This window comes from Pan paniscus, chromosome 19, assembly GCF_029289425.2.
Source record: "Pan paniscus chromosome 19, NHGRI_mPanPan1-v2.0_pri, whole genome shotgun sequence".
NCBI lineage: Eukaryota > Metazoa > Chordata > Mammalia > Primates > Hominidae > Pan > Pan paniscus.
Genome location: NC_073268.2, coordinates 15,772,441 through 15,916,619, shown reverse-complemented (window position 1 = coordinate 15,916,619; position 144,179 = coordinate 15,772,441). Strand labels below are relative to the sequence as shown.

The 144,179-nt window shown below is 45.0% G+C and overlaps 1 protein-coding gene, 1 long non-coding RNA gene and 1 other non-coding gene across 10 annotated transcripts; 1 reads left to right on the top strand and 2 right to left on the bottom strand.

Annotated features, from left to right (window-relative positions):
* Positions 1-38,047: 38,047 nt before the first annotated feature.
* ZNF652 (zinc finger protein 652) lies at positions 38,048-111,446 on the bottom strand. Of its 4 annotated transcripts, none has more exons than XM_055102018.2 (6): positions 111,340-111,446; positions 65,665-66,822; positions 61,576-61,723; positions 60,808-60,923; positions 60,195-60,339; positions 38,048-47,751 (listed from the first exon to the last, which is right to left on the bottom strand). In XM_055102018.2, the coding sequence occupies exons 2-6, from the start codon at positions 66,562-66,564 to the stop codon at positions 47,240-47,242; spliced, it is 1,821 nt and encodes a 606-aa protein (XP_054957993.1). In that variant the 5' UTR covers positions 66,565-66,822; positions 111,340-111,446; the 3' UTR covers positions 38,048-47,239. The 4 variants fall into 4 exon arrangements, with proteins under 4 accessions (XP_054957993.1, XP_034797391.1, XP_034797392.1 ...); XM_034941500.4 differs by lacking the exon at positions 111,340-111,446 and adding an exon at positions 110,836-110,979; XM_034941501.3 differs by lacking the exon at positions 111,340-111,446 and adding an exon at positions 70,131-81,575.
* Positions 74,906-74,967, bottom strand: LOC112437630 (U7 small nuclear RNA). Its single transcript, XR_003026192.1, has one exon. It is a non-coding gene; the product is annotated as a U7 small nuclear RNA (small nuclear RNA).
* LOC117976688 (uncharacterized) lies at positions 110,992-131,369 on the top strand. 5 transcript variants are annotated; one of them, XR_010110619.1, is made up of 5 exons: positions 110,992-111,444; positions 113,195-113,265; positions 114,593-122,066; positions 122,149-124,407; positions 128,872-131,369. It is a non-coding gene; the product is annotated as an uncharacterized LOC117976688 (long non-coding RNA). The 5 variants fall into 5 exon arrangements; XR_008621765.2 differs by having other exon boundaries at positions 114,593-119,852; positions 121,925-124,407; positions 128,872-131,367; XR_010110620.1 differs by having other exon boundaries at positions 123,148-124,407; positions 128,872-131,367.
* Positions 131,370-144,179: the final 12,810 nt, after the last annotated feature.

The window sequence follows — 144,179 nt, the reverse complement described above, 5'->3', positions numbered from 1 at the left end:
TGTGTGAAAGTATTCCTGTATTTGAAGGTGGTTTTATAAATCAGAAAGTGTAACATTTCAAGTTATGAGGAAACTGAATATTTATAAAGGCAATGATTTCCAGTTCACAAGGGAAACTCACCTGTGTCTCCAAGGAGCATCCCTCTTTCTAATGAAGAATTACCCCCTTTATTGTTTATTCTTGGGAGAGATTCAGTTTTTCTATAAGGAATGGCTTAAAGCAAGGCACGCCTACATTCATTTTCTGTGAGGATTTGCCGCTTTGAAACTGTCTTTTTTCACCTGCTTGTAGCTAAAATGCTGATTTTCTTTCTTTCTTTCTTTTTTTTGAGACGGAGTCTTGCTCTGTCGCCCAGGCTGGAGTGCAGTGGCACCATCTCGGCTCACTGCCAGCTCCGCCTCCCGGGTTCACGCCATTCTCCTGCCTCAGCCTCCCGAGTAGCTGGGACTACAGGCACCCGCCACCAGGCCTGGCTAATTTTTTGTATTTTTAGTAGAGATGGAGTTTCACCGTGTTAGCCAGGATGGTCTCGATCTCCTGACCTTGTGATCCGCCCACCTCGGCCTCCCAAAGTGCTGGGATTACAGGCATGAGCCACCGCGCCCGGCTAAAATGCTGATTTTCAGCTGAGGCTAGGGAAGTCCCACCTCTCCCTGAGTTCCCAGCCCCATCTGTTTCCTGGACTGTAGGGTTCCAAAGAGAGACAAGTTCAGTCCAGATGACCCTTATCCCCAGGCTGCAAGCTGGCTTTCCCAGCCTCCTTCCCTACCAGATGTATTATTTATTTATTTGTTTGTTTGTTTGTTTGTTTGTTTATTTGAGACAGAGCCTGGCTCTGTCGCCCAGGCTGGAGTGTTGTGGCGCAATCTCGGCTCACTGCAAACTTCGCCTCCCAGGTTCAAGAGATTCTCCTGCCTCAGCCTCCTGAGTAGCTGGGATTACAGGCATGCACCACCAGGCCTGGCTAATTTCTGTATTTTTAATAGAGACAGAGTTTCAGCATGTTGGCCAGGCTGGTCTCAAACTCCTGACCTCAGGTGATCCACCCGCCTTGACCTCCCAAAGTGCTGGGATTATAGGCTTGAGCCACCGCGCCTGCTCCAGATGTATTACTTAATGTCCTGCAACATCCTCTAATCTGCCTCCGGGGGAAGTGCTGCAATGAACCTCAGAGGCTCTTGCTGACTCATCTGGGGTACCAAGGACAGATAAAGGACATGGAGTCCAGGCCCAGGAGGGGACACCAGGCCAGCAGTTTCACTGATGCTCCTGTCATGACGATGACTGCCTCCCTCCTCCCCTTGGTCCCTGACTCAGTGTCTGCAGTGACCAGGCACCAGGCAGGGAGCAAGGAACCAAGGCTTTCACCTGCTCCCACCAACTCCTATGGTGCTCCCTTTCCAAGGCTAGGTCTCCTCTCCACCCGGTTCTTTATCACATACCATGAGAAGCTGTCACCTTGGCAACTGTCACCTTCTGGTGAGATTTACAATTGCACTGCTACAACTGCTTGTGGCATGGTAAAGTTGCACCAGGACCTCTGCTGTCCATGAGATCAAAGTTCCAGGCCAAGGTGAGCACCTGCCTCCATCCTAGAGAGGATTCTGTGAGAATCATTGAGAGGGAGTTACTCTCTCCAGGCAATCACGGGGGTGAGAAAGAAAAAAAAAAAAAAAAGGAGAGGGAGTTACTCATGTACTGACTTATTCAATGAATGCTTATGTTGTAATACCTACTATGTGTCTGGTGCTGTTCTAGGCACCAGGGGCACGAACAGTGTTGCCCGCATGGAACTCACACTTAATGGGAGCGGCAGCCAACAGGTAAATATATAGAATGCCATATGATGATAGATGCTATGAAGAACATAAAGAAGGGAAAGCGTGTTGAGAGCGGAAAGGGTGCTGTTTAACAAAGGGCAGTTGGAGAATGCCTCCCTGATCAGGTGTTGAGCCCAGTGAAGGAAATAAATGAGGGATCCAGCCATACAAGTGCCTGGGGGAAGAGCCTTCCAGCAGAGAGACCAGCAAGTACTCAGGTGAGAGTGATCTTGGTGTGTTCAAACAGCAGTTAGGAGGCCAGCGTGAGGCTGCAGTGGCGTGAGCCAGGTGGAGCCACTGAAAGGATAGAGTTGTGATTTATGGTGAAGCGGGTTTGAAGGATGGAAGTCTGCTGTTAAAATCTTCCTTAACTTTGGCCGGACGCGGTGGCTCATGCCTGTAATCCCAGGACTTTGGGAGGCCGAGGTGGCTGGATCACCTGAGGTCAGGAGTTCGTGACCAGCCTGGTCAGCGTGGTGAAAGCCCGTCTCTACCAAAAATACAAAAATTAGCCAGATGTGGTGGCATGCTTGTAATCCCAGCTACTCAGGAGGCTGAGGCAGGAGAATCACTTGAGCCCGGGAGGTGGAGTTTACAGTGAGCTGAGATCGCGCCATTGCACTCCAGCCTGGGCAACAAGAGTGAAACTCAGTCTCAAAAAAACAAAACAAAACAAAGAAAAACCTTTCTCAAGTCCAACCCAAGTTCCTCAAACCAGTTAAGCTAGGATTAGAGTTCAGGGCCCGACTGGGCGTGGTGGCTCATGCCTGTAATCCTAGCACTTTGGGAGGCCAAGGCAGGTGAATTACTTGAGCCCAAGAGTTCAAGACCAGCCTGGGGAATACAGCAATACCCCATTTCTACAAAAAAATACAAAAATTAGTCAGGCGTGGTGGCATGCACCTGTAATCCCAGCTACTCAGGAGGCTAAGGTAGAAAGATCACTTGAGTCCATCCATTTGAGGTTGCAGTGAGCTGTGATCCTGTCACTACGCAACAGAGTAAGACCCTGTCTTAAAAAAAAAAAAAAGTTCAGGGCTTCAGGGCCCAATCTGCTGCTTCTTCAGCTCTGACTGCATCTCAAAGTGGCCAGGCTTCCCCTGGAAAGCAGTGTTGTCTGCCATTTCTTTCTGCCCAGCTCTGGCCTTTCCCCCTAAACGGATCTCCCACTTCCTCACATCCCTGGAGACACCTGCCTGCCCATCTGCCCACTTGCCTGTGCCCCTCACTTGGCAGTCAGCACACCCCTGCTTAATGTCGCTATCACTTCACTTCCTATTTATTTATTTATTTTTGAGATGGAGTTTTGCTCTTCTTGCCCAGGCTGGAGTGCAATGGCGCCATCTCAGCTCACTGCAGCCTCGACCGCCTGGGCTCCAGCAGTCTTCCCATCTCAGCCTTCCAAGTAGCTGGAACCACGGGCATGCACTACCATGCCAGGCTAATTCTTTTACTTTTTTCAGAGATGGGGTCTCACTAGGTTGCCAGAGCTGGTCTCAAACTTCTGGGCTCAAGAGATCCTCCTGCCTTGGCCTCTCAAAGTGCTGGGATTACAGGTGTGAGCCACTGCACCTGGCCATTATCACTTCTTTTTATATCTTCTCTCTCCAGCTAAACTGAGAGTAACTGGCGAGTGAGGACTAGTTTTAGATTTCTTGGAGTTTATAGTGCTGGGCACATTAGAAGTCTTGATAAATACACTTAAAGTGGTCAGGAATGTAAATGTTCAAACGAGGCCAACTGTTTTTTTTGTTTGTTTGGTTTTTTTTGAGACAGAGTCTTGCTGTGTCACCCAGGCCGGAGTGCACTAACATGATCTCAGCTCACTGCAACCTCCATCTCCCAGGTTCAAGTGATTCTCCTGCCTCAGCCTCCCGAGTAGCTGGGATTACAGGCCTGTGCCACTATGCTAATTTTTTTTTTTTTTTTTTTTGTATTATTAGTAGAGACAGGGTTTCACCATGTTAGCCAGGCCGGTCTTGAACTCCTGACCTCAAGTGATCTGCCCACCTCGGCCTCCCAAAGTGCTGGGATTACAGGTGTGAGCCACCGCTCCTGGCTGAGGCCACCTCTTTTCTTGGGGACACTTGGGCTCCAGCTTTCTGCATTCATCAGCTTAGCATGAGCTTGAGGAATGCAGAGGGGGGCTGACAGAGAGGAGCAGGCACTGGGGACAATGGAGACATCCATGGTTCCTAGCAATGGATTTGAGGTGGGATTTCCAATTCCTCTTCTCCCACCTTGGATTTGACCATCTGAATACCAAATTCCTGTCACTTCTAGAATGTCACCTAAGATGATACTGTGGTCTTTCCACTCTTGGGTCCCAAGGAGGTGCCACAGGGCCTACAATAAGGCAAGGAAGGCTCAGTGAGGTCCCTGTTCACCCCACCCCCACTTCAACACGAGGAGTTCTGCTTTTATTTTGCCTGTGTGTGTGTGTGTGTGTGTGCGTGTGTGTGTTTCTAGGTATTATTTTATTTGGAGAAAGGATTTGCTCCTAAGGACACACATGCACACGCACGCACACACACACACGCACGCACACACACACACACGCACACACGCGCACGCACACACACGCACACGTACACACAGGGTCTGCAAAACACTAGTGTGGCAGAAAGTGTTGAAAACTAGTTCTAGACCTGGCATGAATTTGACCAGGTTCAGCCATAGTCTCCTCTCTTAGAAATAAGGTCATCTGGGCCAGGCGCGGTGGCTCAAGCCTGTAATCCCAGCACTTTGAGAGGCTAAGGTGGGCGGATCACGAGATCAGGACCTCAAGACCAGCCTGACCAACATGGTGAAACCCCGTCTCTACTAAAAATACAAAAATTAGCCAGGCGTGGTGGCACGTGCCTATAATCCCAGCTACTCTGGAGGGTGAGGCAGGAGAATCGCTGGAACCTGGGAGGCAGAGGTTGCGGCGAGCCGAGATCATGCGAGGAAATAAGGCCATCTGGAAATATCCTTCCCATCACAGGATGATAGCCAGCAAATTCTTCAAAGCAGTGTTCTCCAACTTGAATGTCTGTGATGTGGGCGATTCTGACTGAGGGGGTCTGTAGACCACATCTTGATAAACAATGCTTTTTAAACAATTCCTAGAAGAGAATATTTGATTTCTGGAAGGATAGAGAAGAAACTAATAAGAGTGTTTACCTCTGAGGAGGAAAATTGGGAAGCTGAGAGCAGAGGACGGAGGAAGACTTACTTTTCACTGTGTTCTTTTTTGTACCTTTTGAGTTTTGTACGACATACTGAATCTTTGACCTATTTGCAATTATAAATAAAGGCACATTTATTTGGCCGGGCGCGGTGGCTCATGCCTGTAATCCCAGCACTTTGGGAGGACGAGGTGGGTGGATCACCTGAGGTCAGGAGTTAGTGACCAGCCTGGCCAACATGGTGAAACCTCGCTCTACTAAAACACAAAAATTAGCCGGATGTGGTGGCAGGCACCTGTAATCCCAGCTACTCAGGAGGCTGAGGCAGGAGAATCGCTTGAACCCGGGAGGCAGAGGTTGCAGTGAGCTGAGATCACACCACTGCACTCCAGCCTGGGCAACAGAGTGAGACTCTGTCTCAAAAAAAAAAAAAAAAGAAAAAGAAAGAAAAAGAAAATAATTAGCCAGGCATGGTGGCAGGCGCCTATAATCCCAGATACTCAGGAGGCTGAGGCAGAAGAACTGTTTGAACCTGGGAGGCGGAGGTTGCGGTGAGCCAAGATCACACCACTGCATTCCAGCCTGAGCAACAGAGCAAGACTGTCTCAAAAAAAAAAAAAGTACATTTACTTGAAAAAAAATAAATAACTAAAAACATATGGCACATTATTCAAATCCAAGGTGTAAAAAAACACCACAGGGCATGGTGGCTCACGCCTGTAATCCTCGCACTTTGGGAGGCTGAGGCGGGTGGATCACCTGAGGTCTGGAGTTTGAGACCAGCCTGGCCAACATGGTGAAACCCCATCTCTACTAAAAATACAAAAAAATTAGCCAGGCATGGTGGCAGGCACCTGTAATCCCAGCTACTCGGGAGGCTGAGGCAGGAGAATCATTTGAACCTGGGAGGCAGACGTTGCAGTGAGCTGAGATCACACCATTGCCCTCCAGCCTGGGCAACAAGAGTGAAACTCCATCTCAAAAAAAACAAAAACAAAAACAAAAACCCACAAAAAACAAAAAACAACAACAACAAAAAAACAAACACCACAAACATGACCACCTGCCGTGACCTCCCTGGACTGATTGACCCACAGGAAAGCCAGCAAGCTTGTTCCTGAGGCCTTTGGGAATTTCATGCACTGCTGCCCAGCTCTGGTCACACAGGGTCACCCAGAGACTCAAGGAAAAAGGGGAGGCGTCACCCAATCAGTCTCTCCCTCAGGTGTGGCATCCAAGCTGGCTAAAGGGTGGCAGGTCCCAAACTGTCCATGTTTCTCTTACGGGAGCTGCCGAAGATGGCAGAGATGTTAAAACAAAACACAAACAAACAAACCCAATACACCCAGGAGGCCACCTGAGCTCCCACAATGCTGGCTGTATACCTTATAAAAACTGCCTGGATATGTTGTGCTACCTGTGTATTCGTCTGTGCCCTACCCCCACAGTGTCAATTCCACCAAGGCAGGGACCGTGTCTTGTTCATCTTTGTGCATCCAGTGCCTAAGCCCAGCCCTGTTTATGAACTGGAGGCAAACACCTTTGGAAGGAAGGCTACTCCCAGCCCCTCGCCAGGCATCTGTGTTACTGTGGCTTCTGCTCCACCAACGACTAGCAGTTCGCAGCTTCTAAACGGCGTTCCCTCTGTTGCAGCTGAGCTTCCTGCAATCCTGTAAAACAGGCTCTATTGCTATTATCACCATCTTCATTGAACCAATGAAGAAAGCAGTCTTGTGTCTACCATCTTACCATCTTGTATTTTGTGGTGTGCCGTTGGCCACTTCACTTTTTTCCTTTGGTTTTGCACCTGTAAAATGGGTGCCATTATTTCTGACATACCCATGAGCCAGAGGACATGTCAGAATCAAGGGGTCAAAGTGGCTATGAGGCCAGAAGCTGTAAAGAAGGAGCAGAGATCAAATTCAAACCTAGCATCTTTCCTTTTTTTTTTTTTTTTTTTTTTTGAGATGGAATCTTGCTCTGTCGCCCAGGCTGGAGTGCAGTGGCACAATCTTGGCTCACTGCAACTTCTGCTTCCCGGGTTCAAGTGATTCTCCTGCCTCAGCCTCCTGAGTAGCTGGGATTACAGGCGTGTGCCACCACACCCAGCTGATTTTTGTATTTTTAGTAGAGATGGGGTTTCACCATGTTGGCCAGGCTGGTCTCAAACTCCTGACCTCAGGTGATCCACCCACCTCGGCCTCCCAAAGTGCTGGGATTACAGGCATGAGCCACCACGCCTGGCCTTTTTTTTTTTTTTTTGAGTCAGGGTCTCACTCTTGTCACCCAGGCTGAGTGCAATGGCATGATCACAACTCACTGCAGCCTCGATCTCACAGGCTCAAGCGATTCTCCCACCTTAGCCTCCCCAGTAGCTGGTACCACAGGCAGGCACCACCACGCCCAGCTAATTTTTTATTTTTATTTCTTAGAGACAGGTCTCACTATGTTGCCCAGGCTGGTCTCAAATTCCTGGATTCAAACAATGTTCTTGCTTTGGCTTCTCAAAGTACCAGGATTATAGGCATGAGCCACTGTGCCAGGCCCAAACCTAGCTTCTGAGTGGAAAAATTTCTGCTGCCCCACCAGCTTCAGGAAGTGGGAGTCAACTCTAGTCACTGTGGTGATGCAGAGATAATACGGCTGATAAACCCCTTATTTTTCTCTCCTTGTTTTTGGTCATCATTAGGAATTTGTTGACAGAGAGGGGACAGGCAAAGATACCATTATACTTATTATTATTATTATCTTGAGACAGAGTCTCATTCTGTCGCCCAGGCTGGAGTGCAGTGGTGTGATCTCATCTCACTGCAACCTCCGCCCTCCGGGTTCAAGCAATTCTCCTGCCTCAGCCTCCTGAGTAGCTGGGACTGTAGAGGCACATGCCACCATGCCTGGCTAATTTTTTTGTATTTTTAGTAGAGATGGGGTTTGACTATGTTGGCCAAGCTGGTCTCGAACTCCTGACCTCAGGTGATCCACCCACCTCAGCCTCCCAAAGTGCTGGGATTACAAGTGTGAGCCACGGTGCCGGGCCCTATTATACTTTGCTAACCTTTTATTGTGTGCCTACTATGTACACAGGTGCTGGGGAGGTGAGTAATACAGCAAAAGAAAAAGGTTAACTCCCTATGGGAGGCTGTTGCCTGCAGAGGATGTATTTGAATGCGAATCCCAGAATATTCGTGATATAGATGGGGAAACTGAGGCCCAGAATGGGGAAGGGGCTTGCCCAAGGTACACAAATTGGAACACTCAGTGGCCTTTAGTTAGATTTCTTTATTACTTATTTATTTTTTTGAGAGGGAGTTTTGCTCTATCACCCAGGCTGGAGGCAGTGGCCTTCTTGGCTCACTGCAACTTCTGCCTCCCAGGTTCAAGCGATCCTCCTGCCTCAGCCTCCCAAGTAGTGGTAACTACAGGCGTGCACCACCATGCCCAGCTAATTTTTGTATTTTCAGTAAAGACAGGGTTCACCATGTTGGCCAGGCTGGTCTTGAACTCCTGACCTCAGGTGATCCACCCACCTCAGTTTCCCAAACTGCTGGGATTATAGGCGTGAGCCACTGCGTCCGGCCTTAGTTAGCTTTATTAATGAGAAAACAGGAGTGCTAGTCCTTAGCCTCCAGTCCTGATGGGGTGCAGCGAGGAAATGGAGCTCTCACTGGAAGCTGTGGCCCTGCCAGGACTACAGCCCTCGGTTTTTTGTGTTTTTTGTGTTTTTTGTTTTTTTTTTTTCACCCAGGCCTGTGCACTGAGGGGTAGGGGAAAAAGGCAGGAAGGGGAGGGTGGAGTCACCTCGCAAAAGGAAGCCAGGGGAGCCCAGAACAGGATCCAGGGTCTCCCTCCCCCGTGGTCTGGAGATCCTTGACATCTGCCATCCCCTTAGCAGAAGCTGCAGCCAGAGAAAGAGGGCGACGGGCCCGTCACATTCTGAGCCCAGCAACGGAGGGCTTTCCAGGCCGGGACTGCGGGCAGATGGGAATTCTCCTCTCCTTTCTGCTGGACGTATCTCCCCTCAGTTTCGCTATCTGTAAGATGGGGCATTGTCCCTGCCAAACCCGCAGGCCAGGACGGCCTAAGAGGATCAAACGAGGAGAGGCAACGAGGATTGGTGCCTGGCTTTTCCTGAAAACAGATTCCTCCCCCGCCCCCGGGACCTGTCCCACAGGGGCGTCTGGAAATTCCACAGAGCCAGCCAGTCTCAGAGTGAAACAATCGGATCCGCCGAGACACAGCAGCTATTCAGACGTCGGGGGCAGGGGCCGGGCCGCTGAGCGAGCAGAGCAATGCCGCCCTCGCGTCCCCTCCCGGCCCACGCGGCTGCCCCGGCCGCCCTCCCCGCGGAGCCCCGGCCTCGCACGGGCCTCGGCGCCCGCCGGGCGTCCCCCAAGCTTCCTTGTTTGTGGCCGAGCGACCGCGGAGCGTGGCACGTTCAGGAAGGACGAGTCGCCCCACGGCAGGGAACCGGCGCCCGGCGGCAGCCCCAGCCCAACCCCGGCCACGCCTCGTTAGGCGCCACGTCCCGTCCCCGGGCGCCCGGAGCACTGTGCCCCGCCGGCCCCTGCCCGCCGCTCGCTGTAGGAGGGAGCCTTCTGCGTCGGCTCCCGACACTCGCTCACTGGGGCGCGGGCACTTGAGAGTCGGCAACCTGGGGGCCCCAGAAGGGGATGGGGCTCCGACAGCTTCAGCCGGGCGTCCCCTCAGCTGCCTTAGCTGGGGTCTGAGAGCGACTCCTCCGTCCAGGGCTGACAGTTCCCTTGCCCCTTAAGAGCCAATCGGAGAATCATAGGATCTGACATCCTGTGGCTCAGCCGGGTCTAAGAGCTCATGAGTCACCCTCTGTGCTTTGCTGATGAGGAAACCGAGGCCCAGAGACGGGGGCTGACTGATTCGAGCCACGTTTGTGTCTCCTAGCCCTGTGCCCTTTCTCCAACACTCTACTATCCTACCTCAAATCAAATCCACTCTGGGGCTAAGGACATCTAGAAGTGTGTGTGTGCGCGCGCGCCAAGAGTGGCTTGGCTACATTAGGGAAATGCCAGAAAAATGGAAGGTTTCTAATAAAAGCTGCTCTCCACGGGCCCAGAGTGTGGGGCTCCCACCCATTGGCTCCACAAATCACCTGTACAACCTTGCCAGACATTGGCCGCCTGGCAGCTCCAGACTTCACTCCACCCACACTCCCCACACACATACAGACAATGGCATTTTTTTCTATGGCGTCTGGAAGGGGCAGAAATGCCCAGAGACCTGGTTTGATCCCACTTCTCTTGGGCCCTTCTCTATGTTTCTCAAATTGCTTTACTGCAGGCGCTTGGGTGGCTCTTGTGGTCTCTACACAGATTTGTTTTCTCCAGTGAGACTCAGTCCTGTGGGTCATCCATCAGGGCTACATTTCCAAGGGTCCTTCAGGTGGCTCCATGCTCCTGGGTCAAACTGTTACCAGAAAGGGGTCTTGATCCAAACCTCAAGAGAGTATTCTTGGATCTCGTGTAAGAAGGAATTCGGGGCAAGACTGTAAAGTGAAAGCAAGTTTATTAGGAAAATAAAGAAATAAAAGAATGGCTACTCTATAGACAGAGCAGCCCCGAGCCCTGCTGGTTGCCCATTTTTATGGTTATTTCTTGATGCTATGCTAAACAAGGGGTAGATTATTCGTGCCTCCCCTTTTTAGACCATAGAGGGTAACTTCCTGACGTTGCCATGGTATTTGTAAACTGTCATGGCGCTGGTGGGAGTATAGCAGTGAGGACCACCGGAGGTCACTCTCGTGGCCATCTTGGTTTTGGTGGGTTTTGGCCGGCTTCTTTACCGCAACCTGTTTTATCAGCAAGGTCTTTTTTTTTTTCTGAGATGGAGTCCCGCTCTGTCGCCCAGGCTGGAGTGCAGTGGTGCCATCTCGGCTCACTGCAACCTCTGCCTACTGGGTTCAAGTGATTCTCCTGCCTCCCAAGTAGCTGGGATTACAGGTGTCTGCCACCACGCCTGGCTACTTTTTGTATTTTCAGTAGAGACAGGGTTTCGCCATGTTGGCCAAGCTGGTCTCAAACTCCTGACCTCAGGTAATCTGCCTGCCTTGGCCTCCCAAAGTGCTGGGATTACAGGCATGAACCAATGTGCCCAGCCAGCAAGGTCTTTGTGACCCACATCTTGTGCCAACCTCCTATCTCATCCTGTGACTTAGAATCTTAGAATGCCTTAGCCATCTGGGAATGCAGCCCAGTAGGTCTCAGCCTCATTCTACCCAGCCCCTATTCAAGATGGAGTCACCAATCTCGGCTCACTGCAATCTCCGCCTCCCAGGTTCACGCCATTCTCCTGCCTCAGCCTCCAGAGTAGCTGGGACTACAGGTGCCCGCCACCATGCCCGGCTAATTTTTTGTATTTTTTTAGTAGAGATGGGGTTTCACTGTGTTAGCCAGGATGGTCTCGATCTCCTGACCTCGTGATCCGCCTGCCTTGGCCTCCCAAAGTGCTGGGATTACAGGCGTGAGCCACCACGCCTGGCCAGGATCATTTTTTACATTCGTGGAGCACTTTGTGTCTTAAGATGTGCTTTCTGGTTCATTATCTTCTCATTCTCACAATTCTGTAATGCAGGAAGAGACTGCTATCTTTGTACTGGGAGGCACAATGAGGCCTCTGCCCTGCCACTTATCAGCTGTGTGACTTTGGGCCAGCACAGTGATCTTTTTGGGCCCCTATTTGCAAATGGTATTCTCTCCCTGTAAGGTGGTAGAGGACACTGAGATGAGCTACGTCTAACCCTCGGCCCCAGTAGCAGGCATTCAAAAAACATTAACTTATTTTTCACAGATGAGTTAGGTAAGGCCTAAAAATACCTCATCTACCGCAGCCAATGAGAATAATAACCCCCAACCTACTGCTGTGTTTTTTCTCTGTCTTTAAAAAATACCCCAAGCTGGGGCCGGGCACCGTGGCTCACGCCTGTAATCCCAGCACTTTGGGAGGCCAAGGCAGGTGGATCACTTGAGGTTAGGGATTCAAGACAAGCCTGGCCAACATAGTGAAACCCCGTCTCTATTGAAAACACAAAAATCAGCCAGGTGTGATGGCAGGCGCCTGTAATCCCAGCTACTCAGGAGGCTGAGGCAGGAGAATTGCTTGAACCTGGGCAGTGGAGGTTGCAGTGAGCTGAGGTCATGCCACTGCACTCCAGCTTGGGTGACAGAGCAAGACTCTGTCTCAAAAAAAAAAAAAAAAAAAAAAAAAGTACCCTAAGCTGGAAAGTGGCGAAGAGAGTTTGATTTGATTTTCCTACTGTCTTATACCTTGGGCTGGGTTCTTCCACTCTACCCACAGGCTTTTCTCAGTCTGTGTCCCTCAAGTTATATTTAGACATCTCTTCATTCCCAGTCTTTATGGAGGGCTAATTTAGCCATTATCCAAACACACAGTGGCAATGTTTCAAACCACATCAAGGAGGATCCTTTACTTGAAAGTCCCTCAAAACTAGCTCTTCCTAGATCCCTGCTCTGCCCTCAAATAAAAGAGAGAGGAAATGACCAGTTGCCCCCATTGTGGCAGATTGTAAACCTTAGCCTAGTCAAGACCTTCTTGGGTCAGAATGACTAAGGGGGGGATTTGAGAATACTAGCTGAGAATCTCCATCACTCCTCAACATGTGCGTGGTGTAGCAAATCACTCACCCCCTCAAGATATGTTTTGCCTCCATCTCCATTCCTTTGGAGAATCCCTCCATCATCTTACCTATCAGAGAAACACCAACTTATAGGGACACTGTCATGACAGACCCCAAAATGCTTTTAGATGACTGATACATGCTCATATAAGGAAGAGAGGCACCTCTAACCCCCCGCCCCATCCTTTCTACTGGACACTCACATACCCGTGTACAAAATGTATAGACATAATTTCTTTATGTCCCAGAGCCAAACTAGGTTGGGACATGTGGATCAAACACACTTGATTTGAGGGTTTGGGAATCTTGGGTCTTTCATTTCTCTGTGACTGAGAGTGAGATTTGGGTCATCAATACTGGAAATGAGATTGGGGTCATCATAGACTCTTAGGTGAGGAAGGCAACCTTTAAGATTACCCAGCCCCACCGGGTGCAGTGGCTTACACCTGTAATCGCAGCACTTTGGGAGGCCAAAGTGGGCGAATCGCCTGAGGTGAGGAGTTCGAGACCAGCCTGACCAACATGGAGAAACCCCGTCTCTACTAAAAATACAAAATTAGCTGGGCGTGGCGGCACATGCCTGCAATCCCAGCTACTTGGGAGGCTGAGGCAGGAGAATCGCTTGAACCCGGGAGGCGGAGGTTGCGGTGAGCCGAGATTGTGCCATTGTACTCCAGCCTGGGCAACAAGAGAGAAACTGTCTCAAAAAACAAAAAAAGTCCAGGCGCCATGGCTCATGCCTGTAATCCCAGCACTTTGGGAGGCCGAGATGGGTGGATTACCTCAGGTCAGGAGTTTGCAACCAGCCTGGCCAACATGGTGAAACCCCGTCTCTGCTAAAATACAAAAATTAGCTGGGCGTGGTCACAGGTGCCTGTAATCCCAGCTACTCGGGAGGCTGAGGCAAGAGAATCGCTTGAACCCGGGAGGCGGAGGTTGCAGTGAGCTGAGACCGTGCCATTGCACTCTAGCCTGGGCAACCAGAGTGAAACTCTGTCTCAAAGAAAAAAAAAAAAAAAAAAAGGAAAGAAAAAAAAAAGCACCCTGCCCCACCCTCTTGTTTTGGAGAGATTCCATAATTATTTGTTTATATATTGAATACCTGCCATGTGCCATAAATAGAAAAATGAGATGGCCAAGACAATTTTCTTCCCTTGAGAAGCTCACAGGTCTAGGAGACAAACAAGTCTGCCACTAGTTATATGCAATGGGATAAGTAAGTACTATAATGTCAGTTTTGTGCAGAGTGCAGGAGTGACAGGGAGAAGAGGAGGGGCCATCTCTGCCTGGGGAAGAATTGAATACACAGAGGTGATGTGTGAGCTGGGTTTTGAAGGGATGCTGCATGGTTGGCCTAGAAAGGTGGGTTGGGATAAAAGTTGAGTTAGGACAAGAACCCAGTTTTCTAGGCAGTGCTCTCCCCATACATGGCCGCTATTTATTTCCTTCCTTCCTTTCTTCTTTCCTTCTTTCCTTTCTTTCTTTCTTCTTTCTTTCTTTCCTTCCTTCCTTCCTTTCTTTCTTTTTCTTTCGTCTTTCTCTCTCTCTTTTTCTCTTTCTTTCTTTCTTTCTTTCTTTTTTTCACGGAGTCTCGCTCTGTCGCCCAGGCTGGAGTGCAGTGGCGCGATCTCGGCTCACTGCAAGCTCCACCTCCGGGGTTCACGCCATTCTCCTGCCTCAGCCTCCCAAGTAGCTGGGACTACAGGCGCCCACCACCACGCCCGGCTAATTTTTTGTATTTTTAGTAGAGACGGGGTTTCACCGTGTTAGCCAGGATGGTCTCTATCTCCTGATCTCGTGATCTGCCCATCTCGGCCTCCCAAAGTGCTGGGATTTGGGGTTACAGGTGTGAGCCACTGCGCCTGGCTCTTTCTTTCTTTCTTTTTTTTTTTTTGAGACAGAGTTTCACTTTTGTCACCCAGGCTGGAGTGCAATGGCGTGATCTTGGCTCCCTGCAACCTCCGCCTCCCGGGTTCAAGCAATTCTCCTGTCTCAGCCTCCCAAGTAACTGGGATTACAGGCATCTGCCACCACACCTGGCTAATTTTTGTATTTTTAGTAGAGATGGGGTTTCACCATGTTGGCCAGGCTGGTTTTGAACTCCTGACCTCAGGTGATCTGCCCGCCTCGGCCTCCCAAAGTGCTGGGATTACAGGTGTGAGCCACTGTGCCCAGCCCCCTATTTCTTTTTTGTTTTTGGAGATGGAGTCTTGCTCTGTCGCCCAGGCTGGAGTGCAGTGGTGTGATCTCGGCTCACTCCATCCGCCTCCCAGTTTCAAGCGAACCTCCTGCCTCAGCCTCCTAAGTAGCTGGGACTATGGGCACATGTCACCATGCCTGGCTAATTTTTGTATTTTTAGTAGAGACAGGGTTTCATCATGTTGGCCAGTCTGGTCTCGAATTCCTGACCTCAGACCTCAGATGATCCACCCACCTCAGCCTTCCAAAGTGCTGGGATTACAGGCATAAGCCACCATGCCCAGCCAATACATGGCCCCTATTTCTATCACCTTGAGATGACTTGCTGGGGAAGCTGAAGACCTGATTTTCCAGCTGCCTGAAGGTAGTGGGCTGGGAGTTGTGTCCCTATGCAGCAGCCTAGGAAGGGCCATTATTATGTTCAGACTTGACGGAGCATCCATCAGCAGGACCAGACCTGCCTAGGCAGTAGAGGGAGGAAATGAGAGACAACCTCTCAGGCAGATACACCGTGCTAGACAGCAGCAGTGAAGATGTGAATCCTTCAAATCTTGGCATAGCCTGGAGGGAAACCAGGGTCTAATTGGTCTAGTTGTTCCATTTATCTGGGCAAGGAGAGGAGAGGTACTTTCCACTTCTCACTCTGTTTGTAGGCACCATAAGTATTTAGCCTGATGAGTCTGAACATTTGCTTCTTGATTATCTGTGTGTGGCCTACCCACTAGTGAAGAAACTGCTTCCCAGACTTCCTGGTCTCTGCCATCTGGCATGGGTGCTCAGAGGAAGCCAGTGTCTCAGCACAAGACAAACCCAACTTAGGATGGAAACTTGCTACATTCAACATGCAATTAAAGAACAAATATCCCACAAAAATGAATGTGGGGCCAAGCACGGTGGCTCACGCCTGTAATCCCAGCACTTCAGGAGGCCGAGGCAGGCGGATCACCTGAGGTCAGGAGTTGGAGAACAGCCTGGCCAACATGGCAAAACCCCGTCTCTACTAAAAAAAAAAAAAAAGAGAAAGAAAAAAAAAATTAGCTGTGCATATGCCTGTAATCCCAGCTACTTGGGAGGCTGAGGCAGGAGAATGGCTTGAACCCGGGAAGCAGAGGTTGAAGTGAGCTGAGATTGCGCCACTGCACTCCAGTCTGGGTGACAGAGAAAGGCTCCATCTCAAGGAAAAAAAAAAAAAAAAAAGAACAATTCGGAATCTGTTGCTGTCTTCTGGATCAGTCTCTATATTGATGGCATATCTCCTTTAACGTGTGAAGAAATAAGAATTTCTGGGCCGGGCGCGGTGGCTCACACCTATAATCCCAGCACTTTCGGAAGTCGAGATGGGCAGATCACCTGAGGTTGGGAGTTCAAGACCAGCCTGACCAACATGGAGAAACCCCGTCTCTACTGAAAATACAAAGTTAGCTGGGAGTGGTGGCGCATGCCTGTAATCCCAGTTACTTGGGAGGCTGAGGCAGGAGAATCATTTGAACCAGGGAGGCGGAGGTTGCAGTGAGCCAAGATCACGTCACTGCACTCCAGCCTGGGCAACACAGCGAGACTCCGTGGAGTAAGATAAATACCGATATGCAAGAGGAAGGATGAGGAAGGGGTGCTCTGGTGAGGGCCTGGGCTGACTTGCTCAGGTATGTCGCCTCGGCTCTACCAAGAATTTTCAGTGTGGCCTTGGGTGGCCGTTGCTCTCCTGGAGTCAGTTTCTTCAGCTATAAATGAGGAGGGGGAAGACTCCAGTGTATGTGTAGCACAAAATTTTGACTCAGGGTTCTCTCCTAAGGCCTGCTGCCTAATTTTAAAAACAATGGGAAACGGTGTCCCCAGGTAATTGTCCTACACATCAGTTTAGAGCACAGAAGTGAGGAGCAAGGCCAGGACAGGGGAGGAGAAGCCTGCACCCGAGGCCCAGGTACAGCTGAGCACATGTAGAGGGAGGTCAGGGAGCCATGGGCTTAGGGCAGGCAGAGGGACCATCTGGTGATGAAAGGGCTGGTCTGGGGGAATGCAGAGAAGGCAGAAGGTGCTGCAGACAGTTCTGCCAGGTCCTGGGCTTGAAGCCTACTCTCCCCTGCTCTCCCCCCACTCTCCCCTGCTGTCCCCTGCTCTCCTGCCATCCCACCACCGGTGCTTCAACTGATGGGGTAGCTCCTGTCACTAGAGTGCGTACCTGAGTTTTGTGGAGCTTTCAGACTCTCTGCAATTGGTCTCCTGAGCTGAAGTCCCCAGTTCTCCCCTTCACCCTTCCCTAGGGTCTGGAAACTTGGATCACAAAAAGGTGGAAAAAACCAATTCCTTTGAAAAGGCCCTTGTTCTTTCACTCAAGACACTGGGTGTGGTTCTTAATAGACTCAACCCAAACATGTCACATCATCTCTCAATACATAATTCTATTCATTCTCCTTGCAGAAGCCACCTGGGCAGAAAGATGTGGCCTCTTGAGGGTGAGAAAGGTAAATAAGGGAGTCTTAATTTGTCACTAGCTAAGGTTGGAAGCTCTAATTTTGTAGTTTTCCAGGGTGAACACTGTTTTGTGGTCTAGGATTGTCTGGGACGTTATTTGCTAACCCAAGCCACCAGCGCTCACCACGGCCTGCCGACATTCCTGTTCTATAAAAGTTCCACTTGGCAGGGCGCGGTGGCTCATGCCTGTAATCCCAGCACTTTGGGAGGCCGAGGCAAGCAGATCACCTGAGGTCGGGAGTTCGAGACCAGCCTGACCAACATGGAGAAACCCCATCTTTACTAAAAATACAAAATTAGCCGGGCATGGTGGCACATGCCTGTAATCCCAGCTACTCGGGAGGCCTAGGCAGGAGAATCGCTTGAACCTGGAAGGTGGAGTTTGTGGTGAGCTGAGATTGCACCCGGGCACTCCAATCGGCAACAAGAGCAACATTCCGTCTCAAAAAAAAAAGTTCCACCTGCCCAGGTCTGCATTGGGCTGGCATTCTCCCAAGGACTTAATCCACCATCGGGCTGGCCTACACTAATGAATATACTCTCACCTGGGCCCAGCATGAGGCAAAGAAAAACCCCAGCTGTGAGATCAGTGCATCAGTCAAAGCAACTCAGTGGCTTCCTAAACTGACTTCCACAAAGTCACAACCGGAAAGCAAGAAAAGTAATTTCCACAACTCCTTATTTTTCAGTTCCATATTTCTGACTCCAGGGGAGCATCCTAGATTACTCTGGTCCATCTATCATTCCTCAGCTTCTGACCCCTTTCAGAACGTGACCTGGTCACTTCACACATGTGGGAGGCTGGGCGTCTGTACTCATCTTACAGGGACCCCCTGACCCCCACCCCAAACATCAACATCTGTCCATTTACTCAAGGTGTCACTTCTCAGCAAAAGTCTTCTTTGGATTAATCTGTGCCCACCACCCAGGCCAGCCACATTCTGTGGTTACCATCCTGCCATCAATGGACAGCATCACAAAATGTGATTTACCACCATTTGTGCTTGCTAACACTTACTGGGTGTCAGTGGGCAGAATGGATTACCAGCCCAGGGCGTTCTGGCCCCATATGCAGTTTTCTTGTCCAGTCAAGTCTAGACTAACAAATACCCCACGATAGGCACTCAGTGCTGAAGTCAGTTCCTGGAAACAGGTGATTCGGGCATGGGAGGTTCAGTGCCTGTGGCCCGTCCTTCTTTGTTTAGCCCTCAGATAGTGTCTCAGTCCGTTCAAGATGTTACAACAAAATGCCTAAGAATGAGTAATTTATAAAAAACAGAAATTCAAGGCCAAGTGCGGTGGCTCACGCCTGTAATCCTCGGCACTTTGGGGAAGCCAAGGAAGACAGATCATGAGGTCAGGAGATTGAGACCATCCTGGCCAACATGGTAAAACCTCGTCTTTACTAAAATACAAAAAAAAAAAAAAAAAAATTAGCCAGATGTGGTGGCGCGTGCCTGTAGTCCCAGCTACTCAAGAGGCTGAGGCTGGGGAATCTCTTGAACCCGGGAGGCAGAGGTTACAGTGAGCCGAGATCGCACCACAGCACTCCAGCCTGGGTGACAGAGCGAGACTCCGTCTCAAAAACAAACAAACAAACAAACAAAACCCAGAAATTTCTTTCTTTCTTTTTCTTTTCTTTCTTTCTTTTTTTTTTTTTTTTTGAGACAGAGTCTTGCTCTGTCGCCAGGCTGGAGTGCTGTGGCGCTATCTCGGCTCACTGCAACCTCTGCCTCCCAGGTTCAAGCGATTCCCCTGTCTCCGCCTCCCGAGTAGCTGGGACTACAGGCGTGTGCCACCACGCCAGGCTAATTTTTGTATTTTTAGTAGCAACGGGGTTTCACCATGTTGTTAGGCTGGTCTCAAACTCCTGACCTTGTGATCTGCCCATCTTGGCCTTCCAAAGTGCTGGGATTACCAGTGTGAGCCACCATGCCCAGCAGAAATTTATTTTTCACAGTTTTGGAGGCTGGGAAGTCCAAGATCAAGGTGTCAGCAGATGTGGTGGCTGGCAAGGACTGTCTCTGCTTCTAAGATGGCTCGTGTTGCTGCATCCTTTGGAGTGTATGAATGTTGTGTCTTCCCAGGGGGTAAGGCATGGGAGGGAAGAGGCATGAGGGAGATTCCTTCGGCCTCTTTTATTTATTTATTTATTTATTTATTTTGAGACGGAGTCTCGCTCTGTCTCCCAGGCTGAAGTGCAGTGGCGCGATCTCAGCTCACTGCAAGCTCCGCCTCCCGGGTTCATGCCATTCTCCTGCCTCAACCTCCCCAGTAGCAGGGACTACAGGTGCCCGCCACCATGCCCGGCTAATTTTTTAAAAATATTTTTAGTAGAGACAGGGTTTCACCATGTTAGCCAGGATGGTCTCCATCCCCTGACCTCGTGATCAGCCTGCCTTGGCCTCCCAAAGTGCTGGGACTACAGGCGTGAGCCACCATGCCCAGCCCAGCCTCTTTTAAAAAGGCACTAATTGGCTGGGCATGGTGGCTCACGCCTGTAATCCCAGCATTTTGGGAGGCTGAGGTGGGCAGATCATGAGGTCAGGAGATCGAGATCATCCTGGCTAACATGGCGAAACCCCGTCTCTACTTAAAAAAAATATAAAAAATCAGCCAGGCGTGGTGGCAGGAGCCTGTAGTCCCAGCTACTTGGGAGGCTGAGGCAGGAGAATGGCATGAACCCGGGAGGCAGAGCTTGCAGTGAGCAAGATCATGCCACTGCACTCCAGCCTGGGCGACAGAGCGAGACTCTGTCTCAAAAATAAAAATAAAAAAGCGCTAATCCTGGCTGGGTGTGGCGACTCACGCCTATAATCCCAGCACTTTAGGAGTCCGAGCTGGGCAGATCACCTGAGGTCAGGTGTTTGAGACCAGCCTGGCCAACATGACAAAACTCTGTCTTTACTAAAAATACAAAAATTAGCCTGGCATGCTGGCGGGCACCTGTAGTCTCAGCTACTCAGGAGGCTGAGGCAGGAGAATCACTTGAACCTGGGAGGCTGAGGTTGTAGTGAGCTGAGATCACACCACTAGACTCCAGTCTGGGCAACAGAGCGAAATTCCATCTCAAAATAAATAAATAAATAGCCGGGCACGGTGGCTCATGCCAGCAATTTGGGAGGCTGAGGCAGTCAGATCACCTGAGGTTGGGAGTTCAAGACCAGCCTGACCAACATGGAGAAACCCCGTCTCTACTAAAAATACAAAATTAGCCGGGGTGGTGGCGTGTGCCTGTAATCCCAGCTACTTGGGAGGCTGAGGCAGAAGAATCGCTTGAACCTGGGAGGCGGAGGTTGCGGTGAGCCCAGATCACGCCATTGCACTCCAGCCTGGGTAACAAGAGAGAAACTCTGTCTCAAAAAAAAAAAATAGTAAATAAAATAAATAAATAAAGAATAAATAAAGAGCACTAATCCATTTGTGAGGGTGGTGGAACCCTCTTGACTTTCATGTCCACAAAGTCCCCGCCTCCTAGTACCATCACCTTGGGGTTTAAGTTACAACATGAATTTTGGAGGGACACATACATTCAAACCACAGTGATGCTGGTACAGGTCCTGTATCAGTCAGGGCTCTCCCAGAGAAACAGAACCAGTAGGGGTGTGTGTGTGTGTGTGTGTGTGTAAAGAGAAAGATTTGGCCGGGCTCGGTGGCTCAAGCCTGTAATCCCAGCACTTTGGGAGGCAGAGGTAGACGGATCACGAGGTCAGGAGATTGACACAGTCCTGGCTAACACAGTGAAACCCCGTCTCTACTAAAAACACAAAAAATTAGCCGGGCGTTGTGGCGCGCACCTATAATCCCAGCTACTTGGGAGAAGAATCTCTTGAACCCAGGAGGCGGAGGTTGCAGTGAGCCAAGATTACGCCACTGCACTCCAGGCTGGGTGACAGAGCGAGACTCTGCCTCAAAAAAAAAAAAAAAAAAAAAAGTGGAGAGAGACCACAAGGAACTGATTTACACAGTTGTGGGGGCTGGACAGGCAAATTCAAAATCCCTAAGGCAGCCTGGAGCTCTCAGGTAGGAGCTGATGCTGCAGTGCCCAAGGAGAATTTCTTCTTCCTCAAGGGAACCTTAGGAGTTGAGAGTTGATTTTTTTTTTTTTTTGAGACGGGGTCTTTCTCTGTCACCCAGGCTGGAGTGCAGTGGCGTGATCTCGGCTCATTGCAACCTCTGCCTCCTGGGTTCAAGCGATTCTCCTGCCTCAGCCTCCCCAGTAGCTGGGATTACAGGCATGTGCCGCCACGCCACTGATTTTGTATTTTTAGTAGAGACAGGGTTTCACTATGTTGGTCAGGCTGGTCTCGAATTCCCAATCTCAGTTGATCCGCCTGCCTCGACCTCCCAAAATGCTGGGATTACAGGCGTGAGAAACTGCGCCTGGCCTAATTTTTGTATTTTTAGTAGAGACAGGTTTTCACCATGTTGGCCAGGCTGGTCTCGAACTCCTGACCTCAGGTGATGCACCCTCCTCGGCCTCCCAAAGTGGTGGAATTACAGGCGTGAGCCACCGTGCCCGTCCGGGAGTTGATCTTTTTTTTGTTGTTTTTGAGACGGAGTCTCGCTCTGTTGCCCAGGCTGGAGTGCAGTGGCACAATCTCGGCTCACTGCAACCTCCGCCTCCCGGGTTCACACCATTCTCCTGCCTCAGCCTCCCGAGTAGCTGGGACTACAGGCGCCCACCACCATGCCAGACTATTTTTTTGTATTTTTAGTAGAGACGAGGTTTCACCGTGTTAGCCAGGATGGTCTTGATCTCCTGACCTCGTGATTCGCCCGCCTCGGCCTCCCAAAGTGCTGGGATTACAGGCGTGAGCCACCACGCCCGGCCTTTTTTTTTTTTTTTTTTTGGAGATGGGGTCTCGCTCTGTCACCCAGGCTGGAGTGCAGTGGTCTGATCTTGGCTCACTGCAACCTCCACCTCCCTGGTTCAAGCAATTATCCTGCTTCAGTCTCCTGAGTAGCTGGGATTACAGGCACACGCCACCACACCTAGCTAATTTTTGTATTTTTAGTAGAGAAGGGGTTTCACCGCATTTGTCAGGCTGGCCTGGAACTCCTGACCTCATGATCCGACCGCCTCGACCTCCCAAAGTGCTGGGATTACAGGCGTGAGCCACTGCACCCGGCGGTAGTTGATCTTAAGGCCTTTCAACTTGATGGATAAGGCCCACAGAAATTATCAAAGATAATCTGTTTTACTTAAAGTCAACTGACATCTACAAAATACCATTGCAGTGCCTCCTAGATTAGCATCTGACTGAACAAGGATACTACATAACCTAGGCAAGTTGAAATAAAAAGCTAACCATCACAGGTCCTGTGGCTGGAAAGACAAATTCATACCCAGAATTAATGTCAATTCCAGTCAAGATGGATTGTTGCCTCATCCAGAGTGGAAGGGATCCAATGTAATCAACTTGTCATCATGTGGCTAGTTGATCTCTGAGGAAGAATGGTGCCGTATGGGGTGTGGCATTGGTCTGTTACTGGCAGGTTGGTTGGCAGTATTAAAATGAGTCTTAGTGAGTGGGACCCCATGCTCTGGGGCCCAGTTATAGCTTTCATTCTCTACCACCATGGATCTTCATTCATGCACCAACTGGGGAAGCACTAAGTTGACCAATGACAGAGACTGGCTCATGTCAACTGGCCTGGTTATTCTGTCTACTTAGTTACATAGTACATCTTCCATGGCGGATGCTCTCTGATGGGTATCAATGCAAATCTTTGTACTTTACGCCCATGCCCGCTCCCACAGGTCCATCCATAGATCTTTTTTTTTTTTTCTCTGTCACCCAGGCTGGAGTGCAATGGTGTGATCTTGCCTCACTGCAACCTCCGCCTCCTGGGTTCAAGCAATTCTCCTGCCTCATCCTCCCAAGTAGCTGGGATTACAGGTATGTGCCACCACACCTGTCTAAGTTTTTTGTATTTTTAGTAGAGACGGGGTTTCATCATGTTGGCTAGGCTGGTCTCGAACTCCTGCCCTCGTGATCTGCCCGCCTCAGTCTCCTAAAGTGCTGGGATTACAGACGTGAGCCACCGTGCCTAGCCACATGTCCCTTTACTATGTCTCTTTGTCTCTGATCTTCCCATCTTTCTCTCTCAAACCCCTAGCAAACCAGTCAAGCCATTTGCCACGCACATGACTCTGGTATATTCTTACCTTGGGCTCCTTCTCTTTCCATATATAGTGGATGTCCACGTGTGCTGCCAAAGCTCTGCCCACTGAGAGGATTTTCCCTCACTGCCGTCTTCAGGACAATCCAGAGTAGGACTGTAGTGCAGCGGGAGCCCATTCCCAGCTTGCATCCACTGAGCCAATCCATCTGTGAGCCAAGCTCTGCTTTTATTCCTTTTCCTTAGTTAATCATAAAGGATTCCCACTTCCCCATGTGGCCACCGTACATGCAAGCTAAAGGAGAGGTAGCAGAGCAATAGTGGTGGACAACATGGGGGTCTGCGTGCAGCTGTGGCGGATGACAATAGTGCGGGGCTGGGCCACATGCTCGTGCAACTTACTCGCACCTCCTACTTGTGTTCTCTGTTCTTGCTCAAGTTCAATCCTGGATACTCTTTGCATCCATGAGTGCTCTTGGGTCTACCTAACTGGATGAATGGGGTGGGTCTGACAGGATCGAGTTATGCTGGGCAGTTCTGGCTACATGAACACTGGTGCACATGCCTGGCTAATTTTTTTTTTTTTGTATTTTTAGTAGAGATGGGGTTTCACCATGTTGGTCAGGCTAGTCTCAAACTCCTGACCTCAGGCGGTCCACCCGCCTTGGCCTCCCAAACTGTTAGGATTACAGGCATGAGCCACTGCGCTGGGCCCGGAGTACATGTTTCTTAGCAAAAACTCCAACATACTCCAACTGCAACTGCCACTTCTTTCCCATCCAGTCTGATTAACATCAGTGTTGTGGATCAAAATGCTGTTCTTCAGGATGTCCAGTAAGGTCCACTTGGACTACATTATATCAGAGGGTGAGAGAGATCACATAGGCAGGGTGTGTGTGTGGTGGGGTGGGGGATGGAATAAGACCATAAACGTAAATTTAAAAAAAATTTTTTTTGAGATGGAGTCTCGCTCTGTCACCAGGCTGGAGTGCAGTGGCACCATCTCAGCTCACTGCAACCTCTGCCTCCTGGGTTCAAGCAATTCTCCTGCCTCAGCCTCCTGAGTAGCTGGGAATACAGGCACACACCACCACTCCTGGCTTTTTTTTATTTTTAGTAGAACAGTTTCACCATGTTGGCCAAGGATGGTCTCAATCTCTTGACCTCGGGATCCGCCTGCCTCGGCCTCCCAAAGTGCTGGGATTAGAGGCATGAGCCACCACGCCCAGCCCTATAAACGTAACTTTTAGCCATCTAAAGTGAATGGAAATTTTCCTGATCCTCCTCTTGATAGAGATGAAAAATAAAGCATTATTAGAGCAATGGGCATAAACCATGTAGTTGAGGCTGTGTTGATCAGCTTTAGCAGCAATCCACCTCTGCACAGCAGTTTCAAGTGAGGCTTACCTCTCGCTGAGTTTGCAGTAGTCCATTTTAGTCCTTTAGGATCTGTCTGGTGAATTTAATAAAGATATCATGGGAGGCCAGGTGCAGTGGCTCACGCTTGTAATCTCACCACTTTGGGAGGCCGAGGGGGGCGGATTACCTGAGGTCAGGAGTTCGAGACCAACCTGGCCAACATGGTGAGACCCCCCCCCCCCCATCTCTACTAAAAATACAAAAATTAGCCGTCCGTGGTGGCGTGCGCCTGTAATCCCAGCTACTCAGGAGGCTGAGGCACAAGAATCGCTTGAACCCGGGAGGCAGAGGCTGCTGTGGGCCAAGATCATGCCACTGCACTCCCAGCCTGGGTGACAGACCAAGACTCCATCTCAAAGAAGAAAAAAAAAAGGGCTAGGCGTGGTAGCTCATGTCTATAATCCCAGCACTTTGGGAGACTGAGGTCTGAGGTGGGTGGGTCACTTGAGGTCAGGAGTTCATGACCAGCCTGGCCAACATGGTGAAACTCCATCTCTACTAAAAATACAAAAAATTAGCCAGGCATGGTGGCAGGCGCCTGTAATCCCAGCTACTCAGGAGGCTGAGGGAGGAGAATCACTTGAAATGGGGAGGTGGAGGTTGCAGTGAGCCAAGATTGTGCCACTGCACTCCAGCCTGGGCGACAGAGCGAAACTCTGTCTCAAAAAAAAAAAAAAAAAAAAAAAAGATATAATGGAGACCAGCACTCCTGCTGCACCCTAATCACCTCCATAGCTCTCTGCAGACGAGCCACCCCACCCCACAGTCCCCTGACATGGCCATTTGTTATGATAATTCAACCCACCTGGCTTCTGATGTTTCAGTGCTGCCACCTGGCCTCTGTTAGGTAAGGACATGAGCATTCTCACTGTTTTTAGGAGTCTAGTTCTGTAACTTCTCAGTGATGATGGTGTCCCTTTCACCAGAAATTTCTCACCCATTTGATAGAAGGGATGTCCTCCAGACCCTCCCATGGAGCATAGTTAGCTGGTAGATTTTCCAGCTTTTTTTCCAGTATATACACTCTGGCGTGCCCAATTCTCTTTTTATTTTTATTTTTGAGGCAGGTGACAGACTCCCTCTGTCACCTAAGGCTGGAGTGCAGTGGTGCAATCTCGGCTCACTGCAACCTCCGCCTTCTGGGCTCAAGTGAGCCTGCCACCTCAGGCCTCCAAGTAGCTGGGCCCACAGGTGCGTGCTACCACGCCTGCTAATATTTTTTGTAGTTTTAGTAGAGATGGAGTTTCACCATGTTGCCAAGGATGCCCAATTCTCTGTTTTCCACAGCAGTTTCAGTTTTTCTACTTCACTCAGTGTGGGCCATTGCTTTCTCCCAGCTTCCAAGAGCCACCCGGGCAGTATATTAGTACCATCTCCTGGGATCTTTGCTAGAGTCTATTATCAGGACGCTCCCAAGATGCTCCAATCAATAAATTTTTTTTTTTTTTTTGAGATGGAATTTCGCTCTTTGTTGCCCAGGCTGGAGCGTAATGGCACACTCTCGGCTCACTGCAACCTCCGCCTCCCGGGTTCAAGTGATTCTCCTGCCTCAGTCTCCCGCGTAGCTGGGATCATAGGCATGCGCCACCATGCCCGGCTATTTTTGTATTTTTAGTGGAGGTGGGGTTTCTCCATGTTGGTCAGGCTGGTCTCGACCTCCCGACCTCAGGTGATCCGCACACCTCGGCCTCCCCAAAGCGCTGGGATTACAGGCGTGAGCCACCACGTCTGGCCTCCAATCAATAAACTTTCACTTCTCCAACCTTACGCAATGCCCTTCTCACCCCCGTCAAGTCCTGTAATACTGCCCCAGCTTCTGTGAGTACATGTTGGCTAGGTCCTGCAACTTCTTCAGGATACAGAGCCTGAATGAGTCACAGTCCAATCAGAAGACAAAAAAACACCTAGTAATTTGAACAGGGAGAAAGTTGGATACATAGACTAAGTATACCAGGGAATTGGAGTAATGAAGGATTAGCTAGTAAAAAGGAAACTTTCAAGAGCACAGGAATAGCAGACATAAGGAACAGTCACTACCCCTAATGTTGAGATAGAGCACCCAAGGAAGGGGCCATCCCAGGGCTGAGATCCCAATCTTGTTGGCAGGAAAGGGTCATGGCTCCTTGGAGGTCAAAAACATCACTGTGGGGCTAAAGCCCATCTGCCTGCCGAACTCACTGGCAATCTGACCTCTAGGGTGCCTGGGGAAGTCGTGCACACACAGGTGTGTTATCAGAAGTGCTCCCTAAGCAACTCCTCAGGGGAATGCTGGGGGTGGCTGCTAGCTGCTGGGGGCTGCTATTTGCATGCAGTAGAGCTGGGCAGTGGAGAAGCTGCTCACACTGCAGGAGCTGGGAGCTAGAGGAGCCATAGGAGGCTGCCGAGAATAGCACACTTGCACTAGGGAGGAAAACACTTTCCTCCTGCAAAGTTTCTCCAGCAGCCTCTAATGACAAAGTTTGACATAGTGCCAACTGGCAGAGGAGAAATATTTGAGGGGCTCTGATCCATTTTCATAGAGAAGGCAATGGAGGATTTATTTGGAGTGAAGTGGCAAAAAAAATGACAACTGGCATAGTCCTTTTCCTTTAGCGAGGCCAGCATTTACATAGCTAGGGTATGTTGTGACTTGACTGTAGTAATTGGCCTAGTGGCAAGGAAAAGAGATGGGGTTTACATCCAGAGAAGTGTGCATTACTACAAGGCACAAGCCTCTGAATTCAAGCAAGAGGGGAACATTAGCCTCTTACAGAGAGGAGTGGACCATGTCTGCAGTCCCAGAGAATTCAGGGAGATCTGGGATTTCATGGACCCAGATGTCTCCATCCCAAATCTCAGGATCCCATCCCATCCCAACCAGGACCTTCAACTCGTTATAGTAGGCTTGCAGTGGATGAGAAAATAACTTTTCTTTTTCTTTTTTCTTTTTTTTTTTTTTTTTTTTGAGACGGAGTCTCGCTTTGTCACCAGGCTGGAGTGCAGTGGCGTGATCTTGGCTTACTGCAACCTCCACCTCCCAGGTTCAAGCGATTCTCCTGCCTCAGCCTCCCAAGTAGCTGGGACTACAGGAGTGCACCACCACGCCCAGCTAATTTTTGTATTTTTTTGTAGAGATGGGGTTTCACTACGTTGGCCAGGATGATCTCGATCTCTTGACCTCGTGATCTGCCCACCTCGGCCTCCCAAAATGCTGGGATTACAGGCATGAGCCACCGAGCCCGGCTGAGAATTCAACTTTTTATGGATTTCTGCTCTACTTATAATTACGTCCTGGGCATGATCCTCAGCTTTCTGCCTTTTGGCTACAGGAGTTGAGTTTCTCCTCATTGGCTGCCAAGGGAGCTGTGTTAGTTTTCTATTGCTGTGTAACAAATTACCACAAACAGTGGCTTAAAACAACATCTGTTTGTTATCATGCAATTCTGTGGGTCAGGATTCTGGACATGCTTGACTGGCTTATGTTTGTTTGTTTGTTTTTCTGAGACGGAGTCTCACTCTTGCCCAGGCTGGAGTGCAGTGGTACGATCTCAGCTCACTGCAAGCTCCGCCTCCTGGGTTCAAGTGATTATTGTGCCTCAGCCTCCTGAGTAGCTGGAACTACAGGTGCACACCACCACACCCGGCTAATTTTTGTATTTTTAGTAGAGACAAGGTTTTACCATGTTGGCCAGGCTGGTCTTGAAATGACCTCAAGTGATCCACCCGCCTCAACCTCCCAAAGTGCTGAGAGACAGGTATGAGCCACCGCACCCGGCCCATGCTTGACTGGCTTCTGCTCAGAGTATCAGGTCAACTGTGCCATATAACATGGCATACTCACAGGAGTAATATCTCATCACATTAACAGATTCCAGGGTTCAGGGTATGGAATCTTTGTGGGGGGGGGGGTGCTATTTTTATTTCTTTTCTGTTTTTTTTTTTTTGAGATGGAGGTTTTACTTTGTCACCCAGGCTGGAGTGCAGCGGTGTGATCACAGCTCACTGCAGTCATCATCTCCCTGGCTCAAGTGAACCTCCCACCTCAGCCTCCTAAGTAACTGGGACCACAGACAAGGGCCACCATGGCTGGCTAGTTTTTTTTGTTTTGTTTTCATAGAGACAAGGTCTCACTCTGTTGCCCAAGGCTGGTCTCAAACTCCTGGGCTCAAGCGATCCTCCTGCCCTGGCCTCCCAAAGGCTTGGATTACAAGGATGAGCCATAGTGCCCGGCCCAAGGAGGGGTTGTTTTTAGAACTTTGCCTACTACAGTCTGCCTTCTGGCTCCCAAAGATTCACATCCTCCTTGCCCCCATTGCAAAATACATTTACCTCCTCTGAAGCATCCCAAAGGTCTCATCCTACTACAACATAAATTCAAAGTCTCAAATGTTATCTAAATATCATCAGCTCAAAAGCCCCAAATTATATCATCTACATCAAGTACAGATGAATTCACTGCATATGATCCACTAAGTATAGCTCCTGGACAAAGTTCCTCACCATCTATGGACCTAGGAAATTAAACAAATTGAAGCTGGGTACAATGAGAGGCCGATGTGGGAGGATCACTTGAGGCCAGGAGGTTCAAGACCAGCAGCCTGGGCAACCAGCAAGACCCTGCCTCTAAAAAAAAAAAGAAGAAGAAGAAGAAGGAGAAGAAGAAAGAAGGAAGGAAAGGAAAAAAAAAAAACTGAAGTTGTGGCTGGGCACGGTGGCTCATGCCTGTAATCCCAGCACTTTGGGAGGCCAAGGTGGGAGGATCACTTGAGGCCAGGAGTTCGAGACCAGCCTGGGCAACATAGTGAGACCTCGTCTCTTTATTAAAAAAATAAGGCAGGAGGATCTCTTGAGCCCAGGAGGTCGAGGCTGCGGTGAGCTGTGATCACGTCACCGCACTCCAGCTTGGGTGACAGAGTGAGACCCTGTCTCAAAAACAAACACAAAAACCCAAGTTGTATGCCCCCGACACTCCCAACATACAATAGTGGACAGGCAAAGGATAATAGTTATATTCTGGTCCAACAAGGGGGAAAGGTCACTGGTCCAAAGCAATTTTTAAATCCAGTTGAGCAAACTCCATTAGGTTTCAAGGCCTGGAAATAATCCTTCATGGCCCTTGACTCTATCCTCTGTGCTCTTGGGTCCAACTCCTGAGTCATCTTTACTTTTTCATGAAACATAGCACATGTTTGCCACTAAGTTTTTTTTTTTTTTTCTGAGACAGAGTTTCACTCTTGTCACTCAGGCTAGAGTGCAGTGGCGCAATCTCGGCTCACCACAACCTCTGCCTCCCGGTTCAGGCAATTCTCCTAACTCAGCCTCCCAAGTAGCTGGGACTATAGGCATCTGCCACCATACCTTGCTAATTTTTTGTATTTTGGGTAGAGACGAGGTTTCACTATGTCGGCCAGGCTGCTGGTCTTGAACTCCTGACCTCGTGATCCATCTGTCTCGGCCTCCCAACGTTCTGGGATTACAGGCGTGAACTACTGTGCCCGGCCTGCAGCTAAGTTTTATCAACCTGCTTTCTGCCACTAAAATTTTGGGGACTCAAAGACTTTCTTTTTTTTTTTTTTTTTTTTTTTTTTGAGACAGAGTTTCACTCTTGTTGCCCAAGCTGGAGTGCAATGGCTCACCACAACCTCCGCCTCCTGGGTTCAAGCGATTCTCCTGCCTCAGCCTCCCAAGTAGCTGGGATTACAGGCATATGCCACCATGCCCGGCTAATTTTTTTTTTTTTTTTTTTTTTGACAGAATCTTGCTCTGTCACCCAGGCTGGAATGCAGTGGCACGATCTTGGCTCACTGTAGCCTCTGCCTCCTGGGTTCAAGTGATTCTCCTGCCTCAGCCTCCTGAGTAGCTGGGACTACAGACGCGCGCCACCACGTCCAGCTATTTTTGTATTTTTAGTAGAGATGGGGCTTCACCATGTTGGCCAGGCTGGTCTCAAACTCCTGACCTAGTGATTCGCCCACTTTGGCCTCCCAATGTGCTCGGATTACAGGCGTGAGCCACCGCGTTCAGCCTAATTTTGTATTTTTCATAGAGACAGGGTTTCTCTGTGTTTGTCAGGCTGGTCTCCAACTCCCAACCTCAGGTGATCCACCTACCTCAGCCTCCCAAAGTGCTGGGATTACAGGCGTGAGCCACTGCGCCCGGCCTAGACTTTCTTTTATTTTGTACTCTGTCCCTTTCAGTCCAAGCTCACAGTGTTTCTGCTGGTATAAACTTCTCTAGAACCTTGTGGGCTTTGCATAGATTTTGTAGGGATTCACTCCATCAGACAAATGCTCTTCCACGGATCTTTCTAAAATAGTCCCTTCTTGATATTTGGCTTCTGCTGAGAAGGCTAAGGGATAATACCTCGTAGGCTTCCTAGAGACACCCTGGTTTAAGTGAGATCTATGAAGACAGCCTTAGTACAGGTTGAAGTGTGTCCTGCCCACCCCCTCCTCCAATTCCTAAGTTTAAGTCCTAACCACCCACATCCCACCTTGGAATGTAACCTTATTTGGAAATGGGGTAGTTGCAGAGGTAATTAGTTAAGATGGGGTCAACCTGGAGTCGGGTGGGCCCCTAATGCAATACGACTGGTGTTCTTATAAAAAGGGGAGATTTGGACACAGACATGCACACAGGGAGAATGCCACGTGAAAGTGAAAATCAAGGATGATGCTTCTACAAGCCTAGGAACACTAAAGATGGCCAGCAAACCAAACCCCAGAATCTAAGGAAGAGGCATGGGACAGATTGTCCGACTCCAACAAGAACCAACCCTGTAGACACCTTGATCTTGTATTTGTAGCCTTTAGAATTGTGAGACAGTATTTTTTTTTTTTTTTTTTTTGAGACAGAGTCTCATTCTGTCACCCAGACTGGAGTGCAGTGGCTCAATCTTGGCTCACTACAACATCTGCCTCCCGGGTTCAACTGATTCTCAGGCCTCAGCCTCCCAAGTAGCTCGGATTATAGGTATCCACCACCACACCTGGCTAATTTTTTTGTATTTTTAGTAGAGACGGGGTTTCACCATGTTGGTCAGGCTGGTCTTGAACTCTGAACTCAAGTGATCTGCCCACCTCAGCCTCCCAAAGTGCTGGGATTACAGGCATGAGCTACCGTTCCCAGCCAGAGACAATACATTTTTGTTGTTTAAGCCACCCAGTTTGAGGTACTGAACTATAGCAGGCTTAGGAAACTAACACAACCTTTAATCGCTCATGATTGACATTTTGATCTTTCTGAGATGTCAGCAAAAGTTTGTGTAGTCCCATACTTGGACTTTTATCTATGTTAGTTTTGGGCAGGCACTTCTGAATTTTAGCCTCTTTTGCAACCTGGATGGGCTGAGAATTTTCCAAATTATCAAGTCCTGATTCCTTTTTTTTTTTTTTTTTTTGAGACAGAGTCTTGCTTTGTTGTCCAAGCTAGAGTGCAGCGGTGCAATCACAGCTTATCATAGCCTTGACCTCCTGGGCTCAAGCGATCCTCCCATCTCAGCCTCCCAAGTAGCTGGAACTACAGGTGCATGGCCACCACATCTGGCTAATTTTATTTTTCATTTTTTGTAGGAACAGGGTCTCACCATGTTGTCCAAGCTGGTCTCAAACTCCTCAACTCAAGCAATCCTTCCTCCTGAGCCTCCCAAAGTGCTGGGATTACAGGTGTGAGCCACGGTGTCCATCCCTGGTTCCTTTAACAGTTCTTCTTTCATTTATTCCTTTATTTATTTATTGATTGATTGATTGAGAGACAGAGTTTCACTCTGTTGCCCAGGCTGGAGTAGAATGGTGTGATCTTGGCTCACTGCAACCTCTGCCTCCTGGGTTCAAGCAGTTCTCTTGCTTCAGCTTCCCAAGTAGCTGGGACTACAGGTGTGCGTCACCACACCCAGCTAATTTTTGCATTTTTTAGTGAAGACGGGGTTTCTCCATGTTGGCCAGGCTGGTCTCAAACTCCTGACCTCAAGTGATCCGCCCGCCTCTGCCTCCCAAAGTGCTGGGATTACAGGTATGAGCCACCATGCCCAGCCTCTTCAATTTATTTCTATCCTCTTGCATTTTACTATGAGCAGCAAAAAGAAAGTAGGCTTTGCCTAGAAAAATGTCATTGGCTAAATATGTACATTCATTGATTACAAGTTCTGTTTTTCCATAGAACTGCTAGACACAATTCCACTAAGCTTTCTGCCACTACATGATAAGAATCTCCCATCCCCAGCCTCCAACAACATGCTCCTCACTTCCTCCTGAGCTCCCACTGTCAGTGTCAAGTCAGGTTTCTACTAATGGTCTGTTCGTGGAGACTGAACCTTTATCTGAGATATTGAGAATTTCTATACATTCTTTAGAATTTAGGATTCTCCTTTCTTCTGACCAGCAACATCTTTAGCATCCATATTTCTTTTTTTTTTTTTTTTGAGACGCTCTGTCGCCCAGGCTGGAGTGCAGTGGAGTGATCGTGGCTCACTGCAACCTCCGCCTCCTGGGTTCAAGCGATTCTCCTACCTCAGCCTCCCAAGTAGCTGGGATTACTGTTGTGCACCACGCCCAGCTAATTTTTGTATTTTTAGTAGAGACGGGGTTTCACCATTTTGCCCAGGCTAGTCTTGAATTCCTGATCTCAGGTGATCCACCCGCCTCAGCCTCCCAAAGTGCTGGGATTACAGGCATGAGCCGCCGTGCCCAGCCAGTATCCATATTTCTAAGAAAGGTCTGCTTAAGGAAATCTAGGCTTTTTCTATCAAGCTCCTCAAAATTCTTCCAGCCTTCACTCACTGTGCAATTCCAAAGTCATTCCCATATTTTTAGATATTTGTTATAGCATCCCACTTCTGGGTAGCCACATCTCTCTTAGTTTTCTAGTGCTGCATAGCAGATACCACAAATGTCGTGGCTTTAAACAGCACAAGGCCTTCTGATTTTCACACATGACCTCAATTGGTGGCTAAACGCCTCCAACCTTTCATTAGCTTTCTTGAATGCATCAGTGGTGTTCACCAAAAGCCTTCAGATTCTTCGGAATCTGAAGCCTTCACCATCTGTAGAATCAGTACTCCCTCCAACCTCTCAAAAGCCTATGATAACCGGGCATGGTGGCTCATGCCTGCAATCCCAGCACTTTGGGAGACTGAAATGGGAGGATCATTTGAGGCCAGGAGTTCAAGTCCAGCATGGGCAACAAAGTGAGACTGTCTCTAAAAGAAAAGTCTATGATACTGCACGCACCACCATGCATTCCCTTCCACAGGTTCACCACTAGTGAAAGTTTGAGCAATTCCACCACTTCGGCACACTCGGGATATCAGTTCCACCTGCCACTAGTGATGGCTGGCAAGTGATCCAGGTCCAAAACCCTATTTTATTATTTTATTTTATTTTTGAGATGGAGTCTAGCTCTGTCACCCAGGCTGGAGTGCAGTGCCGTGATTTCGGCTCACTGCAACCTCCACCTCCTGGGTTCAAGCGATTCTCCTGCCTCAGCCTCCCAAGTAGCTGGGATTACTGGTGTGTGCCACTACCCCTGGCTAATTTTTGTATTTTTAGTAGAGACAGGGTTTCACCATGTTGTAGTCTTGAACTCCTGACCTCAGGTGATCCACCTGCCTCGGCCTCCCAAAGTGCTGGGATTACAGGCGTGAGCCACCGCACCTGGCCCCCGAACTCCTTTTTAGAGTTGGCTTCCCCACACCACTCCTGGTGCTAACTGTATTAGATCAGGTTCCCCAGGAACCCACACGACGACTGAGAACCAAAACCTGAGGACTGAAGGAAGCAGGATTGGACAAAAGGCCATGTGGGGTGCAGAGGTGAGCTGTCATGCAGTCACAAGGGCCTCAGGTGATCTTGCGGAAGTTTGGGAGAGGGTGGCTCTTTGGAATTGTCCCACCCAAGGCACAGATAAGGGTCTTTATGCCTCTTCATCAACCAGCCATTGTATGTGAACTGCCCGGGGGAGGGGAGGTGGCTTTCCTCAGCTTAGCGCAATTCCAGGAGAGGGACACAGCTGAGAGCTATTGGCACAAACAGCCGGGAGGATGAGTGCCTCAGTCCCTGAAGGGAGGGGACCTGGGTGGCCCCCCTGCCCCATCCACTGCCATTATTATTTTCTGCATCTCCCAATAGTTAATATTTGTACTTTGTATTAATTGTCTATTGCTGCATAGCAAATTACCCCCTGAACTTAGAGGCTTAAAACAACAAATATTTGTAACCTCGTAGTTTCCGCTGGTCAAGAATCTGAGGCTGTGTGTCTGGCTCAGGGGCTCTCAGGAGACAGTCATCAAGCTACTGGCTTAGAAGCACCTCAAAACTCTGCTGTGGCTGGAGGGAACCATTTCCAGGCTCACTCATGTGACTGTCGGCAGGCCTCAGAAGACCCACTGCAAGCCCACTCACTGGGTGCTGGCAGGCTTGCAATCCATGGCACGACTTCTGTAGGCTGCCTAAGTAACCTCGTGACATGGCGGCTGGTGAATGGAGAGCAAGAGACCACACCAAGTCTGTTTGTATAATAACTTAATATTGGAAGTGACATCTCATCATTTCTGCCATATTGTATTTGTTTGAAGTCACTGAGTTGGCCCGGCGGGGTGGCTCACATCTGTAATCCCAACCTCACTTTGGGAGGCCGAGGCGGGTGGATCACCTGAGGTCAGGAGTTCAAGACCAGCCTGGCCAACATGGCGAAACCCGGTCTCTACTAAAATAAAAAAAAAAAAAACATTAGCCGGGGTGGTGGTGCGTGCCTGTAATCCCAGCTACCCGGGAGGCTGAGGCAGGAGAATTGCTTGAACCCAGGAGGCAGAGGTTGCAGTGAGCCAAGATTGCACCACTGCACTCTAGCCTGGGCGACAGAGTGGGATTCGGTCTCAAACAAACAAACAAAAGTCGGCCGGGTGCGGTGGCTCAGGAGGCTGAGGCAGGAGAATCGCTTGAATCTGGGAGGCGGAGGTTGCGGTGAGCCGAGATCGCACCATTGCACTCCAGCCTGGGCAACAAGAGCGAAACTCCGTCTCAAAAAAAAAAAAAAAAAAAAAAAAAGTTTTGGATTTTGGAGCATTTTAATTTTGGATTAGGGATGCTCAACCTGTACTCAGTTATGGCCAAAAAAGTCAAGCTTCTTGCACAAGGAACTGGTACAAAGATATAAACTTTCAGTAACTTAGACCTAAATCTGGGGGCTGTTTCAAGTTATCTATTGCTGTGTAACAAACCACCCCAAATCTTAGTGATCTATAATAATACTATAATAGTAGTTTATATCTCATGATCCTATGGGTTGGCTGAGAGGTTATTCTGCTGGTCTCACCTGAACTTTTTTTTTTGAAATGGAGTCTCGTTCTGTTGCCCAGGCTGGAGGGCAGTGGTGCAATCTTGGCTCCTGGGTTCAAGTGATTCTCCTACCCCAGTCTCCTGAGTAGCGGGATTACAGGCGCCCACCACCAGGCCTGGCTAATTTTGTATTTTTAGTAGAGATGGGGTTTCGCCATGTTGCCCAGGCTGGTCTTGAACCCCTAACTTCAAGTGATCCACCCACTTCAACCTACCAAAGTGTTGGGATTACAGGTGTGAGCCACCGCACCCGGCCTCGCCTGGACTCTTAAGCATGCATTTACTTGTGGGTCAGCTGAGCTGGTGGGTCCAGGATGTCCTCACCCACGTCTGGAGCTGGGCAGGGACAGCTGGGAACTCTTGTCTCGATACAGCTCTCATCGCTCTGGTCTAGCCTGAGCTTTTTACTTGGCAGGCATGTTTCAAGAAAGGAAAATAAAGGCAGAGGCTGGGCGCGGTGTCTCATGCCTGTAATCCCAGCACTTTGAGAGGCCAAGGCAGGTGGATCACGAGGTGGAGATCAAGAACATCCTGGCCAACATAGTGAAACCCCGTCTCTACTAAAAATACAAACATTAGCTGGGCATGATGGCGTGCGCCTATAGTCCCAGCTACTCGGGAGGCTGAGGCAGAAGAATCGCTTGAACCCAGGAGGCAGAGGTTGCAGTGAGCTGAGATCACACCACTGCCCTCCAGCTTGGGCAACAGAGCAAGACTCCATCTCAAAAAAAAAAAAAAAAGAAAAAAGAAAAATAGAAAATATCAAAGTTCAGCACCTATATTTTTCTTGAACCTTTTATTCACTTATATAAATAAACTCATATATATATATGTATTGAGTAGCAAAGTAGTGGTAAAAATATTTCTTGCTATGGGGTCATGGTGAAAGTTTGAAAGCACTTATTTAGTACTCAGGTGGGAGTGATTACCTACCCTGTATCTATGAAGAAACTGTGTTAACATCTAGTTAGAGATACAAGATGATAAAGAATAGCAATTCTATGATTTGGGCAGTTTTATTCCATTCTAAGAGGTTTCAAAGGGAAACTTGGACAATAAGATTTCCTTCCTATACACCCAACTCCCTCACTGGAATCCTTAGAAGGAACAAAATCAGGTGGCTTATGGGCTGGGAAGGCTTATTATGACAGAAGCTAGTTGATCTTCCAGCTGACTACAGTCACAGCTCTGAGGGCAAGCTTCACAGTATAAGGGCCCACACCACCTGACATTATATAAGATCATCATTTGTTTATTGTCAGGGTTTCTCCACTAGAAAGCAGGGTCTGTGAGAGTAGAGCCTGTCTTTCTCATTGCTGAATCCCCAGTGGCCAGATCAATGTCCAGCACGTATTAGGCATCTAATAAACATTTGTGGAATAAATGAATGACTGAATGAAGGGGGTAGAGGTAGGGAAAGATGCCTCATCCCAAGTACCATATTTTATAATTATTGCTTTTCACTGACTGTACTTTGTAAGCTGTTTCCATCTGTGTTGATTTTTCTTCAAATTGGTTCAGAACCCAATCCTGATCCTTTTTCCAAACACTGTTCTCAAGGATACTTTCAGATTATTGCTCGGCTGAACAAACTAGTGTTACTGAAACCAAACAGCGCAGCAAAGAGAGAACTAATCACTCTGCCTTTGGTTAACAGCCTTGAAAACATGTTATTCATGAAGAGATCAGGCAGGGTTTGAGGTAGGTCAGCCTATTACCATCACTAGAAACAACAAATAACAGCAGAAGAGGACTGCAGGATTGTTCATTTTTCTCAAAAAGGGCAATTTGTTAGCCGGGGGGACCTCAAAATGTTGTCACCTGAGGGTAAGGAACAAATGAAGAAAGACACACAGGGGATATGGCTGCCTTTTTTTTTTTTTTTTTTTACTTTGAACATTAGCATTAAGTTGGTTACCGTACACATCCAAAGGCCCAGCATCTCAGAAAAATCATTAGGCGGCACACCTGTACCAGAGTCTCACAAGAATAAAATATACAATGCTACATTGAGTGGTTAAAAATACACAAAAAAGTAGTTTTAACAATCTATAAATTTTTTATACTTAAAATCATGATTGAGTTGAAATAAAAAAGTGCATTTCAATTGCTAAAAAAATAATATCGGTATAGTTAACACAAGGGGGAAATCAGTACATTGAGGGGTCTGACAGGATGCTGGAAAAAATGACTCAGGGAAGCCGGGCAGCATGGGCTCCTTTGGAGATTCAGGAGCGGAGCTCAGTTCCACCTCACTGCAGTTCCCTGGGGCCAAGCAGCCCTCCCCTCCCCAGTATCTTTCCCATCTTAAGAGATCCTGTCCTACCTACCTGTCACCTCCCCAACCCAAAGACTCCTCTAAACTTCTTTGCAGCATGACAGCTGCCTGCCCTACACTGAGTCTACTTGACCTTCAATTGCGTCTCCGCAGAGAGGTAGGAGAGGGACACTGCCCCATTCTGGACTTGACATAAGTACCCCAGCCACATGGCCTTCATCCTTATGACCTAGCAGGCAGAACAGGGACCAAGCAGCTTCTATTTTGTCAAACTCCTTTGGACAAATATTCAACATTCAACAACAAGCTTTGTAAACCTAACGCTAAACAAGTCATGGCAAGCAAACTGGATTTTCTTAAGAAATGAGGAAAAGTGCAAGTGATCTCAGTACTGTTGGGGAAAACAAAAATAAAAACAAACAAGTTGCACCTGGCCACTTGCTGCCTAAACCAATCACAGCTTCAGTTTTGTTTTTTGTCAAGTGTTGGAGTTACAAGTAGACATCTCTCTGTGCCTGGTATTGCTCAGGTTCAGACTTGGCTGGGGGTGAGGGGGCCAGGCAGAAATCAGTTAAGAAGGCCATTCCAGGTGTAAATGCCTCCCGGCTCTACAGGGGGTAATATTTACTGTCGTCTTTTCCCTTCCCAGGTTGATTACTGACCTGTTTGTTGTGAAGATGCTGCTGCAATAAGCACAAACAGAACTCATGGCCAGAGAGCTGATGACCACGGATAGGAGCCCTTAGACAAGTAACTGACAGAGAGGGAGCACACACAGTTTCTAACCTGGAGTGCCCGTTGCACTGGTCAGGAGGAAGTGCCTGACCTAGAGGACTTGTTCCCTGATGTAACAGATATCTCTTTGGAGCAGAGAAGGTGAGAAGCATTTCCTTACTCATACTCCAGAGTTCCCCCAGTGCTCTTGTTCCTCCTATAGATGTGATGGTGGTGGCCTGCGGAGGAGATAGGAGTGGAGAAGCCTGCCTGCTCTGCCTTTAGCACACAAAGGCGCCCCGATGGGAAGGTCCTGGCTTTCAATCTGGGGATCATCAATATGTAAAAAGTCTAATTAATTAAGATGCCTGACCCACAAGGACTCCACACCCACACATCAATCATTGCTTGGCATCATGAGGGATGAACGATGACTGGACTTTGTAATAAGGGAAAATTTCTTAAATAATCAAAATACATGAATAAGCTTTGAGCTAAGAGGCTATTCCAGAAGAGATTTAAAAGTGGGATCTTTCTTTAGAAGGTTGAGAATAAAGCTAACGTACTTTATTGCTCCCTTGTGGACAAAGCCAGAACTGCTGATGGAAAACAGTCACACAGCCCATGCCAAGAAATGAATAAAATGCATATTCAAATTTATGGAAGATTGAGAAGAAATCATCCCATTTTCAGAGGCTACATATATGCCCTTGGGGAGACAACTTAAGAAGTAAACACCAAAATTATGTCACACTGTTTCTTTTTAACCTAATGAATTGAATTAATAGAGCATGAAAAGATATTTCTAGGAGGGTTAGGAGCTCTAGCAGATTAAAATACTTCCCACCAACTTTCAAATGCAATGAAATAGTCTTGAGTCCTGTACAGGATGTCTATCATGCTCATCAGATGGTCCCTTTTCACCCGTAAAAGACAGGTAGGGAGGAAGCTGTGTTCATTCAGAGGAGCTGGATATTCCAGAAACAACTTGACTCTTTGGCACATCCAGTACAGACACAGGTTCTTTAGTTGATCAGAACTAGCCAAGGCAAGTATCAGATTTCCTTCTGAAGTTAAGCAAAATTCAGCTTCTACCTCCTTTCTTGCCCCATCCTCACTTCCTATGAAATCATTTTCAAGTAATATGTAACATCCCTGATCTCACCAGAGAAGCTGACATAGTGTGAAAGTAACCTGCGACTGGAAAGCTATGGGAACACTTCTCAGGGGCAGGAACTCCCTTGGATGCGTGTGTCAGAAGTTTCCTACTGAAGACATACAAGACAGCAGGCTGTCTTAAGGATGTGGTTCCTCCAAGTGACAAGCAAGTACAGCTCTCCGTTGTTTTATGGCCTGGGACTCTGAAGAGAAAAGCCACAAATTTTAAAGTAGATGCTAAGTTGCTAGTTACTATCCAAGAGGCAAACTTCTAGATCAATAATGAGGAAGAAACATCATGGCAAATCAAGTGAAAGGTAATTAACACAACAAGAAACCCCTGTTACTGATTTCTGTAACATAAAAATCTACATTTTTCATTTTGTAAACTCACCTTCCCATCCCAAATAGCAGTGAAGCCTTCAAAAATCTTGAATTTATTCATCATCAAACATAACCAATTCTCACAATTTTGCACTATCTCACCAATAATATCTTTCCTGTTGCCAGACAGGAAAGATGGAGAATGTATTAACAGCTGCCTTCTTAGATACCCACCTTGTGTGGTTATTAGTCTTAAAAACCTGAGTACTATTAACTTTAAGGAAAAGGACATGAGATTTTAAGTTAGAAAGGAAAAATGCTGACTAAGGCCCAAATGCTCAACTCCAAGCTTTCGTTCACCTAAAAAAATGCAATCAAATCTCCTCATTTGAAAGAGTTCTTTTTTTTTCCTTTTTCTCCAGTTTTGGAGGAGAACTGGAAGGGAGTAAAAAGACCTGTCCACAGCACAAACTTCCACTCTGGCTGTGAAGGACTAGCCAATTGCTAAATGTTTCATCACGGAGGTGCTCGATCATATTATATAAAACACTGCAACCTCCTTTTCATTACATCCTTCATATATTATGGATCCATCATACATTTTAAACAAATTAGATGAAAACAGCTAGAAAAAGTAAACAGAAGTTTTTGAGGGACAGGGCCATGAGAGAGCAGAAACCCAGGGAGCAATTTTAAATTAATCTGACTAAAATAAAGAGTATAGTCTTGCAAAATGTGTACGGAAGAGAGTGGGCACATGGGAACAGGGCAGAGCAACAGCAGCACTCAGGATCCTTTCATCAGAAAGGGGAGGCATTCAGGAAGACTTCAGTTGAGAAAAAGGTGTTCAAAAGACATTCAATGACCTTTAATTTTAAAGGAACGTCAAATTTCTGGTGAAAGTAAAGAAAGTGAAGAGTCAAATAAGGATAAAATCTTTCAACAGAGAGACGAAATATGTGAAGAAATAAGATATAAATAAAAGTTAAAAATATAACCTAAAAATGACATGGAGGAACAAAACAGAAATACGGTCAAAATTCTTGTCCAAGGTTTTAGCTAGTTTGTAGAGTTAAGCCCATTGGAATATGGGTGAATTCCAATATTCATGGATAATGAAATAGTCAGAGGTAGGATTTAGATCAGGAAAAGAATGTTCCAGGATGCTGGCATTTTGAAGGCACTCAAAAACAGAGTGAGAGAGACTGAAGCTGCAGTGACATCAGAGGATTAGAGAGAGGTGCATACTCATGTGTCTGTCATAAAGAAATAAAACAACTCCAGGAACCTGTGACCACACATATATTATTGAGTAATACATAGAGTAACAAAGCAGAAAGAAAGCCACCTTGTAAGTAGTTTCTTACTACAATACAGATTCTATCTAGTGAACAAGAAACAGTTTGTTTTCCAAATATGTATGTCTGCAAAGTATTCTGACTTAAATAAATAATTTGATAAATGGTATGTGATCTGGTTCTTTAAACAAATTTACTGAAGCAAAAGCTTCAAAGCTGGAACAACCAAGGAGTTTGATTTTCCTTTGAATCTTGCAAAACCTATCCTCTGAGACAAAAAGATCTGATCATAAAGTCTATAAAAAAGTCTACAAAGTATAAAAGTATAGAACTATGAAAGTGGATATATTGATGGCAACTTTTATGGCTTCCATAGAAAGTGTAGAGAGGATCTCTGGTTTGCTTTATCGAGGTAGTGTCCAGGGTTGGAAGGTCATCATTCTTTATTGTAAGTGCTACAGATGACAAAAGCAGGTTAGCTAGGGTGTTGTTATTGCATAATAATGCCACTATTTCTAATGGCTTATGACCTTTCATTCCTAAAAAAAAAAAAAAAAAAAAAAAACTCTTAAGTAATTTCCTATCTTGGTTCAGGCAAAGGAAAATTAAAACCCAGACTTTACTTGCTCAATTTTGTAGTCTGAAGAATTCCAAATGAGTTGATTTTTTTAAAACAGTAATTAGCTGATACAATTCTTAAATGTAATGTATCCCTTTTTTCATTAAGTACTTCTCATACAGTCTAGAACAGCATTGAAATATTTATCATGTGGACCAGCAATGCAATAAAAGTTGTCTTTTCTATACAGTAGCTCAAACAGAAAGGTTTCTCTAACTTTAGTTTTTTAGTTTTTTTTAAAAACATTAAAACCGACCTATCATTCTGTGTTTTACTAACCGAAACCTGCAAGATGGGGTAAATATACATATATCTGCAATGGATTTCTATCTCTGCTTCATCTTCTCAAAATTTAAAACTTCCAGTGAAATAATAATGGAACTAAACATACATATCTATTCAACAATCATAAAAACTGAAAAAAACTTCAAGAATTAAAAAATTCATAGTTTATAAGCATCTCATCAGAGCATTTTGCTTTCGGTTAGTATATGAGGGACAATCAAATTATAGGGACAGTTCTAACCACTAGAAAAGGATACTTCGAACAAATGTGGTTTTAAAAAAATGATGTAATTATGGTAATGGCTATGCTTAGTCATTAATCTAGAACAGTTAATGTAAATGGTAGACTATGAAAGTACAGGTAACTGATTTGCACAGGCTTCTTTGAACTAAAGTTTTTTTTGTGGCGATCTCCCCTCTTGCTAAAAATAAGAATCCAGTCACAAATATATGTGGAAATGAAGCCACATGCCTTTAAATTGTTGTCTTTTCTTCATTCAAATTTAAAAATCTAACTCAGAATGAGCCTATCTGACTCAATTTGAGAAAGCAGCAGCCTTTATTAAGGCTAAGGAAGAGTTTATATTTTACTGATAAATCTATGAGAGAAAATAGAAAAATAAAAATGAAACAAATACAAACCAACCCACACACACAAAAAATACAATGCCAACTCATCCTCAAATAAGTCTTAACCCTAGCAATGATACAAGCCTTTGAAGACAGTAAAACTAAGTAACCAGAGACAGCCTCAATTTGTTATCTATATAATGCTTAAATGCAGCCTTTGTTGTCTTTAACAGACATGTACAGATAAGGGCTGAGAACTCAAACTTCTCCATAATTCTTTTTTTCATAAACAGATAACAAGTAGGTAAAAAGTTTTGAAGAATTCATGGGGTGCTGTAGCATATATGGAAGAGAACATACCACATAATGCAACTTTTATCTTACAAAGAGGACCCCAACCAAATTTTCAACCCTGAGTTTGAGTCTTAAGCATGTTAAACGTGTTGCACATATATGTTTAAGGCTTAATCCTGCAGTTCTTATATTCAGAAGCATTAATGTTGTGAATATTCTTTTTTTTTTTTTTTTTTTGAGATGGAGTCTCGCTCTGTTGCCCAGGCTGGAGCGCAGTGGCGCAATCTTGGCTCACTGCAAGCTCCGCCTCCTGGGTTCAATGTTGTGAATATTCTTAATGCATTTCATTATTTATATGCAATATGATACTGATGAGGAGTCATTATATTCTGAGCAGTTTTCCTGAAGACCACAAATCTCAAGTCAAGGAAAGTATCCTTAATCTAGGGGGAAAAAAGGAAGTTTCTAAATTGTTCCACAATACACTTCACTAAGAATTGTACTGTTTGACAATGCTAATTTTTAAAAATAATATATATATATATTTTTGTTTCTGTTAAGGATGGTGGTATTTGCTTAATACTGGTTTTCCTGTATAGCAGATATTTTCTTATGGCTATATTTACTTGAATGAAAAATCAAAGATGACTACCTGAATATTCCAGTGTATAATTACAGTACAACCTCATGAAATGGTTGATTCTGTGGTCTCAAGTCTAGAATTCAGAATTGCTGCCCAATACTGTAAATTTATTCAGAACAAAATAAGGCAGTTGGACGTGGTGGCTCACGCCTGTAATCCCAGCACTTTCGGAGGCTGAGGTGGGCGGATCACAAGGTCAGGAGTTTGAGACCAGCCTGGCCAATATGGTGAAACCCCATCTTTGCCAAAAATACAAAACTTAGCCGGGCGTGCTGGCGCATGCCTGTAATTCCAGCTACTCGGGAGGCTGAGGCAGGAGAATCACTTGAACCTGGGGGGCGGGGGTTGCAGTGAGCCAAGATCACGCCACTGCACTCCAGCCCAGGCAACAGAGCAAGACTCTGCCTCAAAAAAAAAAAAAAAAAACAGAACAAAATATAACCAATTAACTAAGCACAGTTTACATCTTTTAAAGAAATCATTTTAATACTACAGGCTTGACCATGAAATAATGATATGTCTATATAAAAGTGTAGGTTGACAAACTTGTCATGGAATGCCAAGGAGACTGTGGAGGGAGGGGGAGACAACCACTAAAGATATAACAGTCATATGCAAGGAATTAACTTTCCTTATTGGCTTGGGTACCTGGGTGCTCAAAGAATGTGTACAAATATTAAAAATACCATTCTTTAAAACTTACATCCAAAACCAGGAAGTATGTCTTGAGATACTTTTCTGCCTCATTCCAAAATTTTCCTATGCTCATTATATAAGACAGGCAAAATCAGAAGGAGAAAATTTAGAAACACTAAACCAAAAAGCCAATAGAGAACGTGATGTTTGAAAAATATGGACTTAATCTCAATTGAAAGAGTTCATTTTTTCTTACCACAGAGCTCATTAGTTAGAGAAGTGCTCGAAGCATATCTGCACATTTAATATTAAAAATAAAAAATAAATAAAAGCCAGCGTTCTGATTCAGGCAAAGATTTTAAGAAACCGAAGAAAGAAAAATGAAGAAATTTCCAGATTAAAAAATGGACTGGGCATGGTAGCATGCACCTGTAGTCCCAGCTACTTGGTTAGCTGAGGCAGGGTTGCTTGAGCCCAAGAGTTGGAGGCTGTAGTGTGCTATAACTGCACCTGTGAATAGCCACTGCACTCTAGCCTGGGCAACATAGCAAGACCTTGTCTCTTAAAAAAAAAATTGGAGAGGGGGTGGGAGGTAAGTGATTTAGCCTGGGAACTCAGTTCTCTCAGATAAAGAAATACAAAATTTTAAACTATACTGAGTCTGGATAAATATGATCTGTTAAGTGTAATCAATACACTACCCTTCTGTTCAGCCTTTCCTATAATAAGCTCCTGGTTGATTATGTTCTTTTGAAGTTCCCCAAACTTGAAAAAGTAATCTGCCTAAAGGTACTAGAGGTGCTGCTCTCTTTATCGCCTAAGAATGCTGGTATTACATAATTTGCAGAGGACAGGGCAGTAAAACTTAGGAGTTTTCCCTCACTATACTTAAACTGTGTTAAAATAGCTCAAGGTTGTGAACATATCCACATTTTACATATAATAGATATTTCAAAATTCATAACCAATTTGTCTTCTCATCTGAATTTCTCAGCCACTATCAGCAACGTCATGTTTGTGATTTTAAGTTTACTATTTTAGCTTCTTATAACAATTCTAGAAAAATAAAGCAACCTCAAAATGAGCGATTTCAATTTGTCATCCCATAAAAGTTAACCATGAGCACAATTCCTAAGGGAAGTGAGAAACAGACGCGACTGAGATGAAATGATCTCCACTACTTCCTCCTCCTGTCAGCAAACAGCCTTATTCAAATTTTCAAAACATGCAAGCTTCAGGTGACTTCCCTGGAAAAGGCCCCATCCCCTGCAAATCATTTCATGTAATGCACTAACGAAGCCAAGCAGAACATGGAGGACAGGAGCACATTAGGGAGCCTCTCTTGAGTGTTAAGCAGAGATGTCAAAACTACCAAGTATTTACGCCAAATCCTGAAAGCAAAACCTCATTTTTGCAGTAACCTGGTCTGGAGACCCTCTCAGATACATCTAGTCTCTGAAGCACCTTTTGAGTTGTACGGATGTAAGAATAGCTTTGAATTATAGAAGTTATATGCATCTTTAAGAATCACATTTTGATGATTATAAAAATTTTTTTCTATTTTACAACATAGGTTCAGCTACACTGAAAAAATTACACTGCTTATTGAAATACATTTCATTTTAGAAACAGACTACCAAAGAAGTCTATACAAAAACTCTAAAATAATTTCTGTAGTAAAATAAAGAGTGCATTAGGAGAGCTACACAAAGAAGAAAATTTCTGTCTTTCTCTATAATGCTTGATATACTGTGAAACATGGCCAGCTCAACTCTGTAGCTGGCACCAAAAGCTGAAAAGAATTCCTTACCATACACAGTGATACAATTAATGCTCTGGATTAATCTCACAGCCTTCCCGATTAGTACAAAGGAAACCAGGCCTATCCCCTCTTTGAGGAGAAGTCCGGGATATAAAAGCAAGCATACCTCATCAGCTGATATGAAATTATAAAATTCCACAAGTCTGAGTATTTGAAACTTATAAAAGTCATCAGAAAATGCAAGCAAATTGGGCTTTAGTTCAGTGGTTCCCCTGGTTTAGATGACAGTCCCTCTGTGAGCTCAAGGTAGTCTTCTTGTTCATTCCCTTGGATCTGTTGATTCAGTGACACTGGCGAAGCTCTTGGTAGAGGCGGAGGAGAGTCTGAGAACTAAGGAAATGCTCACCGACTCCCTCTGTGCACGCTCACACATGGGGACGTGTCTCCTGGAGAACACACTAAGGAGACGGATGTTAATGATGCTGTGCTGAACTGTTCTTCTCTGCCAGGTGCCGCAGAAAGTTGTCCTCACTCTGGCCTCTATGATTTAAAGGCTCACTCTTAAAGAGAGCTGGAGGTGGCGGGAGGTGAGGGACTGGAGGAATGGGAAGGTGGTGTGGGTGGTGAGGGTGTGGGTGGATGTGCAGGTGTGAGAAGGGGTGGGGGATGGGCCGAGGGGGAAGAGTGCTTACAGGATTCATATTGATTGGAGGGGTTGGGGTTGTGGGTGTGTTCACCACAGAAGGAACTGGGGTGGCTGGGGAAGTTGTAAGTGGGATCTGGACAGCAGGTGGCACATTCACGGGGCTGGTCACCCGAAAGCACTTCTCCTTGTGGGCCTTAAGCATGTTCGAGAAGCGGAACCGCTGGCCACACACATCACATGGATAGGGCTTCTCGCCTGTGTGAGTTCTGCGGTGTCTCTTCATGTTGGGGCGGCTGGTGAAGCTTTTGCCACAGATTTCACAGATAAAGGGTTTCTCTCCTGAGATGAACACAGACATAAAAATGATTAACATATTAGGTGGTAATTGTGTGCTCAAGCTTTTTTTTTTTTTTTTTTTTTTTTAATAGAAATGGGGTCTCACTATGTTGATCAGGCTGGTCTCGAACTCCTGGCCTCAAGTGATCCTCCCATCTTGGCCTCCCAAAGTGCTGCGATTACAGGTGTGAGCCACTGCGCCTGGCCTATGAGACTGTACTCCAGAGTCATTTAAAAATCCTCTCAAATTTGGACTTAACAGATCACAGTAGATACAACTAAAACTTACATACACCCTACCATCTGGGCTTAGCTAAAAGAAGAAGATAAAGATGGGGGAGAAGGCATCTACGTTAGTGATCCTCTACATCCTACACAAAGAACAGTTCAAATGGCTTTCTGTGCTCAAGGAAATATCCTAGATGACTCTTTGCCTTTAAATTTAGGCAAGTTAATCTGTAAGAAATTTCTTTTTTCTTTTTTAGTTTTTTGAGACAGAGTTTTGCTCCTGTCACGCAGGCTACAGTGCGATGGTGCAATCTCGGCTCACTGCAACCTCCACCTCCCGGGTTCTAATGATTCTCTTGCCTCAGCCTCCTGAGCAGCTGAGACTACAGGTGTGCACCACCACGCCTGGCTAATTTTTGTATTTTTAGTAGAAACGGGGTTTCGCCATGTTGGCCAGGCTGGTCTCGAACTCCTGACCTCAGGTGATCTACCCACCTCGGCCTCTCAAAGTGCTGGGATTACAGGTGTGAGCCACTGCGCCTGGCTGCAATTTCTTTTTTAAACAGGATCTTGCTCTGTCACCCAGGCTGGGGTGCAGTGGTGTGATCACAGCTCACTGCAGTTTCAACCTCCTGGGCTCAAGCAATCCTCCCAGCTCAGCCTCCCAAATAGCTGGGACTACTACAGGTGCCAGCTACCACGCCTGGCTATCTTTTTTTTTTTTTTTTTCTGTAGAGGCAGGGCCTCTGAATTTTGCCCAGGCTGGTCTCGAACCCATGGGCTCAAGTGATCCTCCCGCCTCAGACTCCCAAAGTGCTGAGATTACAGGTATGAGCTAAGGCCCTGCCCTGTAAGCAATTCCTGATACTCCAAACAAAAGTAAGAATTTTCTGAAAATGTCCTGTGGAACCAAGAAGTCTCTTCCTGTCTATTCATACACAATCCTTAGCATACAGCTTGCTTTTTGTCACTGAACTTAGAAAATACTGGCTTAACAAACCTACAACATGAATTTCACACCACAGTGTTTCTCAATGAGTGCTATGGCATTTCTGCAGACAATTCCTCATTATGTGGGACTATCTGGCACTCAGCATTCCTGGTGCCAGCCTACTGAATACCCACAAGAGATTTCGACAATAAAAAAATGCCGCTATGCCATTTCCAAATGTCCGTGGGTGTAGGGAGGGTGTTGGGGGCTACTGCTCCTAGTTGAGGACCAGTGGGCCAGCGAGTCAAAACAGGAGACAGAATCCCATAGTTCTTAGGGCATTTAGAAAGGAAATTAGGTTTGGGTTCTGAGGGCTTAATTTTTAAGCTTCCCTAACTTTCTTTTGAACTTACTGCTTAGTTCCATGCTGCGTCTGCCTGCTTCTCTACCCAGGCTATAGAAAATAAAATCCTTTATGATTCTATATGTCCATCAATCATTTTGTATGAGATGCTGAGGTGAGGCGGGGAGCACTTCTGTATATGCACTTCAGTGAACCATACGCTTGTACTGATCAATTCCTGCATCAGTCCTCCATATCTATAGCTCGTCTCTTCACATTAACTCCTGCTATAAGAGCGTTGCTGTCACTTCCCTTGCTGCTCCCTCTTCTCCCAACGAATGTGTTTATTCTACTCATGTGTATTGGGTCTTACTGTGTACCAGACACTGCTAACTGCTTTACATCTATTAACCTTGGTGATCTTCACAGTGACTGTATGAGGCAGGTATATTATTACCCCTTATTTTACTCATAATGGAATTAATAAACTTGCTCAAGTTTATATGCTAATGGAGAGTTAGGATTTAAAATCTGCAGCCTGGTTCTAGAGTTTATGTTTTTGACATATAAACCACAGTATTTCACAAATCACTCAACGTGCATTTCTGCACACATGAAGGGATGTATTTTCCTACTTTCTCATCTACTTTGGGACTCCTTTTTTCCCACCCTCCAGGACCCCTTCTTATACCTAAGAGAAAACACCTCTTTACCCATAGCATAGTCCAAATTCCTTGTCTCCAGCTTTTCATTATAGTAGAAAACTGACATCCCCTATGGCCTCTTCCATGGAAGCCAGAATTTTCCTCACTTTCCTGAGAGATTGAAGAGTCAATTTTCTCCATAACTATCAGTATTATTTGAAGACTATCATATTTCCCTTGTCTTTACGCTTTTTTTTTGAGTCGGAGTCTTGCTCTGTCGCCCAGGCTGAAGTGTAATGAGTGGCACGATCTCAGCTCACTGCAGCCTCTGCCTCCTGGACTCAAGTGATTCTCCTGCCTCAGCCTTCAGAGTAGCTGGGATTACAGGCATGTGCCACCACACCCAGCTAATTTTTGTATTTTTAGTAGAGATGGGGTTTCACCATGTTGGCCATGCTAGTCTCAAACTCCTGACCTCAGGTGATCCGCCCACCTCGGCCTCCCAAAGTGCTGGGATTACAGGTGTGAGCCACCACACCCAGCCCTCTTTACACTTTTCATTCTTCAATTACTGCCACAGCTAGGCTCCTTACTGTGACTCATATTCATCTTTCTGGATGAATTCTGAGCCCAGATTGTTTTCCTTCTTTTTAATCGATTTCCTCTAACCATCTTAAAAACTTCAACTTCTGGCAGGGTGTGGTGTTTCAAGCCTGTAATCCCAGCACTTTGGGAGGCCAAGGCAGGAGGATCACTTCAGGCCAGGAGTTCGAGACCAGCCTGGGCAACGCAGTGGCACCCTGTCTATATAGTAAAAAACAAACAAAAGCCCTTCAACTTCTGTGTTAAATGGAATTAAGCAAATCAATTATAGTATATTTGTTTGATGGAAAATACCATTGAAAACAACGTTACAGGCTAGGTGAGGTGGCTCACACCTGGAATCCCAGCACTTTGGGAGGCCAAAGCAGGAGGATTGCTTAAACCTAGGAGTTTGAGACCAGCCTGGGCAACATGGTAAGACCCTGTCTTTACAAAAAAATACAAACAATTAGCCAGGCATGGTGGTGTGCACCTGCAGTCCCAGCTACTGAACAGGCTGAGGTGGGAGAATCACTTCAGCCTGGGAGGCAGAGGTTGCAGTGAGCTGAGATTGCACCACCGCGCTCAAGCCTGAGCCAGAGAGAGAGATGCTGTGTCAGAACAACAACAACGTTATAAAGTATAGAAATGTAATTTTTTTTTTTTTTTTGAGGTGGAGACTCACCCTGTCACCCAGGCTGGAGTCTCACCCTGTCACCCAGGCTGGAGTGCAGTGGTGCAATCTCGGCTCACTGCAACCTCTGCCTCCTGGGTTCAAGTGATTCTCCCACCTCAGCCTCCCAAGTAGCTGGGACTACAGGCACGTACCACCACACCCGGCTAATTTTTTGTATTTTTAGCAGAGACAGGGTTTCACCATGTTAGCCAGGATGGTTTTGATCTCCTGACCTTGTAATCTGCCCGCCTCGGCCTCCCAAAGTGTTGGGATTACAGGCATGAGCCACTGCGCCCGGCCCAGAAATGTAATTATTAACATCAAAATGTATAATCTATTATCTATGATCTATTAAATAAAAGCAAGTTATGAAAATGCATACATGAGGACGGGTGTGGTGGCTCATGCCTGTAATCCCAGCACTTTAGGAGGCTGAGGCACGCGGATCATTTGAGGTCAGGAGTTCGAGACAGGCTTGGCCAACATGGTGAAACTCCATCTCTACCAAAAATACAAAAATTAGCCGGGTGTGGTGGCACGCACCTGTAGTCCCAGCTGCTGGGGAGGCTGAGGCAGGAGAATCGCTTGAACCCAGGAGGCAGGGGTTGCAGTGAGCCGAGATCGTGCCATTGCACTCCAGCCTGGGTGATAGAGCAAGACTCCAACTCAAAAAACAAACAAACAAACAAAAAAGCATGCATGGTATTATCTACCTTTTAAAAATATATATACATGGAAAGAAATACAACAGGCCAGCCACAGTGGCTCACACCTATAATCCCAGCACTTTGGGAGGCTGAGGCAGGGCAGATTGCTTGAGCCAGGAGTTCAAGACCAGCCTGGCCAACATAGTGAGACCCCAACTTTATTAAAAGAAAAAAATACAACAAATGTTACCAGTGATTATCTCTAGGTAATAAGATCATGGGTGATGTTTTATTCTTTACGCTTATCTTTTTTTTTTTTTTTTTTTTTGAGACAGGGTCTCATTCTGTCACCCAGGCTGGAGTGCAGTGGTGTGATCTCGGCTCACTGCAACCTCCGCCTTCTGGGTTTGAGCAATTCTCCTGCCTCAGCCTCCCAAGTAGCTGGGACTACAGGCATGCACCACCATACCTGGCTAGTTTTTGTATTTTTAGTAGAGACAGGTTTTACCACATTGGCCAGGCTGGTCTCACACTCCTGACTTCAACTGATCCATCCACCTTAGCCTCCCAACGTGCTGGGATTACAGGTGTGAGCCACTGCGCCTGGCCATGTAGTTTGTTTTCTAAATTAAATATGATTTACTTGTACAATAAAATACTTTAAAAGCACATGTTTGATTAACCTCTAAGCTCCCCTGCTCTGTGACTTCAGAGTTAGTATTCTTCACACCTAGCAGCCACATGGAAACACAGCTAAAGGCCCTAATCTTTGAATTTTAGTCTAGTATGAGCAAATCCTCTCCACGTTATTTACTAATCACTTCTTAGGCACACTAGACACTACTCACAGACAGAATGGGTTCCCTGAGCAGTTACTGAATGTATGGATGTTTAGGTTTTTTATGTGCTCAAATCCCCTTCCTGGACCTCTTTAATCATCTCTCATTTGCAGTCTTCTCTTTTTTTGTTTTTTCCTGAGACACAGTCTCGCTCAGTCACCCAGGCCGGAGTGCAGTGGTGTGATCTCAGCTCACTGCAAGCTCCGCCTCTCAGGTTCATGCCATTCTCCTGCCTCAGCCTCCCGAGTAGCTGGGACTACAGGCGCCCGCCACCATGCCTGGCTAATTTTTTTTTTTTTGTATTTTTAGTAGAGGCAGGGTTTCACTGTATTAGCCAGGATGGTCTCAATCTCCTGACCTCATGATTCGCCCACCTCAGCCTCCCAAAGTGCTGGGATTACAGGTGTGAGCCACCACACCTGGCCCTCATTTGTAGTCTTCTATACTATAAGTGATTTGCCACAGAAAGACCAAAAACTACTAGAACTAGCCTACTACAAATGCCTGGATTCAAATTAAAATTGGTTTTTTTTACTGCTTAGTAATCTTTTACTCACTTCTTAATGTCCACATTTGTTGTTCCAGACCTTCACTTGACATTAACCCACAATCCCATCTGCCTCTAAATCTCATTATTCATTAGGCCGCATCTCCTAAATGTGTTTAATGGTTGATATTAAAGTTTCTCTGAAACCTCAAGGTTAAGATTACAATGAGGTTGAAACAAGGATAAACACAAATGTAACATTTAAAATCAACTACCTGTACAATGTCCCACTTTAAGGAAGAGCTGGTAAATGGGTGGCAAGAAGATATAGTAACAGTTAAGTTCATTAAGGTAACTGGAAAAGCATGTATATTAATATATCTAACTATATCACCTGTTACATGTAGATAAAGCTAACCTAATTGTACAGCAATGTAATGAGTCTGAAGAAAGAACAGTATAAATGAAGACAGAGAACCTACAGAGAAGATAGAAAAGAGCAAAAATTTGGCTAGTTGTCTTTTGTATGTGATCTGTCCAATAAACACAAGCATTCCAGTCTGCTTAGGGTGAATATCCTTGGGCAGAATATACATATATGTATATATATGTGTATATATATATATATATACACACACACACACACGTACATATATACACACACACACCTACATATATACATCTAACTGAAATCTTTCTTGAACTTTAAACCCATTTTTCAAACTGCTTACTTGAATGCCCCAGAGATATCTCAAAACAAGTACAAAATTAAATTCATTATCCCATCTAGCAAACCTGCTCTTCCCTCTACTATTCTCTACCTTGACAAATAGTTTTATACCCCACATCTGGGACTAACCCGTGATTCTTCCCTTCTATGCTACCCTTTGATACTACTGATATCCAATCAATCACCAAGTTCATTCAAACAAATAAATTTTAAAAAGTTCATTCAAACTTGGTGATTGAATACTATTTTGATAGTACTGATATCCAGTCAATTCACCAAGTTCTACTTTGTCTATCACTTTAATCTCATTCGTTGCCATTACCATAAATTTTATTTTATTTTATCTTATTATTTTTTTGAGATGGAGAATCGCTTGAACCTGGGAGGCGGAGGTTGCAGTGAGCTGAGATCACACCACTGCACTCCAGCCTGGGTGACACAGCGAGACTCTGTTTCAAAATAAATAAATAAATAAAATAAAGATAATAATCTCCTTAATAGATTATTATGATACAAAACACAAGTAAAGTGCTTACAACAGTATCTGGTAAAGTGCTTACAAAAGTATCTGGTAAAGTGCTTACAACAGTATCTGGCACATAGTACTCAATGCATTTTACCTGCTATTATCATCATCATCAACACCATCATTACCATTCACCAGACTATAAGCTCCTGAAGAGCAGAAACCAGGTCTTAATTCATCCTTGTGTCTCTAGGCACATAGCACTGTGCCTGGTATAAGGAGAATCAGTAGGTATTCTATTTTGAACTCACCCTATGTCCACATCATCCTAGTAAACCCTGACTGATGGCTGGTCACCCTTCCTAGATAAGGTCTGCCTCATTTCTCTTTAACTGCAAAGAAACAGTCCAATACTGTCAGTTCATACAATGTCCTTAATCCCCACCAAAACACACTGCTGTCTCTAAATGTAGTTTCATTCAGCCTTAGAGACCTATCCGCATCCCCTTCCTTCTCTAAAGCTAATCCTTCTCTAAAACCAGCATTTCTCCTGCACCTTTTAGGTATTACTGTCATTCTTATTTAATATCAAGAAAACAAGAGGCCTAGAGAGGTTACACAATTCTGCTAGTGACTGGCAGAGCCAGGTTTGTCCAACTTTACCATCTAGCTGCTTTTCCAGTTTGGACACTCTGAATAATATTAAAAGGCAGATAGACAAACCAGGGGAAAGTATTTCAACATTAATGAAATTAAAAAAGTCAAACACTGTAATGTAAAGATGAACACAGAAAAGGCACAAGCAATTCAGAAAAGAAAATACGTTGATAACTACAAGCAAATAAACATGTTCACTCTTACTTAGTAATTAAATGCAAATTAATATAAGAAATCATTTCTCACCTATCAAATCAGCAAGGATTTTATTTACAATTATAAAGGGCTGGACAAATGAGTATTTTCCCTCTGGGTTTTTTCAATTTTTTTTGTTTTTAATAGAGATGGGGTCTCGCTATATTGCCTAGGTTGGTCTTGAACTCAAGTGATCCTCCCACCTCAGCCTCCCAAAGTGCTGGGATTACAGACGTGAGTCACTGCACCTGGTCGCAAATAAGTATTTTCATACAGCTGGCGGGAGTATATGTGGAGGGCATTTTGCAATACATGACACTAAGTCTTAAAAATGTATATATCTCTTTGCTATAATAATCCTACTTCCAAAAATTTATCCTAAGTAAATAATTATGGCTGTGATAACACTGTGATAAACGATATTGTAGCTATTTATTTTTTTGAGACGGAGTTTTGCTCTGTCCCCCAGGCTGGAATGCAGTGGTGCGATCTCAGCTCACTGCAACCTCCCTGTCGTGGGCTCAAGCGATTCTCCTGCCTCAGCCTCTTGAGTAGCTGGGATTACAGGCATGCGCCACCACACTTGGCTAATTTTTTGTATTTTTAGTAGAGACAGGTTTTGCTGTGTTGGCCAGGCTGGTCTCGAACTCCTGACCTCAAGTGATCCACCCACCTTGGCCTCCCGAAGTGCTGAGATTACAGGTGTGAGCCACTGTGCCTGGCCTGTGGCTATCTATAACAGTAGAAAAACTGGAAACAGAAATAACATAAATGTCTAGCAGGGAACTGGCTAAATAAATGGAGAAAACATCCTTCACTGGCCGGGCTCAGGGGTGGGGCTCATGTCTGTAATCCCAGCAGTTTGGGAGGCTGAGGTGGGCGGATCACCTGAGGTCAGGAGTTTTAGAGCCTGGCCAACACGGTGAAACCCCGTTTCTATGAAAAATAAAAATTTAGCTAGGCGTGGTGGCACATGCCTGTAATCCCAGCTACTTGAGAGGCTGAGGCAGGAGAATCACTTGAACCTGGGAGGTGGAGGTTGCAGTGAACCGAGATCGGGCCATTGCACTCTGGCCTGAGCAACAGAGTGAGACTCTGTCTCAAAAAAAAAAAAAAAAAAAAAGGCCAGGCACAGTGGCTCAAGCTTGTAATCCCAGCACTTTGGGAGGTCAAGGTGGGCGGATCATGAGGTCAGGAGTTCGAGACCAGCCTGGCCAACACAGTGAAACCCCCATCTCTACTAAAAATACAAAAAAAAAAAAAAAAAAAAAAATTGGCTGGGCGTGGCAGCATGAGCCTGTAATCCCAGCTACTCAGGAGGCTGAAGCAGGAGAATCGCTTGAACATGGGAGGCAGAGGTCGCAGTGAGCTGAGATTGCACCACTGCACTCCAGCCTGGGCAACAGAGCGAGACTCCATCTCAAAACAAACAAACGACAACAACAAAAATCCTTCACTTTATAGGATTGTTGCAAAGGTTACATTAATTGAGAAAAAGAACTTAAGATAATGCCTGACATATATGTGTGTAATAAATTATAGCTAATATTATAGCAAATTTATAAGAAATATATAGCCATTAAAATTATATTGCTGATGACATAATACAGTAAAATTAAAAGCAGGTTACAACAGAGTATAAAGACCCAACATTTGTTTTTACTATATACATGAACACATAAACACTTATGCAAAGTATTGGTCTATATGTGTGTTAAGAAACTGAAGAATTTTTTTTAATGTGTATATGCCAAAATGTTAAGAGTGGTGATCTCTTGGTGGTATGATTTTACTTTGTTTGCAATTTTCATAGTTTCCCATATATTTTAATAAGTATGTGTTACTCTTTTTTTGGTTTGTTTTGTTTTTTGAGACCAGGTCTTGCTCTGTTGCCCAGGCTGGAGTGACACAATCACAGCTCACTGCAGCCTCGATCTCCTGGGTTCAAACAATCCTCCCTGCCTCAGCTTCCCAAGTAGCTGGGACCACAAGCACATGTCACTACCCCTGCCTAACTTTTGTATTTTTGCAGAGATGGGGTTTTGCCATGTTGCCCAGGCTGGTCTCCAACCTCTGGGCTCAAGATATCCACCTGCCTTGGCCTCCCAAAGTGCTGGGATTATAGGCATGAGCCACCATGTCCAGGTGCATATGAATTACACTTTTAATGAGAAAGATAAAAATTTGGGGGACTGGGCATGGTGGCTCATGCCTGTAATCCTAGCACTTTGGGAAGCCGAGGTAGGTGGATCACCTGAGGTCAGGAGTTCAAGACCAGCCTGGCCAACACAGTGAAACCCCATCTCTATTAAAAATACAAAAATTAGCCAGGCACGGTGGTGCGCACCTGTAGTCCCAACTACTTGGGAGGTTGAGGCAGGAAAATTGCTTGAACCTGGGAGGTGGAGGTTGCAATGAGTGGAGGTCATACCACTGCACTCCAGCCTGGGTGACAGAGCAATAGTCCATCTCAAAAAAAAAAAAAAAAGTTTTGGGGGGGATGGGAATTTAGGTAGTTGTATTCCTTTAGAAGAAACAAGAAGTATTCAGTTTGCCTATTTGGTCAAAGACGAATACTCAACATAAATTTATACAATAACTAAAATAATCATGAAAGAAACACTTGTTTCACATTATGAACATTTAAGGGTCTAAAAAAATGACAAAGAAGAAGAAACAAAGAAATACAAGAGAAAGAGGGAGGAAGGAATGGGGAGAAAAACACACAGGGAGACAGGCAGAGAAGATAAGGGGGATGCAGAGGCAGAGACTTAAGTGCTAGAGGTTCCTTTCAATTCTGTGACAGTTACCAAGCATCTATGTGCCAAGCAGTGTGTGTGAATATGACACAACTTCCGCCTTCACAAAAAACTTATGTTCTGGCCAGGGGTGCTGGCTCATGCCTGTAATCCCAGCACTTTGGGAGGCTGAGACAGGTGGATCATTTGAGGTCAGGAGTTCTAGACCGACCTCATCAATATGGTGAAACCCTGTCTCTACTAAAAAAAAAAAATTAGCCAGGCATGGTGGTGAACTCGCGTAATCTCAACTACTAGGGAGGCTGGGGCAGGAGAATCACTTGAACCCCGGGAGGTGGAAGCTGCAGTGAGCCAAGATTGTGCCACTGCACTCAGTCTGGGTGACGGAGCAAGACTCCATCTCGGAAAAAAAAAAAAAGAAAGAAAGAAAACCAAAAAACCCCCCAAAACTTATGCTGTTTAGTTCCATGTTTTCTTGCCGTATCACACACAAAAAAACCTGAACCCTAAAAATGACACTAGAACTAAGAGCCTATCCAAAAGCCACCAAATTATAAGGAGAATCTGTTAACTATTCTGATGTATCCTGCTATCCACTTGGCTATATCTTCAAAGTTATCATTTTCTTTTCAGGTCTAATTTAACTAATAAAACTGCTCTCATGACTCTTCATCTAGACTAAAAATCCTTAAAATCTGAGAGTGCTCTGTTCTGAATGAGAAAGAAGCCCACTAGGTAGGCATTTTTCTTTGGGCTTCAACAGAGAACTGGGAACTAAAGAGATCCAGCCATGGGCAGAATTTCCTCACCACTAGTTAAGTAAAAAGAACAGCAGGCTAAGCAAGATAATCTCTGTTGTTCTTTTTTTTTGAGACGGAGTCTTGCTCTGTCACCCAGGCTGGAGTGCAGTGGCGCGATCTTGGCTCACTGCAAGCTCCGCCTCCTGGGTTCACGCCATTCTCCTGCCTCAGCCTACCGAGTAGCTGGGACCACAGGCGCCCGCCACCACGCCCGGCTAATTTTTTGTATTTTTAGTAGAGATGGGGTTTCACCGTGTTAGCCAGGATGGTCTCAATCTCCTGACCTTGTGACCCACCCGCCTTGGCCTCCCAAAGTGCTGGGATTACAGGCGTGAGCCACCGCGCCCCGCCCTCTGTTGTTCTTTCTAGCTCCACCACTCTGTAGACTAATGGAACCTGGAATCCTGTGATTAGATTTTATTTAGAAACCTGAAAAATGTTTCATCCTGTTCAATTTATGCAAAGATGGCTTAATCCCAGAATATCAAGTTTAGACTGAGATACAATGATAGTGTTTATGGGGGAGCTATTATTTTAGCCAGTTCCCTGGAAGCAGGATAATCAGATGCTTGTAAAACTCAAATCCATGCTATGGAACATATGCTCCTAAAACCACAAAGTGGTTAAAATATTAATTAACCTCTTGAAACGGATGTGTTCCTGAAAAGTAGTGAATCTTGGTAAATCATATCAAATCAAACTTAAAGAACAATGAGAGGGGCTGGGCTTGGTGGCTCACACCTGTAATCCCAGCACTTTGGGAGACTGAGGCAGGCAGATCGCTTGAGCCCAGGAGATCGAGACCAGCCTGGGCAACATGGTGAAACCCTGTCTCTACAAAAAATACAAAAATTAGCCAGGTATGGTGGCGCACACCTGTGGTCCCAGCTACTTGGTAGGCTAAGGTGGGAGGATGGCTTGAGCCTGGGAGGCGGAGGCTGCAGTGAGCTGAGATCGCGCCACTGCCCTCCAGCCTGGATAATGGAAAAGAGACCCTGTCTTAAAATGAAACAAAACAAAAAACAGAGAGAGAGGGGTATTCTATTAAAGCAGTCAGCGTCCTCCATCTTTTTAAGACCCAGAACCCTTTCCTTACGAAAATAACATGCACATACACAAAAGAAGTTTCATACAATTTCAGGAGTTTCTGAACCCCACGTAAAGACCCCATTGTCTTTTTTTTTTTAATTAATTTATTTATTTATTGATCAAGACCCCATTGTCTTAAAAGAGCTCAAAGTAAAAAGGCACTCACAAATAATTCTTTTTTAAACAATCAGAGTTATTAAAGTTAAATTTTTCAGTATCACTAATCTATATTTTTACACATTAGGTTTATTTAAAGTGGGATTTTTGCTTTGAATGCAAATTTGTGGTTTTGATTTTTTTTAAAAACAGACCCACAGATGATCATCAACAAGTGCTTGAGACATTATCTGTACCTTTCCCAAGAAATTCTTACCAGTGTGTGTTTTCATGTGTTCGTCGAAGTACTGCTTCATGTTGAAATCCTTGCCACACCACTGGCACATGAACTGTTTGTGCCCAATATGAATGCTCATGTGGGAGCGTAGCTGGTACTTGTACTGAAACCTTTCGTCACAGTTCTGCATTGGACACAGTGGAGATTTTTGAATGCCAAGCATAGTAGCTTTACCTGGGCCCACCCTAACACAGTCTCTGATACTAGGCTTATTTTTCATATTCAAAATAGAACCTGCTTGTGTCAGCTATTTGGCTTTGCTATATTTCGGCAGGTGAGTTACTAATAAAAGGGAAATTTCCTCACAAAATTATCATTGAAGTATACTCGACTTCTCAGAATCACTGAGAGAAGAAAAATAAGTCATTATGTGTTATTTCCAAGTTAACCTAATCTAAGAGAGTTAACAGTGTGTTAAAAGTGACATTTTTCTACCTTGCAGTGACAGCGCACACAGAGCTCAGAACACGTCTGAAAGTTCTGTGGAAGGCAGCCTTGTGCCTCCTGCTCCAGCACACCTCTCTCTCACTGGTCTGCCATCTATGCAAACACTAGCCCCTAGGCCTGGGCCTGTAGGTAGCACATTCCTTACCTCGCATCTGAAGGGCTTCTCTCCAGAATGCTGCAAGGAGTGCACCTTGAGTGACATACTGCGTTTGAATGATTTTCCACAGGTTTCGCATGTAAATGGCATGTCTTTTGTGTGTGCTGCAACACAGAATGTACTTAGTGTCAAAACAAAATCCACCAAAAAGCTCAAACTAGAAAGGCATCCTACTGTAAAGCAATTAGGCCATCCTAATTTTCTACACTGATTTGTGAGGCTTTTTTTTTTTTTTTTTTTTTGAGATGGAGTCTTGCTCTGTCGCACAGGCCGGAGTGCAGTGGCGCAATCTTGGCTCACTGCAACCTCCGCCCCCTGGGTTCAAGTGATTATCCTGCCTCAGCCTCCCGAGTAGCTGGGATTACAGGCATGCGCCACCACGCCCAGCTAATTTTTGTATTTTCAGTAGAGACAGGGTTTCACCACGTTTGCCAGGCTGGTTCCGAACTCCTGACTTCAAGTGATTTGCCTGCCTCAGCCTCCCAAAGTGCTGGGATTACAGGTGTGAGCCACCACACCTGGCCTTTGTGAGGCTCTAATAGTAATGTCTGAAGAGAAAATAATGTTGAAAAGAAAGCTGGGTGTGGAAGACTATACCATCCAATTTGGTGATACTTACTGAAGACATAATGCATTCAGTTTCAACACGTCAAAACTGATTAGGGCAATTCCTCATATCCTGCCCAATCCAGGGCATAAAGCACACAGAAGAACAAGGGAAAATTATAGGTATAAGAGAAAAGCAGAAAAACTTACCAACCATGTGTTTCCGCACATGAGCCATGGTATAGAATTTCTTCTCACAAATTTCACAGGAAAATTTCTTTTCTGCATATCCATGGACGATCTTGATATGTTCATGAAGGGACCAGAGTTTCTTGAACGATTTGTTACAGGAAACACACTGAGCAGGATAAATAGAAATAATATTTATAGGGGCTTACAGCATGCCATACCAGCCTACTGGCAGACGAAACGGATGTGCTTTAGGTTCATGGCACAAGGCCAGAATCCAGATAAGTGCTATTCTTCCACAGAGCCCAGATTCCAACACCAACATCTGTATGTTCTCTTTTCTAAGATGCATCTTTTAGACACTCTTTGGGAGTATGAAAACAATGGCAAAAACTAAGACAAAAAGTGGAAAGTTCCACTAACATCAAAGAATTCACTGCTATTATGAAGTTAGTATTGTACCTATGAAAAGAAACTTCAAGTTTGTTTATTTATTTGAGACAGAGCCTTGCTCTGTCGCCCAGGCCGGAGTGCAGTGGCGCGATCTAGCCTCACTGCAACCTCCACCTCCCGGGTTCAAGCGATTCTCCTGCCTCAGCCTCCCAAGTAGCTGGGATTACAGGTGGGCGTCACCATTCCCAGCTAATTTTTTTTGTATTTTTAGTAGAGACAGGGTTTCACCGTGTTGGCCAGGGTGATCTCGATCTTCTGGCCTCGTGATCCACCCGCCTCAGCCTCCCAAAGTACTGCGATTACAGGCATGAGTCACCAAGCCCAGACAAGTTTTTAAATTTTTAAACAGAAGTTGCAAGACATTCGAGTTTTAAAAATGTATGTATTAAGCAAGTGTGGCTGCCTCCTCCACATCAGTTAGTAAGGTTTTACCAGAGAATATAAACTAATTTTAAATTAGTGTAATAAAAACAAGATTAAACAAAATACATATTAGTGGTATAGGTATTATAGGTATGTAGAAATATAAAAATGTTTTTATGCCTTAGAAAATGCATTTGGAGCCAGGTGCAGTGGCTCACGCCTATAATCCCAGCATCTCGGGAGGCCAAGACAGGAGGATCACCTGAGGTCAGGAGTTCGAGACCAGCCTGACCAACATGGAGAAACCCCATCTCTACTAAAAATAAAAAATTAGCCGGGCGTGGTGACGCATGCCTGTAATCCCAGCTACTCAGGAGGCTGAGGCAGGAGAATCTCTTGAACCGGGAGGTGGAGGTTGCGGTGAGCCGAGATCGCGCCATTGCACTCCAGCCTGGGCAACAAAGAGCGAAACTCCATCTCAAAAAAAGAAAAGAAAAGAAATGCATTTGGAGCATTTATTAATATGAATAATTGAAATGTTATATTTCCCCAAATCTAATTTATACTTTCAAACACGTCCCTCAGGCAGAATATACCCTCTGAACTCTTAGTATCACTCTCTCTCCTTTTTAAAATCATTATTATTTTTTTTGAGATGGAGTCTCACTCTGTCGCCCAGGCTGGAGTGCAGTGGTGTGATCTCGGCTCACCACAACCTCCACCGCCTGGGTTCAAGCAATTCTCCTGCCTCAGCCTCCCAAGTAGGTGGGACTACAGGTGCGTGCCACCATGCCTGGCTAATTTTTGTATTTTTAGCAGAGATGAGGTTTCACTATGTTGGCCAGGCTGGTCTCGAACTCCTGACCTTGTGATCTGCCCGCTTCAGCCTCCAAAGTGCTGGGATCACAGGTGTGAGCTACTGCACCCAGCCTTACTGTTTCTTTAAAAAATTAAAAAAAATTTTTTTAGTCTAAACTTTAATTAACTAAAGCCTATACCTTTTCCCTTACAGATCAGTTCCAGAGCTCTCTTGTAAGAATCTGTAGAAAACACACCACACTGCCTAGTTCCTTGTATCATGAATCATTAATAGCCTGGAATATTAGGCATAATGTGTATCAGAGTATTTCTGGTTAAAGCAAAACAATACTAGAAAGCTCTTGGTAATCATTAGACCCTTGGATACTTAAGGGAACATGTTAATATTCACTATAAAGATCTCTAAACATCATTGTCACTTCAGGTAACAAGAACTCTGAAAAGAGTTAAAAGATAAACCTCTGGTTGGAAAATGCTCTAGAAAAGGACAGACTACTACTATCAGCCATTTTGTAGGGCAGGTTTTTTTTGTTTTGTTTTTAGACAGTCTCACTCTGTTGCTCAAGCTGGAATGCAGTGGTGCTATCATGGCTTACTGCAGGATCAATCTCCTGGGCTCAGGCAACCCTCCCAAAGTGCTGAGATTACAGGCGTGAGCCACTGCACCCGGCCTTAGGGGAGGGTTTTAGTTTTTTTTTTTTTTTTTTTTTTTTGAGACGGAGCTTCACTCTTCTTGCCCAGGCTGGAGTGCAATGGCACAATCTCGGCTCACTGCAACCTCCGCCTCCCAGGTTCAAGCGATTCTCCTGTCTCAGCCTCCTGAGTAGCTGGGATTACAGGCATGTGCCACCACACCTGGCTAATTTTGTATTTTTAATAGAGATGGGGTTTCTCCATGTTCGTCAGGCTGGTCTCGAACTCCTGACCTCACGTGATCCACCCGCCTTGGCCTCCCAAAGTGCTAGGATTACAGGTGTGAGCCACTGCGCCCGGTCTGGGTTTTAGTTTTTACTTGTTACCAAGTCATCAGGATTATTAGGAGCTATACATAAGAACAAAGTACAGTGTTCTTTATGAATGTGAATAAAGTTCATTTAGCAGAATCCACAAAACTTAAACACAAATTTAAAAGTAGTATGATGAAGAATCGTGAGGAAAGTCACACACAAAAAGTATTTATTAAATGTTTTCTGTAACTTAAACAGACTTAAGTTAAAAAAAAAAAAAAACCCACAAAACCTATATATAAAGATCAAGAACGCTTTCAGTAATGGATCATTACAGAATCCAAGTTTGACCCCTAGAGTGCAGCAGTGCACCACACTCCCTTTGGCCTGAAGCGCTGCAAACAATTCATACCCAAGCCAGGGCACTGGCAGTTACCGGAGGATATGGGCTCCATGACTCAGTCTTCTTTTATTTACTCAGCGTGTTGGAGATCAAGTCACAATTGGTGAATCAAAAGCGGTGAATTTTTAGCAAATGCAATTTCCATTTTTTAAAACTCTTTAAAGTAGAGCAATGATCTCAGATGTTGATTAAAAGCAACAGAAGTGAAACTTAAAAAGTGACTACCAATATTAGAAGCACACCAAAAAACAAACCAAACCAACACAATTTATCCTTTATAAGTTTAGCTTAAATATGGTACAAAATATTTCTGTTACATATCTTATGGAGACATGAATAGACTTACCTCTTACGAATATTCATTAATATGCATTCACACGTGCAAACCAATATAACTGCAATCCACTTGACATAATATAATTAGCATACCTCTTTAACCTATCACAATATAGTCCTTTCATGACACCAGCCTGGTTTGAATACCATTATTTTGTTACCTTAACAATACTGTACAGTGGCATTATGTAACCCTACTGCCAGGTGGGCAACATTTTCGACCAGCTCAGCCTCTGCTTAAAGTTTGCATATTCCCATGGGCTCAGCCTCTTGGCAAATTTAGTGTTGTCATCTCTCCAATGGTAAAAGCAAACTCACTGCTGAAGATCTTCCATTTCCACCGGTCTGAGTCATTATGGTTTTTGTCCCCATCAGCTGTACTAGAATCTGGCATCCTTGTAAACCCAGAAAGGGACCTTTCTCTACTCCTAACCTTTAATCAGTAACTCCTACCTCCACAGAGAAGATGCCAGAATGAATTCTATTACACGTCCTACAACAGTGAATCTCAGTGCAAAGTTGGTGTTGATTTTAACCTCCTGGTCAATCAACTATAACAGATCCCCCTTCCAGTGTGCCTGGGTTCCCACTAGTCCAGCGTCAAATTTAATGCTTTTGAAATAAAAGCCTTGGTTTAGAAAAGACCAAAGCAGGAGCTTTTCAAATGATAAATTGGTGAAATCTGTCCCTTCAGCCTCTATTGCATTTATTCTCTTGGGCGGATACCAGATGAATCTGAACAGCCAGGTTCTATCCTGAAAAGTTTTCCCTCTCGGTGATGAAACCTACCTGAATGTTTTTTTCACAGTCTGTTTGCTGGTGAAGGGACAGCTCACTTTCCAGGACAAACTTCTTGCCACATTTATCACAAATCTGCATGCGCCTATGAGTAACGTTCATGTGCTTCTCCAGGTACCAGCGAGTGTTAAATACCCTGGGGCACTTCTCACAGGTCAGAGTCTCTTTCTCTTCACACTTAGCTTTCTGGACTGGTGCTTTGGGCTCCTTTGTGGCCCGCTTCTTACGCTTAGGTGGCTCTACACTCTTCCTACGACCTCTTGTAGTTCTGGGAGTAGGGGAAGTGGTAGCTGCGGCAACAGAGGCAGCTCTCCTGGTTCTCCTTTGTGTAACGCTGACTTTCTCTACTATCTTCTCCTTTTTCTTCTGCTTTTCATTCTCTCCATAGTCATTGCTGTCATCTGTGGCCTCTTCCTCACTCTCTTCCTCTTCCTCCTCACTGCTTGTCTTAAGAACAGGAGTCTCTTTGGACTGAGAAGAGACACCCTTTTCCCCTTTAGATACATTTAATGTTTGATTATTAAGGTTTACCTCCACTATGATCTGCTCCCTTTTGTAAGAGACTTCTTCCTCTTCCTCCTCTGTGTCATCAGAATTCTCCCGGTCTTCCTTAACAGCATGCACGTCAGACACTGCTCTTGTCTCCCTGAAATATGGCTGTTCTTCTGTTTCATGGAGATGTGGTTTGCTCATCTTGGTGTCCACTAACACAGAATAAGGACTTCCTGATTCCCTTTTGTACACTTTGGTGGACAGGTCAAGTTCTTGGTTGGCACCATGATAAAAGGAAGATGGCACTTGACCACGACGGCTATCTTCTTGTGCCATTCCTGCTACATGCACAGCACAGTTTTCAACCAGCTCCTGACAAGAACTGGCTGTGTGGCTCATTGGTAAGTGGCCCAATTTATTAAACAGTTCAGACTATAAAGAAATAGCTTTAAAACAAGGTAATTATTAAGACTCAAATCTTTTCTCATCCACAAAGAATCACTCAAAAGAAAAAAAGATATTCCTGGAAACTGTGTGCAATTCTTCCAGTGTTGCAGCACCAAAGCATGAGTCAAAAAGGTTTGGTATTATGGCAAGAGCAGAGCACTAGTGATTTTTCTTCTGAAGAGAGCTGCAAGGGACTTGGGAGCATCTTATCTACAAAGAAAAGCAAAGAGGAAAAAAATCAGGTAATACCACTATTTCCTTTTTATAGCATGCATTTAAATCACAAGAAACAGGGCTTAAATAATAATAATTATTATTATTTTGAGATGGAGTCTCACTCTGTCACCCAGGCTGGAGTGCAGTACGCAATCTTGGCTCACTGCAACCTCTGCTGCCTGGGTTCAAGTGATTCCCCTGCCTAAGCCTCCCGAGTAGCTGGGATTACAGGCGCCCGCCACCACACCTGGCTAATATTTGTATTTTTAGTAGAGACGGGGTTTTGCCATCTTGGCCAGGCTGGTCTTGAACTCTTGACCTTGTGATCCACCTGTCTGGGGCTCCCAAAGTGCTGGGATTACAAGCATGAGCCACCACGCCTGGCCAAAATTATTAAACTCTTTACATATACAATGCTTTTAACTGCTTAAATGTTTCAGTATGAGCCATTATTTTACTGGATTACAGGAATTCATAAACATTTTCTGTTAGACTATAAATTTTACAACAGAAAAAGCCACATCTGTCCAGTTCACTGAGATATCCTCAGAGCTTAGCACAGTGTCTAGCATACAGTATATATTTGATGAATAAAATAATATTGCACAGCATTCATTTTCCTAGATACTACGGAATATGCTGATATGGCAAAATATACGGTCTCTATCCACAAGACCTTTACAGTCTAGTTTACAACGTGTTGGGCATGAAACACGCAAGAGCTTTATACTGGCTGGCTGACTTTCAACATCAATCACCATGTCCACCACAGTGAGAGCTCGCAGAACAAAGGTGGTAGTGGGGCAGGCATTGTGGTCCCCGGAAATAAAACAGCAAATTGACATAACTATAGAAGAGAAGAAAAATGTGCTTGGCCTTAAATCATTTAAAATCTAGGTTTAAATATAATTGTTTTCAGGTTTATTGGAGTAATTTCAAAGTTGCCAAATATTTTAACATTTGTTCTGTGCATAGCTCACTACATCCACTCAGTAAGTCGGTGATTTTTTATGTCAGTTGCACAGGAGTCTAAATTCTAAGAAACCATAACCATGAGGTTGATATGGTTCCAAGAAAAATAAAACCATCCAATATTAATTTTTAAAAAGCTTAGAAGGGCATATAATTTGCTTTGTGACATACCTCACATTGCTGTTTAGCCAACCCACCTATCCTCTTGAGTCATATGAATATTACTGTAAACACATACCCTGTCTAGTTGACAAAAGGAAGGAAATGAGTATTTATTAAATGCCTGCTATGGACATAGGCACTATAATAGTTTTTATTGTTCATTATTTATGTTTAATACCCACCACAAAACTGTGGGGTTGAATTTTTTTTTTTTTTAAGACAGTGTCGGGCCAGGTGCGGTGGCTCACGCCTGTAATCCCAGCACTTTGGGAGGCCAAGGTAGTCGGATCACGAGGTCAGGAGATCGAGACCATCCTGGCCAACGTGGTGAAACCCCATCTCTACTGAAAATACAAAAATTAGCTGAGCATAGCGGCTCATGCCTGTAATTCCAGCTACTCAGGAGACGGAGGCAGGAGAATCGCTTGAACCCAGGAGGCGGAGATTGTAGTGAGCTGAGATCGCGCCACTGCACTCCAGCCTGGCGACAGAGCTAGCTAGTCTCTGTCTCAAAAAAAAAAAAAAAGACAGGGTCTCACTCCATTGCCTAGGCTGGAGTGCAGTGGTGCAATCATGGCTCACTGCAGCCTCAACCTTCTGGTCTCAAGTGATCCTCCCACCTCAGCCTCCTGAACAGCTAGGACCAGAGGCATGCACCACCACACCTGGCTAATTTTCAAAAAAATTTTTAGAGATGGGGTCTCCCTATGTTACCCAGGCTGGTGGGACTGATTTTTAAATTTTTTATCAAAATAATCATTTTAAAAATTCATAGTCTTACAATTCAAATGTATTGGCCGTACTCCAATTTATCTCAGTCCCATTCCCTGGAGGCAATAATGCTGTTTTAGCTGCCCCCCTCTCCATTTAATTCTATATTTCTACATAATTTGATTATGTTTCTGTTTCTGGACTTTTTATTTCAATTTCAGATATTACCTTGTCTTTCTCTATAGTTTTCTTACCTTATTGTTCCCAACTCTTCCCTCATGCTCCCAATATAGTTATATCACAACTTTGAAAAAAATCAGTATTTATTATTACTATGAGTAGTTCACAATTATTTCTATCACTCCTATGCTAGTCCTTTGTCTTCTCTTCCATTTCCTTTTTCCTTGTGAATTTATTCTTTTTCAAAAAAATTACTTTTGCTTTCATGGAATTTCAGGAAGGAATGGTAATAAATGCTACCATGTTTTACTTGACATTTGAATAGATATATTCCTACTTTCTTGTATTTATAAATGGTAAAATTACGGCTCAGAGAGGCAACATAATTTGTCTAAGATCACAAGTCGCTCAAACGACAGAGGTAGTATTTGACTCCAGGCCTGCCTGACTCCAAAGCTCATTGTCTATTTCTACTATGACAAATGACACCTTGAAATAATTTAAACTCAATTATTCTTTTAACTGCTTATCTTTTTGTACCAGTTTCATGCCTCATATTTTAAGTAGGAAAATCCTAGCAACCTTATTCTACTTGTGCCAAAACTTCTCACCCACGGAAACAATGTGAACTACTATGAGTATCATTTAAATAAACTCATATTATCTCAAATTAAGTAAGGGAGGAATGATGGTAAAATTCAATTAACTAGCAAAAGCTAGGAGTTAAACAAAAATCAGAAAGTCAAAGAAAAGAATAAAGAGTAATCATTAATTCATTTTCCAAATATTTCTGGCTCTCGGCTTTCTGGGCACATGGTAGGCTATTTTTTTTTTTTTTTTTTTTTTGGAGACGGAGTCTCGCTCTGTCACCCACGCTGGAGTGCAGTGGTGCGATCTCGTCTCACTACAACCATGCTTCTTGGGTTCAAGCAATTCTCCTGTCTCAGCCTCTGGAGTAGCTGGGGCCATAGGTGCATACCACCATGCCCAGCTCTTTTTTTTTTTTTTTGAGACAGAGTCTTGCTCTGTCACCCAGGCTAGAGTGCAGTGGTGCAATCTTGGCTCACTGCAAACTCCACCTCCCGGGTTCAAGCAATTCTCCTGCCTCAGCCTCCCAAAGTGCTGGGATTACAGGCATGAGCCACTGCACCCAGCCTAGGCTACACTTTTAAAACCACGCCCACAACTTCTATTCCCTGTAGTTAGATGGGGCCCTGTGACTACTTCTGGTCAGCATATTATGAGAAGTGACAGAGAGAGGCAGGGCATTTACTAACCAATATAAAATCCTTAAGACCTCTTTTCCTTCTGGCACAGTGGCTAGCGATCTTCCAGGTGACGGTTGCTCTCAGCTTGGTCCCCTAAGATGACCTACTGGATAGACATATCTATTTTCTTGGTGTTTTTTGTTTTGTTTTGTTGTGAGACAGAATCTCACTCTGTCACCCAGGCTGGAGTGCTGTGGCATGATCTTGGCTCACTACAACCTCTGCCTCCCGGGTTCAAGTGATTCTCCTGTCTCAGACTCCTGAATGGCTGGGACTACAGGCGCCCACCACCACGCCTGTTTTGTTTTTTTTTTGTTTTTTTTTTTTTTTTGTATTTTTAGGAGAGGCAGGGTTTCACCATGTTGGTCAGGCTGGTCTCCTGACCACAGGTGATCCACCCGCCTTGACCTCCCAAAGTGCTGGAATTACAGGCGTGAGCCACCGCGCCCAGCCACACAGTGTGTTTTCAAAGCCACTGAGACCTTGCATTGTTTATTACCACAGCATAATTTGGCTTATCCAAGCTGCTACGAGTAGAAACCAGAAGTGGGGTGCTGCCTTACCAAAAAGCCTAAAATATATGATGAAGCCTTAGGAGCTGGGTGGAAGGAGGCAAGGAAAGTTATTGGAGGCTAAAAGATTAGCAACTTATATTGTGCAGTGATCAAATGATCAGTGAAACTATCAGCTATCGCAGAAGGTAGATATTATACCATAAGAGCTAGCAGCTCTAGTGGGAAAATGGACTATTACAAGTGTGTTGCATTGTAACACTGTTAGTTATATTTAACAAATTATTACATGAAAAGGATGAATTCAGAAAATAATGATCAGTTTATAATCAAGAATAAAAGAAATCCAGAAAGTCAGGGATTTGCAGAGTAAGAACAGGCAAGTGCTTAATGTAAAACTGAAGTCTTTGATTTACAAAGCCTGAATATAATTCAGTCTTGAGGCAAGGCTCAAATCAAATATTTGGCTTTCACAATCACTGATTAAGATGGTACTCAATAAAATAGCTTTTCTAAAGAGACTAAAGATGAGTTCTGCTACAATGCATATTTCTCTAATGTGAATTAATTCAAATGCTACTAGTAAATAGGGAAATGATAGCAGAATAACTCAGAAATAATGTTAGTTTATACAAGATTTTCCCAAGTTTAATGTCTGAAGTGATCAGGAGCAAGCTTTCTCAAAATTACAGAGAAAGCAAGCCTTAGCAATACACGAAGACCTCAAGAAAAAAGCTAAACACTCTACTTCTATACCTTCCTTTAAGGCAAGCAATGGTTCATTCAGTGGCTTCATGAACAAAACTCTTTCCACTTTATATTTGATGAAGCTGAGAGAACAGTCACACCTCAGAGATATTGCCGGTTTGGCTCCAGACCACTGCAATAAAGCAAATACCTCAATAAAGCAAGTCACACAAATTTTTTGGTTTCATTGTGCATATAAGTTGTTTACATTACACTATAGTCTATTAAGTATGCAATAACTTTATATCTTAAAAAAAAAGTACATGCTTTAATTTAAAAATAATTTATTGTGGCTGGGCACGGTGGCTCATGCCTGTAATCCCAGCACTTTGGGAGGCTGAGGCAGACAGATCACGAGGTCAGGAGATCAAGACCATCCTGGCTAACATGGTGAAACCCCGTCTCTACTAAAAATACAAAAAATTAGCTGGGTGTGGTGGCAGGCACCTGTAGTCCGAGCTACTCGGGAGGCTGAGGCAGGAGAATGGCGTGAACCCGGGAGGCGGAGCTTGCAGTGAGCCGAGATCACGCCACTGCACTCCAGCCTGGGTGACAGGGCAAGACTCCGTCTCAATAAATAAATAAATAAATGTTAAAAATGTTAGCGATTATCTGATCCTTCAGTGAATCAATCATTTTGCCGATGGGGGGTCTTGCTTCAATGTTGATGGCTTCTGAATGATCAGGGTGGTGGTTGCTGAAGGCTGGGGTGGCTGTGGCAATTTCTTAAAATAAGACAACAATGAAATTTGCTGCATTAACTTATTCTTCCTTTCATAAAAGATTTCTCTGTAGGATGTGATGCTATTTGATAACACTTTACCCACAGTAGAACTTCTTTCAAAATTGGAGTCAATCCTCTCAAACCCAGCCACTGCTTTATCAACTAAGTTTATGGAATGAATATTCTAAATCCTTTGTCATTCCAATAATGTTCACAACATCTCCACCAGGAGTAGATTCCATCTCAAGAAGTAGATTCCATCTGTTTGAGTTTTATCAAAAGATGGCAGCAACTCAGTCACCTTCAGGCTCCACTTCTAATTCTAGTTCTGTTGCTATTTCCACCACATCTGCAGTGACTTCCTCCACTGAAGTGTTGAAACCCTCAAAGTCATCCACGAGGCTTGGAATCAACTCCTCTAAACTCCTGTTTATGTTGATATTTTGACCTCTTCCTATGAATCACAAATGTTCTTAATGGCATCTAGAGTGGTGAATCCTTTCTAGAAGATTTTCAAATTACTTGGCCCAGACCCATCAGAGGAATCACTATCTATGGCAGCTATAGTACAAAATCAATTTCTTAAATAATAAGACTAGGAGGTAAAAATTACTCATTGATCCATGGGCCACAGAATGAATGTTAAATTATCATGCATGAAAACAACATTCATCCCCTTGTACATCTCCATCAGAGCTCTTGGGTAACTAGGTGCACTGTCAATGAGCAGTAACATTTTGAAAGGAATCTTTTTTTCTGAGCAGTAGGTTATAACAGTGGGCTTAAAATATTCAGTAAACCACGCTATAAACAGATGTGCTGTTATTCAGGCTTTGTTGTTTCATTTCTAGCACATAGGCTGAGTAGATTTAGCATCACTCTTAAGGGCCTCTGGATTTTTGGAATAGTAAGTGAACAAGGTGGCTTCACCTTCAAGTCACCAGCTACATTAGCCCCTAGCAAGAGAGTCAGCCTATCTTTTGAAGCCAGACATTCACTTCTGTCAATAACAGTCCTAGATGGCATCTTCTTTCGATATAAGGCATTTTGTCTACACCAGAAAATGATCTTAGCTAGATCTGGATAACTTGCTGGAGCTTCTACATCAGCACTTGCTGCTTCACCTTGCACTTTTACGTTATGGAGATAGCTTCTTTCCTTAAACCTCATGAACCAACCTCTCTGCTGGCTTCCAACTTTTCTTCTGTAGCTTCCTCACTTCTCGGCCTTCAAAGAAGTGAACAGAGTTAGGACCTTATTCTAGCTTTGGCCTAAAGGAATGTTGTGTTTGGCTTGATCTTCCATCCAGACCACTAAACCTTCTCCATCTCAGCACTAAGGCTGTTTCACCTTTTTTATTTTATTTTTTTTTGAGACGGAGTCTCACCTGTCACCCAGGCTGGAGTGCAGTGGCGTGATCTCAGCTCACTGCAACCTCCGCCCCCCTGGGTTCAAGCAATTCTCCTGCCTCAGCCTCCCAAGTAGCTGGGATTACAGGTGTGTACCACCACATCTTGCTAATTGTGTATTTTTAGTACAGATGATGTTTCACTATGTTGGCCAGGCTGGTCTCGAACTCCTGACCTCAGGTGATCTGCCCACTTTGGACTCCCAAAGTGCTGGGATTACAGGCATGAGCCACCACACCCAGCCAGCTGTTTCACTTTCTTATCATTCATGTGTTCACTGGGGTAGCACTTTTTTTTTTTTTTTTTTTGAGATGGAGTTTCACTCTTGTCACCCAAGCTGGAGTGCAGTGGTGCGACCTCAGCTCACTGCAATCTCCACCTCCTGGGTTCAAGCATTTCTCCTGCCTCAGCCTACCGAGTAGCTGGGATTACAGACATGCACCACCACGCCCGGCTAATTTTTGTATTTTTAATAGAGACTAGGTTTTACCATGTTGGCCAGGCTGGTCTCGAACTCCTGACCTCTGGTGGTCCGCCCACCTTGGCCTCCCAAAGTGCTGGGATTACAGGTGTGAGCCACTGCACCCGGCCCATTGGGGTAGCACTTTTAAATTTCCTTCAAAAACTTTTCCTTTGCATTCACGACTTGATAGTCTGGCACAAGAGGCCTACGTTTTGGCCTGTCTTGGCTTTTGACAAGCCTTCCTCACTAAGCTTAATGATTTCTAGCTTTTGATTTAAAATTAGAGAGGGGTGACTCTTCCTTTCACTTGACCACTGAGAGGCCACTGTAGAGTTATTAATTGGCCTAATTTCAATATTGTTGTATCTCAGGGAATAGGAAGGCTTGAGGAGAGGGAGAGAGATGGGGTAACAGCTGGTCTGTGGAACAGTATGAGACGCATATAACATTTATCAATTAAGTTTGCCATCTTATATGAGTATGGTTTCTAGCACCCCAAAACAATTATAACAGTAACATCAAAGATCATTTATCACAGATCACTGTTAACAGATATCAGTGTTTGAAATATTGGGAGAATTACCAAAATGTGACACAGAGACACAAAGTGAGCACATGCTGGAAAAATGATACTGGTAGACTTGCTCCGTGGATGGTTACAACAAACCTTCAATTTGTTAGCAAAGTGCAATAAAACAAGGTAGGCCTTCAGCCTGGGCAACATGGTGAGATCTCGTCTCTACAAAAAAAAAAAAAATACAAATTACCCAGGCATGGTGCTGCATGCCCGTGGTCCCAGCTACTTGGAAGGTTGAGGCACGACAATTGCTTGAACCAGGAGGCGGAGGCTGTAGTGAGCCAAGACTGTGCCACTGCATGCTACTGTTTTTATTATGGTTAATTTTATTTTCTTTAATTTTTTTACTTTTGGGGGTTTTTCCACAAAGACCAGAAAACCTGCTAGACAAATTCTAGCAGAGTTGTAACATTTATTTTTGTTTTTATTAGTGCAAAGACTATGGTGTTCCACAGATTTAGAGTGGTTTGCCTCAACTCTATTTTTCCCATAAGTCCTGTTTACTTTAGTGCACGATTTTGCAGAATGGGGGCTTCTCGGAAAAGCATATATGGCAGTATAGCAGAAACATTTGTATTCAAAATTAAGTCAAGGAAGAAGTATGGGACCAATAAAGCAGAGCTATGTAGCAAACTTAAGTATGGGCCAGGTACAGTGGCTCGTGCCTGTAATCTCAGTACTGTGGGAGGCCAAGGTGGGAGAATTGCTTGAGCCCAGGAGACCAGCCTGGGCAACATGGCAAGACCCCATCTCTAAAAAAAAAAAAAAGAAAAAAGAAGTATGGTAAGAAAAGAACTGTGGATGTGGCTAAAGAACCTGGAGCTGACAGGAGACAAGCAAAAAGCCAACTCAGTTTTGAAAGTTATACTGCCAAAAGAACAACCAGCTTGGGCTAAGAGAGACTGTCACTGTTCAAGACCAAAGTGATCTTTGGGTTCTCAAGTGTCAATGACAGAAAGTAGGCTAGGAAAGGTATTCATCCTCCTAGGGGGGTATATCCCCCATTGTATATTTTGGACATGGCCAAGAAAGGTAATAGAAACAAAAAAGAAAAAGGTGGTCCATGAAGATGAACCTAGGGACCAAAGAAAAAACCGACATGTGAACTACTCCTCAGGGGCAAAATCAAGGCCTGTCCAAGACTATTCCCCACCCCTGGAGAGGGCCTTCTCAATGACAGCCCAGAGGGATTTCAGAATTTGTTGCAGCTCATCAACTGCTCTATGTCTCCTATTCATACTCCTTTCAAACAGGAGTACTTATTTTTATTATCTTTTCACTATTCACTATTGTAATGTATACTGTATTGGGGGCAGCAGATCACTTGTCAATTTCTTTCATGGATCTCTGGATCAAGAAGAGCAACGTCTGGACCCAATGTAGAGACTGCTACGCATCACCTTCTCTTGGTGATGCCACCAAGCATCACGCTGTTGCATCACTAAGGTCCTAGACTTTGAGCCTGATGCCATGATTTGATATTGTCAGTCCATAAATTTTACCAATCTATACCTTAGTAAACTCCTAGTCTGAAAAGTTGGGGCCAAGAAACTGTACTACAAAACTGAAACGCTTGGTAAATTCTACTCTGATTTACAAAAAATGCATTTGGTAGTGGTTATAATTTGCATTTATATGATGCTTTACAGTTTACATAAAGCACACATATAATTTTTTTTATTTTTTCACGAGACGGAGTCTAGCTCTGTTGCCCAGGTTGGAGTGCAGTGGCACAATCTCAGCTCACTGCAACCTCTTGCCTCCTGGGTTCAAGCGATTCTCCTGCCTCAGCCTCCCTAGTAGCTGGGATTACAGGCGCCTGTCACCACACCCAGCTAATTTTTGTATTTTTAGTAGAGACGGGCTTTCACTGTGTTTGCCAGGCTGGTCTCGAACTCCTGACCTCGTGAGCCACTGTCTCAGCCTCCCAAAGTCCTGGCATTACAAGCATGAGCCACTGCGCCTGGCCTACCTAAGGCATATTTATCATATAATTGTTAAACATTTATGAAGTGCCTACTATGTGTTAGGTATTGTAGGAGTTGGAACCATCAAGGTGCTCAAAGATCTACCTGGGGAGACAGACATGAAAAATATAGCATAGCAGACCAGGCACAGTGGCTCATGCCTGTAATCTCAGCACTTTGGGAGGCTGAGGCAGGAGGATCGCTTGAAGCAAGGGAGTTCAAGACTAACCTGAGCAACATAATGCGACCTTGTGTCTACTTTTAAATATATATATATATATATATATATATATATATTTTTTTTTTTTTTTTTTTTTTTTAGTAGAGATAGGGTTTCACCATGTTGTCCAGGCTGGTCTCGAAGTCCTGGCCTCATGTAATCTGCCTGCCTCGGCCTCCCAAAGAGTTGGAATTACAGGCATGAGCCATCACACCTGTAATTTTTTAAAAAGTAAAAACACAGTATAGCAGTTAAGAGCACAAACTCTGAAACCAGACTGCCTGCATTAGAAATCTGGCTCTAAAACCTCATAGGTGAGTCATGACCTTGGGTAAGTTACTTCTTTATGTCTCATTTTCTGTATATGTACAATGGAGATAGTCGTAGTTCTACCTCATGGATTACTGGTATAAGTGCTTATGAAAATACTTAGCAATAGTAAGCACTATTATAAGTATTTGCTAAATACACTCACCTATACACATAACATACAGTGGCAGTATGTGAAGGGAGGTGGTGAACAGGCCACGGGAAGTTTCAGAGATGAGATAAAGCTGGGGCTGGTCTTGAAGGACAAGCAGAAGTCAGATGGAGAAGGGGGAAGGTAAGAATATTGCACACAAAAAACACCACAGGAAAATGACAGGAATGAAACCATGTGGGTTTTTTTTTTTACCTATTTATGCATGATTACCCTACAATAACTTGGAATGCTGATATGGTTTGGATGTTTTGTCCTCTCCAAATTTCATGTTGAAATGTAATCCTCAATGTTGGAGGTGAGGCCTGGTGGGAGGTGTTTGGGTCATGGGGGCAGATCCCTCATGAATGGCCCAGTCCTGTCCTCGAAGGAATGAGTTATTTCTTGCTCTGAGTTTACATGAGATCTGGTTAAGACTGTGGCACTTCCCCAATCTCTATCTCTTGCTTGCTCTTTCACCATGTGATACACCTGCTTCCCCCTTTGCATTCTGCCATGATTGTACACTTTCTGAGGCCCTTAACAGAAGCCAAGCAGATGTTGGTGCCAGGCTTGTACAGCCCGCAGAACCACAAGCCCAAATAAACCTCTTTTCTTTACAAATTACCCAGCCTCAGGTATTCCTTTGTAGCAATGCAAACAGACTAATGCAAATGCTGCTCCCATTTTACAGCTGAGGCTCAACTTTCCCATTGTCATTGCTGGTAAGTGATGGAACAAGTGTTTGAATTCTGCTTTTCTAACTCCTAGTCCAAGTTTACCACACTGTCTCCTACTGAGTTAATGGTAAACAACAGTCTCAAAAGATGTACTTAGGTTTTTGAACAACAAAATACCTTTACAATACAAAGCAAATAACAGAATTCCAGACTCATGTTTGAGGGTGTAAATTTTATCCTTAGCTGGTGAAACTCATACCTTCCTTCAGAATGTCCAGAATGTTAGGTTAATTCATATGGATACATTTCAGTTTTCAAATTGATCCACCTGTAGTCTGGGTTTCACAGTAACCACTTTTAACAAACTAAAGACTCAAAATTTAAAGTATATTTTTAGTTCATCTTCTTGCAACAAAATGGTAAGCTTTCAAATAGGTAAAACCTAAATAAATTTGTCAACTTTGAATTTTGTATGTAAAGTAGAAGTTATAGAAACAAAATTTACATTGAAAAGGGTTTTGTTATTACAGTATCAACGCATATTTATAAATGTCCTTCATTTCCAAAGGTGCTCACAATATCGACCTGAAATACAATAGAAAAGCTACCAACATCAACTTGTAACAGTCATCTTCACAACAAACAAAAACATCAAATGTCATATATCACTGGGTCTTATTTTGGATAAGCATTACAAGCTGTTCTCAGATGCATACATTTTATATGGTCAAGAAACAGAACTACAGTCTCATCTAATAAAAATGTAATATGTCAAACAATTTTTAAGCAGTCCATCTAATCCACTCTCTGTAAGAAGTGGAATTGAGAAATGCTTGTCACCTTCAGTTTTAGACAAAGCTTTTATAAAAATAAAATTTCACTGTAGTTTTTTACACACGCATTTAAATGAGACTGCCATTGTGTTTCCTCAACAATATGCAAGTGCAACTAGTAAAAGAGGACAAAGGAGAGACGCACTCTTCCTAGGTACTACCTAATTACCTTCAAGCATCAACAGTTTCTACATTTCCATATAAGATAATACAAGCTAATGTGCATTAGTCATTACACAAGTCAGCTGAAGCAATCTTAACTTTCACCAATAACCACCACGCCCAGGGCCAAAGAAGAAATCAAATACTAATTAAGCTATACCACAGGACCGACATGATCACAATGTATATTCAGAATATTTTCCCATTATTCAATTCCATTTACAAATGTCATCTACAGATAGGAGAATATAACTTAAAGAAGCAATTTTTAAAAAGAAGGTAAGTTTTGTGTGTACTATTGCCATCTTTTCTGTCAGAATCGGACAAAGTACTGGCTCAAATAAAATGCAGTGCCCTTAAAACCAACCAGAAGAACATATTTACAAGATATATAACCTTGGAAGGTCTCAGTCTAGCCTTAACCAAAGGTCACTATATGGAATGCAATTATTTTTATTTTTGCAAAAACATGGGCTATATTATTATTTTGAGATGGAGTCTCACTCTGCCACCCAGGCTGGAGTGCAGTGGCACGATCTCAGCTCACTGCAATCTCTACCTACCAGGTTAAAGTGATTCTCCTGTCTCAGCCTCCTGAGTAGCTAGGACTACAGGTGCACGCCACAGCTAATGTTTAATTTTAATTTTAATTTTTAGCATGACTAATTTTTAATTAGGCGCATGCCTGGCTAGTTTTTTGTGTTTTTAATAGAGATGGGGTTTCACTATGTTGCCCAGGCTGGTCTCGAACTCCTGGTCTCAGGTGATCCACCCGCCTCGGCCTCCCAAAGCGTTAGGTTTACAGGTGTGAGCCACCACACCTGGCCAAAATACAATTAATAAATGGAGTAGTCCATTTTTAAAACAGCAACTATATCAGTATCTTGATCGTTATTAACTGATATCCTATTAACTTTATTAAAAAAAATCAGAGGCCGGGCACAGTGGCTGACACCTGTAATCCCAGCACTTTGGGAGGCTGAGGCAGGTGGATCACCTGAGATTGGGAGTTCGAGACCAGCCTGACCAACACGGAGAAACCCTGTCTCTACTAAAACAAACAAACAAACAAACAAACAAAAACCAAAAAACAAAATTAGCTGGGCGTGGTGACACATGCCTGTAATCCCAGCTACTCTAGAGGCTGAGACAGGAGAATTGCTTGAACCCAGGGAGGTGGAGGTTGTGGTGAGCCAAGATTGCATCCAGCCTGGGCAGTAAGAGCAAAACTCCATCTCAAAAAAAAAAGAAAAAAGAGAAAGAAAAGAAAAGGGCTTATGAATATGTCTTTTTTTTTTTTTTTTTTTTTTGGGGACGGAGTCTCGCTCTGTCACCCAGGCTGGAGGGCAGTGGCGCGATCTCAGCTCACTGCAAGCTCTGCCTCCCAGGTTCACGCCATTCTCCTGCCTCAGCCTCCCGAGTAGCTGGGACTACAGGTGCCTGCTACCACGCCCGGCTAATTTTTTGTATTTTTAGTAGAGACGGGCTTTCACCGTGTTAGCCAGGATGGTCTCGATCTCCTGACCTCGTGATCCACCCACCTCGGCCTCCCAAAGTGCTGGGATTACAGGTGTGAGCCACCATGCTTGGCCAAATGTGCCTTTTCTTAAACTCCTAAAGGTAACACCACAAATTAGAACTGAGATATATTTATCAGGTATAAGTATAGGTACAGATGTTCACATTGTGGCTACCTATGATATAATCCACTATGAGAGAGGTCAAATTGACCAGATCATTGTGAACCTGAATTTAAAACTCATTTAGAAAATGAAAATAACTCAGATATGTCTTTATTACACTCTTGTATTTTATAAAAAATAAAAAAATAAAAATCACAAATATTTTAGATTTGTGGATAACATCAGAAAATGCTGGGAATTTATTTTATACATTTGGCCTACAAAAAGACAAAGGAGTGTTATTGTTTTCTCATTAACAAAAATTTTTTGACACTTCAAAAATTAACATTTTGTATAAAAATTAGCCATGCATGGTAGTGCATGCCTATAGTCCCAGCTATTTGGGAGGCTGAGGCAGGAGAATCGGTTGAACCAGGGAGGCGGAGCTTGCAGTGAGCTGAGATCGCAGCACTGCACTCCAGCCTGGGTGAGAGAGTGAGACTTCATCTCAAAAAATAAAATAAAATAAAATATAAAATAAAAGGCTGGGCATGGTGGCTCACACCTGTAATCCCAGCATTTTGGGAGGCCAACACCTGAAGTCAGGAGTTCAAGACCAGCTTGGCCAGCGTGGCAAAACCCTGTCTCTACTGAAAATACAAAAACTTAGCTGGTGGTGGTCACCTATAATCCCAGCTACTTGGGAGGCTGAGGCAGGAGAGTTGCTTGAACACAGCAGACTGAGGTTGCAGTGAGCTGAGATCGCACCACTGCACTCCAGCCTGGGGACATTGCCTCAAAATAAATCAATAAATATAACATTTTGAAAACATCTTAACTGAACTAGTCTTAAACCAAGAGGTATGAATAAATAGTCTAAAACAAAAATATTTGAAACCAGGTAGGAAGTTTTAACCCAAACATAATGTATGCAAAACATAGCCAACAGAAAAAGACAAATTGCTAACATACCTCCGCCTTTTCCTTCCCATAAGCCTGTATGTTCCCTCTCCGATTCTTTTGAAATATACAAATCCTCTCTCTCCCAAAAGGAACACACACAACTTTACAAACAATTTCAAGGAATCCACCTATTCCCAGAAATCCATCCAAGGATTCTCTAGGGGTCCCAAAACCCCAGGCTAAAAACTCTCATCACAGAGCAGATTTTACCTTTCCTTGTGATATATATTTAACTTTTTTTGAAGACAGGGGTCTTGCTATGTTGCTCAGGCTGGTCTCAAACTCCTGGCCTCAAATGATCCTCCTGCCTTGGACTCCCAAGTGCTGAGATTACAGGTGTGAGCTGCTGCACCCAGCCTGTAGTATATATTTACTTAGACAAAGTTTGTAAATTAAATTTTTCTCTACCTCTTTCCTTCTTCTCCCTACCCCCTTTTCTTCCAGTTTCTCCAGCATATCTATGGTCAGAAATGAATTAACAAGACTCATGCCTATAGTCTTAGCACTTTGGGAGGCTAAGGCAGGAGGATCATATGAACCCAGAAGGTTGAGGCTACAGTGAGTTACAACTGCACCACTGCACTCTGGCCTGGGCAACAGAGCAAGAAGACCCTGTCTGAAAAAAATAATAAAATAAAATAATTTTTTTTTTTTTTGAGACAGAGTCTCACTCTGTCGCCCAGGCTGGAGTGCAGTGGCGCGATCTCAGCTCACTGCAAGCTCCGTCTCCTGGGTTCAAGCCATTCTCCTGCCTCAGCCTCCCGAGTAGCTGGGACTACAGGTGCCTGTCACCATGCCCAGCTAATATTTTGTATTTTTAGTAGAGACGGGGTTTCACCTTGTTAGCCAGGATGGTCTTGATCTCCCAACCTCGTGATCCGCCCACCTCGGCCTCCCAAAGTGCTGGGATTACAGGCATGAGCCACTGCGCCCGGCCAAAATAAAATAATTTAAAAAATTAAAATGGAAAGAATATGAAGACATTTCTCTAAAGAAGATATACAAATGGGCCAGGCGCGGTGGCTCACACCTGTAATCCCAGCACTTTGGGAGGCCAAGGTGGGTGGATCACAAGGTCAGGAGATCGAGACCATCCTGGCTAACATAGTGAAACGCTGTCTCTACTAAAAAAAAAAAAAAAAAAAAAAAAAAAAATTAGCCAGGTGTGGTGGCGGGTGCCTGTAGTCCCAGCTACTTGGGAGGCTGAGGCAGAAGAATGGCGTGAACCCAGGAAGCGGAGCTTGCAGTAAGCCGAGATTGTGCCACTGCACTCCAGCCTGGGCGACAGAGTGAGACTCTGTCTCAAGAAAAAAAAAAAAAAAAGAAGATATACAAATGGCCAATGCGTAAAGGAAAAGATGCTTAACATTATTCGGCATTAGTGAAATGCAAATCAAAATCTCAATGAGATACCACTTCACACCTACTAGGATGGCTATAATAAAAAATTGGAACACAGCAAGTGTTGGTGAGGATGTGAAGATATTGGAAGCCTCATATGTTACTGGTAGGAATATAAAATGGTACACTGGAGAACAGTTTGGCAGTTCCTTAAAAAAAAAAATTAAACAGTTAACATATGACTCAGCAATTCCAGTTCCAGGCATAAACTCAGGAGAACCAAAAACATATGTTCATACGAAAACTTGTAAACAAATGTTCACAGAAGCATTATTTATAATAGGCAAAAGGCAATCCAAATATACATCAACTGATGAGTGGATAAACAAAATATATAATCATACAATGGAATATTATCTGCTATAAAAAGGAATGAAGAAGTCAGGTGTAGTGGCTCATGCCTGTAATCCCAGCACTTTGGGAGGCTGTGGTGGGATGATCACTTGAGCCCAGGAGTTTGCAACCAGCCTGGTCAACATAGCAAGACCTCGTCTCTACAAAAAGTTTTTCAAAAATTAGCTGGGTGTAGCGGTGCACATTTGTAGTCCTAGCCACTCAGGAGGCTAAGGTAGGAATATTGCTTGAGCCTGGGAGGTTGAGGCTGCAGTGAGCCATGATCATTCCACTACACTCCAGTCTGGGCAACAGAGTGAGACCCTGTCTCAAAAAGAAGAAATGGCCGGGCATGGTGACTTATGCCTGTAATCCCAGAACTACAGGAGGCTAAGGCAGGTGAATTGCTAGAGTTCAGGAGTTCGAGACCAGCGTGGGCAACATGGTGAAACCCCATCTCTACCAAAAATACAAAATTTAGCTGAGAGTGGTGGCATGCACCTGTGGTTCCAACTACTTGAGAGGCTGAAGCAGGAGAATTGCTTGAACTCAGGAGGCAGAGGTTGCAGTGAGCTGAGATCTTGCCACTGCACTCCAGCTTGGGAGACAGAGCAAGACTCGATCTCCAAAAAAAAAAAAAGGGAATGTAGTACTGATATGTGGTACAAGATGGAAAAACCCCGAAAGCATTATGCTAAGTGAAAGAAGCCAGACATAACAGGCTACATAGTTGTATGACTCTATTTATATGAAACAGCCAGAATAAGCAAATAGAGACAGAAAGTAAATCGTCATTAACAGGAGCTGGGAGTAGGGAGGAGGGGGGAGTGACTGCTGATGGGCTCCAGGTTTCTTTTGGGGGCAATGAAAATGTTCTGGAATTAGACACAGGTGATGGTTGCACAATCTTGTGAATATACTAAAAACTGCAGACTTGTATGCTTTAAAATGATAAATTTTATAGTAAATGAATTATTTCAATAACAAAATCAAATAGGCTATTTGGATATAAATAGTTCAAAGGTGATCTGAAGTAATAAGATCATGTGAAAATAAATTATGATATTTTGTATAAAATGATATTATTGATTTACTGGATAGCTCATAAACTGCAACCTGGTCACAGTGCTGAGAGTCAACAGATCTGGATAGGCTCTATTTGGAACTCTTCCATACTGCTGGGCAGGTTATTTCACCTTTCTAGCTCTCAGTTTTTTCAGCCACGAACTTACGGGATTCCCTTCCACGACTGACATTTAATGTTCTACAAGTTTGTGCTGATTATTTGTGTCTATTCTGTTACCTAATTCATCTGGTCACCTATTGCCACACAGGTAATTCCCAACTTTTCAATATTAAGGGTTATCACACACCCCTTACCCCACCCTACCCCACCATGTTCTCTCTTATTATTAAAAAAAACTGTGTCTAAGAATTTGCATTGAGGTCATACTTTATTTGTTACTAATCAAATATATATATAACAGCCAGTTATGATATTTTGGTTACACTGTAAAGTGTTACCATAATTTCAATTCGACTCTTTGAACACAAAAATTAGCTTATGAATCTCAGTTTGGAGATACTTGGGTTAAGAAAACAGTCCACAGTCTTTAAATAAATATGATGCTTGATGGAAATGACCCCACAACCTTAACCATGGAATAGGTAGGTTTTTCTAAACACAACACAGAGTCCACCACACTTTCTTAGGGTAGACAGAGACGTGAGCACACTTAACACCATTCCTTGGATGATTCTATTCATAATCCTCTGCCTTAGTCAGAAAGCATTTAAGGCAATATGCAAAAAAGGATGTAGAAGAAATCCATGAAGCCTAAGACCTGTCATATCTATTGTTACCTTTACTTTTTTTTTTTTTTTTTGATACAGAGTCTCCCGCCATCACTCAGGCTAGAGTGCAGTGGTGCAGTCTTGGCTCACTGCAACCTCCGCCTCCTGGGTTCAAGCAATTCTCCTGCCTCAGCCTCCTGAGTAGCTGGGATTACAGGCACGCGCCACCATGCCCAGTTAATTTTTGTATTTTTAGTAGAGATGAGGTTTCACCATGTTGGCCAGGCTGGTCTTGAACCCCTGACCTCATGATCTGTCTGCCTTGGCCTCCCAGAGTGCTGGGATTACAGGCATGAGCCACCATGCCCAGCCCTTTTTTTTTTTTTTGGAGACAGAGTCTCACTCTGTCACCTAGGCCCCGGCTGGAATGCAATGGCATGATCTCAGCTCACTGCAACCGCTACCTCCCAGGTTCAAGTGATTCTCCTGCCTCAGCCTCACAAGTAGCTGAGATTATGGGCATGCACCACCACGCCCAGCTAACTTTTGTATTTTATTAGAGATGGGGTTTCACCATGTTGGCCAGGCTGATCTTGAACCTCTGACCTCAAGTGATCTGCCTGCCTCAGCCTCCCAAAGTGCTGGGATTACGTGAGCCACGGTGCCCGGCCTTTTTCTTTTTTTGAGAGAGTCTTGCTCTGTCACCCAGGCTGCAGTACAAAGACACAATCTCGGCTTACTGCAACCTCCACCTACCGAGTTCAAGTGATTCTCCTGCTTCAGCCCCTTGAGTTGCCGGGATTACAGGCACATGCTACCACACCCAGCTAGTTTTTGTATTTTTTTTAGTAGAGATGGAGTTTCATCATGTTGGATCACGAGGTCAGGAGTTCGAGAACAGCCCACCTCAGCCTCCCAAAATGCTGGGATTATAGGCATGAGCGACCACACCCGGCCCCAGCCTACTTTTCTTAATGGTGTTTTTGTTTTTTTTTTTTAAGTACGTAAGTCACAGGTTGAGTGAAATAAAATCTGGTAACAATGCCACAACTGTTACATTTTAACACAACTTGTTAAAATTAAAGGTGATCAGGCATGGTGGCTCATGCCTATAATCCCAGCACTGGGAGCCGAGGTAGGAGGATCACTTGAAGCTGGGAGTTTGAGATCAGCCTGGGCAACATGGCGAGATCCCATGTCTACAAAAATTTTTTAAAAATTAGCCAGGTGTGGTGTTGCATGCCTACAATCTTAGCTATTCAAGAGGCTGAGGTGGGAGGATCACTCGAGCCCGAGAGTTCCAGGCTATAGTAAGCTATGATCATGCTGCTGCCCTCCAGCATGGGCAACAGACCAATACCCATTCTCTTAAAAAAAAAAAAAAAGAAAAAAAAGAAAAATTAAAGGCAAAAATGCCCAACAACTCTGTAGGTAGCTTACTTAGAACAAAATTTAACTCAATAGAGGTTTTCTACACTGGATGTTGGCAAACTGATCCAGTGGATCCTTCCTCCCTTTTGGGAAGTATAGTTGAACACAGAGAAGAGACTGATTACTAGGGTTTGAGTTGTTACCCTAAATACACTGAGTTACGCTTTATGAATCTTCATGAGACATCCAGTATATCAGTCTTAGAAGTAATGGGACTCTGTGTTACTAAAACTACTGCTACTCAAACAAGGGATTTATTTATTTTTTATCTAGAGGTAAATAATAAACAAGGAGCCCATGTCTCCTTTTTTCCCTGAATGCAGAAATTCCTTTTTCTTTTCTAATTAAAATGTGAAGTTTATAGGTCTCATGGGTTTATACACTAAGCGCTGTCTGTCCAATTCCTACATTCTATTTGTGCATTTACAAGCTTTGATTATTATCTACATGCAAAGTACCAAGAGGCTAATATAAAGAGAAAATATTTATTTATTCTTTAAAATAATCATTGCATTGACCCTCACCTTCACAAGCTTAAAATTAGGTTGAGAAGCAAGACCTATGCACAAAAAATAAGTCATGATTGCTAAATACAACAATTTTTTGTTTTTGAGACAGAGTCTCACTCCAACGCTGAGGCTGGAGTGCAGTGGCGTGATCATGACTCACTTCAGCCTCGACCTCCCAGGCTCAAGTAATCCTCCCACCTCATCCTCCTGAGTAGCTGGCACACGCCACCATGCCTGGCTAATTTTTTTTTTTTTTTTTTGGTAGAGACGGAGTCTTACTGTATTGGTCTGCCCATGTTGGTCTTAAACTCCTTGCCTCAAGCGATCCTCCTGCCTCAGCCTCCCAAAGTGCTGGGATTACAGCATCAGCCACTGCACTCCACCAGTTTCTGAACTCTTAAAAAGCATAAGAATGAGAACCAACACCTTCTGCTAGATGTCACCTTGTCTGGATGTGATGCATGGAACTGTGGTAACCATCTTGCATCTATAATGTGTGCTGGCCAAAAGACAAGGCAGACATGTTCAAGCTGGCAGAGCAGAAGGGCGAAAAGAAGAGGGGTCCTGACTGATGTCACTAAACCACAGATTTAAACCAACCCTAGACTGAGGCGTCTTGTTACTTGTAAGGATATATTTTCCTTAGTTTGAATTATTTTGAATTGGATTTTCTATTACTTGAAGTCTACAGCATCCTAATAATGCACACAGTCATGTTTGAGATGCAAATTAGACAATTAAGTAGAGTTGTCCAATAGCCAACTGGATAGAAGCACCTGATCAAAGGAAAAGTCAGCACTATAGCTACATATTTAGGAGATATCAGCAAACAGAAAGAATTTACATTTGGGGGCTGAGGAGACAGGATAAACAGAAAAGAAGGGGCTGAGTACCAAGCCTTAGGGCACCCCAAGGGCACAGAAGAAAAGGATAACAATGAAGAAAGAAGAAATTAACAGTGAGGTAAAACAAAAACACTAAAGTGCAGTGCACAGAAGCCAAGAGATTAAAAAAGACAGAGAAAAATGACCACTGAATTCAGTGACTCAATAATTCCTTAACATGAAGGTCCCCTTGTCCTTCCACCAGCCTCCTCCTCTCTGAAAAAAACACCAGACTTCATTAGCATAATGGTTAAGGGCTCAGACTTGGGCTGACTTCTGGAGCTATCACTCACTAGCTGTGGGTGATACTTAACCAGCCACACTAGTTAAAAGTGTGATCAGGAGGGGAATGGAAGCTGAGGAACAGAGCTAGAGTAGAACTCAAAACAAAGAAAAGGTCTGAGTTAGGAAATTTTTTTTTTTTTTTTTTGGAGACGTAGTCTCACTCTGTCGCCTAGGCTTGGAGTGCAGTGGCATGATCTCGGCTCACTGCAACCTCTGCCTCCCAGGTTCAAGTGATTCTTTTTTTTTTTTTTTTTAAGTGGATTTTCCATTTAATGCCCCCCATGTTATTTCAGGACCTATTTAAAAGTAATAACAAAAAGCAACATAATCCAAAATTACATGTTTTATTTTCATGTTTGTAAAATGAAGAGGTTTTTTTCTGGATGGTTTTCTTTTCAGCTTTTCACATAACAGTGAAGTAAACCTCGTGGCACTAGCCAGAAATCGTTGCAACTTTGGAACTTCCAAGACAATCTGGCCTCTATCAATGGGCAGACAGCGACCCTCATTCAAAATGAAGCTGCTAGTCAGTGACATCCGACGTTATCTTCACTGGCTACTCGCTCACACTCAGAATGCTGTGAAGAGTGTCAGGTTTTAACCAAGCGATTTTCCATTAAATATTCTCCCAGATGTTCTGGAATTTTTTTCGTGTATTTTTGCATCTTCACAGAGCTGCTCCGCTGTGCCACTGAAGACAGAGCCATTGTTCCTGCCACACGACCAAACGATCGCGAAGGCCGATGTAAAAGCCAAGAGATTCTTCTGCCTCAGCCTCCCGAGTATCTGGGACAACAGGCACATGCCACCACGCCCAGCTAGTTTTTGTATTTTTACTAGAGACGGGGTTTCACCATATCGGCCAGGCTGGTCTTGAACTCCTGACCTCGTGATCCACCTGCCTCTGTTTCTCAAAGTGCCGGGATTACAGGCGTGAGCCACCACTCCCAGCCTTGAGTTTGGACTTTTAAAGATGGGAGAAACAGCATGTTTAAATGCTGAAGGGAAAGATCACCTCTGATTACAAAACTCTATTACAGAAATAACATTTTGGGGCCGGGTGCAGTGGATCACGCCTGTAATCCCAACACTTTAGGAGGCTGAGGCGGGCGGATTACTTGAGGCCAGGATTTTGAGACCAGCTTGGCCAACATGGCAAAGCCCCATCTCTACCAAAGATAGAAAAATTAATCCCAGCTGGGCGCGGTGGCTCACACCTGTAATCCCAGCACTTTGGGAGGCCCAGGAGGGTGGATCACTGGAGGTCAGGAGTTTGAGACCAGCCTGGCCAACATGGCGAAACCTTGTCTCTACTAAATATACAAAAATTAGCCGGGCGTGATAGCAAATGCCTGTAATCCCAGCTACTCCGGAGGCTGAGACAGGAGAATCTCTTGAAATTGGGAGGCAGAGGTTGCAGTGAACTGAGATCATGTCACTGCACTCCAGCCTGGGCAACAAAGCGAGACTCTGTCTCAAAAAAAAAAAAAAAAAAAAAAGAAAGAAAGAAAAAATATATTTTGGAATTCATTATAGGTTAGTTCATTAAGCTTTTAAAAACTGGTTGGCATGGTGGCTCATACCTATACTCCCAACACTTTGGGAAGCTGAGGCAGGCGGATAGGTTGAGCTCAGGAGTTCAGCCTGAGAAACATGGCAAAACCCCATCTCTACAAGAAATACAAAAAATTAGCCAGGTAGCATGGTGTACCTGTAGTCTCAGCTACTTGGAAAGCTGAGGCAGGAGGATAGCTTGAGCCCAGGAGGCTGGGGCTGCAGTGGAGTGGAACATTTGGGGCCTGGGCCACAGAGTGAGACCCTGTCTCCACAACAACAAAATTATATATAGAAGAAAAAGTATGGCCAGGTACAGTGGCTTACACCTGTAATCCCAGTACTTTGAGAAGCTGAGGTGGCTGGATCACTTCAAGCCAGGAGTTCGAGATCAGTTTAACCAGCATGGTGAAACCCTACTAAAAATACAAAAAATTAGCTGGCTATGGTGGCAGGCTCCTGTAATCCCAGCTACTCAGGAAGCTGAAGCAGGAGAATCATTTGAACCCAGGAGGTGGAGGTTGCAGTGAGCTGAGAGTCGAGATCAGGCCACTGTACTCTAGACTGGGTGACAGAGTGAGACTATCTCAAAAAGAAAAGAAGAAAAGAAAAACTATGACAAAACTATGTCAAAGAAAAACTATGACAAATCTTAAACTCTGCCTCATTTCAGAGCACATCGACTGAAAGAAAAAAAGACGGATGGCCTGACAAGGAAAAGAAAAAAGATGGATGGCTGGGCAAGGTGGCTCATGGCTGTAATCCCAGCACTTTGGGAGGCTGAGGTGGAAAGATCACTTGAGCCTCGGAGTTTGAGACCAGCCTAGGCAACATAGTATGACCTCATCTCTACAAAAAAAAAAAAAAAAAAAAAATTAGCTGGGTGTGGTGGTGCATGCCAATAGTCCCAGCTACTCAGGAGACTGAGAAGGAAGGATCGCTTGAGCCAGGGAGGTCAAGGCTCCAGTGAGCTGTGACCACACCACTACACTCTGGCCTGGGCAACAGCAAGACTGTCTCAAAAAGAAAAAAAGAAAAAGGATACCTTTTTGAAAAGTAGTAATAGAAAATAGTAAAGGAAAAGTGTCTAATTTTCTCTTGGTTATATTACAAAGATCATTCCGTAATTAAAACACAAACCCAAAGTACTAAACCACAAAAGCCCAGGTACTTTCAGAGCTAAGAAAATCTATAATACAACTACATGAAACCATCTGGAATATCCCCTTAAAACACTTTCAGTCTTCAAAACTTTCTCAAATCTGGCCAGGTGTGGTAGCTCACGCCTGTAATCCCAGCACTTTGGGAGGCCAAGGCAGGCAGATCACCTGAGATCAGGAGTTCGAGACCAGCCTGACCAATATGGCGAAACCCCATCTCTACTAAAAGTACAAAAATTAGCCGGGCATGGTGGCAGGCGCCTATAATCTCAGCTACTCAGGAGGCTGAGGCAGGAGAATCACTTTAACCCGGGAGGCAGAGTTTGCAGTGAGCCAAGATTGCGCCACTGCACTCCAGCCTGGATGACAAGAGCAAGACTCGGTCTCAAAAAAAAAAAAAAGAATTTTCTCAAATCTAAAGTATTTTTTCGCTTTGGTCTTACTGAAGAAGTATGTTGTCTTGAGATAAGCTTTCTATAAACTTGTGTACAAGAACCACATAAGAAAATATTTAAAAATCTTTATGTTAAATTCAGGAAATTCTAAAATGTGAAACCACTCCAAATTAAAACATGACCACTTCAAAGAAAAGGGGATAATTTCAAAGTTAAGACCAGAACAGCTTTTGACACAAACCACCGCATGTTGCAGAAACAGTAACCTAGTTTCATTTTGAGTATAGTGTTTGTTGCCCTCAAGGGATCTGCAACTTTCGAGCAAGACTTTTTTTCATTAAATGCCAGATAACAGATAAAGGAGGGGGGAGGGGGAATCAATACATTTTCATGCTACAACATATCTTAACTCTTCAGTTTAAAAGAAGAAAAGCACAGTCCTTATGAACATACATGTGTATCATATTGACAAACCTCAGTTACTGGTGACCACACGAAAATTTCAACTCAAGGTGAACTATAGAACATATGACAATTTAATGATCTGCTTGTGAGGAGAAAACCCCCCTCAGTATCACATAAAAGTCTTAGCTATTTGCTCACTGGCACAACAACTGGTCAGTAATAACATGAGCTGGGAAAGCTGATGGAAGATGTTCAAATATACAAAGGTTTTTTCCACATAGAATTTTTTTTTTTTTTTTTTGGCAGACTCTCGCTCTGTCACCCAGGCTGGAGTGCAGTGGCACAATCTCAGCTCACTGCAACCTCCGCCTACCAGGTTCAAGCGATTCTCCTGCCTCAGCCTCCTAAGTAGCTGGGATTACAGGTGCATGCCACCACATCCGGCTAATTTTTGTATTTTTAGTAGAGATGGGATTTCACTATGTTGGCCAGGTTGGTCTCGAGCTCCTGACCTCAAGAGATCCACCTGCCTCAGCCTCCCAAAGTGCTGGGATTACAGGCGTGGGCCACCGCATCCGGCCCACATGTAATTCTTAACTATCTTTTCCCAAAATACTGTTCTCTATAATGTACAATGAATGACTGCATATTTCAGTAAAACAAAAGTCCCAAACATCTACATTTCTGAATGAACAACCTGTTCAAGACACTATCTCCCTATAAACTCCAGAGAAGTTACTTTTAGGATATAAGATAAATCCATTAGTAACCTTATACACCACAGACATTTACATTCTAACTGCACTGGAATGTCTAAAAAATTAGCCTATGAACACCAAAGTGACAGAGCCCAAGAGGAAGTGAACAGACTCCTGGCTTGCAGACAAATGAGTAGGTGGTGGAAACATTTATGTGGGGAGATGATTTTATACAATATCTTTCTTAATCTGAAGGAAACCACAGATCTTCACAATGTACGTGCTATAAATAGATGTCATCAGTCGAAAACCTTAATAAACGTTTTGTTTTTGCTTGCTTGCCTTTAAAAAAAAATAACTTTTTTTTTTTTTTTTTTTTTAATAACCCAAATCCAATGCGTGGTCAAGATAACCAAACCAAGGATGTGACCGAGCAGGTTGCCCAGAGCCCTGGGTACACATAACTAAGTTTAATTCCCAGCTGGGCACAGTGGCTCATGCCTGTAATCCCAAAACTTTGGCAGGCCAAAGTGCGAGGATTGCTTGAGGCCCAGAGTTCAAGACCAGCCTCGGCAACATGGTGAAACTTAATCTCTACAAAAAACTTAAAAATTAGCTAGGCCGGCCGGGCGCGGTGGCTCAAGCCTGTAATCCCAGCACTTTGGGAGGCCGAGGCGGGTGGATCACAAGGTCAGGAGATCGAGACCATCCTGGCTAACACAGTGAAACCCCGTCTCTACTAAAAAATACAAAAAAAATTAGCTGGGTGTGGTGGCGGGCGCCTGTAGTCCCAGCTACTCAGGAGGCTAAGGCAGGAGAATGGCATGAACCCGGGAGGCGGAGCTTGCAGTGAGCTGAGATCGTGCCACTGCACTCCAGCCTGGGGGACAGAGCGAGACTCCATTTCAAAAAAAAAAAAAAAAAAATTAGCTAGGTATGGTGGTGCATGCCTATAGTCCTAGCTACTTGAGAAACTGAGGCAGGAGGATCACTGGACCCCAGGAGTTCAAAGTTGCAATGAGCTGTGATTGCACCACTGCACTCTAGCCTGGGCAACAGAGTGAGACACTGTCTCAAAAAACAAGAAAAAAAAATTTATTCCCCTTCACTGATTTATGTTGAAGAAAAGATTTTAATTAATAATGTTTTTTAATATATACAATATTCTTCAAATATACTTCCCTTACCAAAATCAAAGAATTTTCACATTAGCTCACATCAAAGCAAAATTTTTTTTTTTTTTTTTGAGACAGAGTCTTGCTCTGTCGCCCAGGCTGGAGTGCAGTGGTGCAATCTCGGCTCACTGCAACCTCTGCCTCCCGGGTTCAAGCAATTCTCCTGCCTCAGCCTCCCGAGTAGCTGGGACTACAGGCGCACGCCACCATGCCTGGCTGATGTTTTGTATTTTAACGGAGACGGAGTTTCACTGTGTTGCCCAGGCTGGTCGCGAACTCCTGAGCTCAGGCAATCCGCCTGCCTCAGCCTCCCAAAGTGCTTGGATTACAGGCGTGAGCCACCACGCTGGCCCATCAAAGCAAATTTTCTATCACTACTTTTGCTAACATCTTCAAGGAATGTGGCTAGGACAACCAAAGATAGTTTTGATCACAGAAACATTGTTCAAGTTAGCATTCCCTCCTTCCCCAACTCCCACCTAATCCCCCTTCAAAAAAGCACATTTATCTAAGAATCAAAAAGTTCTTGTCAAATAATTATTAGTCTCTTTTATAAATGCAGGAAACTAAGGCCCACTGGCTAAAAGATGAGTCAGAGGGGCCCTGAGAGTAAGAATTAGCCAAATTTATAACTGCTATGCGCTCTTCTCCCTTAAGATAAAATCCATTCAGATGATTGGCGACTTTTTGGAAGGGGCAGTGAGGGGTGGTAATAAGGAAGTTATCTAGATTTTTCTTTTCTTTTTTTTTTTTTTTTTGAGACAGAGTGTTGCTCTGTCACCCAGGCTGGAGGGCAGTGGCGCAATCTCGGCTCACTGTAACCTCCTCCTCCCGGGTTCAAGCAATTCCCCTGCCTCAGCCTCCCAAGTAGCTGGGATTATAGGTATGTTCCACTAGGCCCAGCTAATTTTTGTATTTTTAGTAGAAACGGGGTTTCACCATGTTGGCCAGCTAGTCGAGAAATCCTGATCTAAAGTGATATGCCCACCTCGGCCTCCCAAAGTGCTGGGATTACAGGCGTAAGCCACCGCACCTGGCCGTGTTATTTCTTCAATAAACAAAACAACTAATCCTAAACTTTAAAAAGAAATGAAGTAGGCCGGGCGTGGTGGCTCACGCCTGTAATCCCAGCACTTTGGGAGGCTGAGGTGGGCCGATCACGAGGTCAGGAGATCGAGACCATCCTGGCTAACACGGTGAATCCCCGTCTCTACTAAAAATACAAAAAATTAGCCGGGCGTGGTGGTGGGTGCCTATAGTCCCAGCTACTCGGGAGGCTGAGGCAGGAGAATGGCGTGAACCCGGAAGGCGGAGTTTGCAGTGAGCCGAGATAGTGCCACTGCAGTCCAGCCTGGGCGAAAGAGTGAGACTCCATCTCAAAAAAAAAGAAATGAAGTAATCAAACCCATTCAGATTCAACGCCTAAGATCATTTAGATGTGAAGTGTTAACAAAAGGATGTTGAAAAAAGCACAAGCATAAGAAACACTTAAAATCAACATCATCAAGCCTCAAAATATCAGACTTTTATTAAATTCACAAAATATTTATTGAGCACCTGCCATGTGCCAAGTGCCGCAGCCACAACTACAAGTGTAGTACAACAGACAGGATTCCTGGTCTCAGGAGGCTGACAGTCTCACAATTAGTTTATAAATAGATTGTGAGCATTTGTCCTAGTTTACTGGGAAAAGTCCTAGTTTATCACTGTTTTCTCCTAGAATAATGCTAATGATGCCCCCTCACAGGTCTCCAAGTCTGGACAAGTTACATGGTTACTTTATTTATAAAAAAACAAACAGGATGGGCTCAGTGGCTAATGCCTGTAATCCCAGCACTTTGGGAGGCCGCAGTGGGCAGATCACCTGAGGTCAGGAGCTCGAGACCAACCTGGCCAATGTGGCGAAACCCTGTCTCTACTAAAAATACAAAAATTAGCTAGGCATGGTGGTGGGCACCTGTAATCCCAGCTACTTGGGAGACTGAGGCAGAAGAATCACTTGAACCTGGGAGGCAGAGGTTGCACTGAGCTGAGATCATACCACTGTACTCCAGCCTGGGTGACAAGAGTGAAACTCCGTCTCAAACAAACAAACAAACTACTATTCCTATAGGGCCACATGTTTGTAAAATGTATATTAAGATTTTAATCTTTAGCTTCAAACTTATTTTAGACATTCTTCTCATTTTGATATATACATGTTATATAATGAAAGCAAATATTTGTTTTAGTTTAAAAAGAGGAAATCAACTCTGATTTTATCACATCAAAATGTATACAAAGTAAATAAAATGAATTAAAAAAATCAAAATGTCAAAGACCAAGTCCCTTGTGGGCAGGTAGCTCTTTTTAAAATACTGCTTTAGCATTCCAGCTTGTGCCTATCTTAGTACTGAGAACATATTATGGTTTCTAGATATTTTCCACTAAAAGGAAACAGGGCAGGGAATGTATGAGTTTGGAATATCTTGTCCTAAGGGAAAGAAAGGAAGCTATCAAAAACTATCAGGAATGTGTCAAAAAGAATGAGGAACCAGCCTGATAAATGCCTATCTGGCAAAGATAGGACAACTGAGTATCAAAGGATTAATAAGAGTCATGGATTGAAACACACCAAATATGCTTAAATCCACTGGTCACCTTTAGAGGATGCTAAGACAGCCAACTCATTCTTTTGAAAACAGATAAATGAAGGGCAAAAATCATTCCTATCAGATCTGTACCCTAAGGAAACTAAACAGTTGAGGGGAAATTTTATATAAGTATTCCGGCTAATAACTGAAAAACAAATTATAGAATTAAACATTATTTTGCGGCCAGGCGTGGTGGCTCATGCCTGTAATCCCAACACTTTGGAAGGCCACGATGTGTGGATTGCTTGAACTCAGGAGTTTCAGACTAGCCTGGGCAACATGGTGAAACCTGGTCTCTACTAAAAATACAAACACTAGCTGGGCGTGATGGCACGTGCCTGTGGTCCCAGCTACTCTGGAAGCTGAGGTGGGAGGACCGCTGGAGCCTGGGAGGTAGAGGCTGCAGTGAGCCGTGATCATGCCACTGCACTCCAGCCTGGGTGACAGAGCAAGACTCTGTCTTTAAATATATATAAAATTTGCAACCCCTAATGAATGGATGTAGGCAAAAAGATCATCAATGACTCATAACAATACCCAAAAAGAGGCAACCAGCTTTTATATCTCCTAGAATTATACACCACTACCTATTAAGTAATCTTGCCCCATGCCTGCAAGAAAAATTGAACCTTGGTTTTTTTTTGTTTTTTTTTTTTTGTTTTTTTGAGACACAGTCACTCTGTCACTGAGGCTGGAAATGCAGTGGCATGATCACAGCTCACTAGAGCCTCAACCTCCTAGGCTCAATCACTCCTGCCACCTCACCTTCCCGAATAGCTGGGACTAGAGGTGTGCACCACCACACCCAGCTAATTTTTGTATTTTTTGTAGAGATGGGGATCCCACTATGTTGCCCAGGCTGTTCTCAAACTCCTGGGCTCAAACAATCCACCCGCCTTGGCCTCCCAAAGTGCTGGGATTACAGGTGTGAGCCACCACACCCTACCAAACCTTAATCTTATCAAGCCTATAGATCTAAACACCAATCTACAGGAAATAAAAGGGACTGAGGAACATATCAAATGACACCATGTGGATATAATTAGCAAAATTCAGACTATGGAAAACTATACAACAAATAACTTGGATTCCTCAACAAAAAACTGCAAGGAGGCTGCGCATGGTGGCGTATGTCTAACCCCAGCACTTTGGGAGGCCGAGGTGAGAGAATCTCTTGAGATCAAGAGTTCAAGACCAGCCTGGGCAACATAGTGAGACCCCTCTCTATCTCTACAAAAAAAATTTAGCTGGACACAGTGGTGTGTGTGTGCCTCCCAGCTACTTGGGAGGCTGAAGCGAGAGGATCACTTGAGCCCGGGAGATTGAGGTTACAGTGAGCCAAGACTGAGCCTCAGGCTGGGTGACAGAGCAAGACCTTGCCTCAAAAAAAAAAAGAAAAGAAAAAAAAAATCCCCGCAAGGAGAGGAATGGAGAGGCAAAGGGGGAGGGGAGAGAAAGAAAACAAACCTACTCAATCACTTCTTGGGACGCTAATTCGAACAAACTGAAAAAACAATTATGAGTCAATTGGGACATACACACTGACTGAATACTTAATGATGCTCAGGAAGTTTTTATAAATAATATGATATGATGTCTGGAGTTGCTTTAAAATGAGAGGGGACAGGTAGGGAAGTGTAGTGAGTGTAGCAATCCTCCTGCCATGGCCTCCCAAAGTTCTGGGATTACAGATATGCACACTGCACTCATCCTAGTGTGTTTTTTCTTATGGAACTGCCAAGTTATCCCTATGCATTTTTGTTTCCTAGAATGCTTGAGGATTTTTTCTTTTTTTCTAAAAAGTGGTATGCTTCTGAATGAAACTGAATGAAAAACAAAACAAAAAAAGAATTAAAAAAGTGATTTGCTAATGGAAGGAACACTTAAGAGTTCCATTTAAGCTGGGAGAAAAAGTGATTTTTTAAAAATCCGTATCTACTTCATATTGCCAATTCCGTCCTCCTCTGCCATAAACTAAACTGTTTCAAGGAATTACTCAATTTAATGCAGTGGCCAGGTGCAGTGGCTCACGCCTGTAATCCCAGCACTTTGGGAGGCTGAGGCAGGTGGATCACCTGAGGTCAGGAGTTCAAGACCACCCTGGCCAATATGGTGAAACTTTGTCTCTACTAAAAATACAAAAATTTGCCAGGCCAGCTATTCGGGAGGCTGAGACAGCAGAATTGCTTGAATCCAGGAGGCAGAGGTTGCAGTGAGTCAAGATCACACCATTGCACTCCAACCAGCGAAACAGTGCAAAATTCCATCTCAAAAAAGAAAAAAAAACAACAAAACAAATGTAATGCAGTGAGTTTGGATGCCATGGTTTGCCATAGCAGGGATTCTTTGCATTGGTAAGTGTAGAGTGAAAGATACCCAAGTACTACCTTATCTACAATGGTATTCTGCCTCAAGATCAGTAGCTTTTTCTCCTTCAAGAATCACTAAATACTTAAATTTTCTCAGAGCAAGACATGAAACCATCCTGCAGAGAAGACTCTTGACTACTACTCTCAGTTAACAGTTAATTTCCTAGTAAACAAAAGTTGGCTATTTTCCATACACTAATGGACTTAGGGGCTTATAACTATACTGAAAAGGGTACTATTGCACAAGAACTATACTCACAGAAGTGATAAATCATGTTTCTGCATGGAATACAAGAAGGGTGGGGAAAATTCTGCCCTACCTTAAAATGGCCTTGGGCAGAACTATCTGTGAATGTCACAAGATAACTCTTAAAGATACTAATGTCAAAGATAACTTACATTTGTTTAAACAAACACAGAGATCCAGCTACATTATATATAGTATATATATATGTACAATCTATGTTATAACCAAAGCGAATCCATGAACAGATATTCAGGCTTCAGAATAGAGTTTTAAAGCTTAGGATGTTTCCAAATAGAAAAAGGATATTAGCTGAAAAACTAATGAAATCTGAATTAAATATGAAGTGTAGTTAATAGTAATATACCAATGTCAGTTCCTTAGTTTTGAGAAACACACTATGGTTATGACTTTAACAAAAGAAACCATGAGGAGTTTATGAGTACAGAGTTGCACTTTACTTGTAACTTTTCTGTAAATTTAAGATTATTCCAAAAATTAAAAAAAAAAATGTGTAAGCCGGGCAGGTGGCTCATGCCTGTAATCCCAGCACTTTGGGAGGCCAAGGCGGGCAGATCACCTGAGATCAGGAGTTCGAGACCAGCCTGGCCAACATGGCAAAACCCTGTCTCTACTAAAAATACAAAAATTACCCAGGCGTGGTGATGCGTGCCTGTAATCCCAGCTACTCGGGAGGCTGAGGCAGGAGAATCGCTTGAACCCGGGAGGCAGAGGTGGCAGTGAGCCGAGATCGCGCCACTGCACTCCAGCCCAGGTGACAGAGATGAGAGACTCCGCCTCAAAAAAAAAAAAAAAAAAATTGTAAAGAGAACGTATTGCAATAGCATAAAATGTGTTATAATCACTTCAATTAACAGATTTTCTTTGATTCAAAAAGGCAGGCTGCTTTATCACCTTACTTTTGTCAAAAGCGAGACTTTTTAAAAAATGGCTGGGTGCAGTGGCTCACAGCTGTAATCCCAGCACTTTGGGAGGCCAAGGCAGGCGAATCACCTGAGGTCAGGAGTTCAAGACCAGCCTGGTCAACATGGCAAAACCCCATCTCTACTAAAAATACAAAAATTAGCCAGGCATGTTGGCAGATGCCTATAATCCCAGCTACTCAGGAGGCTGGGGCAGGAGAATTGCTTGAACCCGAGAGGCAGAGGTTGCAGTGAGCCAAGATCACACCACTACATTCCAGTCTGGGTGACAGAGCAAGACTCTGTCTACATATACACACACACACACACACACACACACACACACACACACACACACATATTTTTATATAAATATTTATATATATTTTAAACTTTGATGTTTTAAGACATTATCAGGAATTCTCGGTAAAGACTACCAATTAGCAAGTTGACTTGGTTTTTTCACCAGAATCCACACACAAACACGTGTAAGTATGCTTTATGGCACAAATCCCAAACTGGCTAATACCAAGAAAACCTGACTGACTTCTGACATTAACTGGCATGGCTGATTACAGATCATAACACTATGGGAATTCAGCACTATTTTCCTAACCGTGAAACGTGCATATTTTTGGATGTAGCCATTGAAGAATTCACCACCAGAAGATGGTAAGTATAAAAAAAGTGTATACAAGAACATTCATTATAGCATTATTTATTATAACATAAAATAATGGTACATACAGACGCAGGCATACTGTATAACCATCTGAATTATGATGCAGATTTATAATAACTGACATAGAAATATGACCATATAAAAAAGATTAAAGAACATGTGAGGATGGTGTCATGCAATTTCACTACTCAAAACCACGGACATACATATATATATATATGTGCGCTCATATTGAGAGATGTCTCAGGATAGAAGTAAAGGCAGAAAAGGCCATATTTTTTTTTCTTCATATTTTTCTAGAATCCTTAGTTTTAAAATAAGCATGTAGTCTGATGTAGTGACTCATGCCTGTAATCCCAGCACTTTGGGAGGCTGAGATGGGAGGATTGCTTGAGCTCAAGAGTTTTGAGGCCAGCCTGGGCAACATAGTGAGACCCCACCTATACAGGAAAAAGTACAAAAATTAGCCAGGTGCCATGGCACATGTCTGTAAGCCCAGCTACTCAGGGGGCTGAGGCAGGAGGATCACTTGAGCCCAGGAGTTCAAGGCTGCAGTGAGTTAGGATCACACCACTGTGATCACACCACTCCAGCCTGGGTGACAGCGCAGGACTGTCTCAAAAACAAAAAAACAAACAAAAAGTTAGCCATCAGCCAAAAGACCCTAAGTTCACAGGTTGTCAATGTTAACTGCAATATTAGCTATATAATTTTAGCTTACAGATATAACATACACCATCACAATACTGTTTAACTCCAATGGACAAACTGTAATTTAAAATATCAAGTTATTTCATATAAATTCCATTTGTAAAGATATATACTACTAATAGTGTTTGTACTTTAGTTGAGAAGATCAGTCAATATATATTTTTTTTTTTTCACAAGCAAACAAATCTCTCGTCTTCTTGCCAAGGACTAACCTTTCCAAATCAATGAATTTGGGAGCTGAAAGAACTTATAATGTATCCAAAATAAACCTATTATATGAGAGATGAGGAAACAAGAGGTTCAGAAAAGTTAAATGGCTCCTCTAAGTCAGCAGCTAGCTGATGGCAGAGCTGAGCCTAGTACCCAGATTTTTCTCATAAGGCTCAAAATGAAGTATTCCTACATAAAAATATTAACAGTATCAGCTGCTGACAAAAATGTGGAACAAGTAGAATTTTTATGTCTTTCCAGTAGGGATGTAGAAACAGTTTGGTAATTTCTTATAAGTTAAAGATACATACTATATGACCTAGCAATCCCCCTCCTAGGTATTTACCCACAAGAAATGAAACTTATATTCACCCCAAAACCTGCCATGAACATTTACAGTGGCTCTGTTCATAATCACCCGAAACTGGAAGCCAAATGTCCCTCAAATGGTTAAGGATGTAAGTGATCTGTGGTATATCCATACAAAGGAGTATTACCTGGCAATAAAAAGGAACAAACTGTTGATAAACCCAAATACTTAGAAAAATCTCAGCAGCATTACTATGAGTAAAAGAAGCCAGTCTCTAAAGGTTACATACTATATGAGTCCATGTCACATTCTGCAAAAGACGAAACTACAGTGACAACAGATCGATAGTTGCCCAGGGTGAGGGGAGGGTATGAGTGCAATGGGACAGTGGGAGGGAGTTATCTGGAGTGATGGAACTGTTCCGTGTTCTGGCTGTGGTGGTGGTGGTGGTGGTGGTTATACAAACTGATACTCACAGAACTGTATGAATATCAAAATGTCCATTTTACTGTATATTAATTTTAAAAATAAATTATTTACTCAGTCTCTGGTTTCTAAAAGCCAGAAATACCTATAAATTTCAAATTCTTTTTTTCTGGAGGGGCAGGGTCTCACCCTGTCACCAGGCTGGCATGGAGTGGCATGATTCTGGCTCACTGCAGCCTCCACGTCCTGGGCTCAGGTGATCCTCCCATCTCAGCCTCCTGAGTAGCTGGGACTACACCACACCTGGCTAATTTTTTTATTTTTTGTAGAGAGAGGTCTGACTATGTTGCTTGGGATGGTCTCAAACTCCTACACTCAAGTGATCCTTCCGCCTCAGCTTCCCGAAGTGATGGCATTACAGGTGTGAGACACTGTACCCAGCCAAATTCTTTAAATTTTTTTTTTTTGAGACAGAGTCTCGCTCTGTCACCCGGGCTAGAGTGATGTGATTTCGGCTTACTACAACCTCCACCTCCTGGGAAAATACATTTTGTTAAGCACTATATAGGGCAGTGTTTTTTTCAAAGTGCCCGTACCAACCCAATTTTTCTAAATGAAATAAAACAGAATAAAAATTCTAACAGATTGCCTCACAGTAAGATTAAGTACTGTCTCAAAGTTTTTGTTTCAGTTGTGGGTGTAGGTATGAATGTGAATATGTGTGGGCACGCATGCACTGCTTCTTACTGTGGATCATAGTCAAAAAGTTTGAGAAATACTGCTAGAGGGAATTAAATAAACAACAGTTCTAGATTTAGAACAGTCCAGCCCTGCAAGAGTTGGCTTCTGTGGACATGTATTAGTACGCAGTGCACCACCTGGTCTTACAAACATAAATCATCTTTAAAGAAATAAAAAATATCTTAAAAAATCTAACTTTCCATAAGAGGTGATGAAAGGATTGAGGAGAGATTGGAGGGCAGAACAAACTACCTTTTGGATATTAACTATAATACCTGACAAATTATAATACATGCAGAAGTGTTTATTTCTTTATCATAATCTAACAAGAAGAAATCAGCCATATGAAATTCAATAATTTCTACTATGCATATCATTTCCAAATTTCTTATTATATTATACAAGTTTATATTCCAAGTTTCTTATTATATTATACAAGCTTTAAATATATCTCAAAGAACCAAATTATATTCTATTAGAGCAGGGTAAGACACACATTAAGATCACAAAAATAAAAATTATAAAAGAGAAAAAGAGGGAAAAAGGTAAAAATGTATCTACTTTTAAGAAAATTATACTGCTAAGTCTCTGCTGTGTAATATATAAAAAGGCTTTTTCTCTTTGTAGAATAACCTTTCAGATAAAAGCTATTTTCCAAGATAATTTGGCTTTAGCCACCAGCAGACTATAAATAACTTATTTTTAAAAAGATTCACACCTGTAGTCCCAGCTACTCGGGAGGCCAAGGCAGGAGAATCACTTGAACCTGGTAGGCAGAGGCTGCAGTGAGCCGAGATCACGCCACTGCACCTCAGCCTGGGCATGGAAGCAAGACTCCGCCTCAAAAAAAAAAAAAAAAAAAAAAACCTGTCCACTAAAACTTATTCTAAAATCTTCATATATAAAACACCATTACTATTCTGAAAGTTACCTAGCTTATTTCTTTTTCTTTTTCTTTTTTTTGAGATGGAGTCTCAACTGTCACCCAGGCTGGAGTGCAGTGGTGCAATCTTGGCTCACTGCAACTTCCACCTCCCAGGTTCAAGCGATTCTCATGCCTCAGCCTCCCCAGTAGCTGGAATTACAGGCATGCACCACCACGCCCGGCTAATTTTTGTAATTTTAGTAGAGATGGGGTTTCTCCATGTTGGCCAGGCTGGTCTCGAACTTCTGACTTCAAGTAATCTGCCCACCTCAGCCTCCCAAAGTGCTGGGATTACAGGCATGAGCCACTGCACCCGGCCACATCGGCAGTATTAAAGAGCATGGCTACATACAATTTCATCAACCAATTGATTGACAGGTCTTCTAAATTCCAAAATATTCAAAACAAGATGAACTATTTTAAGTAAGTTATTCATGTTGCTATTTTGTTTAGAACTTCAGGGTTCTAAAAAGTTTAAATATATGTTACTTACAAAAGTTACATTAGATAAAAAAACTTTTAATAATTAATTCAGGAGGGATTGTGATTTCAATATTATGAAATGAGACAGTAAAAGAAAAAAATTTGTCTGGGCACGGTGGCTCACGCCTGTATTCCCAGCACTTTGGGAGGCCGAGACGAGAGAATCACTTGAGCCCAGCAGGAGTTTGAGATCAGCCTAGGCAACATAGTGAGGGAAAAAATACAAAAAGAAGCCAGGCATGGTGGTGCGCACCTGTAGTCCCAGCTACTCAGGAGGCTGAGGTGAGATGATCTCTTGAGTCTGGGAGGTGAAAGCTGCAGTGAGCCAAGATGGCACCACTGCACTCCAGCCTGGGTGACAGAGTGAGACCCTGTCTCAAATAAAAAAAATTAATTAAAAAATAAAAATAATTAGTAGTGACCAGGCGCGGTGGCTCACACCTGTAATCCCAGCACTTTGGGAGGCCAAGGCGGGCAGATCACGAGGTCAGCAGTTCAAGACCAGCCTGGCCAATATGGTGAAACCCCGTCTCTACTAAAAATACAAAAATTATCTGGGCATGGTGGCGGGCACCTGTAATCCCAGCTACTTGGAAGGCTAAGGCAGGAGAATTGCCTGAACCCGGGAGGCGGAGGTTGCAGTGAGCCGAGATTGCACCATTTGTACTGAAGCCTGGGCAACAGAGTGAGACACCAATTAAAAAAAAAAATAGTATCTAAAAAACAAATCCCTCAAGTGTTATAATCATTTTAAAGACATTTTCCATCATTTTAGCCCCTCTTTATTTAAGGATAAAAGTATACAGGTTTTGCTCTTAGGTTGACTTGGGAATTCTCTTAATATTGTGAAAATCCAAGCTAGGTCTTTGAGAATGTACTAAAAAAGGGTTTGAAATTATTTTCCCCCACCAAATACTTCGTTATTTCATTTAAAATGTGATATTACAGGGCCGGGCGCAGTGGCTCACACCTGTAATCTCAGCACTTTGGGAGGCCAAGGCAGGTGGATCATAAGGACAGGAGTTCAAGACCAGCCTGGCTAACATGGCGAAATCCTGTCTCTACTAAAAAATACAAAAATTAGCCAGGCACGGTGGCAGGCGCCTGTAATCCCAGCTACTTGGGGGAGGCTGAGGCATGAGAATTGCTTGAACCCGGGAGGCGGAGGCTGCAATGAGCCGAGATCACACCACTGCACTTCAGCCTGGGGGACAGAACAAGACTCTGTCTGCAAAAAAAAAAAACCAAAAACAAAACAAAAAACAAAAAAAAACACCCCTCCTCACAAAGAAAAAGTTCACTTAGCAAAACGTATGACAGTAAATCAATCACCTAAATTTTGTTTGTTTAGTCATTCTGGGCTCACATAGCATTAGGGCTATTATACATTCTAGCCAAATTAAGTTTTTTTAAGTATACTGCAAAATCCAAGGTGAGTCAAAGACCACCATATTTCAATCCCTCTTTATCAGCAATCCAATACTAGCGACTGAGTCCACTGATGGGCAAGCCTGTAGGTGGCTCAATAATAAAAGAAAATAAGGATTAGCAGATTCTCCTGAGGTAAATCCTACTGTATTACTGATGTGTCTACCTTATCTGAAAAGTCTCTAGGTAACTCTTGTGGGCTCACAGACTTATCACAACGCTATCCTGCAACAAATCACAGAATAATTTAATTCTATAGTAACCTAAGAAATCCTATTTTAAAAGCTGTATGCATGGAATGAAACTGTATACATGGCCCTAATTGCATTTACTTTTCAAGGTAATCAATCACTTGAACTATGTTTTTAAAAAAAAAAAAAAAAAAGAGGCTGGGCACAGTGGCTCACGCCTGTAATCCCAGCACTTTGGGAGGCTGACGTGGGCAGATCACAAGATCAGGAGTTCAAGACCAGCCTGACCAATATGGTGAAACCCCATCTTTACTAAAAATACAAAAAAATTAGCTGGGCATAATGGTGCATGCCTGTAATCCCAGCTACTTGGGAGGCTGAGGCAGGAGAATTGCTTGAACCCAGGAGAAGGAGGTTGCAGTGAGCTGAGATCATGCCACTGCACTCCAGCCTGGGCACAGAGCGAGACTCTGTCTCACACACAAAAAAAAATAATAATGTCATCTTTACCATAAAGCTGCCTTTCTGGCTAAAAAACAAGAGAAGGAACTACATATATAATCTACAGGCCTAAAGCAGAGTTCATAAAATCTGACAGGTAAAGACACTCTACTTTTCTTTCCTTCCCTTGCCAAAGTAAAAATTCATAAAGCACTCAAATCTATAGCCCCAATAGCAGTTTATAATAAAAATCTCAGAAGACAATTGAAATTGTATTAGATAAAATGTTCATAAGTATTTTTAAAAATCAAATATAACTACTATATAAACAAACAGATAACTAAAATAAGCAACTGATATTGCCACTGATTCTACAAAGCACTTTATGGCTTGCATTCACCATGAAAATTTATACAAGGCTTTGCACGTGATTCAACTCTGGACACAGAACCCATTGAGATACGTTAATGTCCTAAAATACCCCTTTCACTACATAAGCTCTGAATAGGCTTAAAACAAGCACAGCCTATGGGTAGCACTGTAGAATTTGGAGCTAGATTTTACTGTCCCCACCAAGTTCCGCCAGCCATAGAGCAACAAATCAAAGTTCCAATAAGCACATTGCACCTGCAAGACTTAGGTATGCTCCGAGTCAAATATTTGCAATTTTTTCATCCCAAATCTGCACAAATGAAAAAAATGCAGATCGCAGTGCCAGACTTCTAAATCTTGTCATAAGACAAAATGATCTGTAGTTTTACTCCAACATGCTCCATATCCTAACATGTATTGAGTCTCTAATATGATCATATGCCAGGAACTGCTAGGAGTTTACATACATTATCTCTAATCCTCATAACAAATTCCATTCTGCTGATGAGGAAACTGAGGCCAGAGAGCTCAAAGTGACTTGTTCAATATCATAAGACCAGTAAACAGTGGAGCGGGGGTTTTAAATCTAGTTATGCCTACCTCCAAAGCATCATCTCCATGAGCCTTCTTCAGCTAAAGTCACTAAACACAGCACCAGTTCACCTCTATCGAAGTAAATTCAAGTGCTGATTGTCAGAAATGATGACAACACCTGAGAAAAATATCACACCTAAAATGGTAGCACAAGACCTAAGACTTCACAACGAGGAGGTGTAGTTATGCCCTTTAGAATAACAAGTTTTAAAGGCTATGGTTCAAAATACAAGACAATCCACTTTTTTTTGTTGTTGTCTCTCAGCTGACTTTTTTATAACAAGGGAAATGAAATTCAAGAGTATATTCACTTTTTTTGGTAAAATTATCTAAAACCCCTGAGAAAAGGGTGACTTCAAAAGTTCACATTCTAGTTTACCTCTTCGTTAGGCTTCAGACATTCAAAAACAAAATCACAACAGTAGCATTACTAATCAACTTTTTTTTTCTACAGACTTGAAAAGTATTTTCTTACCACACTACGAGATTACTTCCCATACTTAGAACAGAAATGGAAACAGTTCTGGGTGTCACGAATCAGATCTTGAGACCACAGTTGCAGAAAGTAGGTGCTGTTTCCCTTGAGTAGGAGCTGCTGATCTGAAACCTCCTAAGGGAAGGGTGTCTGAAGAAGAGTGTTGGAGAAACTAAAGCAAGCTGTTTGTATTAATGAGAGTGAACTGCTGGCACCACTACTCCTTAAGTGTTTCACTGCTATGCAATTGTTTTCCAGCTTCCAAGTTCTGAATCTGGCAGGGAGAGAATGCTGTTCTCACAACCGTATATGTTATATGATCAGCTGCTCTATGATGTGTGGGTGTTTAACTAGGTAAGTGACTGGTTTAGAAGAGGTTCTGCAATACTAAATCAAGGAAGCACACTGTCCTCTGAGATTTTAATGGTCTGTCAGTATACTACAAAGTACATACAAAGAAAAGTAACCTACTTGCAACTTTGAAATGGTTTGGGTTTAGAATAGCCAAATGATTTCCGACAGTAAAACTTCAGGCATGACATGAGCAAAAAATATAATGTGTAATATAAAGCACTGGCAGCATGTTTATGAGATAATAAAAAAGGCAATATTTGCAACTTCAGCATGCTTTCAAACTTATAGGGTATGCTGCATAATTAGTAGAATAAATGCTATTCTTCAGGTGTATGGAACAGGTTCTATAGGCAAGATTCCAAGGCTCCCTTGCCTTCCAAAGTGCCAGTTAATATCATAAATCCCTTAGCTTCTCAGAACCCCCCAGATGCAAAGAATAGGAAGGTCTCAAAGAATTTTTTAAGTGAAAAATAATGGCAGAATCGTAAGCTCCTGAAGAGCCGGTACTGTGCTTAAAATTACTACCCATTCCAACACTATCACAAGCTGGAATAAATATCTCCTGATTGCAATACGACCGAAAGGCAAAAGCTGGGTGCAGAGTAATTTAAACAAAAATAGCTGATATTTATCACCTGCTTATTGATAGAATGGTGCAAAGTTCATCCTCAGTTCCAGATTCTATATATGGAGGCTGAATTCCCTAACCACAATTAAAATCCTTCCATTAAAACAAAATTTCAAAATGAATGATTTTGATGGCACCATCCCCATTAAGACATGAAATCACAGTTAACAAAGTTGAAAAAACAATCCTTTTTATGGAGCAGGTACACCGCTATGAGAATGATATAGCCTTCTTTTAAGAGATCAGATCAACTTCAGCCAACACATAAAGATTCAGGATAGGCATTATAAAACAGACCTTGGACTTTGCTGTTGAAATTTGCTACATTTAGAATCTGGTGCCAGGAACATACATTACCAATTGGTCAAGTCTAAACAAATTATTTTGACTCTAGTTTTAACTTTTTCTGAAAGACTCTCACATACATTTCCTTTTTACAGGAAAACGAGGAAATGATAATTTACAAATACCTAACTTATCCTAATCAAAGAACAAAACACAAGGTTACATGCATAAGCTACTTTGTTGTTTATTGCTCAGGGCCAGATAATGTAACTCTAATCCTTTTAAAAAAAAAACTAACCAACTAAACAAAACACACAACGCAAGTTCCTTTCACTTTTGCATAACAGAGATCTTAACCTGAAGTCCCAGGACCAGCTTCAAGTTGACTTTAGTGGCATACAAAATTATGTGTCTATTTAATGGAGAAGACGGTTCTAAAGACTTCCATGAACCCAAATAAAGATTACTAACCACTGAAGTCAGTTCCAGGATCACTAAAACTTAGTGAACAGTTTAAACAAAATTATACTAAAGGTATTACCTATCTGAATACTGTGCACGGTCCTGATATAAACAACCAAGCTGCCTGCCACCACTGACAATCACAGTGTCAAGCCCCACTCGACAACATCACCTGTATTCAGCTCAGACACCACACATCCCAGCAACAGCAGCTCCTCAATCCCTAAGCACACACATGTTGTCAACAAAGCATGTGCTAGTTGCCATTCCCAGAACAATACGGACGGGCCTGGCCATCCTCTGGAAAAAAAAAAAAAATACACATTCTTTCCTGAATACTACCCTACGAATACATTATGCCTTGATCATAGATCCCAAACACTACAACAAAATAGGAGAAACTTGCACACACCATATCTAATCAACTGGGAAAAAAGCATCACTCAGGTGTTCCTGAGGGTCCACGGGAGATGCATGTAAGGGATACACTATGATAATGATGCTTGAACACGGGGACAATCTGGGGGCAAAGGCAGACTCACGCAGGAACACCCCGAAAACGTGGATGTGGAAAGCACCCTTCTCCAAAGGCACAAGCACATTCCTTTGATTGGCACAAGCCATTTCTGACAATGGATCCGCGGTGACAGGGGCTGCTCGGCAATCAGGAAGTGAGCGAGTGTATGAGTGTGTCTGTGTTGTGGGGGAGGGATGCTCTAGTTGTGATCAAAGCTGGACCTTTTCAGAGAAGGTCTCGAATCCTGAAGACAGACTTCGAGGTGAGGCAGGGGCATTTATCATTTCTATTGGAGACATCCCTCGACAATGAACATGTTACGTGGAGATGTAACGGGGGTGTCACTACCTTTGGTGTCTCGGATCTAAGAATCTTCAGCAGAGCCTGATTGGAGGGGAGGAGGAGGTGGGGGTGGAGAAAGGTCTGCATTACCCACTGGGGTGAGTGTGAGGCTGCCGGTGGCGGGTGTACATCAGACGCATTTTATCTGCTGGCGGCACAATACTCCCGGGGGTTGGAGGTTTGGGTGCAACCGCAGGGCGGGGGAGGTAGTGGGTGCAAGCCACCAGCTGCAGGGCAGGAGAACGCTCGCAGGAGGACCGGTGCAAACCTCCTCTCGGCCCGCTAACCCGCGCCGCCCCAGCCTCCCCTCAGGCCTCGGGGTGAGCGGACCCGCTGCAAAACTGCAGCCAAGCCCGGGTCCAGGAGGAAGGGGGCGAAAGGGCAGGAGCGGGGCGCCCCCAGCCCAAGCTGGGTGCCTGAGGAGCTCAGCCCGGGGCCTCCCAGCCGGATGGGGGCTGCTCCGGCCTAGCGCACGCAGCTGCCTCGGCGAAGGGTTACGCCGGCCCCCGGAGCCCGGGTCGGCCCCGCGGGCGGCGGAGAGGAAGGGCTGCCGGGGGCGCCGCCGCGGCGGTGGCGAGTGCGTGGGGGAAGGGGCCCTTACTCACCCGGGCCGGCCGCCTCCGCCTCCGCCGCCCCGGCCGCCGCCTCGGCGGTCCATCCCTGCGGCGGGGGCCTGCAGCCGCGGCGCTCGAGTCACAACCGCCGGCTGGGCCAGCCCCTCCCCCCCTGCCCAACGTCTGTCCTCAGGGCCGCTCCTCAGACCCGGCCTCGGCCGCTGCCGCTGCCGCCGCAGCGCTACGTGGCCGCCGCTCCGACGTCTCGCGACTCCCTTCCCAGCGCGCGAGGGCGAGCGGGGCCGGCGGGGCGGGCAGCGCGGGGCGGGCGGCAGGGGAGGGGGTGTGCGTGTGTGGATGTGTGTGCCGGAGGGGGCAGGGAGGGAGGCGAGCGGCGGCGAGGACGCGCGCGCCCGCGCGCGCCCGCGGCCCCTTCCCTCGCTGGCCCCCCCGCCCAACAGGGATCCCGACACCTCCCTCCGCCCGCCCCCTCGGCATCCCGGCCGCTGGGAGCGGCGGCGCGCATGCGCAGCCCTCGGGCCGGCCCGGGCGCACCTTTTCTGTCTCCTGCCACATTGTGAGCGCTCCGCCGCCCAGATAACCGCCGGCTCCCCGCGCCGCCCCCGCCTTCTCCCACTCCGCCCACTGCCGGGAGCCCAGGTAAAGACGAGGGCTGCGCATGCGCGGCGCTCTCCGTGAGTCGGGGGGCGTGGTTGCTGAAAGGAAGCCAAAGTGAAGAGTGCAGGGGGTTGTAGCGGGCGCTGCTGTGGGATTCCACAAAACAGGCGCGGGTTAGGATGGGGGAAGGTAAAGTGAAGAAACGGGCCAAAGCAGAAAAGTGGGTCGACGTGAGATTTGGAAGTAAAAGAGACTTTGAATAAAAACTTAACGACTGCTGACCTCCTTGTTCTCCTTGGAGGGCAGTGGGAGTGACGGGGGGCAGAAATCAGCTCGGCAGCATGCAAGCAGTAGTGGTCATTCGCCGTATGAATGGGACCGCTAAAAACTGAACAGTTTCGAGATTGCCAGGGTGCTCAGAAAAACAGATTTAGAGCCTCGCCTGTCCTGTGGCCAGGAATAGGGAAGGGGATGTGTGTGTTTGAGACCTACAGCTGCTGCGGTAAAGGAAGCCTCCGTTGTATTACAGTATTATGACTAATTAGCTATTAATCATTAATATACTGAGTGGTACTATTAGTTAACAAGGTAGCATTTATCTGAGTTCAGAGACAAGAGAGTGTCCATAATTGAAAGTGTTTAGGGTACAGGGAGAGGAAATGAACCTGGCAAGGTGAAGGCCTGGGATGGAAAAGACCCAAGACAGCAAATCCGAGGTCAGGGTTCCCTTTCCCACCATAAACCAAACTTCCCTGAAGTTGTCCAAATCCTACCTTAATTGGAACTCCTTCCATTATTAAAAGCACACTTAACTAATGTTCTTGCACTAAGGCTGACCCCAATAGCACATAAACATTTTCTTTTTTCTTATTTGAGACAGGGTCTCACTCTGTCACTCAGGCTGGAGCGCAGTAGCATGATCACGGCTCACTGCCGCCTCCTCCTACCACGCTCACATAAGCCTCCCACCTCAGCCTCTGGAGTAGCTGGGACTACAGGAGTGTGCTGCCTCACCTGGATGATTTTTAAATTTTTGTAGAGACAAGGTCTCCCTATGTTCCCCAGGTTGGTCTCAAACTCTTGGGTTCAAGCAGTCCTCCCACCTCAGCCTCCCAAAGTAATGGGATTACAGGTATAAGCCACCGTACCTGGCTGACATTTTCAATACACATGCAGCTACTTTTCCCTAAAATAGCACTGCTATGGTTTGAATGTGTCCCCCAAAGTTCACATGTTGGAAACTTAATAATCCCAATGCAAAAGTGTTGGACACTGGGGCCTAATGAGAGTTTATTAGGTCATGAGGGCTCTGCCTTCATGAATGGATTAATATCATAAACAGTGCGTTAGTTATCTCCAGGCCGGGCGCAGTGGCTCATGCCTGTAATCCCAGCAGTTTGGGAGGCCAAGGCAGGCAGATCACTTGAGGCCAGGAGTTTGAGACCAGCCTGGCCAACATGGTGAAACCCGTCTCTACTAAAAATACAAAAAAAATTAGCTGGGCGTGGTGGCATGCACCTATTATTCTAGCTACTCAGGAGGCTGAGGCATGAGAACCGCTTGAACCTGGGAGGTGGAGGTTGCCGTGAGCTGAGATCGCGCCATTGCACTCCAGCTTGGGTGACAGAGTGAGGCTCTGTCTCAAAAAATAATAATAATAAATAAATTAATTAATTAAAAAAATAAACAGTGGGTTAGTTATCTCAAAAGTGGGCTTGTTATAAAATCAAGTTTGGACCCCTTTGCTCTGTTGCTCTGTCATGTACTCTCTTGCCCTCCTGCCTTCTGCTAGGGGATGATGCAGCAAGAAGACCCACACCAGATGAGGGCACCTTGATATTGGATTTCCCAGCCTCCAGAACGGTAAGAAATAAATTTCTATTCTTTTTAAATTACCCAGTCTGTGGTATTCTGTTACAGCAACACAAAATAGACTCCAACAAGCACCCCACTCCCGTGACCCAAAATCCTGCAGGGAGTAAGATGACCTGAGTCTGGGACAAGGTTAGGGAAAAGATTGAAACTTTCTAAGCAAAGGGGTCCAAGAGCTGACTCTGTCCTTGTCCCCTTCCAAAAACAGATGCTTGACTTTTATTACATCTGGTCTCTGGACTCCAGGGATAATTTTGGCAACTTTGGGTCATGTTTTTCAATAATGAGTTTTTTTCAGTGAATAAACACTAAAAACAATACCATATTTCAGCAGGTAGAGAGAAAATCTTCAGGTAGAACAGGAGGAAATAAGCAGAAGTAATAAAAGGAGAGACAGACTCAATGTGAGAAAGAACATGGTATCCATAGGAGCTGGTGAGCCTGGGACATCTCAGTGAGGTCAATGTCTCGCTTTGCCTTTTTAGACATTTGATCCGTTCCCCACCCTCTGCTAGTCAGAGCTATCCAGCTTGGAAGAGGGGTGTGCAGAATGATGGCTAATGAATGAGGTGACTTTCCCAGTGTCTGTGACTCTCCACCCACAGGCCAACTCTCTGAAGGATTCCTAGTAACTAAGTATGGTTTTTGCAGGGAGGTTATGTCCATTATCTCTTTTTCTTTCTTTTTTTTTGAGACGAAGTCTTGCTCTTGTCGTCCAGGCTGGAGTGCAGTAGCGTTATCTCGGCTCACTGAAACCTCCGCCTCCTGGGTTCAAGCGATTCTCCTGCCTCAGCCTCCTGAGTAGCTGGGATTATAGATGCGCACCACCACGCCCGGCTAATTTTTGTATTTTTAGTAGAGACGGGGTTTTGCCATGTTGGCCAGGCTGGTCTCAAACTCCTGACCTCAGGCAATCCGCCCGCATCAGCCTCCCAAAGTGCTAGGGTTACAGGCGTGAGCCATCGCATCCGGACTTATGTCCATTATCTCATCAGATCTTCCAACAACCCTGCAAGGCAGACAGGATAGATATTATTCCCAATGAAGGAAATTCAGGCCAAGGAATGTTTAATGGCTCAGGCAAAGTCACCCAGCTCAGTAAACAACGGAGCCAAAGCAGGCCCCAGGCTCCCTGACTCCCAGCCTGCTGGTCTTTCAGAGGCTTTGACAGGCCTGCTCTGAGAATCCGCCATTTATTGCCATGTAGTGAAAACAGGTGCCCTTAGCATGTGATGGAGAATAATTCTAACATTCAGTTCTACTTCTCCATCTCCTTTATTTAATGTTTTTTTCCTTCTTTCTTTCTTTCTCTCCCCAGAAGCCTGGGACTTGCCTCTGTGATCTGGTGCTTTGGAGGGCCTTGGGCCTCAGGGCTAGCAAGGTCCCTTTCTGGAGATTCCAGTTCCTCTGTCCGCCCTCCTTTACCTCTTTCTCCTCGCACATCTGTCTCAGGGATGGGAGTGAGGGCTGCCAACCAGTGTTACCACTTGACAGACCACAAGAGGGCTGGTTCCAGTGCCTCCCTTGTTCAGCTGCTGACACTGCAGCTTGGCAGTCATTGAAGGCAACATTTAGCTGCTACATCTGACCTGATTGGAAGATCAGGCTTCTGTCATCCTGGTTTCCTGGCCTTGGATAGTTCTTCACTAACTTTTATTCATTAAGGCAGTGGGCAGAAAGCAGCAGAACCCTGTTTTTTCTTTTTTGGGGTTTTTGTTGTTGTTGTTGTTGTTGTTGTTGTTTTGTGTTTTTTTTTGAAACAGGGTCTCCCTCTGTCACCCATGCTGGAGTGCAGAGGTGCTGTCATAACTCACTACAGCCTCGACCTCCTGGGCTCAAGCAATCTTCCCACCTCAGCCTCCTGAGTAGCTAGGGACCACAGGTGCATGCCACTATGCCTAACTAATTTTTGTATTTTTTTGTAGAGATGGGGTTTTGCCATGTTGCCCATGCTGGTTTTGAACTCTAGAACTCAAGCAATCAGCTGGCCTCAGCCTCCCAAAGTACTGGGATTACAGGTGTGAGCCACTGTGCCTGGCCAGAACCTGTTTTTTGTTTGTTTGTTTGTTTTTGTTTTGTTTGTTTGAGGCGGAGTTTTGCTCTTGTTGCCCAGGCTGGAATGCAATGGCGCGATCTCGGCTCACCGCAACCTCTGCCTCCTGGATTCAAGCGATTCTCCTGCCTCAGCCTCCCAACCAGCTGGGATTACAGGCATGCGCCACCACGCCCAGCTAATTTTGTATTTTTAGTAGAGATGGGATTTCACCATGTAGGTCAGCCTGGTCTCGAACTCCCAACCTCAGGTGATCTGCCCGCCTCGGCCTCCCCAAGTGCTGGGATTACAGACGTGAGCCACCGCGCCCAGCCCAGAACCTGTTTTTTAATTTAAAATTCTTATTTAAAAGTTCTGTACATTTTGAGAATTCTTAAAACCTTCACACATTTAATTTAAATAGCAGCAGAGATATCTGGTTCCTGGTAAAGTGAACAGGATGGCTTGATACAAGCTCCCTGCTCACTGCATTTCCTCACTTCCTAAATTCCTAGGGATGTACCTCCAGTGAATAATAGTTTTTACCACCTGTACATATACAGGGTCAGTGGCCATGGCTCCTTGCTCGCCCATTAACTAAGATCACATCCTACAGTACCAGACTTGGAGCCAGAGCCCTGGTCGTGGCCTCCTAGGTTCTCACACTTGACTTTTACTCAATCATTTCACCACTTAGGCTTTATAAAAAGGGGAGACTGGCCGGGCACGGCGGCTCATGCCTGTAATCCCAGCACTTTGGGAGGCCGAGGGAGGTGGATGACCTGAGGTCAGGAGTTTGAGACCAGCCTGCCCAACATGGTGAAACCCTGTCTCTACTAAAAATACAAAAATTAGCCAGGTGTAGTGGCACATGCCTGTAGTCCCAGCTACTCTGAGGCAGCTGAGGCAGGAGAATTGCTTGAACCCGGGAGGCGGAGGTTGCAGTGAGCCGAGATCATGCCACTGTACTCCAGCCTGGGTGACACAGTGAAACTCCATCTCAAATAAATAAATAAATAAAATGGGGGAATTATATGGCTGTTAGGGTCCTCCAGATCTGATACCCAGGACTGTAATCTAAACACTTGATTATGTTCATTAATACATTGCAATTTCATTCCTTTCCTAAGAATTACTATCCAAAGATCATCCCTAAGCCCTTCCTACAAGAAACTGCCCCTTTTACAGAATGAATAAAGTTGTCCTAGATTCCCGTTTTTTCCTCACTTTTTCTCATATCTCTAAGTGACAGTATCCGGAGACAGCTCAGAAAGCTGGATTTTTGGCTTTTCGTCATAGGGCTTGTATATGTACATGCATGCATGCACAAATGTATGTATATGTTCATTCTTAAAGGGATATGGGCCATGGGCACCTTCACTCTGTGGTCCCCCACCTCCCACCAGCCCTACTTGAATTTTAGTAAATAGTAATTAAATGCCAGGACCAGGCACAGTGGCTCACACCTGTAACCCCAGCATTTTTGGAGGCTGAGGTGGGTGGATCACCTGAGGTCAGGAGTTCGAGACCAGCCTGGCCAACATGGTGAAACCCTATCTCTACTAAAAATACAAAAATTAGCCGGGTTTGGTGGCACACAACTGTAATCCCAGCTACTTGGGTGGCTGAGGCAGGAGAATCACTTGAACCTGAGAGACGGATGTTGCAGTGAGCCAAGATCGCACAACTGCACTCCAGCCTAGGCGACAGAGCAAGACTCCATCTCGAAAGAAAGAGGGAAGGAAGGAAGGAAGGAAGGAAGGAAGGAAGGAAGGAAGGAAGGAAGGAAGGAAAAAGAAGAGAAAAGGAACTCCATCTCTACTAAAAATACAAAAAAATTAGCCAGGCATGGTGGCGGGCACCTGTAATCTCAGCTACTTCAGGAGTCTGAGACAGGAGAATTGCTTGAACCTGGGAGGCCCTTGCAGTGAGCTGAGATTGTGCCACTGCACTCAGCCTGGGCAACAAGAGTGAAACTCCGCCTCAATAATAAATAAATAAATAAATAAATAAATAAATAAATAAATAAATAAATAAAATGCCAGGATGCCTAGAAGAACAAAAGAGTATGTACTAAGAGGCCAGATATATGAGTGCAGCTGTAGTGATAAGGAGGCCATTGGGATAGCCAATGTCACATAGGTCTTAAGTTTGGTTTTAGCTAGAGCTTTCTTCTACCCTAATACTGCCCCCATGTCCTGACAGCGGGTATTGCAGCAAATCCTGGACTGCAGCCAGAAGCTCTGGTCTCTGTACATCAGCTTCTCCATTTGAAACATCTCAGAATTTGAATTTTGACTACTCTGGTGTTAACATCAAAATGCATTTCATGGGCCGGGCCTGGTGGCTCACGCCTGTAATGCAGCACTTTGGGAGGCCAAGGCAGGCGGATCACGAAGTCAGTGGATCAAGACCATCCTGGCCAACATGGTGAAACCCTGTCTCTATTAAAAATACAAAAAATTAGCCGGCGTGGTGGCAGGCACCTGTAGTCCCAGCTATTCAGGAGGCTTCGGCAGGAGAATCGCTTGAAGCCAGGAGGTAGAGGTTGCAGTGAGCTGAGATCGTGCCACTGCACTCCATCCTGGGCGACAGAGCGAGATTCCATCTTAAAAAACCAAAAACAAACAAAAAAACCCACAAAAAACCAAAATGCATTTTATAGTGTTAAAGAAAACATATTTATGTGGCAATTTCTACACATTTTTCTTCTGCATTACTTCATTTAATCCTTCTCTCAATCCTGAGAGCGAAGGACAGAAAATGTTGTTCCCACTGTTTTCCACTGTTTGGTTTTGGTTTGTTTCCTTTCTTTTTTTTTCTTTGAGACAGGCTCTTGCTCTGTCACTCAAGCTGGAATGCAGTGGCGTGATCATAGCTCACTGTAGCCTTGACCTCTTGGGCTCAAGTGATCCCACCTCAGCCACCCAAGTAGCTGGGACTACAGGCACACACCACCACATCTGGCTAATTCTTTTTTATTTTTAGTATAGACGAGGTCTCACTATGTGACCAGGCTGGTCTCCAACTCCTGAGCTGAAGCTATCCTCCTGCCTCAGCCTCCCAAAGTGCTGGGAGATCTGGCCCTTGTTTTTTGTTTTTGTTTTTGTTTTTGTTTTTTATGAAATGGGGTCTCACTCTGTTGCCCAGACTGGAGTCCCGTGACACGATCACAGCTCACTGCAGCCTCGACCTCCCCAGGCTCAGGTGATCCTCTCACTTCAGTTTTTTTGTATTTTAGTAGAGACAGAGTTTTGCCATGTTGCCCAGGCTGTTCTCGAATTCCTGGGCTCAAGGGATCTGCCTGCCTCAGCCTCCCAAAGTGCTAGGATTACAGGCAGGAGTGAGCCACTGTGCCTGGCCCCTTGCTGTTTTTTTGTTTTGTTTTGTTTTTGTTTGTTTGTTTTACAGCAAATAAAAATGCAGTCTGGATTTTAAGGGCCACACAGCAGCAAGAACTAAAACCTGGGTCTCCAAGGTCCAAGTCCAGGACTTCTCTATGACACCCTACTGCAGCCCTTTGCTGGATACCATACAAAGCAAATTGAGCAGATGTGTTCTCTGCCCTCTGAAAGTTTGGACTCAAATGGACAGCCACAATTCTGGCAAACATAAAAGAACAAAGTGATTTAGTGTCAACTCACATACGCAATAAATAACTGAGTTAAATAGATAAGGAAAGGCATGTTCACCTGGTCTACTGATATTTTTTAAATTCCAGTTGAGTAGAGAGCAATGTTAATAAGACTAAGGTTTTGGGCCAGTCCCATTTTTGCCTACTTGCTTTGCACCTGGAAAAATATTTGTAACTGCATGCAAACTCTTTCCCCTCCTCGTCTTCAACAATCTGTAAACTTTCCCTGAGCAGCTACCAAGTGTAACACAAAGTGGGAATGAAGGACCATTAAGAAATCATCTCTGTGCCATGCGCCGTGGCTCAAGCCTATAATCCCAGCACTTTGGGAGGCCGAGGCGGGTGGATCACCTGAGCTCGGGAGTTCAAGGCCAGCCTGGCCAATATGATGAAACCCTGTCTCTACTAAAAAAAAAAAAAAAAAAAAAAAAAAAAATTAGCTGGATATGATGGCATGTACCTGTAGTCCCAGCTACTCAGGAGGCTGAGGCAGAAGAATCGCTTGAACCCAGGAGGCAGAGGTTGCAGTGAGCTGAGATTGCTCCATTGCACTCCAGCCTGAGAAACAAAAGCAAAACTCTATCCCCCCCCCCAAAAAAAAGGAAGGAAAAGAAAAGAAAAAAAAATCATCTGTGCCCTCGAGCAACATCTTTAACCATTCGCCTAATTCAAACCACTGGGATGAAAATGTATATCCTGTATATACCATCTCTACTGCTGGGAAAAAAGACACGTCAACTCAATACCCATCCTATTTTTAGAGGGCCTGAGATTCGTCCTTATCCATGCAGGGCAGTCGGGTAGGACAATGAAGAGGTGGACTTCTGAATTTGAGAGAAATTGGTCTTATCCCAGAGAAGTGAGGCCACCACCCACCTGCAATAGCTTGGCTTCCTGGATCCCTAAGCAAAGGTAGAAAGGAACCCTGGGGTTAGGTAGTGTGGGCAAAGACCTGCAGCCGGAGAATTCCCTATCCTCCTATCTCAGAGCAGACTGTTGTAGCCCTCAATTCATCCTTTGGGGGTTCTGCCTCAGGCTCTTGTCTCCAGTAGAATGATCTAAGGATCTAAGGGAGTGAGGCCCAAATTGTGTTTGAGTCTTTAAAAAGACTCACAAATCTTTTTAAGCAGCAAGCTTAATTGTTGTCTGTAATTGATGTGACATATGCCCCAGAGGCATGCACTGAGGTCCAATTGAGATGGTTTTTTAAAAAAATTGGAATTAATTAATTGAAGAAGGCAGCTGCACGGGCCTGGTAGTTGGTGCCAAGCTCTGTAACCCTAAACCAGCCAACCAACCGAACTGGCGTCACCACCTGAGGAACAATCCCTGCAGCTCTCATGGAGATGAGATGGGATGGAAGTGCTGGGAAGCAGTGCAGGGAAGAGGGGCTTGCAAGGGGGAACGGCGGGGCTCAAGGGACCCACTCTTCACTTTCATGATCCCCCAAAGGCTTAGCTCTTGAGAACTGTTTGGGGGGACTAGGTAACTGGGAAAAAGGGGTGGGAAATTCAAATGGAAGTATGCGAGGGGCAGGCGAGATTTTGGGGGAGGGGAAGCCAGGGGGCTGGAATGGGAGGGGGAGGGGTTCGCAAGTGTGAGAACGGTGTAGCAGCTCCGGTAGGGAATGGAAGGATCCGGGGGTGGAGAGGCCTATGGGCGGAGCTCAGAGGAGGTGGAGCCTGGGTGTGGGGGCGGTAACATGGTGCCTGAGGCCTCAGCACTCAGAGGAGGTGTTAATTAAACCCCTTACCTGAGGTCGTTAACAAAGCTGTGGCAGCTTTTCCTAGGAGTTGGGTTAATAACAATAATAATAACAATTAACGATAATGAGACCTTATCTGGAGAAAGTTGTTCCTAGAGATTGTAGGCATTAAGTCATTAATTCCCCTGGCCCCTGAGGGCCACCTTTTCCTAAAAAGTAAATGTTGGTGCAAGCAGACACAAACAATCCTTGTGCACCTGAGGACTGAACTGGTGTCCTGTGGCCAGTCTGCTAGGCTTGCTGCCCTTGGCTGACTGGGTTAGTTCATTTACATGGAGATAATATCCAGAGTTCGATTAGGGCATCATAAACTGTTATAATTTTTTGCATTATCTAAAGTCTCTGAAACGATGCTTAAATGAAGTGAGGTCAGAAATCACCACCATAAGATGCCAACACAACTTTGATGTTGAAAACTCGGCCAGGAGCGGTAGCTCATGCCTATAATCTCAGCACTTTGAGAGGCCAAGGCGGGTGGATCACTTGAGGCCAGGAGTTCGAGACCAGCCTGGCCAAAATGATGAAACCCCCATCTCTACTAAAAATACAAAAATTAGCCAGATGTGGTGGTTCACACCTGTAGTCCCAGCTACTCAGTAGGCTGAGGCATGAGAATCACTTGAACCTGGAAGGCAGAGGTTGCAGTGAGCCAAGATTGCGCCACTGCACTCTATCCTGGGTGACAGAGCGAGACTCTGTCAAAAAAAAAAAAAAAAAAAAGGAAGAAAAAGAAAAAGAAAAGAAAGGAAGGAAACAAACTCAAGCCCCACCTAAGAGCACCAGCCTGAACAACATGCTGCAGTGGAGGACGGCCTGGAAATGCCCCCAATACTGCATGGCGAGGCCCTGATTGGCTGAGTCTCTGCTAGAGATGGGGCAAGACTTCAAGTATCCGCCCCGGCGGACCAAGAAGGGAAATTTAGAGCAAAGGCTTGAGGGAAGTTAAAAAAGGAGTTTTCTTAGTTTGGGGGAATCACATGGGATAGCGGTTGCTCCAAAAGCCTTGAGCAAACTTTAGTGCCAATAGTGGCTGGCCTTGCAGAGTTAAACATAGCAGCGATTACTACAAATTATTATATATGCTCCAATCCAAAGACGGACTTTGTATTCACATCTGGTAGATGGGAAAGTCATCATCATTATTCCAGTCAAATATCAAAGGCAGCAATATAGAGTGTGTATTGTATAGTACATTTATTTATTTTTTATTTTATTTTAGACAGAGTCTTGCTCTGTCACTCGGGCTGGAGTACAGTGACACAATCACGGTTCACTGCAGCCTGGACCTCCCAGGCTCAAGTGATCCCCCTGCTGCAGCCTCCTGAGTAGCTGGGACTACAGGCCTGTGCCACCATGTCCAGGTAATTTTTAAATTTTCTTTTCTCTCTCTCTCTCTCTCTCTTCTTTTTTCTTTCTGAGACAGAGTCTTGCTCTGTCACCCAGGCTGGAATACAGTGTTGTGATCTTGGCTCACTGCAACCTCCGTCTCCCGGATTCAAGCAATTCTTCTGCCTCAGCCTGCCGAGTAGCTGGGACTACAGGCGTGCACCATGGTGACCAGCTAATTTTTGTATTTTTTTTTAGTAGAGTCGGGGTTTCACATGTTGGCCAGGCTGGTCTTGAACTCCTGACCTCAAGTGAATTTTTAAATTTTCTGTAGGAATGGCAGTCTCACTATGTTCCCCAGGCTGTTCTTGAACTCCTGGGCTCAAGCAATTCTCCCACCTTGGCTTCCCAAATTATTGGGATTACAGGCATGAGCCACTGCACCTGGGCAACACCTTGTTTTAAACAACAACAACAACAACAAAACCTCAATGTACTTCAACAGAATGGGTCTCCTGGTGATCCTTAGGTCATGGGGCGGGGGCGTGATGCTGTCCATTAATGAAAGGGCAGGTGAAATCTAGAGCAGGAGCTAAGCCTATCTGAATCTCAGAGCTGGGCAGCAGAAGAATCTATGTTATGAAATAAGAGGGACCAGTCCCCACTCTTCTGACCTTAAGCCCCTCCCCTATTCCTTTAGAATCATAGCCTTTCTTCTCTTACCTGTATTACTACAAAGTCATCTGTAAGAAGGTACTGGAACTTTCAGGGCTTGAATAACAATCTGCCTTATAGGTTGCATTAGAGAACATACAGTAAAGTATTATTTGGTGAAGTTAGGGAATGGAGTGTTCTCGTTAATCAAATAATCTGGTTAACAAAGTAGCACTCAACGTATAGTAATATTTGGGATATACTTATATAGGTTGAGTATCCCTGACAAAATAATCTGAAATCCAAAGCACTTCTGGTTCCAAGCATTTGGATAAGGGATACTCAACCTATACTAAAATTATTCACTGTTTATCTGAAATTCAAATTTAACAAGGTGTTCTGTATTTTGTCTGGAGACCTTACTGATATAGCTTAGATGTCCTCTCCAAATCTCATGTTCAGATATAATCCCCAGTATTGGAAGTGGAGCCTGATGGGAGGTATTGGGGTCATGGGAGCAGATCCCTCATGGCTTCGTGCTGTTCTCACCACAGTGAGTGTGTTCTCTCAATCCGGTTGTTTCAAAGTATGTGGCGCCACCCCCCGCCCCCCCCACCCCCATCACTCACTGTCTTGCTCTTACTTTTGCCATGTGACATGCCTGCTCCCACTTCACGTTCTACAATGAGTAAAAGCTTCCTGAGGCCTCCCTAGAAGAGGAGCAGATGCTGTTGCCATGCTTCTTGTACAGCCTGCAGAACTGTGAACCAATTAAACTCTTTTCTTTATATGTTATCCAGTCTCAGGTATTTCTTTATAGCAATGTAAGAACAGCCTAATGGCTGGGCACAGTGGCTTATGCCTGCAATCCCAGCACTTTGGGAGGCTGAGGCAAATGGATTGCTTGAGCCCAGAAGTTCAAGACCAGTCTGGGCAACATAACAAGACCCCGTCTCTACAAAAAAAAAAAAAAAAAAAAAAAAAATTAGCCAGGCCTGCTGGCATGCACCTGTAGTCCAAGCTACTTGGGAGGCTGAGGTGGAAGGGTCCCTTGAACCTGGGAGGTGGAGGTTGCAGTGAGCCAATATTGTGCCATTGCACTCCAGCCTGGATGACAGAACGAGACTCTGTCTCAAAACCAAACCAAACCAAAAAAAAAAAAAAAAGAACAGCCTACAGCTGGGCGCAGTGACTCATGCCTGTAATCCCAGCACTTTGGGAGGCTGAGGTGGGTGGATCACCTGAGGTCAGGAGTTCAAGACCAGCCTGGCCAACATGGTGAAACCCTGTCTCTACTACAAATACAAAAAATTAGCCAGGCCTGGTGGCACACACCTGTAATCCCAGCTACTCAGAAGGCTGAGGCCCGAGAATTGCTTGAACCCGGAAGGCGGAGATTGCAGTGAACCGAGATCATGCCACTGCACTCCAGCTTGGGTAACAGAGAGACTCTGTCTCAAAAAATAATAATAAAATAATAAAAAAAATTTTAAAAGGAACAGCCTACTACATTTTCTTGCAGGTCCGGTCCACTGCTAGGAGATCCATATCTGCTCTTTGGGAGTTCTCCAGAGGAAAAAATCAACAGGCGGGAGAAAGATACTCTGCTAGCTTCAGATTCATTAGTACTAGGAAATGGAGAGATAGGAGGTATAATGTATTAGGGAAGCAAGGGATTCAGAACCAGGCGCCCACTGACTCTGAGAAGCACTGGGTGCACAGGTAAGATGCTGCGAAGTCTTTAACTGGCCTCCATGTCAAATTAAACAGTTGTCTCAGAGATCTCAGGAAAGAAAGCCTAAAACAAAATATCATCTACTCTTTAATGTTATCCAACACCCAGACAGAATCCCACCATAAAGTGGGAACAGATGGGCAGCTTCTAGACCTCATTTCTCTATGCCAGCAGAGAGGAAGCAGGGTCTGGGCACAGTGCTCATGCCTGTAATCCTAGCACTTTGGGAGGCTGAGGCAGGAAGATTGCTTGAGTCCAGGAGTTTGAGAACAGCCTGGGCAACATAGCAAGACCCCATCCCTACAAAAAATACAAAAAAAAAAAAAAATAGCCAGCATGGTAGTACGCACCTGTAGTCCCAGCTACTCTGGAGGGTGAGGTGGAGATCACCTGAGCCTGGGAGATGGAGGCTGTAGTGAGCTGTGATCACACCACTGCGCTCTAGCATGTGGATGACAAAGTGAGACTCCATCTTTTTTTTTTTTTTGAGACAGTTTTGCTCTTGTTGCCTAGGCTGGAGTGCAATGGTGCAACCTCGGCTCACTGCAACCTCAACCACCCAGGTTCAAGCAATTCTCCTGTCTCAGCCTCCCAAGTAGCTGGGATTACAGGCACCCACCACCATGCCCAGCTAATTTTTGTGTTTTTACTAGAGACAGGGTTTCACCATGTTGGTCAGGGTGGTCTCAAACTCCTGACCTCAGGTGATTCACCTGCCCCCCAAACTGCTGGGATTACCGGAGTGGGCAGAACAATGGCCCCCAAGGATGTCCATATCCTAATCTCTGGAACCTGTGAATATGTTACTTTACATGACAAAAGGGACTTTGCAGATGTGATTAAGTTAAAGATCTTGAGATGCAGAAATTATCCTGGATTATCTGATGGACCAATGTAACTACAAGAGTCCTTAGAAGAGGGAGGCAGGAGCTTCAGAGTGTGTCACTGTGGAAGCAGAGATTAGAGTGATGTGACTGCTGGCTTTGAAGGTGGGAGAAGGACAGGAGTCAAGAAATGCAAGTAGCCCTAGACGGAACACAACCCTGCCGACAGGTTGACTTAAGCCCAGAGCTGTAAGGTAATGGATTTGGGTTGTTTTAAGCCACTACATTTATGGTAGTTTGTTATAGCAGCTGTAGGAAATAAATTTGGTTCCCCATTGTTTACAGGGAAGTCTGAACTGCTTTGCAAGGCACTCGAGGGCCTTTTGCTATCTGGCCCTTGCCTAGCTGCCTGGCTAGCCTGGTCTCCCCACTCACTCACCAGGGGTTTGCATATGGAACTTCTCCAGCATCCTTAATAGGCCATGCCCTTTCTTAGATCCATGCCCTTGTCTGTGCTGTTTCTTCCACCTGGAACACCCTCTCCTTACTTGTTTATCTGGCAAACTCCTCATCCTTTACATCTCAGCTCAAACAATACCTCCTCTGTGAAGCATTTCCTACTTCCCCCAAAGGGACTTAGGCCTCCTTTTCCTGTGCCTCCGCTGTGTTTTACGTCCACTCCATTTAAAGCAGCTCCTGTACTTTAAGGAGCTGTTCATTTCCTCACTGGACTGTAAGCTACGTGAGGGGATAGGACCTCCCATTTCACCTTTGGTCTCCCTTAGTACCTGGCATGGTCCTCAGCTCATCAAATAAAGGTCCCTAGGGACAAGAGTTCTTACCCTGCCTGCCAGCATGCCCTGGACTGGAGATGCAGCCCCTCCAGCTCCACCTCTCCATCAGTAACATGCATTAGGTCAGCCATCCCTTCTCTTCTCTGTTAAGAGACAGGGACAAAGGAAATCAGACATGGAAGTGCTTCGGGTTCAAAAAAGAAAAAGGTGCTTATCAAAGTTTTGTAGTATTTTCTCAAAAAAATTTTTTTGAGACAGGGTCTCCCTCTGTTGCCCAGGCTGGAGCGCAGCTGCACAATTTCAGCTCACTGCAACCTCTGCCTCCCAGGTTCAAGTGATTCTCGTGCCTCAGCCACCCGAAACACCACGCCTGGCTAATTTTTATATTTTTAGTAGAGACGGAGTTTCACCATGTTGGCCAGGCTGGTCTTGAACTCTTGACCTCAAGTAGTCTGCCCACCTTGGCCTCCCAAAGTGCTGGGATTATAGGTGTGAGCCACCGTGCCTCGCCAAAGTTTTGTAATATTCCCTTTCCTTCCCTTTCCTCCCCCTCCCTCCGCTCCCTTCCCTTTCCCTCCCTTCCCCTCCCCTTCCCTTTTTTTCTTGGACTTGCCATGTTGCCCGGGCTGGTCTAGAACTCCTGGCCTTAAGCGATCCTCCCATCTCAGCCTCCCAAAGTGCTAGGACTACAGGCATAAGCCACCATCTCTGGCCTGTAATATTTCAATTGTACCCACGGTCTATAATGTTTCCTCTCCAAGTATCAATCCCTTTGGGAAATGGATCTAGAGACAAGCTTCATGAAGACAGGAACTGTGCCTACTTTGCACCCCACTGTATCCCCAGCATCTAGCACTGTTCTTTGCTCTCAGGTGGATTCTCTGGTGTTAGTTGGTGAAGATCTTAGAGGAGGCTTTCTCGCATTCTTTTTGAGACAGGGTCTTGTTGTGTCACCCAGGCTGGAGTGCAGTGGTGCGATCATGGCTCACTGCAGCCTTGACCCTTGACCTCCTGGGCTCAAGTGATCCTCCCACCTCAGCCTCCCAACTAGCTGGGACCACAGGCACACACCACCATGCACAGCTATTTGTTTTTTTTTTTTAATTCTTTGTAGAGATGGGGTCCCACTATGTTGCCAAGGCTGGTTTTGAACTCCTGAGAGCTCAAGTAATCTGCCCACTTTGGCCTCCCGAAGTGTTGGGATTACAGGCATGCACCACCGTGCCCGGATGTCTCACAATCTTTAGATTCATAGTTTCACCTCTCTAAGGTGCTTGCTGATGTTGGATATCATCTTGAGTGAAGGTTTCCCCACAGTTACTACATTCAAGTAATTGAGTTCCATGGTATTGAGTAAAGTGTGCCTTCCAAGCCTCCAAATTCCCCGAGGGCTCTCCCACGACATAGCCAGACACAAGATTCCTTTCCAGTAGGAATTCTCTGATGTTGTAGAATATGATTACTCCACTCAAATAAAGGCTTATGCACACTTATTACACTTATAAATGTTTTCTCCAGTATGAATTCTCTGATGTTTAATGAGAAGCAAAAGGCAAGTGAAGGTCTCAATAAAAGCCTGTTACACACCCAGCCCTGTGCTCAGTGTTCTGAGGGACTCCCAGATGGAAGGCCTGGGCTCTGCCCTCCAGATGTCTACAACCTTGTTGGGGAGACAAGACTCATGTACTGCGTTACACAGCTGGAGAACATGAGACATTATGTAATCATATCAAGCCACATCGTTTAGTGGAATTAAATGGGAATTGGGAGAAATGAGAGTTCAGCCAGAGCTTATCTGGATGGGGAAGGGGGCATAAAGGACTTTAGACTTTAGCTGAAAGGATGGTAAGATTGCGCCTGGAAGAGAAAAGGGGAAGGGTGTTCCAGGTTGTGGACTCCAGCAAGAACAAAGACATGCTTCTGCGGGGACTCACTGTTTTAGACTCTGAGGGAAAGCAAGAAAGCGAGAGGAAAAGAAGAGAGGGATGGAGGAAAGAAGAAAGGGAGGGAGGGAGAGAGGAAAGGATTTGCCCTTTCATTTAGGAAACTTCCACAAACTTTGTGCAGCAGCCTTTGAAAATTTTATTCTCAGCTGGGCCCCATGGCTCACGCCTGTAATCCCAGCACTTTGGGAGGCCAAGGGGGACAGATCACGTGAGGTTAGGAGTTCGAGACCAGGCTGGCCAACATGGTGAAACCCCATCTCTACTAAGTACAAAAAAATTAGCTGGGTTTGGTGGCATGAGCCTGTAGTCCCAGCTACTTGGGAGGCTGAGGCAGGAGAATCGCTTGAACCCGGGAGGCAGAGATTTCAGTGAGCTGAGATTGCACCACTGCACTCCAGCCTGGGTGACAGAGCAAGATTCCGTCTCAAAACAAAAAGAAAAAAGAAAATTCTCTTTCTCCAATGCCTTTCTCCCTTTAGAAATTGAGTCACTTTCACTTTTCCCAGGCACACCTAAAAAGGAACGCTTTACCGCTGTGCTGCATATGTACATCCTCCCTCTGCCCCAGCCTTCTTGGGATCCATTCCAGTTCCACGACCAGGAATGTTACCCTCAGCCCAATGTGCCTTGGTGACAAAGGCACCAAGTGGGGAGAAAACCCCATTCAGGAGAGGGCCCTCGGAGAGCACCCAAGCATGCCCAAACCCTACGTCTTCTTCTTTCACCTATCGCATCCTCTAAAAATTGTCCATAGGGGATGTTGACAGTTAGAGTGAGGGTCATCAAATCCAATGGCTTTTTACTTATATCAGTTTTGTAGGAGTTTTTATGGAGCATTCAGAGTAGAGAATACTTTATAACTTTTCCTTGTTTTCTCCATTCTGCAGAGGGTAGCAGACAAGCAAGAGGGTGGAATTTGCAGCATCTCATCTTGGTGAGACAGTTGGAAGACTTTTCTGCCAATTATAGTGGTTAAACACTGACTCAACATCAAACAACGGCATGAGGGGTCAGAGCCTTCATTCGTGGACAAGTTTCAAAAACATGGGAGCACCACCTGTCATGAGCAATTTAGTCAGAACAGAAGAGAATAGATCACACCCAACAAGACAGAAAAAGCTGCTTTCTGGAGAGGGCGGGAGCTAATATTTCCTAACACGGTGAAATTGTGAAGTGCCTTTTGCAGCCCTTCATAATTTCATCATCCAAAGGGTTTGCTTTTGGAATTCTTAGACACTTAATTCTGTCCCTGCTTTCCGTGTCACTTCCACGGGACACTGAATTTGGGAAGAGGGAGACCTCACCAATGATGGGAAGAACAGATTGGGGGCTGGCGCCCTTTTGGGTTTGCCATGTGAACATCCTCCTGGAACAGTCTCCATTCTGTCCCAGCAAGACACACTCTGCTCTGTGAAGAACCCAGGTGGGAAAAAAAAAAATCTATGAGGCCACAGTGGAAATGCAGCTCAGCAGGACTCTCAGGGACCCCAAAATTGTCCCATCTGACAACTCACCACATTCTATTTTGTTATTTATTTATTTATTTATTTATTTATTTATTTATTTATTTATTTATTTTGAGATGGAGTCTCACTGTGTCGCCCAGGCTGGAGTGTAGTGGCGTGATCTAGGCTCACCGCAGCCTACACCTCCCAGATTCAAGCGATTCTCCTGCCTCAGCCTCCCATGTAGCTGAGACTACAGGCATGCGCCACCACACCCAGCTAATTTTTGTATTTTTAGTAGAGATGGGGTTTCGCCATGTCGCCCAGGCTGGTCTCAAACTTCTGACCTCAGGTGATCCACCCCCGCCCCTCGGCCTCCCAAAGTTCTGGGATTACAGTCATGAGACACTGCACCTGGCCAACACATTCTGTTTTCATCATTAGTGCCTGTCCTCCCTGCTAGCTCATGGGCTCTCCCAGAGCAGGCATGTTTGCCCTAGTCACCATCAAAACTGTCCCAGTACCTGTCACGGTGCCTGGCACATAGCAGTTATTCAGTAAATGTTTGTTGAATAAATCAACTATAAACATCAAAATGATTCCCTTAAAAAGGTCTTCATTCTTGTTCAGATGTAGAGAGTTACATTACAAACACTTGTGTGCTGGGGATAGGAAGGGACACTGTTGGGTAATAATAAGTGCTTGAAACATGTGGGAGGGCCCTGGAAAATAGCCCAAAAAGTTCACATTGTATCTGATAAGCAACAGGGAGCCACTGCAGGTTCTTCAGGTCACCAGTAGGCAAGCAGGTGGTGGCTTTCCAGGCTGAAAGGTGTATTCGATCTGGAAGATAGTAGGATCACAGACAAACAGTGAGTCTTGGAGTAGCCTGATCACAGTGGCAAGCTCAAGAGACAATTTTATGGCTGAGGGCTGAATGTTTCAGCTGGGTGGGTGTCAAGAAACCAGCAAGACGCCAGGCATGGTGGCTCATGCCTGTAATCCCAACAGTTAGGGAGGCCGAGACAGAGGATCCCTTAAGCCCAGGAGTTTGAGACCAGCCTGGGCAGCATAAGGAAGCCCTGTCTCTACAAAAATAAAAACATAACAAAATTAGCCAAGTGTGGTGGCGTGTGCCTGTGCTTCTAGCTCCTTCAGAGGCTGAAGTGGGGAGGATCACTCGAGCCTGGGAGGTTGAGGCTTCACTGAGCTGTGATCATGCTGCTGCACTCCAGCCTGGGCGACAGAGTGAGACCCTGTCTCAAAAAACAAACAAACAAACAAACAAGAAACCCAGCAAGAATTAAGAATTCTGGTGAGCACTGTTCCCGTGTGACCTCAGAGAGCTGATAGGCAATTTGATGGCAGAGGCGGGGGCCAGTGCAGTCATGGCCAAAAATGGCCAGGGAGGAAGAAGATGCCCTGGGTCTCAGCCCAGAGTCTGGTGTTGGATGGTGTGGAGAGTAGAAGTGAAGCCAAAGTAAGGTCTGTCTTTCTTCACAGAGAGCCTCCTAAAGGCAGAGGACATGTCTTATCCATCTACACCCACAGCTCCAAGCGGAGCTCCTTGCCCAGAGAAGCTGCTTAATAAATTGACACACGAATGCTTGGCTGCCTGGCTGGCTCTGGGAGGCATGGATGATGCCAGAACTTGGGGAGGCCACTGAAGCAGTGTTTATTGTCCTTTCTCCTCCAACTTCCTCAGTCTACCCTTCTGTGTTGTCCCACCTCTCCTTGAAGCCAGAAGATGTCCCCAAAGGTTGCTACTCTCCACATGGACAGCAGGTACTGAAGAAGGAAACAGTCTCCACCTGCGGCTTGCAACTCCCTCCTCCTCTGGGAACCCACTGTCTGGCAGGACCCAGGCATTTTGTAGAATATTCCACTTATTCGCACCCACTCCTCAGAGTGTCACTCACATTCCCTTCTAGTCTCTCTCCCTTTCATTTCATCTCAGCAGGCAGGGACATGCCACCACTGGAAGCCTGGCATTAGCAAATGTGCACACAGCACACACATACACACCTTTCCCTGTCTCTGAGCCATTGTCTGAACCTCTGCCCCTGGGCCTGGCCCATCTTTACGAGATCCAGAGATCCAGGCTTTTCCTATCCAAGGATGCTGAATCTGGCCCCTGACGGGAGGGAGCTGGGCATTTTGCACGTCTGCAGTGTTGCCTTCCCTCAGGGGGTTGGGGAGGATCCACCCATATGGCAGAACCTTCCAGAGAGACGCGAAACCAGGAGCCTGACCTCATGATGCCCGCAGCATCTGGCACAGAGGGTACCAGTTCTGCTGTCCTGGCTGCAGCCCAGTTCTCTCTTCTAGAATCCACACCTTCTCTGGCTCCCCTCCGGGCCAGCGAGATTTGCCCCAACTGAGGGAGGACAGGGATGACCTAGTGAGTGGGAGGTGATGGGGAAGAGAAGGAATCTCTGCTACAGAAACTTGGTGAAATCATTCCTTGCCTCTGTGCCTCAGTTTCCCCTTGAGAAATTCTTCCAGAGTTAGGAAGGAGGTCAGCCCTGGGAGAGAAACCCATAGTCATGCTGTGTTCTCTTGCAGCCAGGAGACGCCTGCCCTGCCCCGCCCCTTGCTAGTTGGTGATGCTGGCCTAGCAAGGCAGGGTCCTGCAGGATGAAAGCTTGGAGAAGCCAAAACAGGAATAATAATGATAATAATCAGCTGCGGCGTCTCAACCATCCAGGAATGCAAGGCCCCACGCCCTGTGTGCCTCACACCCCAGGACATCGCAAGGGCTCCTCTCCCTTTATTTTATTGCAGTGATCCCACACTGCCATTCCCAGCCCAACCCATCCGGATTCCCAAGAACTGCAGTCCAGCCACTGGCTCATCCACCACCCAGTTTCCATGGGAATATTCAGCTCCAAGACCTAAGCCAGCAGCAGGGTAAGACGCCCAGCTACTTGGAAACTCGTGCTCCATGGCTTCTGGGAGAAGCAGTCTGCCCACCCCTGGCCTGGAATGCTTTCCCATAGACCCATCTATGTCTGGTCAATGTGAGGGCCAGGTACCTTGCTTGTGTCAATCCAAATCTGGATTCAAGTCCGGTCTGGGCCTTAAACTAACTCACCACGGGACCCTGGACAGGTTTGGTTTCATTTTTTAACTTTTTTGGGTTCACTGGCTCTCTTGCCCAAAAGCTTTTCAAGGATCCCCGTGGCTCAGTGAAGATAAACTCTGGATCTAGAGGTCTAGTACGTGACCATTTGAAATCTCGTTCTAAAACACCTTTCCAAATCCACTCTTCTCCTTCACCTTTGGGATGCCAGCCAGAAGGAAGTACTCACCGTTGGTCATGCACATCCCATGCTTTTCCATTTGGGGATTTTGCTCCTTCTTTGGGAATGTCATTCCTTCCACCTCTACCTCCACCTGGCAAGACCCTCCTAGCCTTCAAGGCCCAGGCCAGGGGCCATCTCCTCCATGATTATGCCTGACCCTCATCCACCTTGGAACCCTGCTTCCTTTTCCTCAGACCCTTTCAAGCCCCAGTACTCACATTGTGCTGTGGGTGTGTGCATATCTTAATCATCAGCATCCTGATGTCTCGTTTATCTCTGTGTCTCCATGGCGGCTAGTACAGCACCTTGCACACAGGGCAAGGAATCAATACATAAGTTCCGGACATACATTGTGGAGAATAATCATCCTCACTCTATTAAATCCTCCCACAATTGTGCTCCAAAAAATAAAAATAATTATTTTAGGCCAGGTGTGATGGCTCACATCTGTAATCCCAGCACTTTGGGAGGCCGAGGCAGGAGGATCGCTTGAGCCCAGGAGTTTCAGACCAGCTTGGGCAACATAGTGGGACCCTATCTCTACAAAAAATAAAATTAGCCAGGCATGGTTGCACATGCCTGTCGTCCCAGCTACTCAGGAGGCTGAGGTGGGAGGATTGACTGAGCTGGGGAGGCAAAGGTTGCAGTGAGCCAAGATCATACCACTGCACTCCAGCCTGAGTGACAGAGCAAGACCCTGTCTCCCTAGCTCCAAAATGTTTATTTAATATAACATTTTCTGAGTGTGTATTATTGGCTTGAGAGAGAAATAAAGAGTAAAAAGGCCAGGAAGGCCCCTTACCCCAACCCCAGCCTCCTCTGTATGTAGGATGCAGGTACCCAAGTCTCCATGAAGACATCAGCTCTCTGGCTTTGGCTCCTAGGCTGACACTAGGAACCCTTTCCTTGACCAGTGGCTGGTCCAGTTCCATCTCAGACTCTGTCTAGTATTAGGTGGGTTCTTCCCTTGTTAGAGAATGATAATCTCACCCTTTGGGGGCTTCATCTTTTCTATTTTTTATTTTATTTTATTTTTTTAATTCCCTGCAAGTGTTGCACATGGGTCATCTTTTCTAAGCCCCAGCAGCCTCCAGGCCCCATAGGACTCATATGCCAGAAGGACCCCTGGATTCACATGGTATTAAGAGGTTAGAACCGCTCCACTCCTGGATCCTGATTAGAACTCCTTGGAGCACCATACACCATTGCTGCCTCTTAGTGTTGTTGAAAATAGTAACAATAACTTCAGCAACACTTTGTGTTTACGTAAGGCTTTTCTCTAGGGAGCTCAGCTAATCTTTCCCTCATCTCCAGAAGGAAGAGAGGACCAAGGTAATGAAGGACAAATGAGCCATTGCAGCCACACTCTGGAATACAAGCATCCTTTGTTCTTAGAAGTAAGTGCAATACATAGGATTTCAGATGTGGGGAACTGATAAGCAGGAAACCAGTTCATTTCCCGAGACCCAAAACCCATGACTTAAGAATTTTTGCCCAAATCAAATTGTGTATGAGATGAAAACCCCCAAACTGAGGTGTTATATCACATAGTCATAACATTTGAGCATGTACCCTTAATATATGTTCAATTATGTATACATTGTATACACAACCTACTCTCATTAGGACCTCAAGATACAATATATATTTGGGGTGAGGTTTGTTTTTTTAGCAATGGTAGATGTGAAAGTCCACATTTCAAATAGTCACCTTGATAACTACAAATTACGAAAAAGAAGGAATAAGTTCTAGTGTTGGATAATACAATAGGGCAACTATAGTTAACAATCATTTATTGTATTTTTTAAAATAGCTAGAAGAGAATATTTGGAATGTTCCCAACACAAAGAAATGATCAGTGTTTGAGGTGATGACTATCCCGGTTACCCAGATTTGATCATTACACACTGTATGCTTGTGTTACAGTATCACACATACCCCATACATAGGTACAACTATTCTATACCCATAAAAATTAAAAATAAAAAAAACTTTTGGCCATCTTCCTGTGAGCCCTGATTAGACTGTCACTGTTTTAGCCTCATAACAGGGCTGGCAGAGTTCCTGTGAGGAGCAGGGCCAGCTTTTCCGTTTTCTTGTGTGCCTGTGCTTGCTAAATTAGGGTGATCTTTAATCTGCAGGGTTTTTGCTGGAATCTTTTTAAACCCCTTGTTCATTCTGTAAAGGTTAATTTAGTTTATGTTAGATCATATACTCCATTGTGTAATTTAACCAGGCAGTGTAAGCTGTGATCCTTTGCCATTTTCTGGCCATGATCTGGAGCGAGGGAGCCCTCTCAGCCCCTGCAATACACTTCCCACACCTCCTGCAGGAGACCCCACATGCTACACTCTGCCTGTGACTCAGTGTCCATCCATATATTTGCATCATGGTAAAGCTTGCCCTACTCACTGTGAAGGGCATCTCCTGCTGGACCTCCTTCTTGTGGCGGTACTCATCATTTCTGTCCTCTCCTGTGCCCTCCTGGCAGTCTCAGCCACCTCAAGCTTACCTTTCTAAAACCTTCTTTGTAGGCCGGGCATGGTGGCTGTGCCTGTAATCCCAGCACTTTGGGAGACTGAGGTGGGTGGATCTCTTGAGCCCAGGAGTTTGAGACCAGCCTGGGCAACATGGTGAAACCCCGTCTCTACTAAACATACAAAAATTAGGTGGGTGTGGTGGTCCACGCCTGTAGTCCCAGCTACTCTGAAGGTTGAGGTGGGAGGATCACCTGAGCTCACGAAGTTGAGGCTGAAGTGAGCCGAGATTGCGCCACTGCATTCCAGTCTGAGCGATGGGAGTGAGATCCCCACTCCCCTCTCTATATTCCCGATCTCCATCACTAAATGCCCAGTTGCCGATCTCCACCCCTTCCTCTTTGTCATACTTCCAGATAAATCCACTTTCTAAGACCCCTCCCTCATTGTCTCTTGTCCTGACCACTGCTGGGACCACTTAACCAGTGGACCTCCCTGCCACTGCTCCCTTCCCCTCTTATTTACCCTCCATGCTTCTGCCAGATAAATCTCTCTTTTTTTTTTTTGAGATGGAGTCTCACTCTGTCACCAAGGCTGGAGTGCAGTGGCACACTCTCGGCTCACTGCAACCTCCGCCTCCTGGGTTCAAGTGATTCTCCTGCCTCAGCCTCCCGAGTAGCTGGGATTGCAGGCACCCACCACCACACCCGGCTAATTTCTGTATTTTTAGTAGAGACAGAGTTTCTCCATGCTGGTCAGGCTGGTCTCGAACTCCTGACATCAAGCGATCCACCCACCTCAGCCTCCCAAAGTGCTGGGATTACAGGCATGAACCATCACGCCTGGCCAAGAAATCTTTCAAGTGCACAAATCTGATTGGTTTCCCCACTTCCTAGTCTTTCCATTTGCCTCCTGCCACAGGATAAAGTGCAAACTCTTGGCAGAGCTTTGCAAGACCAGTCCCTGCTGGCCGCTGCAAACTGGTCACCCCCAGCCACACCACTCACTTTCAAGCCCCAGCCAACCACCCAGGAGCTGCCGCCTTGTACACTGTATTCCCTGTTTCTTAGACTATCTTTTCATGTCCTTTCTTCTCGGCCTCCTTAACCTCCAAGACCAGCTTGCCTGGCCTTTTCCAAACACTGACGGCAGACAAAGTTGCCCTGTGTCTCGGCACCCTAGCACTTGTATGAAACTCTCTTGTGTTATGCTCAAATGTGGTCGCTTAGTTGTTTGTATCCTCCATAAGATATCAGTTCCTGAGCACTCGGGCCTGTATTCTACTGATCTCTACAGCCTCCTGTTCCCAGCTCCCTCCTGGCTTGCTGTGGTGTCAGCCTGTCTGTGAAGGACTGTTCCACTGGTATAAGGTGTTAGGTACGTCTTTTCTATCCACCGCTGCACTGCCCTCAACCCCAACCCCAATAGTGTTAGCTATTACTAGGGCCCAGATACTGTTCTAGCAGCCGTGGGCTTATCAGCTCACTTACCCTCACTACACTGCCATGAGGTCACCTATTGTTAGCCCCGTTTTACAGATGAGGAAACTGAAACACAGCAAAATTACGTGTTAGTCCCAGGTCATGCAGCTAGGTGACAGACTCAGGAGTCGAACACAGCCACCCTAGATCCAGAGCCCTAGTATTAGCCTCTGGGCATACAGACAACACTGTGCCGCCTCACTCAGCCTTCTCACTGTCCCCGCTTCCTCTGACAAGAGTGGCTGCTGTTCCCAAGGCCAACTAAACTCTCTTTCCACCCTGCCCAACACTGAGGGTCTGGTGGCTTAGCTGGCCCCTTCCCCCTCAGAGAAAGTAACAGATATGACAGGCTCCCCTCCTGTCACGAATGCCCCACCATCCTTGGAGGAGGCCCTGTGCTCATCCACTCATCTCCTGGCCTGAAACTCTTTGAGGGGATATGAATCCTGGTATTAGTGAGTCAAAACCGTTTCTCTGGGAGGACCTGCCTGAACTATGCCCAGGAAGGCAAAGCCCATCTCGACCCCATGCTATGCCTACCAACCCGGCAGGCACCTGGAGGGTGTCCACACCTACTTCACCTGATCAGCTTCTGGCCACTCAGAACATCTTCTCCTTCTCTGGGGCTTTTTCTCTATTCCGCCTTGCCTCCCCACACTTCCTTCCTGTTCTTATTTCTCTTTACAAGTCTGGGTATTTTTAACCTGAGGTTTCCACTTATCTCTTCTTGTCTGATTGGGACTGGGCTGGGCAGGAGTGCCAGTGTGCTGGGAGGGCTAGGAGTGTTTTGCTAGCCTCAGAGGCTACAGTCCGCATCCGACACTCTAGGCCCAGCCTTTGCCCCGACTCTACCCATCTTTGTGGAGCTATGGAGCCCCCCCTCCTCTACTTCTGGAGTATAACCTTAAACTGGCCTTGGGTTGAAGCTTCGGAAACTGTGCAGGGCATGGAAGGAGCTGAACTTCCCACCCTCCCCTCCACGCCCCCCCCATGCCCACTCCTACTCCCAGGATGCTGCCGCTAGGTGAAGATGAAGAGCACTTTGAGGCCAGGTGCAGTGGCTTACCCTGTAATTCCACACTTGGGAGGCTGAGGTAGCAGAATCGCTTGAGCACAGGAGTTGGAGAACAGCCTGGGCAACACAGTGAGACACCTATCTCTACAAAAAAAAAAAAAAAAAAGCTGGCGTGATTGAGCCACTGCATTTCAGTCTGGGTGACAGAGAAGACCTTGTCTCAAAACAAACAAACAAAAAACACCTTGAATTTCACACGTCCCTGGAACAGCCACCAGGATCATCCCTCAGTCCACTTTCGTGATCCACATTATAAACATGGATGCCTTTCTGAGGGATTATGGGCCTTCAGAGCTGCTCTTTCATCTGCCTCAGCCTTGAGGTGCAGCTCAGAGAGCTCTGCCCTCACACCCTGGACCCTCTTGCACATCCCTGAAGGTCTCTGCTTCAATGTCCTCCTACCTAAGCCCCCAGCCAGGCCCACCCATCACTCTCCACTCCGTCCTCACCTGCGGGTCTCCAACCCTCATGTGTCCCACGTGTCTCTGCACTCCAGGTGCTTAATAGAGAAACTTTTATTTGAAGTCCGTACAGCTGCAAAGTGGAGATAATTGGGGTTTTGGTTGTGGTGTTTGTTTTTTAGTTTGGTTTCTGTACCAGCTTTCTTAAAAAAAGAAAATGGTGGCCACTGAACAGGGTGATTTCAGAGATTTTTTAAAAAAGCAACTGACAAGCCCAGCGCAGTGACTCATGCCTGTAATCCCAGAACTTTGGGAGGCTGAGGTGGGCGGATCACTTGAGGTCAGGAGTTCGAGACCAGCCTGGCCAACATGGTGAAACCCTATCTCTACTAAAACTACAAAAATTAGCTGGGTGTGGTGGCGCGTACCTGTAATCCCAGCTACTCAGGAGGCTGAGGCAGGAGAATCACTTGAGCTTGGGAGGCAGAGGTTACAGTGAGCCAAGATCGTGCCACTGCTCTCTAGCCTGGCAACAGAGTGAGACTCCATCTCAAAAAAAAAAAAAAAAAAAGAAAAGAAAAAAGCAACTGACAGTGACTCACTTGCTCCAGGCCGGCAGGCCTAAGTTTAATGTTCTGTAAAGTAATTGATAGTCATAATGACTGCCTGAGGCACTTTGAGTCTCACTGCAAAAGATTAAATATGTTCCGCATTGTGTTTATGTTTGACTGTATTTTTAAAATTTTAATTCCTTTAAAATGGGCACCCCCGGTATAATGTACGTAGTGACTCTTTAATTAGGGAACTGATTTTCCATGTGGTCTAGTGGCTTTCAGGACTTGTTGACTAGACAGAATATCTGCAGCTCTCATCGCCAGCCTCACCCAGCCACACCTCAGCTTCACACTCTGGTAACTGTCCTCACTACTCCCTCCTGTTCAGCTGCCCCATGGTCCCAAGAAGCAATGCTTTCCAGCCCCATTGTGAGCTGAGGCTGCAGCCCTGTCTGGCACCGCTTTTATAATTGGTCATTCAGTCTTCAAACCTCTGTGGAGCATTCCCCATGAATAGAGAGCCATGCTGGGTGGGGACTGGGAAGAAGCAGAAGAAAATGTGTCAGTGCTGCCTTCAGGGAGAAAACACACACAAACACCTAGACAGTTGCTTCCTACAAGTTCAAAAGAATTTGACCTCGGAACCGAAGAAATAAGGTCAGGGTTTATCAGAAAAATCTTCCCAAAGGGGAGAATTTGAGCCTAACTTTGATTGTCAGGAAGGCTATCCGTGCTGGGTAGATAGGTGCACGGAGATGGGGAGGCTATGCTGGCAGTGAGGCCAGAATCCCTCATCACCTCTACCAGGAAGTAGCCTTCTGAATCCTGGGCTGCTCCTTCCCCTTTGGGCTAACTGGCTGATAAGGACTGGGGACCAACCCCAGCAAGGAGGAAGTGGACTGGCTTCCTGTTTATTTATGAATCTCAGAGCAGCACTGTGCAGCCGTGAACACCAACCAAGCACAGCAATCCCAGCCCAAGCCAAGAGCCCCAGGGAGCCCGTCTGCTGACCCAGCAAGCCCTCACCCAGCTGGGAGATGCAAGGACTCCATCCCAGGGCAGCCCATGGTCCGGAGGGCCAGCCTGGGAGCAGCCATGCCAGATTGTCAGGAACAGGAGGTAGAGGAGTGACAACTTCCCCAAAGAGGTCAAAGCCACACATTCGTAATATGAAGCCACTGGGCAGCTCCAGGGGCCCAAGCGTTGGCTTTCCCTTCACCCCAAAGGTTATTTCCTAAGACTCTGGGCACAACTGTGGGGCCTGCGGGAAAATCGTGTGCAGAAATAGCTGGGCCTTTTAAGAACCAGGCAGTTTTGTTTGCAACAGCAAAAGCTGACTGGTGACAACACATCCCAGAGCCACATGAGGGAAAACAATGTAGCCATTTAAAAGAATGGGGTGGATTAGTCTGTGCTACAGGGCAAGATGTCCAAGATACTTCCATAAATGAAAACAAGGTGCAGAACAGAACAGTACGTACAGTGTGATCTTTTGTGCAAATAATTACAATAGCAGAGGATAAGTATGTACAGGCTTAGAGATATATGAGCAGCTGAATGCATGACTTTTTTTTTTCTGGAAGGAAATTTAAACAATCTAACTGGTTATTTTAGAAATATTTTGAGAGAAAAGTGGTGGGAGGGCTTTCTCTTTTCGTTTTTCATCTTTCTCACATTGCATAGTGAGGTATATATATTTAGGAAATATTACCTGTGGACAATGAAGTTATGGTTCATTCTGTTTTATTCTTTACATTTCATTTTTTGTTTTTTTGTTTTTTGTTTTTGTTTTTTGTTTTTTGCGACAGGGTCTTGCTGTGTCCCCCAGGCTAGAGTGCAGTGGCATGATCCTGGCTTACTGCAGCCTCAACCTGCTGGGCTCAAGCGATCCTCCCACCTCAGCCTCCCAAGCAGCTGGTACTACAGGCGTGTGCCACCATGACCAGCTAATTTTTAATTTTTTTGTAGAGATGAAGACCTCACTATGTTGCCCAGACTGGTCTGTATGTTTTTTTATTTTCTGAGACAGAGTCTTACTCTACTGCCCAGGCTGGAATGCAGTGGCGCGATCTCGGCTCAAGGCAACTTCCACCTCCCCAGTTCAAGCGATTCTCTTGCCTCAGCCTCCCGAGTAGCTGGGACTACAGGTGCGTGCCACCATGCCCAGCTAATTTTTTGTATTTTTAGTAGAGACGGGGTTTCACTGGGTTAGCCAGGATGGTCTCGATCTCTTGACCTTGTGAACTGCCCGCTTTGGCCTCCCAAAGTGCTGGGATTACAGGCGTGAGCGACTGCAACCGGCCCTGATTTTTGTATTTTTAGTAGAGATGGGGTTTCACCATGTTGGCCAGGCTGGTCTCAAACCCCTGACCTCAGGTGATCTACCTGCCTTGGCCTCCCAAAGTGCTGGGATTACAGGTGTGAGCCACTGTGCCCAGCCTAGGTTTGTATCTTTTTTGTGTGTGTCTTGTTTTTTGAGATGGTGTCTCACTCTGTCACCCAGGCTGGGGTGCAGTGGTGTGATCTTGGCTCACCACAACCTCTGCCTCATGGGTTCAAGCGATTCTCGTGCCTCAGCCTCCAGAGTAACTGGGATTACAAGTGCCCACCCCCACACCCAGCTAATTTTTGTATTTTTAGTAGAGACAGGGTTTTGCCATCTTGGCCAGGCTGGTCTCAAACTCCTGACCTCAGGTGATCCGCCCATCTCAGCCTCCCAAAGTGCTGGGATTTATAAACGTGAGCCACTGTACCTGGCAAGATCTGTATCTTTTTCTCTTTTTCTTCTCTTTCTTTCTTTTTTTCTTTTTTTTTTTTTAGGAGTGGAGAGTTTAATAGGCAAGAAAGAAGGGAGAAGAAAGAAGGAAGAAGCTCCCCTGTACGGAGACAGAGGGAGGGGGGCTCCAAAGCCGAGAGAGGTGACCTCAAGGTCTGTATCATTTATTTATTTATGTATTTGTTTATTTATTTATTTATTAAGACGGCCTCCCAAAGTGCTGGGATTACAGGTGTGAGCCACCGCGCCCGGCCTTTTTTTTGAGATGGAGTCTCGCTCTATCACCAGGCTGGAGTGCAGTGGCGCAATCTTGGCTCACTGCAACCTCCGCCTCCCAGGTTCAAGCGATTCTTCTGCTTCAGCCTCCCAAGTAGCTGGGACTACAGGCACGTGCCACCATGCCCAGCTAATTTTTATATTTTTAGTAGAGACGGGGTTTCACCATGTTGGCCAGGATGGTCTCTATCTCTTGATTTCGTGATCCGCCTGCCTCGGCCTCCCAAAGTGCTGGGATTATAGGTGTGAGCCACCGAGCCCAGCCGTGGTCTGTATCTTTTTTTTTTTTTTTTTTAGACAGAGTCTCACTCTTGTCGCCCAGGCTGGAATACAATCTCGGCTCACTGCAACCTCCGCCTCCCGGGTTCAAGCGATTCTCCTGCCCCAGCCTCCCGAGTAGCTGGGATTACAGGTGCCCGCCACCACACCTGGCTAATTTTTTGTATTTTTAGTAGAGACGGGGTTTCACCATGTTGGTCAGGCTGGTCTCAAACTCCTGACCTCAGGTGATCCACCTGCCTTAGCCTCCCAAAGTGCTGGGATTACAGGCGTGAGCCACCGCACCTGGCCCAGTCTGTATCTTTTAAAACAAAATGCATTAAACCGATAAGTATTATTTTTAAGACAAGTTAAAGAATCAGGCAGTCTGCATTTGCAAGATCAGACAGGTCAGAGCTAGGGTCACTAATTCTCTGGGAAAATCAATGGGAGATGATGGGAGAAATGCTTTGCTTTAAGATCTGTGCACATCAATAACAGCGTCCCTGATTCTACACTTCACTTTGAGGTAGGAGGCAGGACTCAGCTCACGTCTGGAGGTGGAGCTCAGACACGGGGCCTAATTGAGGACTAGCTAAAACAGGGACAGGGCGAAAACACCTCCCCATAAGACATGCCCACTAGCATGCCATGTCAGTTTACTGATGCCATGGCAACACCTGGAAGTTACCGCCCCTTCCCATGGCAATGACCGGATACCCCTTTTCTAGAAATGTCTACAGAATCTGCCCCTTATTTTGCATATAATTAAGAGTGGGTATAACTATGACTGCAGCCCTGCCTCTGAGCTGCTACTCTGGACACACTGCCTATGGAGAAGTCGTGCTCTGCAAAAAGTAGTACCTTTGCTGCTGCTGGACACTGCCACTTCAATAAAAGTTGCTGTCTAACACCACCAGCTCACCCTTGAATTCTTTCCTGGGCAAAGCCGAGAACCCTCCTGGGCTGAGCCTCCACCAACTTCACGGAGTCCTGTGGCAAACGTTTGAGCCTTCTCTGGCTTCCTTCCAACCACTTCCTTTCCCTGTTTCTTCCCCATTTCATGGCCTCATCATTTAATTTTTGGCCTGAGCCAAACAATAAGGAACAGAAATCTGGAGGAAGAAAAAGAAGAAACAAAAACTCAATGTACAGCACTTCAATACCCATGACCCAATGACCTGTCATTTGGACTAAGTTATATTAACCTCTTTAAGAAAGACCTGAATCGAATTCACCTTTGAATCCCCTGAAGCATGTAGCCTAGGACTGCACACAGTAGGTACACAATAATACCTGTTGGATGAGTGAATGGAGCAACTGTGTACACAGCACTTGTCCTTTTTCAAGTCTGTTCTTTGATAAAAGCACCCACAAGATAGAAGGTCAAGCCTCCCCAAGTACTTAGCCTATCAGATTTAACGTTGCCCCTCCTCATGAGTGTTTTGGGAAATTGGAAGGAAACTCCTGGGGCCTCTGAAAGAGAATCTGATGTCCCCTCTGTGGCTCTTTTTTTTTTTTTTGAGACAGAGTCTCGCTGTGTCACCCAGGCTGGAGTGCAGTGGCGCGATCTCAGCTCACTGCAACCTCTGACTCCCAGGTTCAAGCGATTCTCCTGCCTCAGCCTCCCGAGTAGCTGGGATTACAGGCGTCCGCCACCATGCCTGGCTAATTCTTGTATCTTTAGGAGAGACAGGGTTTCACTATGTTGGTCAGGCTGGTCTCGAACTCTAGACCTCAAGTGATCCGCCCGCCTCGGCCTCCCAAAGTAATTATAGGCCTGAGCGACCGCGCCTGGCCCTGCTCTGTGCCATATTAATTCATTAACAACTGGGTAAGCTGCCCAAACTGACCTTAGGCTACCAAAGGCTGTGTATATAGCGCCCTGAGAGCCTTCTTGGTTTAAGAAGGAGTTAAAACAGAACTGGGTGGTGGGTCTCCCACCTGGCAGAGAGATGGGTAGCACTAGTTTGGCTGGTGGCTGGTGCAGGACAGTTGGTATATTTACAGCCACAGATGCCCAGGGGGTTCTGTATCAGGAAGTCGTCTGCAGAGAGTCACTTCAACCTGTTTACTTGTCTTCAGTACTGGCGCTAACATTCTCCTAGTCTTTCCCCGGGATATTTTTCTGAACATCTTGTGCTGGT

Coding starts and splice junctions, on each gene's coding strand:
- ZNF652 (XM_055102018.2), bottom strand. CDS start 66,564: ATGAGCCACACAGCCAGTTCTTGTCAGGAGCTGGTTGAAAACTGTGCT. Junction 60,924..61,575: donor TGTGCGGAAACACATGGTTG/GTAAGTTTTTCT, acceptor TCTGTGTTGCAG/CACACACAAAAGACATGCCA. Junction 60,340..60,807: donor AGAAGCCCTTCAGATGCGAG/GTAAGGAATGTG, acceptor TGTCCAATGCAG/AACTGTGACGAAAGGTTTCA.